This window comes from Entelurus aequoreus, linkage group LG07 (genome assembly GCF_033978785.1).
Source record: "Entelurus aequoreus isolate RoL-2023_Sb linkage group LG07, RoL_Eaeq_v1.1, whole genome shotgun sequence".
NCBI classification, from domain to species: Eukaryota; Metazoa; Chordata; class Actinopteri; order Syngnathiformes; family Syngnathidae; genus Entelurus; species Entelurus aequoreus.
Genome location: NC_084737.1, coordinates 65,532,276 through 65,654,251, shown reverse-complemented (window position 1 = coordinate 65,654,251; position 121,976 = coordinate 65,532,276). Strand labels below are relative to the sequence as shown.

At 39.4% G+C, this 121,976-nt stretch overlaps 4 protein-coding genes across 7 annotated transcripts in view; 3 read left to right on the top strand and 1 right to left on the bottom strand.

The window, feature by feature from the left end:
- Positions 1–6,210: 6,210 nt before the first annotated feature.
- Positions 6,211–17,517, bottom strand: gpr157 (G protein-coupled receptor 157). Of its 2 annotated transcripts, XM_062054260.1 has the most exons (5): positions 16,933–17,517; positions 12,363–12,428; positions 8,474–8,687; positions 8,205–8,399; positions 6,211–6,598 (listed from the first exon to the last, which is right to left on the bottom strand). In XM_062054260.1, exons 1-5 carry the CDS (start codon positions 17,307–17,309, stop codon positions 6,389–6,391), a joined length of 1,062 nt encoding a protein of 353 aa, XP_061910244.1. In that variant the 5' UTR covers positions 17,310–17,517; the 3' UTR covers positions 6,211–6,388. The 2 variants fall into 2 exon arrangements, with proteins under 2 accessions (XP_061910244.1, XP_061910245.1); XM_062054261.1 differs by lacking the exon at positions 12,363–12,428.
- On the top strand, positions 16,934–91,598 carry spsb1 (splA/ryanodine receptor domain and SOCS box containing 1). 3 transcript variants are annotated; one of them, XM_062054264.1, is made up of 3 exons: positions 16,934–17,516; positions 87,270–88,137; positions 90,388–91,598. In XM_062054264.1, the coding sequence occupies exons 2-3, from the start codon at positions 87,444–87,446 to the stop codon at positions 90,513–90,515; spliced, it is 822 nt and encodes a 273-aa protein (XP_061910248.1). In that variant the 5' UTR covers positions 16,934–17,516; positions 87,270–87,443; the 3' UTR covers positions 90,516–91,598. The 3 variants fall into 3 exon arrangements, with proteins under 3 accessions (XP_061910248.1, XP_061910246.1, XP_061910247.1); XM_062054262.1 differs by lacking the exon at positions 16,934–17,516 and adding an exon at positions 67,553–67,707; XM_062054263.1 differs by lacking the exon at positions 16,934–17,516 and adding an exon at positions 67,693–67,819.
- A 7,721-nt stretch (positions 91,599–99,319) lies between these two features.
- LOC133654168 (solute carrier family 25 member 33) lies at positions 99,320–112,632 on the top strand. Its single transcript, XM_062054257.1, has 7 exons — positions 99,320–99,534; positions 104,821–104,994; positions 108,027–108,104; positions 109,795–109,895; positions 109,991–110,057; positions 111,410–111,690; positions 111,774–112,632. The coding sequence occupies exons 1-7, from the start codon at positions 99,494–99,496 to the stop codon at positions 111,971–111,973; spliced, it is 942 nt and encodes a 313-aa protein (XP_061910241.1). The 5' UTR covers positions 99,320–99,493; the 3' UTR covers positions 111,974–112,632.
- A 6,468-nt stretch (positions 112,633–119,100) lies between these two features.
- Positions 119,101–121,976, top strand: part of LOC133654169 (uncharacterized) — an 18,893-nt gene continuing 16,017 nt past the window's right edge. The window contains exon 1 of the mRNA XM_062054259.1: positions 119,101–119,503. Coding sequence (XP_061910243.1) covers positions 119,473–119,503 — 31 coding nt within the window. The 5' untranslated portion in view covers positions 119,101–119,472. The remainder of the gene's footprint in view (positions 119,504–121,976) is intronic.

Genomic DNA, 121,976 nt, shown 5'->3' with positions numbered 1-121,976 from the left:
CTGTTGTTGTTTTCTTGTCATCTTTTTCATACAATATTTATTAGGGCTGCGAATCTTTGGGTGTCCCACGATTCGATTCAATATCGATTCTTGGGGTCACGATTTGATTCAAAATCGATTTTTTTCGATTCAACGCGATTCTCAATTAAAAAACGATATTTTCCCGATTCAAAACGATTCTCTATTCATTCAATACATAGGATTTCAGCAGGATCTACCCCAGTCTGCTAACATGCAAGCAGAGTAGTAGATTTTGGAAAAAGAGTTAGAGTTAAGAGTTTATTTCGAACATGCAAGCATACAACATGATACATCACAATTTCCAGTTTCTCTTTTCAACATGTTCGAAAAGGAGTAGGAAGAAGCAGAGCTTATTTAATCCTACCCCTTTTCTTTACATAACAATTGCTGAAACTTTTTTATTCACTTCCTGTTCTCAATTTATTCACAATAAACTCCATAGGTAATCACAATAAAAATAAATAAATAAATAATAGTAAGAATTTAATAATAATAATTGGTGAAGAAAGTCATATTTAATATGATGAGATAAGTAAGATTACTTTAAGAATGAATGAATGGATGGATGAAATAAATTGAGAATGTTTGTCATGGTTCTTCTTCTTTGTACTTTGTAAACACTTTAAGTTTGAAGAGTTTCTTGAAGTGTATCATATTAGTACATTGTTTGATTGCTTTGCTTAATCCATTCCATAATTTAATTCCACATATTGATATACTGAAGGTCTTAAGTGTTGTACGTGCGTACAAATGTTTTAAATTACATTTTTCTCTAAGATTATATTTCTCCTCTTTTGTTGAGAAGAATTGTTGTATATTCTTGGGTAGCAGGTTATAGTTTGCTTTGTGCATAATTTTAGCTGTTTGCAAATTCACTATGTCGTGGAATTTCAGTATCTTTGATTCAATAAATAAAGGATTTGTATGTTCTCTATATCCAACATTATGTATTATTCTAACTGATCTTTTTTGTAACACCGTTAATGAATGAAGTGTACTTTTGTAATTATTTCCCCATATTTCTACACAGTAGCTCAGATATGGTAACACTAGTGAGCAGTATAGAATATGAAGTGATTTTTTGTCTACAACATGTTTTGCTTTATTCATTATTGACGTGTTTCTTGCTACTTTATGTTGTATATTTTTTACGTGAGATTTCCAGTTCAATTTATCATCAATCATTATACCTAGAAATTTGGTTTCATTTACTCTTTCAATTTCTATTCCGTCTATTTGTATTTGTGTTTGACTTTCTCTTCTACTATTACCAAATAGCATTATTTTAGATTTACTAAGATTCAACGATAGTCTGTTTTTGTCAAACCATCTTTTTAATTTGCTAATTTCTTCTGTTATTATTTGTATTATCTCCTGTGTGTTCTCTCCTGAACAAAACGCTGTTGTATCATCCGCAAATAATACTAACTTTAAATCTTTTGTAACTTTACAAATGTCATTTATATAGAGATTGAATAATTTAGGTCCTAATATTGATCCCTGAGGTACACCACAGGATCTATTTAGCGTTGTAGACGTGTGTTCGCCTAGCTTCACGTATTGTTTCCTGTTCGTTAGATAACTTCTTATCCAGTTTAAGACTAACCCTCTGATGCCATATCGTTCTAGTTTTTTGATTAAAATATTGTGATTAATTGTGTCAAATGCTTTAGTTAGATCCATAAAAACTGCTGCTGCACATTTTTTACTGTCTATTGCATTGGTAATTTCTTCTGTAATTTCAATTAAAGCCATTGAAGTTGAGACATTAGCTCTGTATCCATATTGGTTCTCTTCGAGTATTCTATTTTTATTTATGAAACTCTCTAATCTGTTATTAAACAGTTTTTCAATGATTTTAGAAAATTGTGGAAGTAAAGAAACAGGTCTATAATTTGTAAATTGATGTTTATCTCCAGTCTTATAAATTGGTGCAACTTTAGCTATTTTCATTTTGTTTGGGAATGTACCTGTTTGAAATGATAGATTACTAATATACATTAATGGTCCTGAGATCTCTTCTATAACCTTTTTTATCGTTTCCATATCAATTCCATTACAATCAGTTGAAGTCTTAGATTTACATTTTTTCACGATTGTAACTATTTCCTCCTGTGTCACATTACTGAGGAACATGGAGTTGGGATTTCGCTCTATGGTATCATTATAGTCCTCAATTGGAACTGGGTCTGGAATCCTTTCTTCCAATTTTGGTCCAATATTTACAAAATAATTATTGAAGCTTTCAACTACTTCCTTTATGTTGTCATTTTTTTATTTCCGTCTAAAAAGTATTGAGGGTAGTCCCTCTTAGTTCCATTTTTAATAATGCTATTGAGGATGCCCCATGTTGCTCTCATATTATTTTTGTTCCTGTCCAATAATTCACTGTAATATTCTTTTCTACATGATCGTAGTATGTCTGTTAACTTGTTTTTATACTTTTTGTACTTAATTTCTGCCTCTATAGTTCTTTGTGCTATAAATTCTCTATATAGTGTATTCTTCTTCTTACAAGCATTTTTTAATCCTTTTGTCATCCATGGTTGATTATTCTTTCTCTGTTTATTACTAAGTTGTATCCATGGACAATGTTTGTCATAAAGTATTATGAACTTGTTTAAGAAATGTTCATATGCTTCATCAACCTCTTTTTCCTTGTACACATTGTCCCAATCTTGCTTTTGTAGCTCAATTTTGAAAGCAGTCATCCTCTTCTCTGTGCACAGTCTTCGAAATGTCCTTTTGTCTTCCATGTTCTTCTTGTAGTGTCCATCATATATTGTAAAAACTGGCAGATGATCACTAACGTCGGTTATAAGTAGACCACTTGTAGTGTTATTGTCAAACTCATTGGTAAAAATATTATCAATAAGCGTGGCACAGTGTGCTGTGATTCTACTTGGCTTTGTGATTTTTGGATATAAACTGATGCTGTACATTGTATCAATGAAGTCATCAATAGACTTTTGCTTGTTAGGGTTCAATAAGTCAATATTAAAGTCACCACATAAGAACATTATTATTTGACCATTATCCATGTAAGTAGCCTTGATCCATTCTTCAAATGTTTCTATACTTGACTTAGGTGATCTATATATACAACTGATGAAAATGTTTTTGCTTTTTTCCTGACATATTTTAATGGTTATACATTCTAAGATATTATCTATAGCAAATGACATGTTTTTTACCACTTTGTAGTTCAGGATCTTCATCACGTACACAGCTACTCCTCCTCCATTTTTGTTGGTTCTGTTGATGTAGTTTAGTTCATATCCCTCCAGATCAAAATCTATTCCTTTTTTATCATCAATCCATGTTTCTGTGACAGCAATCACTTTGAATGGTTTGTTGATGTGTTCCAAAAAGTTCTTAATGTTGTTGTAGTTTGCATACAAGCTTCTGCTATTAAAATGAATAATTGACAATTTGTTATCGCATGTAATGTTGCTATTATATTGATCATCTGTATAATAAAAACAATTATTACTGATGTGGGAGAAAAAATTTGTATCTGGATCTATATCATTTTCCAAATCCTGGTTTTTGTAATCTTTGTTGCAGAAATTTTTTAGTTCCATATTTTCTTGTTCAACAATCTTTGATGTTGTTTCAATAATCTCAATAAGTGTAGGTGGATGCAATCCTGAATGTAGGTCCTCTTGTTTAGTCGTCCCTTGGAACATAGTAGTGTCGATGTTGAATTTGGGTGTTTGTTTTCTGTCAGAGTCCATTATCATCGTTGTTTTGGTAGCTGTGTAAACTTTAAAAATTGTCCAGGTCCTTGATGTCATGGACAACAATTACTCTTGCTTCTGGACCTCCATTCAGCTTGATGTAGATTTTACAGTTGGTGCTCCAAGTTCCCTGGATTTTTCCCTGCCTTCTCAAGTCGTGTGCTTTCTTGGCGATTCCAGCATTGCGTTTTGTGAGATGCTCATTCATGTACACATTTGTTCCCTTCAGCTTCTTTCCCTGTCTCAGCAATGCCATTTTAGATGTTCTGTTTACGAGTTTCACGAGCACGACTGGAGTGGCGTTGTTGTTTCTTCCGTTCAGTGGGATGCATGTTTCGATGGTATTAATGTCAATTTCAATTTCCTTTGATTGCAGAAAGTTGACCACTTGCTGTTCTGCTGAGATCATATCCATTTCATCTGGTTCACCTTCATTATTCACAGCTTTCGCATAGGATCTTGGTTTAATTCGGTGCCCAGTCACGATGATATCATTCATTCGTTTGTCCTGATCCATTTCATCTACGATATTCCTCAACATGTTGTTGTCTTCTTGAAGGGTCTTCATTCGTTTGCCCATTTCAGTGGCTTCATTATTTCTTCTGTTGTTCTGAGATTGCAGATTTTCTATATTTTCCTGCAGACTTTTCACATCTTGTTGGTGTTCTGTTGTTACTTTTCTCAGATATTCTTTCAATTCTTTCATTTCTTTTTTCATTTCTTTAATTTCTTCTTTCATTTCTTTTTTAATTTCTTTCATTTCTTCTTTCATTTCTTCAAGTATTTGTAGTATCACTTCTTGATTCCCATCATGTCCTGTGTCCAACCTCAAATCTTGTTCCCAGTTGTGTTCTGTAACAGCTGACCCCGAAGGTTTCGGGATTTCAATCTTTCCTTTACCTTTTCGCATCGCGGCAGTCACTGACGTCACTGCCTCTTGCTTGTGTCTTAACGGCAGTTGCTTCTTTAGCGACTTGCGGCACTTTAACTTGTTTTTTCCAACAATTTCGTATCTTGCGCCGTTCAGAGATCAATTTGAGGTGTCAGCCTGTCAACTTATATCACTCTGCGACGTCGGGATCACTTTAAAACAGCTGTAAACTCGCCGTAGCTTATAGTTGCTAGGCAACTGCTTTGAACTGCGGCAGGGCGCCTTTGGCTTGAGTCTAACGGCTCTCCCAACTCGCCTTCTTTCAGCGTATCAGTGCCTCTCAACTGACCAAAATCAGATTGAAGATGCCAGGGTACTCTCCTGGGGCTGTGATCGCAAATCAGTGGTCAAAATCTTCAGATTTAACAAAAAACTCCGGTAGCAAGAGCGGAGCCTTTCTCTTTTGCGTCCTTTCTCATTGACAGGAAGTGACGACACTTCTATAATATAAGCTTTTATAATTGTAAAGGACAATGTTTTATCAACTGATTGCAATAATGTAAATTTGTTTTAACTATTAAATGAACCAAAAATATGACTTATTTTATCTTTGTGAAAATATTGGACACAGTGTGTTGTCAAGCTTATGAGATGCGATGCAAGTGTAAGCCACTGTGACACTATTGTTCTTTTTTTTTAAATTTTTATAAATGTCTAATGATAATGTCAATGAGGGATTTTTAATCACTGCTATGTTGAAATTGTAACTAATATTGATAATATTCATTTTTGTTTCACTACTTTTGGTTTGTTCTGTGTCGTGTTTGTGTCTCCTCTCAATTGCTCTGTTTATTGCAGTTCTGAGTGTTGCTGGGTCGGGTTTGGTTTTGGAATTGGATTGCATTGTTATGGTATTGCTGTGTATTGTTTTGTTGGATTGATTAATTAAAAAAAATAAAAATTAAAAAATCGATTTTTTAAAAATGAGAATCGATTCTGAATCGCACGACGTGAGAATCGCGATTCGAATTCGAATCGATTTTTTCCCACACCCCTAATATTTATTACCTAAAAGTTGTTTCCTTTTTAAAAGGAATGTTAATGTTAAAATTGTACTGTTCAATTTATTTGATTTCAAAGAGATACAGTGATTTGAGATACAGGTGTTAAGAGTTAAGAGCTAAATCACAGAACCAAATAAGCTCGTAAATTCTCTTTTTGTTCCTTCTTTCTTTTATTTTCCTTCATTATACCATAAACGTAATTCCATATTCCATAATGTACAGTATGTACATCTTCCGAGTATTTATACATATCAGTATGAGACAGGAAGCGTAAAAGTACAGTATACTGTTTTGCAAAACCATATTTTTTTTCAGGAGGCAGTGACCCTACTGCATATATTTTAGGCCTGGTGGGACTATCAATATTTAATGTTTGTCTTATCAGAAAATGTCCTCACATCCCATTTGGGACCAAAACGTCATATGATGTATGGCTCTCATGGCTTCATTCAATAACAGTGAGAGTAAAGGCACCTAATAGCTATCCTATTCATTTCTATAACATGACCACACATACTGAAATATTTGAGTTTATTAAACATAAATAATATGACATGGAGTGTTTTCATTATTTTACAAATGCCACCACATTCTTTAAAGGTTACTGTGGTGTGCAGTGCATATGGTATTTCCATCATTTTCACAAGTCCGTCTTAATGTCCACTTTCTGTCCTCGTCAGCACAATCGAGCGTCACCTGTCAGTGGTTGTGGCGTCCTCTTTCTGGCCTGAGCTGTGTCGTCCCGGCAACAGCCCGTGAGAGGCATCCAGTGCCTGCTGGCTCTCTCCTTTGCCCTGACAGCAGCCGCAACAGAGTGTGGCGAGGAGGCGCGTCCGGACTGGAGCGGTGAACAACACAAACATGATGCAGTTGGCTGCTCCCTGTGATGTGTTGCCAATACCCTGCCAACAAACAACGTAACTTCATTTGCAATTAAAACATCCTAGCTTGAGTGTGCATCCTTAGTTATTTTTGTCCTCATTCCTTTTTGAGTGCTATTTTTGTTATTATTATTATTATTATTACTAAGCCGATCATGACGCAGTTTGAGAATTACTGGTCCAGCCCCCCTACAACCCCGAAAAGGACAAGCGCTAGAAAATGGATGGATGGTCTAAATAATATACGTATTAAAGTGTACTGACGGACGTATTTGATTCGAGACACAGCATTAATGGTAAAAAATTAGATGGCAGAGGCTCATTTATTTGAGCAGTGATAATTAGGGACATCCTGATGTCTGGTCCCAATACGATTTTTAGGCCTCAGGTCCGATCCAATTTTGAGTCCCGATCCGATACATTGACATTATATTATATACAGTATTTTTCGGACTATAAGTCGCAGTTTTTTTCATAGTTTGGCCGGGGGTGCGACTTATACTCAGGAGCGACTTATGTGTGAAATGATTAACACATTACCGTAAAATATCAAAAAATATTATTCAGCTCATTCACATAAGAGACTAGACGTAAAAGATTTCATCGGATTTAGTGATTAGGAGCGACAGATTGTTTGGTAAACGTATAGCATGTTCTATATGTTATAGTTATTTGAATGACTCTTACCATAATATGTTACGTTAACATACCAGGCACGTTCTCAGTTGGTTATTTATGCGTCATATAACGTACACTTATTCAGCCTGTTGTTCACTATTCTTTATTTATTTTAAATTGCCTTTCAAATGTCTATTCTTGGTGTAGGGTTTTATCAAATAAATTTCCCCCAAAAATGTGACTTATACTCCAGTGCGACTTATATATGTTTTTTTCCTTCTTTATTATGCATTTTCAGCCGGTGCGACTTATACTCCGGAGCGACTTATACTACGAAAAATACGGTAACTGAAAATGCTTTTTCATTAAGTACAAATGTAAACACAATAACACATTTTTAAAAAGCTTAAGTTAATGTTCTTGGAATTTGCTAGTATTGTTGAAAATCAGATAATGTATTACATGTGTGGTGTTGACATTTCATACCATTTTTTTTTTAAAACAAAAACGGCTAGTGCACAATAACTAAAAAAAAAAAAAACTACTACTGGCTTCGATTTACATTTAGAGTTTTCCTGTATCCGGAGACTAACTGCCTAAGTTTTCAAACAATAACAAAACCAACAAAAAAAAAGATGTATAAATGAGAGCAAGAACAATTTATATACTGATCCTATACTAGGTATTAATGGAATCGACATCTGGATCGATCACCCTTACTTTACATTGAAGCTTTAGCGGTTAGCTTCTTGTGTTGTCCTGCTCGGTGTGCAGCACGCTTAGCCATTCCTTTTCCTCTAGTCCACCAGTGATAATGTTACGTGGAAGAAATTTGGTCATAGAGATGTGGATTAGAATCCAAGAATAGGCTTTGTCATTTTTGTAAACGAGTCTGTCGTAAAAACAAAAATAGCCAACTCGGATTAGGAGTGGTAAACTGTGGTTAGGAGAGGACCCACTTATCATTTTCAATGTGTTTTTGTAGAATTAGTGACAGAATTTCACTCACATGTAGAGTCACCAGCACAGGGTTCTGTCCGGCCGGCGATCCAACCAGCAGCAGAATGAAGCGTATTGTGCTCCAAATCCGCAACACAATGAAGATAATAGGGATGAGTGTTAGCTTCGCGTCTGCCATGGAGGAGTAGGAGTGCGATGGCGTCCTGTTGGCCAAGAGTGGACGGTACTCAGAAAGGGCAGCATGCTGAGAAAAGAGAGCACAATATACAATAAATAAATGAAGGACTTTTACACTTGGGTTTCCGCTTTTGTCCTCACCGCTGTGTGGATGTGCCTCTTGATGAGGATGTAGAGGACCGGGAGGGTGAGGTAAGCCAGGAATTCCCAGATCTTCCCAGTCAGGAGCATCCACAGGACTCGGTCGGGACTGTGGATCCTGATCCAGCACCAGCCCACGGACACCTCCGAAGCATTGTAGCCAATCTTGTTGAGGCACACGGCTGCAACAGTGATGGCCAGGGGAACCCCCCAGCTAAACAATACAGGGTCGATTTAGACCGGGGGTGTACAAAGTGGGGCCCGCAGATCATTTCCAACATCCCGCGGCTCATTTTAAAAATAATATTACCAAACCAAAAAAAATATTAAAATTGAAAAAAAACAGCAAACATATAATGGAAGAAGAAAATGTTGCAGTATTGACACTAATAACACAAAGCTGCCATGTCAGTATTTAATTTTATTTTTTTACATTAAAACTGTCATTGCCCAAAAAATTAAAACATATGATCGACAAATAGAACTGAAGTTAGATTTAAAGTAATAAAATAATAATTATTGATAGATGACTTATTTTGAACACTTTTATGAGTCGTGGGGCCTTTTGAGAACTTCAGTCTGATTTTTTTTTTTAAATGTCAGTGTTCAAAAAATTATATGAATCAAAAGCAATGTTGTTATGAATTGTTTACCTATTTAAGGCTCCAAATACTTCACATCATATATTGCATTTTTAAAAATGTTTTGGGTGAAATACTGCATATTTTGTATTTTTGCAATAAAAAAACAATTTACTTGGGGGGAAAAAAGGGCAAAAAAAACAACTTTATGGTAAGAGATGTATTTGAAGTTGATCAATAGATATTTAAGTGTTGAAAATTATCCATCCCCATCCATTTTCTATCGCTTGTCCCTTTTTTTGGGGTCGCGGGGGGTGCTGGAGCCTATCTCAGCTGCAGTGTTGAAAATTATAATAAATATTAATATACAACCCTTTTTGGTCCCGGGACCTTTAACGATCACCAAAATTGAAGGGAGCCCTAATGGTTTTGAAAATTACAAATATCAAAATGGCCCCCACATGCCTTCATTTTTATTTTTTTTATTTTTTTTGTCCTGTCCAGCTTCTCAGGCAAATCATATAGTTGATGTAGATGCCCATTTCGGCTGTTCAGATTTACTTTACAAAAGAGAAGTGTAGGATACTTCTCTTGTTGCCTTATTTGTATTGGACTTTATTAAATGTATTTATCATTTGGTGCAGCCGGGCCGGAGCAGGAGGGGAAAAAAAAGGAAGTTGCCTTCATTTTTCAGTTAGCGGCCCTCAGTGAAAAAAGTTTGGACACACCTGTATTAGACTACGACATCATCACTTTTTCTAATATCTTGTTCCACTTTTAAATGCCGAGTGGCTTCAATACCCGTCCACATGTGACGCCATGTGACAGACCGAGGCTGCGTTGTTGTCGTCAAACTTCATACAAAAGGTTTCAAGCTGCCAAAGCCAAAAATATGTATTTTCATGTCAGAATGACAAATTGTTTCCAATAGCATCTTGCCGGCGAGCCAGCCTGTCTGTGCTCCGTGTACAAGCGGATAAACAGCTCTGTTGTAACACCCCAAATACAACGTGTCAGTATTCACAAAAGCCAAACTTATACTGCAGATGCTGCGGTGAAGAGCACGCGGGGCCGAACACATCGTAAACATAGTAGATTCAATGTTCGTCTCGACAACAACATGAAGATCCTTCTTGTTTATAAGTATATCATCTTTGTGCAAACTGCAATGAACACATGACATGAAGTACGCTTTGTGAATAGCATACAGCAGTAGGGCAATGATTCCCAGCCACAGTGCCGTGGACATTAGTGTGCCATGATGAAATTATCTCTGAAAAATATTATTTATTTCAGAAAAATAATGTATCTTTGTTCATCAATCTATGCAAGTAAAATTTGGTGGCGCAAGATTTTTCCAACACAGTATTACCTCAATTTATAAGCTTAAATGGTTTTGTGATGGAACTCTTGACTCATAATACTTAATTGACCCAACAGTTACATTTTAAAATGCAACATGCTCTTTAAAAAGAAAAACAAACATTTAATTAATATTGTACGAAAACAATACAATAGAATGTACTACGAACAACTACAGTAGTTTTATGAAGTACTATAATAATAATGTACAGCATTTACCTTGGAAAATGGACTTCTATAGTATCTCCTTCCAGCTTATTTTCTGTCAAATACACCATCAGCAGCTTTTTCATGTTTTCTTGGATAAATGTCCACCCTTTAGATATAATTTCAACATTCTTGGCTTGCTTCAATATGGTGCAAACTAGCAGCGATAGGCTCGAATTGCTTCACCAAGTTGGCGACACGCTCAAACATGTTTTTGATGATTTACTTCATTAATTTAATAAATATCATCCACTTCTTCTTCGCAGTACTGTCCTTCACACTCACTTTCTTCCTTCCCATGGATGAAAAAACTAAATTATGTTAATCTTCAGCTAAGACCAGATGTTTTGGGCGGATGTTACAGGGTTCACTGTCACATTTTCTACACCAACTAATGGCGGGGATGCTTGTAACTCAAATTTTTGCTTGCAACTCAAAGCATAACAATTAGCCGAGAGACAACTCTTATCTGAAAACACTTTTACTGTAAGTTGAGGTATCACTGTGTGTCTTTGCTCAATAAAGCTGTTGTGGTTAATTCAATAAAAGTACAATAGAGGTGCCAACTAAATACTATGTAATGTTGAATATTTGTATTATATTGTTATTAATGTTTACATTTGTGATGTCGTTCTACTCTTGTTAGTTGTTTACATGCATTTGGACATTGCCAACTACTGGACTGGTATGCACATTTCAATTTGCAAATTTCATGAACAGGTGTGCAGCCTAACATGGGTATTTTTCTCACTCGTTTTTCTTATTTTGTAACTCAAAAACTATCGGTGCATATTATTTTCACCCAACATAATTACTTAATGCACAATATATATAATACTGTACTGTAATGCAGGGCGTCCAAACTTTTTCCATCAAGGGCCGCATGCTGGGAAATTAGGGAAAACGCAAGGGCCGCTTTGATACATTTTGTACATTTAAGATGCTAAAACCAATGCAATGAACATCAGAATATAATAATATTTTGAGCTTTGTTCTTTTATTTTTGTTTAGCTTGAACATGGGAACAGAATCACACAATACATCACATGTTCAGTTTCACATTTCAGCATGTCAAGAAAGGAGAAGGGGGAGGCTGATCTTTTTTAATCCTACACCTTCTCCACTTCACAGCTATTACTAACACTTTCGTTCACTTCCCAGATAAATATATACATAATATATCACATACATATATACATACGTAAATAAATAATAATATGCAACTTCACGTGAATAAAAAGTACAATCATAATAATGATACTAATTAGGGTTGTCAAAAGATTAACTATTTTGTCTGTAATTAACTCATAATTAATCTCCATTTTACTCAGATACAGGTAAATATAGTTTTTTTTTTTTTTTTTTTAAATCTTCAATAAGTGCACACTTGACGGTGTTTAATACTATCAACATGGGACTGCTTTTTTAAACAGCTCAACACGATGAACACAAACCGTCTTTTACAAACACAAATACTCTTTCATTACCACTTCTGATACAGGCTCACTTTGAGTTAGCTTAGTGGGTTAGCTTCACGATTGACGTCACTTTTGGAAATTTGAAAAGTTAATATCTCAAAAATGAAAGCATAACAATTAATAACTTTTACTGCACAAATCAGCACAAATGAATGATAGTTTTCGCCCTAAAAAAAAAAACGGCACTGCTTGTTCTGGTCCGATAATATCCATCCATCAATCCATCCATCCATCCATCCATCCATTTTCTACCGATTGTACCTTTCGGGGTCGCGGGGGGCGCTGGAGCCTATCTCAGCTGCATTCGGGCGGAAGGCGGGGTACACCCTGGACAAGTCTCCACGTCATCACAGGGCCAACACATATAGACAGACAACATTCACACCCTAGGCACTATTTAGTATCGCCAATCAACCTATCCCTAGGTGCATTTGATTGATTGATTGATTGAAACTTGTATTAGTAGATTGCACAGTACAGTACATATTCCGTACAATTGACCACTAAATGGTAACACCCGAATAAGTTTTTCAACTTGTTTAAGTTGGGGTCCATGTAAATCAATTAATGGTAGTAAATCAATTCATGGCATGTCTTTGTTAAAGTTAAAGTTAAAGTTAAAGTTAAAGTACCAATGATAGTCACACAAACACACCCACACTAAGTGTGGTAAAATTTGTCCTCTGCATTTGACCCCTCCCCTTGTTCACCCCCTGGGAGGTGAGGGGAGCAGTGAGCAGCAGCGTTGGCCACGCCCGGGAATCATTTTTGGTGATTTAACCGCCAATTCCAACCTTTGATGCTGAGTGCCAAGCAGGGAGGTAATGGGTTTCATTTTTATAGTCTTTGGTATGACTCGGTCGGGGATTGAACTCACAACCTGCCGATCTCAGGGCGGACACTCTAACCACAAGGCCATTGAGTAGGTGGGTGGAGGTGGGAGGAAGCCGCAGTACCCGGAGGGAACCCACGCAGTCACGGGGAGAACATGCAAACTCCACACAGAACGATCCAGAGCCCAGGATTGGGGACGGCGTGGCCCGGTTGGGAGAGTGGCCGTGCCAGCAACCTGAGGGTTCCTGGTACGATCCCCACCTTCTACCAACCTCGTCACGTCCGTTGTGTCCTTGAGCAAGACACTTCACCCTTGCTCCACATGCAAGGAATCACTCACAGTACATGTCATTGGATTGGATTTTGCATCTTTTGACTGGCACTGCAATACTTAAACAATATGCTTATCAGTATGACATGTTTGTTTAAAATGTGTTTTACTGGGTGATAGTTCGCCACTGTGTAGAACATAAAGCTGTTTTTTCTTATATCATGTGCCGTTGAGAATGGGTATATTTAACCCAATAAATTGTTAAACATGATAAGTGGACATTTGTTTAAAGTCTATTTGGGGTCTATTGGGGCGGCGTGGCTCAGATGGTAGAGCATCCGGCCAGAAACATCCGCCATCAGTGTGTGAATGTGTGTGTGAATGGGTGAATGTGTAAATAGTGCTTTGAGTACCTTGAAGGTAGAAAAGCGCTATATTACTCATTTACCATTTATCGAACCCAGGACCTTCGTATTGTGAGGCACACGCACTAACCCCCTAAATTGAGAGCGCTCCACCCAAACAAGGCCACCAGCCTTGATAATATCCCCTCCAGACTCCTCAGGGACTCTGCCACCACCATTGCCCCGATCATCACGCACATAATAAACCTCTCAATAACACAAGGCTAGGTACCAAAAGATTTCAAAATAGCAAGAGTAACTTCCCTCTTTAAAAAAGGAAGCAAATTAGAACCTAGCAACTACCGACCTGTTTTTATTCTCAGTTCCATTTCGAAAGTAATGGAAAAAATTGTTTATGAACAGGTCGATAGTTACCTTGCCACTAATAAACTCATGTACAAATTCCAGTCCGGCTTCAGAACGAACCACTCCACTGACACATGCCTTCTCTATCTGACCGACCACATCAAACATGAGGTGGACGCGGGCAAATACTGCGGCATGGTCATGCTGGACCTTCAGAAGGCCTTTGACACCGTTAACCACATTGTACTGTTAGATAAGCTCAGAGCAATCGGATTTGATAAAACCTCATCGAGCTGGATGATATCTTACTTGGAGGGGAGGAAACAGGTGGTACAGGGGAACGGCACCGTGTCCCCCCTAGGGTTGGGTATCGAGTATCGAGTATCGATTGGAACCGGGACTAACTTTCCGATTCTCCCGGAATCGTTCAAAAGTTTAAATTTCGATTCCTAGTTTCGATACCCAGTCCGCCGAACGGAAGAAGAAGCCGCTGAACACCAACGAAGAAGCGCCCACCGCCGGAAGTGTTAGCATAGCCGAGCGAGTCAGTCAAGCTCAAGCATGGATAGCGGGCGTCAGCGGTCGAAAGTGTGGCTTTACTTTACAAAAAAAAATGAAATAACCGCGAAATAACAGAGCTCAATGTCCATCAAGAAACGAGTGGAGAGAGAGCTGCAGATGTACCAGGACGTTCCACCGATACTTATGTCTGACGACCCTGCTGCATGGTGGTGGAACCAACAAAAGACTTATCCTTTGCTGTCAGATCTCGCTTTCTCCTATTTATGCGTTCAAGCTTCTTCCACACCCAGCGAAAGTGTATTTTCCACAGCAGGAGACACTATCTGTCCAGAACGCTCACGCATCCTGCCTGAGAAGGCGGATATGGTCATTTTCCTAAACAAGAACTGTCTCTGATTTTATACTGTACCTGCTGCTAATCTGGACTGGTTTTTGCAAGTTGTTTCTTATTGTTTATTTGCTTTTCTGCACGAGGCTAGCCCATCAGTGGGAGCACGGTAACATTTTTAAGTACCTGCAGCATCATACACTTGTGTGTGTAAATGTGTTTTCATGAGGTTTCCTGCAGCATCATACACTTATGTGTAAAGGTGTTTTCATGAGGTTTCCTGCAGCATCATACACTTATGTGTAAAGGTGTTTTCATGAGGTTTCCTGCAGCATCATACACTTATGTATAAATGTGTTTTCATGAGGTTTTCAAAAATAAAGCTCTCTTGGGGAAAGTGTACCCCTGGGAAAATGTATTCATAATTTATAATACCGGTATTTATATTCAAGTTCATAGATTTGATATTTATATTCTAGTTGAAAACAGCCCTGTGAGGAATTTATAGTAAAGTTCATAAAAAGTTAATAGAATTAAAATTGATGGAGAATGTCAGACTATTTCATTCAGAAAGACTGTAGGTTAGCTAGCTCATTTAAAATATCCTAAACTTTTTTTGACCCTGCCTCTTAAAAGAATCGGAATCGAGAATCGTCAGGAATAGGAATCGAAACAAAGAATCGGAATCGGAATCGTTCGAATTCAAATGATACCCAACCCTAGTCCCCCCCCCCCCTCTCAGTAAGCTGTGGAGTCCCCCAAGGCAGTATATTAGGGCCTTTACTGTTATTAATATACATAAACGACATGTCATCAGCATGCGACTGTTTTTGTTTGCGGATGACTCGGCCCTGCTGGTATTCGGCAAGGAAAAGTCACGTGGAGAAAATCCTCAGTGCTGAACTCTGTAGAATTTGCACCTGGCTCGCTGACAACAAGCTATCCATACACATGGGTAAAACGGAATCCATCCTATTTGGGTCCCACATCAACCTTAAGAAAGTCAATGACTTCACTATAAAAGTGGGTGACATTGTTATCACCAGGAAAGATGGGGTCACCTACCTAGGTTCCATTCTAGAGGCTAATCTTTCCTGTGATAAAATGGCAACCAAGGTATTCAAAAAGGTCAACCAACGAACGAGATTTCTCTATAGAATCTCCTCTCTAGTCAACAAAAGTACCTTGAAGATTCTAGCGGGAACTCTCATTCAACCCTTTTTTGATTACGCATGCACCTCCTGGTACCCTAGCACCTCCAAAACCCTCAAATCTAGACTCCAAACATCCCAGAACAAGATAGTCAGATTACCTCTAGACCTCCACCCCAGATCACACCTCACTCCTACCCACTTCTTCAAAGTGGGCTGGCTCAGGGTGGAGGACAGAGTAAAACAACTTGCACTGAACCTAGTCTATAAAATCCGCTACACCTCCCTGATACCGAAGTACATGTCAAACTACTTCCTTAACGTAAATGACCGCCATAACCACAACACCAGGGGGATCTCCACTAACCACGTTAAACCCAGATTCCGATCTAACAAAGGTCTTAACTCATTCTCTTTCTATGCCACATCAATGTGGAATGCACTCCCAACAGGTGTAAAAGAAAGGGCATCTCTATCCTCCTTCAAAACCGCACTAAAAGAACACCTCCAGGCAACTTCAACCCTAAACTAACACCCTCCCTTCCACATCATACAATATGATAATATAATAAGCAAATGTAGACTCTTTTTCTTATACTTTCTGATCTCTCTCTCTCTCTGTCCACTATCTGCTGTACATATCCTACCAAGTCAGTCCTACACTGTTCCAATGTCCATTTCTCTGATGATGCAATTGTTGATGACTGAAGTGTAATGTAAATAATTCATTATATATACTCTGATGATTATATTGTGTGATGACTGTATTATGAAAATAGTATATATCTGTATCATGAATCAATTTAAGTGGACCCCGACTTAAACAAGTTGAAAAACGTATTCAAGTGTTACCATTTAGTGGTCAATTGTACGGAATATGTACTTCACTGTGCAACCTACTAATAAAAGTTTCAATCAATCAATCAATTCCACCGTGCTGCCTGGTCCGATAACATGTCATTTCCTATCTGGCAACACATTTTTTTAAAGAGACAGTAGCACTATTTTCACTTACCTGATCAGGTGGAAGAGCAGTACCATGTTGTCGGCAGCCCTTTGATTGGACTTCACGATGAACACGTACAAGTAAACAGCAATGGCCACTGTCCAGAAAAAGGAGCTAGTATTGGCGAAGGTGGATATCGCTCCTTGGGCAACACAGTCCGGCGAGTCGGAGCCGAACACTCTCCACACTCCGTAGGCGTACGAGACCGCAGAGAGCCAGTCGGCCACTGAGAGGAAAAGCAGCAGTTTTCTCGGAGTGCTCCTTAAATCTGGCAAACTAATATAAGTGAAGATGATGAGCGACGAGCCCAGAAAGGACAGCGCGCACGACGACAACACCACCACCTGCTCGGATAAGTACACCACTGTCTCGTTGTGTTCTGCCATCTTTTTTGTCCCGCCTAACTACACTCCACGCATGTTCGCTAAAAATAATAAATAGCTAAACTTTCATGGCGGTTTTCACAACTAGGTGAAATGTGTCGGCGTTACTACAAGAAAGTGAAGTAAATGTCTGTGTGTGTTTTTAAAGGCACCTTCCGGCTCACTGCTTCCTCCTCCTCTTCCTCCTGGAGCTGAGGTCACAGTCAGCTGGTAAGTGGGGACATATAAGGCTATTTTGGGAGGCAGGATTTAACATGGTAACTAATAATCCCAAAACGTGTTTACTCTCCAGCTCCAGGCCATGTAAGAACAGCAGTCTTATTTAACTAGTTAAATTCTAGGTGAGTTTTCCTTAAAAAAAAAACTCAAAACAAACGCTGAAATGGTACATCATTTGGCCTATGCCAAACCGCCCTGAAATATTCTTCAAACTTTAAAGACTTCTCAAGCCTACTATTGGAGGGAATTATTCTGAAACATTGGTAATAATTCCATAAGGTGGTGTCTTATGGAAGTAACAGATTTTCCCTAAAGTACAGATACACAAATATGAATAAAAATAATATGTTTGTATTAGGGCGGGGGTGCCCAAACTACAGCCCGCAGGCCGAATGCGGCCCACCAGCGTCCAAAATCCGGTCCGCGGGAAGTCCATCCATCCATTTCTACCGCTTATCCCTTTCGAGGTCGCGGGGGGTGCTGGAGCCTATCTCAGCTACAATCGAGAGGAAGGCGGGGTACACCCCGGACAAGTCGCCACCTCATCGCAGGGCCAACACAGATAGACAGACAACATTCACACTCACATTCACACACTAGGGCCAATTTAGTGTTGCCAATCAATAGAGATGTCCGATAATATTGGTCGATAAATGCTTTAAAATGTAATATCGGAAATTATCGGTATCGTTTTTTTTATTATCGGTATCGGTTATTTTTTATTTTATTTTATTTTTTTATTAAATCAACATAAAAAACACAAGATACACTTACAATTAGTGCACCAACCCAAAAAACCTCCCTCCCCCATTCACACAAAAGGGTTGTTTCTTTCTGTTATTAATATTCTGGTTCCTACATTATATATCAATATAGATCAGGGGTCACCAACGCGGTGCCCGCGGGCACCAGGTCGCCCGCGGGCTCATCTGGTCCGTAAGGACCAGATGAGTCGCCCGCGGGCCTGTTGTAAAAAAAATTAAAAAAAATTTAAAAAAAAAAAATAAATAAATAAATAAATCTACATAGAAAAAACACGAGATACACTTTCAATCAGTGCATCAACCCAAACAACCTCCCCCATGCACACTCATCCACACCCACTCACACAAAAGGGGTTATTTCTTTCTGCTACCAATATTCTGGTTCCCACAACATAGACAACACATCTGCAAGGGACACAGTCCCTGAAGCCCACATGATTGTATAGGCTGCTGGTCCACTAACATTTTCATTAATTACTATTTTTTATGTAATTATTTTTATATTGTTTTACTTTCTTTTCTATCCAAGAAAATGTATTTTATTTATTTATCTTATTTTATTTAATTTTTTAAAAAAGGGCCTTATCTTCAACAGACCAGGTTGTCAATGAAATTAGATTTGTTTAAAGGGTTTTTTAAACCAGGCCCAGTCCAGATAATGTCCAAGTCGGACTCAGCAACACACACCTTCATTCATGTACACAGATACAAATTAGGGAACACAACAGATTGCATATAATTTATAAACAAAATTACATTTTCAAAATAAGCATTTATGTACAGTCCAGATTATGTCCAGGTCACTCAAATTAGGGAACACAACAACAGATATAATATAATCTATAAACATAATTATACTTTCAAAATAAGCCTTTGAGGACTTCTCATCTTTTTTTAAATATTTTTTGGCATCATTATCGTTTTCAACCATGTAACTTTCTAAAGTTAGAAAATACTGAATAAATGTTTTAAAGAAAGTAATACTAAGTGAATATCTGTTTTTGGCCTTAAAAATAAACATTTTACCGAGTACTATAATTAAATTGACTAAATCATGGTTGTCAATGAACTCTCCTAAAATAACAGAAACCACATTAAGCTTCATAAACAAACCAATCCTTAATCACATTTTTTCAACTTCCACCCAAAACAAAGACACAATATGACAATACCAAAACAAATGCAGGGTGGATTCAGGCTCCTGACAACAAAATCGGCAATCATCTGACTCTGTCATATTCCATAATTTTAACATTTTCCCTGTGGGTAAGAAGTTATAAATAATTTTAATTTGAAAATAACGATTTTGCACATCGATAGTGGTTTTATAGATTAGTTTGAATATGGCATCCCATGGCAACGGGCAGTCAAAAAAGTCCTCCCATTTTCCATTTGTGTTGTATGAGGCAGCCTTCAAAGATTTCTTTATTAAATAAAAATTATATATTTTTCTATTTATTTTACTTCCTTTTTGCCAACTAGAATTTCTTATTAGAGGTTTACAAACTAATAATTTAGTAGTTCCATATTTAATTATTTGTTTCCATCTTTTCCCAATTACTCCAGTTAGTTGATAAAATGAAAACCTTGAGCAAGCATCACCATACATAGCTCTAAATTCATCATACATCATAATTTTACCATTCTCATTGATAATATCATTGACAAAAATGATTCCTCTTTCAAACATATTTTTCCAAAAGAAAGGCTTTCCATCTATTACAATATTAGAGTTCATCCATATTAACTGCTGCAAAATATCGTCTCTTTTTTCTGGCACATAAAATTGAAAACACCACTATGAGTGGATTGTTTCCTTTATGAACCCCGCCATGTTTCCCAGCAGACTCTCTGGGAGGGGATCACTTGTAAAAAAGGATACAATTTCTTTTGATACAGTACATGTTTTTTGTCCAACAGGACATTTGTGTACCACTCAATGTTTAAATACATCTTTGGAACAATTGATGCTTTTAAAGACAGACACATAGCTTCAAGGTTGAGAAGTTACGGCCCCCATATTCATACTCTTTGTACAAAACCTTTCTTTTAATCTTTTCTGGTTTGCCGTTCCAGACAAAATCGAAGACCCTCCGCTCATAAATCTTAAAAAAGTTTTGTGATGGAGCTGGTAATGACAAAAACAAATAAATGAATTGAGGAATAATTAACGAGTTGGCAATAGACATTTTACCATACAAGGTTAGGGATTTCCCTTTCCATAATTGCATAATTTTGTCCAGCTTTCTTAGTCAATTATCATAATTTACTGAGCCTAGATCTTCCAGATTTTCTGGGACAACAACACCAAGTATGTTAACTGGTCCATCTGTCCACAAAACAGGCACTTTGCATTCCATTCGAAAGGACGTTCCCTTTAGATTTCCGATCCTTAACATTTTACATTCATCATAATTAAGCTTAAGGCCAGATTGCTGTGAAAATATGTCCAAAAGATTAAGAAGGTTCCGCAAACAATGAGGAAACATCTTATCTTTGTGAATCAGCCTTTTCTGACATGATCTTCATCAAGAACAAACACAGAACACGCCTCACTGATGCACATCTGCAAGACTCACTCAGAGTTGCAGTGTCAAGTTACACACCAGAGTACAACTCACTAGTTAACAGCATGCAATGCCAGGCTTCCCACTAACTGACAAAGAAACAGATAACAGATTTGGTGTCCAGTTCAAAGTGTGACATGATTTAAAAATTTGAGAGTTTACTTTTGTCTTTTACATGAGTTATTATTTGTACAAACATGGTGCAAAGTAATTCATGATTTGTTAAAAAAATGTTAGTGGCTAGCTAGTTAAAATGGGATATTGTGATTTCACAAGACTGTCTTAGAAGTGATCATTTGAAAATGTTCAATTTGAAAAATGTGCACTTAGAGAAAATATAAAAATAAAGTGTTGCATATTGATATTTATCTGTTTCTACATATATTTATTGTGAGAAATCATTAAGATGATCAGTGTTTCCACAAAGATAAATATCATGAATTATTAATAATAACAGAGTTAAAGGTAAATTGAGCAAATTGGCTACTTCTGGCAATTTATTTAAGTGTGTATCTAACTGGTAGCCCTTCGCAGTAATCAGTACCCAAGAAGTAGCCCTTGGTTTCAAAAAGGTTGGTGACCCCTGATATAGATCAATACAGTCTGCAAGGGATACAGTCCGTAAGCACACATGATTGTACGTGCTGCTGGTCCACTAATAGTACTAACCTTTAACAGTTAATTTTACTCCTTTTCATTAATTACTAGTTTCTATGTAACTGTTTTTATATTGATTTACTTTATTTTTTATTCAAGAAAATGTTTTTAATTTATTTATCTTATTTTATTTTATTAATTTAAAAAAAAAGAACCTTATCTTCACCATACCTGGTTGTCCAAATTAGGCATAATAATGTGTTAATTCCACGACTGTATATATCGGTATCGGTTGAAATCGGTATCGGTAATTAAGAGTTGGACAATATCGGAATATCGGATATTGGCAAAAAAGCCATTATCGGACATTCCTACCGGTGCATGTCTTTGCGGGTGGGAGGAAGCCGGAGTGCCTGGAGGGAACCCACGCAGTCACTGGGAGAACATACAAACTCCACACAGAAAGATCCCGAGCGCAGGATCGAACCCAGGACCTTCGTATTGTGAGGCAGACACACTAACCCCTCTTTCACCGTGCTGCCTTCCGCGGGAAGTCTCAAGTTTTAATTTTTCTATGTTAGCTACATTTCTTTGTTTATAATGTCTATTTTCTGTTGGATCTACTCTCTATTTTATGATGCCCTTTTTTGGCTGCATCTGTTACATATACTGTAATACTGTACATCAAGGGTGTCCAACTCATTTGAGCTCAGGGGCCGCATGGAGGGAAATCTGTGCACACGCGGGCCGGACTATTAAAATCACATCATTAAAACAAAAAAATAATGACAACTTCAGATTTTTTTTTTGTCTTACTTTGGCCAAAAATACAACAAACACATTCTGAAAATATGACAATAAAAGTATAGAAAAAAAATACCCGTCGGCGGTAAAGATTAGATCAGGGGTCCCCAAAATCCGGCCAGCAGGAAGTCTCAACTTTTTTTTTTATTTGTCGGATGGCTTCTATTTTAGCTACCTCTTTTTGTTCATAATGTCTATATTAAAATCATGGCATTGAAATTAAAAAATAAAGACAACTTCAGATTGTTTTCTTTATCTTGCTTTGGCCAAAAATAGAACAAACACATTCGGAAAATATGACAATAAAAGTATAAAAAAAATACCCGGCAGCGGTAAAGTTTGGATCTGGGGTCCCCCTGAACGCGGCCCCCGGCGTCCAAAATCCGGCTCATGGGAAGTCTCAAGTTTTTTAAAAATTTGTCGGACCGCTTCTATATTAGCTACCTCTTTTTGTTCATAATGTCTATTTTCTGCTGGATGTACTCTCTATTTTATGATGCCCTTTTTATTGGCTGCAGCTGTTATATATACTGTAATATTGTACATCAGGTGCATCCAACTCATTTGAGCTCAGGGGCCGCATGGAGGGAAATCTGTGCACACGCGGGCCGGAGTATAAAAATCATGGCATTGAAATAAAAAAATAAAGACAACTTCAAATTGTTTTCTTTGTCTTACTTTGGCCAAAAATAGAACAAACACATTCGGAAAATATGACAATAAAAGTATAAAAAAAATACCCGGCAGCGGTAAAGTTTGGATCTGGGGTCCCCCTGAACGCGGCCCCCGGCGTCCAAAATCCGGCTCACGGGAAGTCTCAAGTTTTTTTTAAATTTGTCGGACCGCTTCTATATTAGCTACCTCTTTTTGTTCATAATGTCTATTTTCTGCTGGATGTACTCTCTATTTTATGATGCCCTTTTTATTGGCTGCAGCTGTTATATATACTGTAATATTGTACATCAGGTGCATCCAACTCATTTGAGCTCAGGGGCCGCATGGAGGGAAATCTGTGCACACGCGGGCCGGAGTATAAAAATCATGGCATTGAAATTAAAAAATAAAGACAACTTCAAATTGTTTTCTTTGTCTTACTTTGGCCAAAAATAGAACAAACACATTCTGAAAATATGACAATAAAAGTATAAAAAAAATACCCGGCAGCGGTAAAGTTTGGATCAGGGGTCCCCAAAAGGGCTGAACGCGGCCTCCAGCGTCCAAAATCCGGCTCACGGGAAGTCTTAAGTTTTTTTTTTATTTGTCGGACTGCTTCTATTTTAGCTACCTCTTTTTGTTTCCAACTCATATGAGCTCAGGGGCCGCATGGAGGGAAATCTGTGCACACGCGGGCCAGACTATTAAAATCATGGCATTGAAACTATTACAATAAAAGTATAGAAAAGTTTAGATCAGGGGTCCCCAAAATCCGGCCCGCGGGAAGTCTCAAGTTTTTTTTTTTTTGTCCGACCGCTTCTACTCGGCAGCGGTAAAGTTTGGATCAGGGGTCCCCAAACGGGCTGAACACAGCCCCCAGCGTCCAAAATCCGGCTCACGGGAAGTCTTAAGTTTTTTTTTTATTTGTCGGACCGCTTTTATTTTAGCAACCTCTCTTTGTTTATAATGTATATTTTCTGCTGGATCTACTCTCTATTTTATGATGCCCTTTTTTTGGCTGCAGCTGTTACATATACTGTAATACTGTACATCAGGGGTGTCCAACTCAACTCAAAAAAATACCTGGCAGCGGTAAAGTTTAGATCAGCGATCCGAATCAGGACCGTGGGAAGTCTCAAGTTTTTAAAAAAAGTTGTCCTTTCTAATCTATTTTCTACCGCTTGTTACTCTCGGGGTCTCCTAACCGCTCAGGCAAATCATATTGTCTAAAAATGCATTTTCCCATCAATAACGTGACATCATCCCGCTCACGTCGCAGTGTCGGGGGAGTGTGCGGCAAGTGCGCACTCTTTTAGTCAATTAGTGCGTGAGATATACAGGTATATATATATATATATATATATATATATATATATATATATATATATATATATATATATATATATATATATATATATATATATATGTATATACACTACCGTTCAAAAGTTTGGGGTCACCCAAACAATTTTGTGGAATAGCCTTCATTTCTAAGAACAAGAATAGACTGTCGAGTTTCAGATGAAAGTTCTCTTTTTCTGGCCATTTTGAGCGTTTAATTTACCCCACAAATGTGATGCTCCAGAAACTCAATCTGCTCAAAGGAAGGTCAGTTTTGTAGCTTCTGTAACGAGCTAAACTGTTTTCAGATGTGTGAACATGATTGCACAAGGGTTTTCTAATCATCAATTAGCCTTCTGAGCCAATGAGCAAACACATTGTACCATTAGAACACTGGAGTGATAGTTGTTGGAAGTGGGCCTCTATACACCTATGTAGATATTGCACCAAAAACCAGACATTTGCAGCTAGAATAGTCATTTACCACATTAGCAATGTATAGAGTGTATTTCTTTAAAGTTAATACAAGTTTAAAGTTATCTTCATTGAAAAGTACAGTGCTTTTCCTTCAAAAATAAGGACATTTCAATGTGACCCCAAACTTTTGAACGGTAGTGTATATAAGTTACTAAACATTATATTCACCATTTTCATTGTTTTTCACTTTAAAATGATCTTTTAGCTTGATCTTTTCACACAAACAATCAAGTTAACCGTATGTATTTGATTGTAGACTACAATCAAATACATACGGTCAACCTGATACTGTACACTACAATTTGTAGTGTACAGTATCAACAATGAATGGATAATGTAGATCGAGACCCGACTCGAGTATATATATATATATATATATATATATATATATATATATATATATATATATATATATATATATATATATATATATATATATATATATATATATATATATATATATATATATATATATATATATATATATATATATATATATATACACAAACAGCCCGGGCCCCGGTCAAATTTTTTTAACCCAATGCGGCCCCCAAGTCAATATAGTGGGGACCCCTGTATTAGGGCTTTCAAATGATACATTTTTATAATCAGATAAATCATGTTTTGGAATCTGGACTAATCATTATTAATCACTTGCATAATTAAAATTTGCCTAAAGAAGAACTACAATTTTTTGGGAATTTTGTTCATCATTCACAAGCACGCACAAGTTTTTTTTTAATGCATTCTAACTAAAAACGTCTGCCTACAATAGAGCCTATGGAAGGCACTCTATTCTGCCTATAAAGCCCTTAAAAAACATCCAAACACTTCCATCAATGTTTTATATACACACTATAAGTATATATGTAATGTACAGGCATGTGAAATGTCAGAACAAACGCGGCAGTCGGGCCAAAAAATATCACTTCCGCGTTTTTTACTGAAATATCAATAACAATACAATCTAAACAAAATTTGTTGAACATTTGCGTCAGCCGCAGGTACTCACCGTTCTTCTTGCCTAAACGCTTCACTGAGTTACAGGACGAGGAGATGATCGAGGGGCACTGAAACAAGCTCGCTAGTTAGCACGATCTAGCTAGCTTACTTGTTGTGGCCTCTGTTTGCTCCACAACGTTGACGGCTGTCTACTTTGCTGCTAATCATATATGGATGACTACAATCCAAACACTGTTAGTTCCAAACCAGTTGTATTTATAGAGCAGAGGTGCCCATTACGTCGATTGCGAGCTACCGGTCGATCGTGGAGGGTGTGTCAGTCGGTCGCCAGTCAGGCATGAAAAAAATAGACCTTAAAATAACCGATCATCAATCTTCACTATGACGTCACTTTCGTCATTTGATTGACATTCGCGGCACCCGAGGGTCTTGTGAAATGACGCTGGCTGCTGCGAGCTAAGTATTTAGAAAAAAAGACAGTCAGGAAGGCGAGAAACACTTTTTATTTCAACAGACTCGGGCATCCTGCCTGCGCTAACAAAATAAGAGTCTCAGAAAGCTAGCGTGCACAAGCTAGCAAGCTACGGAGTTTGCCGCCAATGTATTTCTTGTAAAGTGTATAAAAACGAGTATGGAAGCTGGACAAATAAGATGCCAAAAACCAACCACTTTCATGTGGTAATGGACAGAAAGGAAGACTTTTTTTGTCCTCCATTTGAAAATGTGGACGTTATCAGTGCTACTGTCTGCTTCCAATCAATCCAAGTCATCAGAATCAGGTAATACACCAACTTATATTCTTGTCTTCATTAAAGTAAGGAATGTATATGCGTTAAACATGCTTGTATTATCATTAAACACCTTTAACTTGTTAACAAAAACGTCTCTTTCATAAATAAATACATATAAATTATATATATGAATGAGCTAGATCCCCTCGACTTGGTCAATTGAAAAGTAGCTCGCCCTGCGGAAAAAGTGTGGGCACCCCTGTTCTAGAGTATTTATTAATAGCCAGCGAGAAGGTATAGTTTTACATTGAAAACAGAGGTCACAACACCAGAAGGATATTGCCCGAGGGGGCGGGGCTACTGGATAAAGTTGCCAAATGGGAAATATTTTTTAAGTTTTTTGGATGCATGCTATAATATTTTACATTACGTTTTCAATAACAATAATGTTTAGTACATTATCTATTAAAAAATAAACATTACATGGGACATGTATGTGTCAAAAAGATAGCCAAAAGAGGTTGGTAGATGAGAATAAATCTAAAGTTAAAATATAGTGTAGAAATGCACACAATTGCAGAAAATGTAGTCTTAATTTTCAAAATGTTCTTTAAGAGTTTGCGTGGCAGCACCTAATGCTGAAATAAATGTTCATCTTTTTTTCTCAATTTTCCTTTTTTTCCCTTAAAGGGTGCTCACATCCCTGAATGTAGTAACAGGTACATTCATAATAACATGTCATATTTACGTATTTTGGTCATTTTAAGCGTACAGCAGTGTCTTAATTAAAAAAAAAAGCACCACAACGTTTGTTTTTTCCTTCAACAAAATCACTGATTTCTACTCATATAGACAGACACCTGCTCAGTGTGTCCGCCCTGAGATCGGTAGTTCGTGAGTTCAAACCCCGGCCGAGTCATACCAAAGACTATTAAAATGGGACCCATTACCTCCCTGCTTGGCACTCCGCATCAAGGGTTGGATTTGGGGTTTAAATCACCAAAATGATTCCCAGCCACTGCTCACTGCTCCCCTCACCTCCCAGGGGGTGAGGGTGATGGGTCAAATGCAGAGGATAATCTCACCACACCTACTGTGTGTGACAATCGTTGGTACTTTAACTTTAACGTTTAACATCATGAGAGGCAACAAACATAATTAAACATCATTTACTGTACAATGTCTTCTCTCACTGGAATGTCGACTATTAGGATGTTCATAAATTCCTGTTTAAATGAAGAATGACTCATAATCCCAGAGGAGAAAAAAAGGGGGGTGGAACGAAACGCCTATCATGTCCTTTTTTTTTCTCCTGGTCTAAATTGGCTGTCAGAATGTACTAACTTCTCAGTTTATGTCCATATAACTTTACTATCCAAATGAGAGGCATGTTTTATAATCTAGAATAAACTTTCACAAGCTTCGAGGCGAAAAAGCAGCTCACCAGCTCTTAATGGCAATACAGCAGCAGATGGAAGTTGCCTCTGTGATGAATTCGCCGCTAAATGTAGGTCCTTAACGTTAGCTCTTATAATAACAAGATCACTAATACTTGGTTAATTTTCAGGTCACAAAATGTAAATGGAGTATAGTTGGTGCTTTTTGGATGGTTACTTATTGGGTTTTATGGTCGGAATAGACACAATGACGTCATAGCTCCCATAGGCTCCATTATGAGCTGACTTTTATTTACGTTTATTTTCAAGTTGGAATGCATTAAAAAACACATGCGTTAACTCGTAACTTGTATATATGTATGATACAATGTGATATGATAGTGGTTCTCAAACTTGTTTCACCAATTATCACCTCAGAAAACACTTGGCTCTCCAAGTACCACCATAATGACCAACTTTAAAATACAGTAGCGTAGTAGGCCTAAATAGTCATAAAAAGGCATAGGTTTTATTTACCAAGTATATTTAATATTTTGGCCACTGTATTATTAAACACAGTTTGAACAGTAACCCTGTGTTTAAATATTTACTTAAGTGATTCTTTGGCATATTTATATATAGTTATTGTTTGTGACAAACTATAAATTCATCTCCGACAGGCTCTAAAAAAACTTATAAAGAACAGAACAATAAGAAATGATCAATGAATATATAACATAAGACATTGACACAAAATGTTGGAACTATAAAAGATGCATATTTATATTATGTATTATATATGTATGAACAACCATGTTAAATAAGGGTTTACGAGTGGTTGAAAGGTTCCTCCTGTGCCTGTGCGGTTTTCTTCTTCCACTCTGCCTTCCTCCCATCTCATCATTTTTCTCACATGTTGTGGTCATAAACAGGCTCTAAGGACACATATTACTGGTATAACATTTTTGAAATTTGCCAAAGTGGGAACCTTTTAATGTTTTTAATGTGAGATGACTTTTAAAAATGTGTCTTTGTTAACTATCAATGTACTAAACAAGTAATACGTCAGGCAATCAAATATCTTTTTAAATAGCACATTAATCTTTTAAAGTAGCGTGGAAGCTGCAAATTAAACCAGTGCAAATGTTGCGCAATTTGAAAAAAAAGGGAAATTAAGGATTAACTCCACTGGTGTGTTTTGGCCTTTTTATTGACTTGTAGTGTCTTTTTGTGACGCCAACACAAAAACTACCAATGAAGGCATAGAAGAAAGATGATGCTTATAATACAACTGGTAATTGACGTAGGAAAACTCTGCACACCTCTCTGTTCTGGCTGCTTAGTACAACATGACTAGAGCAGCTGTATGTCATCATCAATAATTAGAGGATATTGAATGTACAATACAAGTCAGTTTTGTAGAGTGCTACTGAATCATTACCAATTATGTCAGGCTCCACGATATGTACTGTGTCATTTGTCCACACAAAAACAACTTTATTTGGAAAACCATGTTATCCAACACTTCTCCGCTGACCTTTTGTCTGCAGTTTGACAAATTACTATCTACTGTTATAGTTTTGGAACTTCTGTAGTGATGCGGCCCACAAAAAATGCCAAGCTCCTCTGCAGCAATGCAGTGGCTCCTTGCAGAGGCAAACATCTGCATTGTCGTATAACAGTCGCCCACAGCAGACCTCCAGTCACATTTACCAAACAGATTTTTTTCCCCCCACTTGGTTTCCATCATTTGTTGTGTTGCTCTTCGGATTTGCGTCCTAAAGTGTTTTGTAAAAAACAGACTCACTTGTTCACATAATCATATTTTTAAAAAAAATCACTGGGCTTTTATACAGAGCAAAATGTATTATACAACAGAGTAAAAAAAACAGCTTAAGTGAAAAGTTTCCATTATTTTTTCATTTTTCCATCCATCCATTTTCTACCGCTTATTCCCTTCGGGGCCGCGGGGGCGCTGGAGCCTATCTCAGCTACAATCGGGCGGAAGGCGGGGTACACCCTGGACAAGTCGCCATCTCATCACAGCATTTTTACATCCATCCTTCCATTTTTTACCGCTTATCCTTTTCGGTATCGCAGGGGCGCTGAAGCCTATCCAGTTGCACTCCGGCAGAAGGCAGGTTACACCCTAGACAAGTCGCCACCTCATCGCAGGGCCAACAAAGACAGACAACCAGTCACACTCGCATTCTCACACTAGTGCCAATTTAGTATTACCAATTACAAAAAATATGAAACCACTCACCATATACACTGTGTTTTTATGCCCCATAAAATAATATGCTGCATCTTAATTAACATGCATTTTTTTATTTGACAAAATTTAAACCTGTCTTATGATCTAGAAAGAAAACAACCACAATACTTCTGCTGTGTGCTTGAAGTTTGTTTTGGTCACCAGATGGCAGCAGAGAATTGCAAAAGACTGCAAAATTGTACAAGAGGGATGCTTCAATCCAGCAAAAAGGCCATGCTGATGTTGAAGTCTGCTCTCTGGTGTACATCTGGACTCTGTCATCATGTAAAATCTTACACTGTAGTAGAATTCCTCATTCTGTGTGAGTCCATTTTTCCTGTGGTCATCCGCGGGGCCTCTTATTGCAAAGAATTTCTGCGGCAGTATACTTGCTGATTGCTTCGTTCTCACTCCTCACAACAACCAGCTAAGACACTGCCACAGAAACACCCACAGCAGCCGCGTACCTCTGCCACATGGTCCTCAGTGCCGCTGCCACCTAATTCTTGAGTCCTCGGTAGCCATTGTTTGCAAGCTCTGGAAAATAAACACACAATATGTGGATGATATCGCCTGTTTTCAAAGAAATAAATTAATAATGAAAAAAAACCCTCCATCCTCACTTGCCCACCGCTGCTTATATAACTGATGAGTGTGCACTTTGCTTCTCAAAGTGACCGAAAGCTTATTCCCAAATAGATTCTTGATTCCCCCTTCACACTCCCTCCATCTTTCCTGGTGTGCGGCATCACTTTAAGTTTGCACAACTTGAGCAAACACACACACACACCCCTGATCCAAGAATAGACTTTGTGTCATGACTCATGATATTGCAACAAAAAGCATTCGTTTGATTTACCTCACATGGATTTGTAGCTATCTGTTAGGAGTGCCATGTTAAGCAAAATGCAATCAGTTCAAGTCTCTTCGTGATCGCTTGTGTTCGCAAGCTGCAGTGCTATTTTCGTCCGGCCTGGACCATTCCATACTGTTCTGTCCCTGCGGACTCTGCTTGCTGACAAGACAACATGGACATTAGAGAGCGATCTCTGCGGTCGCCTGCATACGGGTGACAGGAGGAAGGAATGTAATGCTGCTAGAACACACACTATGCTATCATATGATGCTATTCTAGTTGTGTAACTGAAGACTGGTGCGTTAAGTCAAAAATAATTATGAAAGTGATGTAACTGAATTTGTGTCCACTCCTCATTTCACTGACGCCGACCTGCTTTCATTTGTCAAAAGCAGCAGCCCCCGTCTCCTTGTGGCGAGCCAAACACAGCCCACATTTAAGTATTGCTCTTGCTTGCTTAGCAAGCAGCGGGCTGTTTCCCGCGTGTCACACCTCAACAATCTAACCTGAGATCCGATCTGGAGCCTTAGGCTACTACATGACTGACAAGATTGCTGACTTTCTGTTTACTTTCTAATGGCCTAGTTAAAAAAAAAGTACAAGTTGTTGACAACTATTGTGCAGTGTAGCCTGTATTGTCACCACAAGGCCATATTTATTATTTTACAAATGTCTGACTAATTTTATGTATTGGCAAGAACAATTTAGGCATTTTCAATGTTAAGATTCAAGATAAAAGAAACATTGACCTAAATACTTTGTCCCCTATAGAAAAAAGGCTGGGTCGTCTACAGATTTATACATGAGTTAGAGCTTTTTTCCTCTGTCGCATGCACACAGTGACCTGGAGAGTTAGAGATAGATAGATAGATAGTACTTTATTGATTCCTTCAGGAGAGTTTCCTCAGGAAATTTACAATTGTTTTTATTGAGTTGTCAGGTTAATAGAAATTCTACATATTAAAAAAAGACAGTAAATATGTATGTATGGATTTTGAGGCACTCAGGCTTGCAGATTTGTTTGTACACAACAACGCCGTCATTTATATTTAACAAGCCCTTGTTATGTTTAGTTCTTATCAAGCAAAAAGTGGTCAACAATAGTGGAAGTTGTAACCCCCTCTTATCTGTGTTTTCTAAATAGAAAGAAGACATACTTGTCTATTAATATGACATTTAGGTACAACACCTGTGCTCCCTTATAGTATGTATGCAAGTGACATTCAACTTGTAGCTAAATACGGCCTAGTAATGACACCATACCGGCCCCTGAGTTCAGTTCAAAACTTGGAAAATAAAGATTTTTGCAGAACATTTCTAAAACATCTGAGTGCTCCTGTTGTGTACATGAACCTGGACCACTGCAAACACATTGACAGATCATTGCATGAATGTTTTAATCTTAATAGCACACATAAAACCCTGTGGTCCGGAATATACAAAATAAGACTAAAAGTGACGGGAGAAGTCTGGCCCCTCTGTGCTGTCTGGAAATGTGGCCCCCAAAACAATTTAGCTGAATACCCCTGATGTATGCAGTACAAGACCTATACTGTAGTTTCACTTCCCCTTTAGCTGAACTGCTGATTTTTATTTTAAAACATACATACACTGTCACTTGTAGAATGTATTAGACAGCAAATAAACATTTTGTCCTTGGATTTGATGCATTGGAATATAGGCAAGCATAAGCTTTTGGGGAAACTTTGAAAATGACACAACAATGGCTCAACAATCTGGTCTTACAGTATGGATCTTGTTAAGGGTTTTTGATCTTAAATGGTCTGCATTATCATAAGGTCACTGACCTCAGACCACTGTGCAGTACGTTTACAAAGCTGGATTGGCAGTAAAAAATTCTGTCTACTGTGACAGTGATATTGCACAGTGGAAATGGAATTTGAGCTGTGTAATTTTGTTTTACAAATCCGAGTGAATGAGTATCCTCTCTAGCATTCAGTTATTCAAATTAAATTAAATTAGGTCCACATACAGAAAATGTCCTCACGCTAAGTTCTATTTTCACTGTCCACTTTCCTTTTCTTAGAAAGCGCCATGTGTATTTATTTTGCTGTTGTCCCTAGCTTGTCTATGTCCTCTCTCTCAACTCATAGCTCTACCACAGACTGTGGCCTGGGCAAGGGAGGGCAGGAGCCGAAAGCAGGAACGTACCACTCTTCTTTCCCCTGTCTCTGTCCTCTTGCTCATTTCTTTCTTTCCCTGTATACGACTTATTCTTTCATGTCACTCGTCTCGCTTCTCTTTCGTCTGTCTCTGTATTGGTAAATGGGCTTTCACTTGCATAGCGCTTTCCTACCTTTTAAGTGTAGTCAAAGCGCTATCACACTGTTACCTCATTCACCTACTGATGACGCAGCATTAGTAGCAAATGGGGTTCAGTTTCTTGCCCATGGATACATGATGAACATGGTAACAGGGCGGATTAGAATCAAACCAGCAACTTTCAAGTTGACAGACAACCGCTAGAACACCTGTGCAATGAGTATTGGCTGAGTAGTATCATGTCGTTTGGCTTAATTCAAATTTCCTGATCTGATCAACCAATATTGTAAAATGTATAAAACAAGAGAAGTTCTCAGTCAACCTTAAAATACTGAACTAATGTCTTCACTATAGGTCCAAATCCATAAAGTACAAGGTCTGGTTCCGGACTTGGACCCCCGTCCACCATTTAGTAATCCCTGCTCTATAATCTGTTAGTGCCACTTAAAAGTTTTGGCTACGACATATGCTCACACAATTAAACAGGGTCAGGCATTGAGTATCGATGGGAACCAGGACTAACATTCTGATTCTCACGGAATCTGAACATTTGTTCATTTCGGTTGCTGGTCTCTATGACCAACCGAAAGGAATAGCCTCCGAACAACGAAGAAGCAGGAAGTCTCATAACCGTAACAACCATGGACAGTGTTAGGAAGTACTCAAAAGTTTGGCTTAACTTTTGTAAAAAAAAAAAAAAGGCTGTTATATATCGTGCAAATGAGGATGCACAACAAACATTATGAAACACCTGCAAATTCATGGATTAATGGTATGGAAATACCAAGCAAACTAATTATAATCCTGTATTTTTAGGAACCTGAATCGAGCATGGTTAGGTACCAGCATCGAAACTCGGAATCGGAACCACAATCATTGCAATTCAATTCGAAACAATGCCCAACACTACATTTAAGAGAAGCAAGTTGCCTTTCTGTTAGTTCATTTTAGCGTTACCACTCTTACAATTAAATGTGAACTTTGTGTTTGTTTTGATAGTCAAAAAAAGTTTGAAACACATGGTCGCGACACCTAAAGGATTTAAGCGAAAGAGCAATGACCTGGAAGAAGTCGAGTCATGATGACATAGTAGGAGTTTACCAGCTATCGTGTTTAGGTATGTCATTACTTTTTTTAGGTTGTCAACTGAAAAGCCTGATACTGAGAGGGGGGTTGAAAATGGGGGGTAACATGAGACAAAATTAACAGCACCTCTGCTGTTTGCACTCCATCCATCCATCCATTTTCTCTATTTCCCCTAAATTGGTTCAAGATGCCATTAATCGAACATAATCAGAATCATCATGAATAATGCCTTATTATTTAGGGGTCTAACAATTAGTTTTAACAACCATTCGATTCGGAATTTGTGGTTGCAGATACAATTCAGGGACAATATTAAGTTTTTAGGCCGATACAATCTGAAACAATTCAGTGAGTTGAAATCGATTCAGTAACTTTTTAGCAAAAAAAAAATCAAACAGTGTTACTGTAAAATAAATACTGGATATTGGCCACTGCGGGTGAAATTTTGTACATTCCAGTAATTATTGTAAGGGATTTAGATATACAGTACATGAGTTATGGATACAAACAAGCAGAGGTGGGTAGTAAGGCGTTACATCTACTTGAGTAACTTTTGGGATAAATTGTACTTCTAAGAGTAGTTTTAATGCAACACACTTTTACTTGAGTATATTTATAGAGAAAAAACACTACTTTTACTCCGCGCCATTTATCTACATTCAGCTTGCTACTCACTACTGATTTTTATCGATCTGTTAATGCACGCTTTGTTTGTTTTGGTTTGTCAGACAGACCTTCAAAGTAGGATCTATCGCATGTCTGCGTTTCACCAATCAAATACAGTCACTGGTGACGTTTGACTCCGTTTCATCAATCAAATGCAGTCACTGGTGACGTTTGACTCTGTTTCACCAATCAAACAGAGCCAGGCGGTCACATGATTAACTGCACATAAAGTTTCAGCGGCAAACAACAACAAGCTTAAGCTTACATGAACTCAACGTCAAATTTGAGGAAGCACATCGCGGTAAGTAGCGTTAGTAGATATTGTGGCTGTCACCGTAGGCTGATGTTAGCTTCCCTGCTATGAGTCACTGTCAAATGTACATCGTGTGGGGACATTTATTAACGCACTGCAGCCTCATAGACAGACAGACAGAGGCACACACAGTCGCACACACACTCACGCATGCATACAAACACCAATCAGAAGTGCACAGTGTGTTCCCAGGTGCAGCCCACACCTATCAGTTTATGGTTTGCGTAAAGGCTAACTTGTTATTTTCCTTTGTAATCTCTGCCTACTGAGCCTATGGTGCTGTTAAGTTCACAATGTTATGTCAGACCCACTCGACATCCGTTGCTTTCGGTCTCCCCTAGAGGGGGGGGGTTACCCACATATGCGGTCCTCTCCAAGGTTTCTCATAGTCATTCACCGACGTCCCACTGGGGTGAGTTTTTCCTTGCCCGTATGTGGGCTCTGTACCGAGGATGTCGTTGTGGCTTGTACAGCCCTTTGAGACACTTGTGATTTAGGGCTATATAAATAAACATTGATTGATTGATTGATTGAAGTTATTGTGGCTCAATTTGCCCTAATTTTTTTTATGTTAATGTATTATTATTTAATATACTGTATATTATTGTTTTAGTTGCTTAAGAGATATTCCTGGCTCTGAATTTGCTCATTGCTATTTTTATGTTTTTGTGCATTATTTGTTGCCGTCATCATTAAACGAACAGGTTACTCATCAGTTACTCAGTACTTGAGTAGTTTTTTCACAACATACTTTTTACTTTTACTCAAGTAAATATTTGGGTGACTACTCCTTACTTTTACTTGAGTAATAAATCTCTAAAGTAACAGTACAATTTCTGGCTACTCTAACAAAAGTTACTCAAGTAGATGTAACGGAGTAGCGCGTTACTACCCACCTCTGAATGGAACTCTCTTTCCATTCATGTATACAAATGTGCAATGTAGTGACACAGGACTGATGTGAGGAGTCAGAGTGAGCCCGTGTTGTCTGATATTTAAAAAATTACCTACTGCAGCAGACAGATCACTGAAAAAAGTCAGTACAGGTCCTAGTGAAGGTGTCAGAATACACAGCACACTGCAGATTGCTGCATAGACATTAAACACACACACAATGTGACCTTGCTGACCTGTACTTCTCCAAGTCCACTCTACTGACCACTGTGAAACAGAAACAGAGCTCACAGTCGCATGTACAGTAAATGCCAGGATTGGTTTACATTGCTTGGTTGGTTAGAGATTGGACTATATGCAGTGTAGAAAGAAGGAAGGACAGCAGTAGGGAATGATATTGTATGATTTAGACACGTATTATTATGGCTTTACTTTTCATTCAGCGCCCTCAAAAGGGGTTTTAGTGGAAAAATCCCCTAAATTTGTTTCTTCGTTGTTCCATTGTTGGCTGATCCAATCTCATTCCACAAACCTAATCATCTTATGGCCAACAATGACATCACTATTTACACTAGTGCCATGGTCTACTACTCTAATACTGTACTACACATGAAGCACACAGCTTAGCCTGTCATGGGGTATTTGGACAAATAATTAAGTACAAGTGTAAGTTCATAGTATGCTGAAAGTAATGACACATAATTATGTATTTGTTATCATTTAAAATATTTCCCGGGCTATTGAGCACATAGAGTTGGTGTTTAAGCCGCACCAACCAAATTGTAATAGGAAAATATATTTTTATATATATTGGACGCACAGGACTATAAGCTGCATATATATACTGGTAGGAAATATTTTGTAAATGTTTATTTACACATCTTAACTGTTTCCAAATGGTGCCTGTAACACGACAGTAAAACGGCTGATTAAACAAAACAGAAGTTAATCATCATGGACCCACTAGCTGCGTAAGCGAGCTCTCCAATTAGCTAAACAGACTCAATAACTCCACTTGAATTATTGAGTCTTGATTACATTACGATAGTATGTACAGATATGCATGAAAAAACTCATACAGACATGTCAAATAAAGCGGTTTAGTAAGTATGATTTGTTTTAGTTATATTGTAAAACTTACTAATGTTGCTCGGAGTAATGAATGAAGAATCCTTTTGAGCAGTATGGACGGTCATACTTCCAGTTCAAGGCACGAAACAGGAAGTACTGTTTCCAACCCGCGGCACCTGCAATGAGCGAACTCGTTCAAAAGATGGCGCCATAGCACAAACATGTTAGTGTCTTTGTCGGGGTAATATGAAAACCGTTAAATACAAAACATTATGGCCGTCAGCGAAGAAAATCCATAAATTAGCTGCGACATTTTATAAGCCACAGGATTGAAAGCGTTGGAAAAAAGTAGTAGCTTATAGTCCGGAAAATACGGTAGTATCTTTTTGATGTGCAGTATACTAATTTCTATTGGTTGTAAATTAGTGCTGTTATGTGCTGGACCAAGGACGGCGTGAGAACACCAGGATGTTCTGTACTTTCTATGTCCTTAACTGTTTTTACTACAAATACTGGTAACACAAATGTCATCCTAGCCTATCATCTGTCTTGCTTTTTGCTAAGTACTGTTGTATAACAAAAAAAAACCTGCTGTAGATCGAGTTTGTGACGACAGTATCACTGATTTTGCTGAATGCTTTTCCAATGCACAGTTCGATCGTAGCACTTTTTACCGGTTTTACTTACAAAAGAAAAACTGCGAATACCATTGCGCATGAAACGCGTCACTCGGAATGAAACACACTAATACACAACAACAACGGCGGAGAACTAGGGTCCTGACAGTAAGGGGATTTTATCCAAGAGAGGCTGTAGGCAGCAGAGTGGAGATGATGGAGCACAGTATAATACTGTACTGCAGCGTCCAAAGCTCAGGCACAGCCAATCTAATGTTGGTACGTGTGTTTATCCTCAAATTAACAGTAGCACAGAGCTGATGAATCTGCTTAGCCAATTAGTGGCTTGAAGGAGTTTACCTGAAAGAGTGCTTTTAGTATCTGCTTTTCCTAATAGAAAAGTGCCAAATGGATTCAAGCCAAGAAGCTACCATGTCATGGAGACGCTGTGCTGCCAAGTAACCTTGGGTAAAGTTTGCATGGTATCATCTTGGCGTCAAGACGCTGCTTGATGATGCTGCTGCGTTTACAACACTAACAGGTCATGTTCAGATTGCGCTGCAGCGATCGGTTTACAGACACACTTTTCATATTTTACAGTTGTTGTCATTAAGCGTGTGCTTGCGCTCCTTAGCAGTACAATTTAACACAATCTGGCTCACTTGTAATATTACATGTCAGACATTTAGACTCAGACTTAGATTTAGACAAACTTTAATGATCGAAAAGGGAAATTGTTCCACACAGTAGCTCTGTTACAAAGGTTGTAAAGTGTAAGGATGGAAAGGATAATGCAGGTATAAAGTACACTAAAAATGTACCATAGTAGCAATATAAAATATGACATATATGTAATATTTACATATCATATGCTGTTGTATATGATATATACTGATATACATTTTTATTCAAACACTCACCCGTGGCAGTGAAACACCTCGTCCGTCCACAGCCAGGCGTGCACAGGTGCTGCAGTATTCAGGTCCTTGACCAAAAAGGTTGCTTGTCTTCTCTGTCTGTCTGGTGCACTGGGCCATCCCAACAAGTCAAGGCATGTTCCCGCTCCTCAGCCGGGCCCAGGGTGCACGGGACTGCTTCTAGACCAGAGGGGGGAGGAGCAGAGCTTGTTGTAAGGGAGGGTATAGTCCGAAAAGCCCAGCATGACTCAGCAGCTTTGACTTGGTTTGCATGCAACACTTTTGTGGCAGGACGGGACATTAAGATGATGGATGTCTCGTCTTTCATGTCTTAACTAAAAGCAGATATGATAACCAGTTAAGGACATGAGTTAAAAGGAAAGTATAGGATTGTTTGAACAGAGTCGACATGTACTGTACAGTAAGGGGATTTTTGTACGGTCATAGGTCCTAAAGCAAGCCTTTTTGCCAGAAGGCAGCAACTTTATCCTTACCGCAAAGTGCCAAAAGACTAGAAGTGTTATAACATATTAAGTACAAAAATTTGCAAATTGCATTGTTTTTATTTATTCTTAACATTTCCAATTCAAGAAAACACAATCTAGTTTGTTAAAATAAACCTACTTTTTTTTTTTCAATCTCTAACATACATACAAAGTTGAAGTAGTTTGCAATAATCTAACAAATCAAAAACAATTTAGATCGGCCAAAACATCTTAAGACTACAAACGGACAACTTTGTACATTTTCAAATGAAATGTCACTGCAGTTACATTGGGAATAATTGGCTGCAACTATCTCAGGTCATTGGGGGCGGCATGGCTCGGGGGATAGAGCGGCCGTGCCAGCAACCTGAGGGTTCCTGGTTCGATCCCCAGCTTTCGCCATCCTTGTCACGTCCGTTGTGTCCTCGAGCAAGACACTTCACCCTTGCTCCTGATGGGTCGTGGTTAAAGCCTTGCATGGCAGCTGCCGCCATCAGTGTGTGAATGTGCGTGTGGAAAAAGTGTCAAAGCGTTTTAAGTACCTTGAAAGTAGAAAAGCGCTATACAAGTATAACCCATTAATTTCCAACTAAGATTCATTCATCAAATAAAAACGTTTGGCCAAGGCATGAATATTTTTCAAATTGTATAGTTTTTTAGCCTTTTATAGTGTTTGGTCATTTTAAAGTTGAAGTAAAATTACTTCCCCACACATCGACATAAGTAAATGATAATGAAAACACCATAAATAACAATGGCTTCATTATTAGAAACATAATTTTTTTTCCAAAAAAAATACTAAATTATGAAAGAATACTTTATCGTACTATCCACATGTGGATCTTTTTAAAGGTAAACATCAGCAGTAAAAGCCAAAAATATTAATTTACCATACTACCAAATAAAGAGATATATCTTTTTTTATTATTATTTTTATTATAATACAGTTTATTTTTTAATGAAAACATCATAAATATAATGGTTATATTTTTTTTTTTTTAAATGTTCACAAAAAAATACTGAATTATGAAATAATATTTTATCGTACTATCCATGTGTGGATCCTTTTAAAGGTATAAATCAGCAGTAAAAGCCAAATATCTTACTTTACCATACTACCAAATAAGTATATATATATTTTTTTCTTATTATTATTATTAAAATACAGTTGATTTTTAATGAAAATTTTACTGAAAAAAGTCTTTAAATCCACTACACAAATTGTGTTGTATCCAAATATTTCTGAGTGAAGGTTAATTCTGCCATAATGCTGTAATTTATTAGCCTTTTTAAAGGCTACAGTGCTTAATAGCTCTTAAACATTCTGCCAAATTAATAGCCCATTAAAGCTGTAATGAGGCAGAATGCTAATTCATTATATGCAATAATACAATAAACTTCAGTAGGTCACATGACCTACAGATGCGGCCCATGATTCCTATCAATGAAGGCAACTTTGAAAATCAGCGTGAGTCCAAATGTTTTCCCACTGACACGCAAAGCCTTTTCAAATGTGCACATTCACTATCGGCGTCAGTGAGGGGTAATTATGCGGTGCCTCTCTCCTGCTTGCGTATCGTTTTTTTATTTTTTCCGTCCCCTCTTAGGAAGGATGAAGCCAGTTCACCAGTGCTGATCACTAGGCAGACTCCAGTTACAGCGGCAAGAAACCAGCTCAGCAGAAACTCACCTGCTACCATATGCACTCAAGTCTGGCTTGCCTTAGCATCCTGGAAGCGGCAGAGTGCCCGTCTCTCTCCTCCGCATCAGGCAGCAGACTGATGACCTTATCGATGGGGAGCCAAGTCAATCATCTTGTGCCCAGAAAGCACTTTTGGTAGTTCACGGTGCAGGGTTTGTCTTTTTTCTGTGCTGACAGCGCATGCTGAAATGGGGGTGGGGGGGGGGGGCATTTGTCTGCAGATAACTGCTTTAATTTTTTGGAAGCAGTGATGCAACACTGCATTACTGCTGCAGCAGTTATCTTGAGTATGAGCAATGTGCTGTAGAGGATTTAGGCTACTTTGTTGTATGTATTTATTATACTCACTTCATGGGATGTTGCATGCTGCCGGGGAGGTTAGGTGGTGTGTGTATGTGTGTGTGTGTGTGTGTGTGTTAACCGGCAAGTTCAAAGCTTGCTGCATTGATTACATCATCACAACTGGAGTGCTGGAATGGGACAATGCACCATCCCAAGCTGTGTGTGCGTTTCTCCTCTCCCAACTCAGGGTACCTGTGTGTGTGCGCGCGCATGTGCACCAGCACTGCAGGAAGTCAGCAGCTGCTGCTTCTGCTGCAGGACGTTGCAGAATTGCTGCACTGCTGCTTTCTCCCTCCTCCCCCTCTTTTCTTCGCTCAGGCAAATTTGCAGAAGGATGAGGATGGCGAGTGCATGTGCTGCATACTTTCTCCAAAGGGGAGGGGGTGGGTCTAAAACGCAGGGTCAGTGGTAAGCACGAGTGCAAAGCATGCCGGTAAGGCAACTGTACGTCTTGAGAGATACTAGAAATTGGAGATGGAGGAAAAGAGGGGGGGGGGGGGGGGGGGTTCAAGGAACATCAGGTGAGTGCGGCACTTTCCCTTCTACTGGTGGAATTATATGCAGGGGAACTGCAGATGTTCCTCGATGATGTCAGGCGCCGGATGTGGCGTTAGCTCTTTTTTAGTAAACTTTTCCTCCCCTCCTCCTCCTCCCTCTCTGTTCGCTACTTACTCATCTCCGCCTGCTGCAGTGGCAAAGAGAGATGCTCTGAGGGGTGTGCGTTTCACAAAGAGCCCACTGACGATCGTTTCAAGGTCTTAGCACAGTTACCTGGCATGACCTCCCGAGCAGCACGCTGTACGGTACTGGTACTCTGTCATAAAAAGTTGAACACCGCCTCAGTCTCAACAGCTCTCCTCAAACTGTCATACATGACCATTTGGGCAAATGTAGGATTAAAAAAACAAGTTTTGTATTTCTTTAGCGCTATAAACACATATAAACACGTTGCTGCATAGTTCCTCTTTAAAGAAAAGTAGTTAGCACAGAACTTCTGGTCCTTCTGTCCCATGCAAGATGCCTCGTTTTCATTTCCACCTTTTCACCAACAATTCATGCACAATGTTATAGAGAGCTCCGACAAACGGGTGCCGTCTCAGCAAGCTGCTATTTGAAGCCGGTACCATGTGTTAAACATGGACTGGGGGGAGGCCTGACTGTTAACTGGCTGGCAGGCAAAGCCATCTGGCTAACTGCAGCCTGGTGGTGCAGAGGAGGCAGGAGAAAGTGGCATGCACGCAAGACCTATATCAGCTGCCGTGAGGCTAATCTAGGAAGTAAGCAATGCTGCTCAAAAGGAAAGAAGAGAAAAGAACTGTAGAACGAAATGCGTACCTGCAGACGAGTGCTGGGCTGCATCGCATCGGCATGGAGGAAAACTTCTGTCGGCCTCTGGCTGTGATGATGTGCTTTCATGGCGCTGCAAAGTTGACTGCAGCATTACCTCCTGAACAAAATGACATTGTTTGCACTCTCTCTCTCTCTCTCCATCACTCCCTCCCTCACGCCTCCCGTCATCCCTCCCTCCTCTGCCTTGCACGCTTGCTGGCAGCCTAAAGTGCACAGCTCAGCAGTGTTCCCCCTACTGCCGCAGCAGATCCTGCATGAGCTCTGCGTATCCAGGCGGGATGCGACTTTTAAAGGGGACTGCAACCTCAGGGTCAACCTTCTTTCTCTCCCTCTCTCCTCTGCAACCCTTTGCACTCGTCATACTGCAAACACCTCAAAGAATGAGCCCGCTGTTCACCGGATGGGAGAGCTTTCTCAATAGCATAATCAGCTGGAGAGTACATCACCTGTCATGCGCTCAGGAGCAGGTGCCAGCATCATCAGGGGCATCCTTGAACATTTTAATTAACTGTTACATTTTTGTTATACTGTACTTTCATAGTCACAGAAGAAAATTCAAACTGGCTCAAAATCTAATACCATTCCAAAAAAGTTGGACAGTGGGCATCTAAAAAAGGGTTTCTCAAACTTTTTAAGCTTAGAAATTCAAATTTTGGTTGCTCCCCAAGACCAAAACATACATCACTGACAAAAAATAACATTTAGTATGACTTAAAATTCGATAAACTGCTTGATAATCAATAAAGTACCTCGCTGTAATCTAGGGATGTCCAAAGTGTGGCATTGGTGCCAGTTTTTGTTGGTCTTTTGGATATACTAGAAATTAGTGCTGTTAAATGATTTTTTTTAAAATACAATTAAAAACATTTTTAAAATTGGAATTAGTCATGATTATTTACAGGTTTTTACTTGCTTACAGAATTTAAATAAAATTAATTTAAATCAACCTAAAAATAATAATAATAAATAAATATATATTTTTAAACGTTTTACTTGAATGGACATCATTTATTTGCTCAAAGCTAACAGTTTTATTCAAAGCACAGTCTGGGTGTATTTACAAATTGCCAGCGAGCACAAGTGTTAGAGTCTCCTCACTCATCTTTGCACTGACCTGATCACACGTATAAAACAACCTGGACTGCCTTTCAGGTAACCCAGAAACATTTACGATCAGAATAAATTGCCTGATTAATGCAAACGTTTTTTTGTGATTAATCTTGAAATACAAATCATTAAAGGCCTACTGAAACCCACTACTACCGACCACACAGTCTGATAGTTTATACATCAATGATGAAATCTTAACATTGCAACACATGCCAATACGGCCGGGTTAACTTATAAAGTGCAATTTTAAATTTCCCGGCAAACTTCCGGCTGAAAATGTTTCGATATGATGACGTTTGCGCGTGACGTCAACGGTTGAAGCGGAAGTATTTGGAGCCCATTGAATCCAATACAAAAAGCTCTGTTTTCATCTCAAAATTCCACATTATTCTGGACTTCTGTGTTGGTGAATCTTTTGCAATTTGTTTAATGAACAATGGAGACTGCAAAGAAGAAAGTTGTAGGTGGGATCGGTGTATTAGCTGCGGACTACAGCAACACAACCAGGAGGACTTTGAGGTTAGCAGACGCGCTAGCCGAACGACCTCACCTTGACTTCCTCCGTCTCCGGGCCGCCAACCGCATCGGTGATCGGGTGAAGTCCTTCGTCGTGCCGTCGATCGCTGGAACGCAGGTGAGCACAGGTCGTGATGAGCAGATGAGAGCTGGCGTAGGTGCAGAGCTAATGTTTTTAGCATAGCTTTGTCGAGGTTCCGTAGCTAAGTTAGCTTCAATGGTGTCGTTAGCAACAGCATTGCTAAGTTTCGCCAAGCTGGAAAGCATTAACCGTGTAGTTCCATGTCCAGAGTTTGGTAGTATTGTTGATCTTCTGGCTATCCTTTCAGTCAGGGACTTATTTGTTTTGTTTCTATATGCAGTAAAGCCCGATGCTATCACGTTAGCTCAGTAGCTAAAGAGCTTCACTGATGTATTGTCGTGGAGATAAAAGTCACTGTAAATGTCCATTTCGCGTTCTCGACTCTCATTTTCAAAAGGATATAGTATCCGAGGTGGTTTAAAATACAAATCCGTGATCCACAATAGAAAAAGGAGAGAGTGTGGAATCCAATGAGGCCTTGTACCTAAGTTACGGTCAGAGCGAAAAAAGATACGTTCTGAACTGCACGCTAGTCCTTCACTTTCACGTTCCTCATCCACGAATCTTTCATCCTCGCTCAAATTAATGGGGTAATCGTCGCTTTCTCGGTCCGAATCCCTCTCGCTGCTGGTGTAAACAATAGGAAAATGTGAGCAGTCCTTCCTCCGGTGTCGTCACGCTACTTCCGGTAGGGGCAAGGCTTTTTTTTTTATCAGAGACCAAAAGTTGCGAACTTTATCGTCGTTGTTCTATACTAAATCCTTTCAGCAAAAATATGGCAATATCGCGAAATGATCAAGTATGACACATAGAATGGATCTGCTATCCCCGTTTAAATTTCAAAAAATTCATTTCAGTAGGCCTTTAATTATCAATTAAATGTTAATATATCTATTTGATGATGAATTATTAGAATTACTAGTTTCATTTTTATTTGTCTCAACAAATTATTTATCTGAGCAACAACCCCACATTCTTCAGTTTTTCTGTACACGACCTCCATGGTAAAAGTTTCAACAACCCTGCTGTAATCAATCAGTAGACCCAATAAGAATTGACTCTTCAATTAACTACGCTTTTTAATGGAGTTTTTCCTCATTTGTAAAAGCAGCTAACTAATTAACATTTAAGGATGGAAATGTTACCATTAGCGGACCTTGTGACTGCACCTTAGCTCCGGGTGTTGCAGTATTATACTCTTTAGTGCCGCGGTCTGTTTTCTTTCTGCCCTCAGTCTCCTCTTGGATAAAATTTAGTTAAGTAAACATTGGACACCCCCCTCTATAGTCCTGGGAGGAGTAGTTAAAAGTGTCCCATAACCCATTGAGGTCTACTTTACAGGTTCCACTGTGCCATGTACTGATTCTGCATTCTGTTCAGCTGCCATTCTGCAGTGCACTAAAAAAATATCAATCTTTGGCCGAACCGCAGTTGCGACAGAGTGGAGATGATCCATTCTTTAGTCAGCAGGTGAGGTACAGTAGCTAGTACCACTCTTTGTGTTTCGTCATCCGCTGGATAAAGGTGGCTTCATTTTTCAAATCGTTGAGTATGAGCCGTCAGTTTTTGCTGCAGCAGTGCAGCACTTAGTTCTTTCTTCTCCCTGCAGGAAGAGGACATGACTTTGAAGAGCCTCAAGCCTGGCTTGAACCCGCTGAATGTGTAGGGCAAAATTAGCTCCAGCAGCTTTATTTTCCATTACGGCGTCCTCACCTCATCATGACGTAAACTGATGTGTTTAACTAGCACTTTTGTTTATTGAGCTGATAAAGTACAGATTGCTGAATCATCATGCTGAATCGCTCTCACTGAGATTTGGGATCAGCTCCATGCTGCATGCAGCCGCCCTCATCAATTGGTGTCAGTAGGTTAGCGAAACACTGCAGTATTCAGAGCTGAAAAACTAGTATGCATGCAGTGTGCAGTATGCAGAGTTTTGTGCTGCATCTGTCCTTTCCTCTTTACTCTGACATCTGCAGGGAAAATGCCCCTAAGAGCCAGTCTTGCCTTTCCCAGTAAAGTCATGAATAAACTACAGGGAGGGGCTCTTTATAACATGTATTAGGTTACCTATCTAGCTAAAAATGGGACCCATTACCTACCATTATTGATTGATTGATTGATTGAAACTTGTATTAGTAGATTGCAGAGTACAGTACATATTCCGTACAATTGACCACTAAATGGTAACACCCGAATAAGTTTTTCAACTTGTTTAAGTCGGGGTCCACTTAAATGGATTCATGATACAGATATATACTATCATCATAATACAGTCATCACACAAGATAATCATCAGAGTACATACATTGAATTATTTACATTATTTACAATCCGGGGTGTGGGATATGGAGGGGGGGGGGGGGGTTAGGTTTGGTTGGTATCAACACTTCAGTCATCAACAATTGCATCATCAGAGAAATGGACATTGGAACAGTGTAGGACTGACTTGGTAGGATATGTACAGCAAGTAGTGGACACAAAGAGAGAGATCAGAAAGTATAAAAAAAATTGTCTACATTTGATTATTTACAATCCGAAGAGGTATGATGTGGAAGGGAGGGTGTTAGTTTAGGGTTGAAGTTGCCTGGAGGTGTTCTTTTAGTGCGGTTTTGAAGGAGGATAGAGATGCCCTTTCTTTTACACCTGTTGGGAGTACATTCCATATTGATGTAACATAGAAAAAGAATGAGTTAAGACCTTTGTTAGATCGGAATCTGGGTTTAACGTAGTTAGTGGAGCTCCCTCTGGTGTTGTGGTTATGGCGGTCATTTACGTTAAGGAAGTAGTTTGACATGTACTTATTCCAAAAGAAAAAGTCGCCGTCATGCATGAAGTCACGTGAGACCTCAATAAGCCCTTTTCCACCAGGAACTTTTGGTTCCTGGATCTATAGGTTCCTGTAGAAGTGTGTGGTTTGTGTTTCCACCACATTTCACAGTTCAGGGTAGTTTATACAAATCAGGCTGATGACGTATGACGGAGTGGTTTACTATATTTCTACACTGATACCATGTAAAGAAACAGACAGTATTAGGTCACAGTTGTTGTACTAAAAAGTAAGTAATTTAAATACAAAACAATAATATACAAAACGATATGATTTATAGAATTAAAGTGTACCAAATTGTTCATAAAAAGTCAGGATTTTGTCCGCAATGTCCAACAGGCAGAACGTAATCCTCTGAGTGAATGATGAATTTGTGAGGGTCAGGCGGTTCCTTTTGGTTCATTTCAGCTGTAAATAACAATATATAAATAATAAATGTCAGGGTTTATCTCACGCCGACAACACGAACATATCGACTTTAGCGTTAGCTTGTTAGCATTAGCATTCTGTTCATTTGGGTTGAGGCTAATAACTACACAAATGGAGTGTCATAGACTACTTTTACAACATGTAATAAAGTAAATAGGTAATATTTGATGTTATTTACCTTCGTTCCACTCGTGTGCTGCCTCCCTTTTTTCCCCACATTTATCCAACAAAGTCAGAGTAGTAAGCAGCTAAGGTCGCCGCTTCGAGTCCGGCTTCATACTTCTCCGTAAATATGTTTAAAAGAGTCCGTAACGAAATTAAGTTTGTAAAAACTAATAAACAACAATAAAAGGCATATAGTTTAAAGACTACGGCTAAGTAATAACGTTCCAAAATAGTTCCACTGATCAGCGTTCTTCAGCACAAAGATGCCCCACAAAAGTTCCTGCATTTCGAAAGCTTCTTTCTTTCTTCTTTCTCTTCATTGTCAAGTTTGTTGTAATAGAAATACTCACAATTAAAAAAAATTTTTTTTTAAAAAGCTAGTTATTTTATTATGTATTCATGCATTTTACCCGAAGACAAAGCATGTCAGCTTCCCAATAACTGCTGTAAATATGTTGTGTTTTTTTCCACTTTAAACAAGTCAGTCTCTTAAAACTACCTTAGTCAGAAGTGTATAAAGTACATATGAAAAATTAAGTTGTAGGGGGATTTCAACAAAGAACAGTACATTGAATAAATCCACCGGGGGTTTTTTTTGTTTGTTAAAACTTTATCAATGTAAAACAAAAACACAGCTTAAGTCAACACAAACAAATTCACTTTTTCTACATACATAATTCAAAACAAGGCAAACACTTCAGTTTCAAGGCACCCTTGTGGAAAACTGTAAAAGGTAATACGTTTTTCTGCATGCTTTGAATAGGAAAAAAAAGCACCATCTCATGGACAAATAAAAAAAAATTGAAAGCCAGTGATCCAAATTGACATTTAACATAAATAATTGTATTAGTTTGTGTTGAAGTAAATTCAGGATAATTTCTATGTTTTTTAGAGGGGCATTTTTGTGACGGCCTTTGTGTGGCATCGCTACTTACATAAGGCATAGTGATAACAATCCAAAATGTTTTAAAAACTAATATTCTCTGGCAAATTTCACCTATAGGCTAAAATGTCTTGAATTGATTTATTTTTTTAAACTGAATGGCACAAATATCCTCAATCCACTAGTGATTTTTGGAAGTCAATTTCCCCAAAATAATTTAATGTCCTGAACTTTGTACAGTGTACTTTATTCAGAACATTAAATTATAAATATTTTATTCTTGCATTTCCACAGGTCTCTTTTTCTACATTTCTGTTTTTATTAGGTTCAAAAGCCAAACCACTTTCCAATCTGAAACCTATTCGTATTCTATTAAAATTCATAGTATTGAGCATATTTAAGACAGTCAGCATATTGTTGACTTCAAGGCTTAAATAAATGTATGAACTTGAGTGATTCAGCATGCCTGTACTGTAACCTTTCTGCATACTAAACCAAAGATGTGGCAGTTTACTGTTTTCTCTTATAATTTACCAGGTAAAATAGTATGGTTCACCTTGATAAAAAAAAACTCGTAAAATCCCCTCTCACGTTATTTGTAGGTAGTTCCCATATCCATGTCTGTATCTTACCATTTTGATTGCATGGTATGATGCTACTCGCCGTCCAACTTTTAAATAATTGACTTCTCTCTAAACATTACTGGTGTTCTAGTGCTATTCCAAAGACACATTGTGTTTTTAAAGCAATGGTTTACTGAGACTGCAGCAGTCCATCCCAAAATTGCATCCGTTGAGAGCCAAGTGACTGACGCTGCATGCGATCATTCACCTTGGCTGCATGCACCTTGCCAGCTGTAGAGCGGCGCATACGATCGATCCCTGGCTGAAAAGGAGGCAGTAAGCATGTCTGCACTATACCCTCCTCCACCGTAGGGCCCTGAGATATCACCCTGCTCAGCACATTGTGGCGTCGCTGCTCAAAAACATTGGCTTTTTCATCAGGAGATGGTCTGCGGGGACAGTAATTCAAGAAGCCAACCTGGATGTAAAATGAGCCATACGGCTCTCGGACACCTTACACAGTGAAGGAGGGGGGAAAAAAAGATCATTTGAAAGCCTTACATATATCGTCACAGAGAAATGGCATGGTGAAGGTTAAAATGTGTGTTAGAAAGTAAGAAGAGACAGAAACCTTTGAATTCATTTACTTGAACCGGCTAGAACCAGTCAACTGTACTTTAGTGATTAATGGCTTTGAAGCTCAACCAGAACGGTCTGTTCCTTAAAATCCACTAGATGGCAATAATGCCCACACTGTTCCCTCTGCAGGATTCAGGAATGGAAACTTTGAGCAGTGACCTTCTACTGACTCACCTGACAATTGAACTAATCTTCTTTAAACCATCTATGTAGCAGCAAGAACCCTACTTGCTATGACGAACGTACAATTCATGATTTCTTTAGATTTTATTGACATGTTTCCCACTATGTGGATTTATTATTTTGTGGGGCGACGTGGCTCAGATGGTATTGAGCAGGGGTCTGCAACCCGTGGCTCTTGAGCCACATGCGACTCTTTCAAGCCTCCAACCTGGCTCCATTTGGCTTTTAAAAAATGTCAATATATAATTTAATTTCATCCATCCATCCATCTTCTTCCGCTTATCCGAGGTCGGGTCGCGGGGGCAGCAGCCTAAGCAGGGAAGCCCAGACTTCCCTCCCCCCAGCCACTTCGCCCAGCTACCTCCCGGGGGATCCCAAGGCGTTCAGTTAGTCTACTTCGATGTAACCGTTTTTATTTTAGAGAATGTTTGATCTTGCAATATTTTGTCTATTGAAATGTACGTACCACCCCCTGTGTCATCTTTTGCTGCCAAGCAATTGTATTGTTTTTAGCGGTCAACCCCCGGTAAACTAGCAATAGACAAATCAAAAAGGGAAACATTTCTGATGAAAATAGAACAACAGATTCATTTGCATTCACTGTTGGCGAGGTTGGTTCACCTGTGTGCTTTAATATGTGGGGAGAAAATAGCAAACAATAAAAAATCAAATGTGTAAATACATTTCCAGGACAAACACACAGCATTCGCGGAAAAATACTACTGAGGTGGAGATGACCGAAAAAGAGCAGTTTTGGAAAGATGATCAGAGCAAAAATACTTGCTGAGTCGTATTCTGTCTAGTGCAGGGGTGTCAAAGTCAAGGCCCGCGGGCCGGATCCGGCCCGAATGAATTATCTATGGCCCCCGGGATGATATTTGATTAGTATTAGAACTGGCCTGCACGCACCAATACTCCATCACTGTTGGCACTAGTAATTTTCTAAATGGGGTCCCAGGGACCCCATCATGTCATAAAAATGGGGTCCCACAGTAAATTTTTGGCATCCCACTATTTTGTAACCGTTTTGAAAACAAATGATAAATGTATGCATTATCCTGTTATATCTCGAAGTTGGTAGAGTGGCTGTGCCAGCAATCGGAGTGTTGCTGGTTACTGGGGTTCAATCCCCACCTTCTACCTTCCTAGTCACGTCCGTTGTGTCCTTGGGCAAGACACTTCACCCTTTGCCTCTGATGGCTGCTGGTTAGCGCCTTGCATGGCAGCTCCCGCCATCAGTGTGTGAATGTGTGTGTGAATGGGTAAATGTGGAAATACTGTCAAAGCGCTTTGAGTACCTTGAAGGTAGAAAAGCGCTATACAAGTATAACCCATTTATCATTTATTCATCACTTATATTGTGTTTTGGAAAAAGGTTGTCATAAACGTTACTTAATAAAAAAAAATTTAAAATACAAAAGAAAACACATTTCTATGCATATGTAAATGTATTCAGTTATAAACATTCATTCACTTTCTTCTTCTCTTCATGGATCTAAACGTTACCGCTGCCGGTATTTTTTTCTATATTTTTATTGTAATATTTTTAGAATGTGTTTGTTCTATAAATTTTATTGTAATATTTTCAGAATGTGTTTGTTCTATTTTTGGCCAAAGTAAGACAAAAAAAACAATCTGAAGTTGTCTTTATTTTTTTTGTTTTATTGCCATGATTTTAATAGTGTGCACAGATTTTCCTCCATGCAGCCCCTGAGTTAAAATGAGTTTGACACCCCTGGTCTAGTGGTTGATTTAATAAATGCTATAGCATAAATGTAATGAAACTAAAAGTAGTGTTATTGTCATTTTAGGGACAAACAGAGTTTGCGGCTCTAGGTGAGTTTTATTTGGTGGGAAATGGGCTCAAATGGCTCTCTGTATGCTGAAGGTTGCCGACCCCTGGTATAGAGTGACTGTGTCCAGTAACTTGAGGGTTCCTGCATGGTTCGATTCCAGCTTCTGCCATCGTCACAGCCGTTGTGTCCTTGGGCAAGGCACTTCACCCGCTCACACTGTTGTATGAATGTGATTGGGCGCAAATTGGCAGCCACCTTTACAAATGTAGCTTCCCACCATTAATAATGTTGAGTGAATGGATGATGGGTTCTCATTTGTATCTGTAAAGTGCTTAGAGTGTGACAATCTGTCATTTCATTTCTGTTTGTTTCCTTGTTTTTGTATTTAATCCCCATCAGTGCTCTTATTTTGTTCCATTTCCTGTTTGTTCCGCGGAGCGCTGTGTTTTTTCCTCACCGGCTGCCAATCTACATGTGTCTATTTATGCTTCACTCGAGCACTCCTCAGTGATCGAAGATCACTTTATGTTGTGGAACGTTTACGTGCAAGACTGCTTCTTTTCTGTTTGATGATATTAAAAATCATCTTACCTTCTCATCGTCTCCTGGTTCCTGCATCTTGGGGTCACAAAAACTGCAGCCATGCGAGTTCCTCACATAGAGTGTCTCGAAAAGTGCTAATCTATTATTATTATAATGAAAGGGTCACCTTTATTACGCAACATTTACATTTTAATGATGTCATCATCAGTCCCTTCAGGATTTCGCTGGCTTTTTTTAGGAATTTGCAGCAGCTTTTTAAAAAAAGTTACTATATTTTAGGTTCATTTTTAAATTAGCTCTTGTTTTTTGAACGTATCATTAGTTTTTTAAGTGTTTCTTGTAACCTTAAATTCAAAAAGCCCAAGATTTGGAAAACAAATGCTGTATTGATGCTGTACTCGTTTTATACCACACAGACCTAAAGGTATACACTAGATGGCAGTTAAAGCACATACTCAGAGCTAATTGTCAAATTACTGTCCTATTTTAATTTATTATAACTAATCATAGTAATAATTATAATTACAGAAAACACTACCAAAGGAAGCAGACAGCTCTGTCGTCCACAAGTTGCAGACATTCTCAATTAATGTATCATGCTTGAATAGTGTTTTTTTTAGCTTAAACATTCTTGTACCCACACATTGAGAGCATTTGTGAACTATTGAGGGCGATCTAAAGCGCTACTTTTTGTTGGTAAATAAGAGACGATGAGTGATTTTCATCACACTTCAACATGTCTGTCATGAAAATGCTGCCTCTTTGCTAGGTCGGCATTGCAATTGAGAATCTGTTCTTAATTGCCTTACCCTGGATAAATAAAGGTTAAATAAATATATGGATACATGTAAACTAGGAAGTCAGGACGTCAGTGTGTTGTTAAATATTTGCATACGACATTACCTAGAAGGCTTAGCGCCGGGAACCGGAAGTAAGTCTGAGCTATATATATTTGTTCTAATTGGAAATCTGACAGATCCACAGCTTATTCAAAAATATGTAATAAATGAACAAAACGGCAAAACATTCAAAAAAATTATACGTCACGAGAACTATCATTTAAAGTTATGTTTTGACAGGAAAACAACTCCACAAATAATGTAAAAAGCTAATTCTTCTCTTTTTATTATCAATCTAAAAAAACAAAACAGTTTGGGACGGCGTGGCGAAGTTGGTAGAGTGGCTGTGCCAGCAATCGGAGTGTTGTTGGTTACTGGGGTTCAATTCCCACCTCCTACCTTCCTAGTCATGTCTGTTGTGTCCTTGGGCAAGACACTTCACCCTTTGCCTCTGATGGCTGCTGGTTAGCGCCTTGCATGGCAGCTCCCGCCATCAGTGTGTGAACGTGTGTGTGAATGGGTGAATGTGGAAATACTGTCAAAGCGCTTTGAGTACCTTGAAGGTAGAAAAGCGCTATACAAGTATAACCCATTTATCATTTATCATTTGGTCAACAAAGATAAAGTCTAATAAACATGCTTTGTTCTTCTCCAACAATACTGTGTGGGGTTCAGTGCAACAGTTTGGCCAACAAAAATAAATTTGGCACCAACTGAATTCCGGGTATTGATCAAACGGTGCCATATTTTGATAACTCTGTTGCCCGTGACGTCACATCTGTTTGCAGTTTAAACACCGGCTCAAAAAAAGAGAAAACAATGACTTAAGCACTCAGAACGGACTAAACCAAACTTCTTCTAGGTAATATTACAATTTTCAATTCCAACAAAGCAAGTGTGCCTGATAGAAAATACTCGATAGTTTCAAAAATGCGCTAGCTTGATGCTAATTTTGTATCTAACCTTTTTTGTAAGGGGCGCCGGAAGTTGGCAGACTTGCAGCGATCCTGTTCTGTCTCCCTGTAATGTTTGTCTGATCTTGAATGGGATTGTGCTGAAAATTTTTATTTCCCCTCGGGGATTAATAAAGTATTTCTGATTCTGATTCTGATTTACATGGAGAGTTCAACGCCTCCAAGTTTGGTAACGAAGATGCACATTACAACCAAACAGCAAGTGTGTAATTAATACAATACTTACAGTATAAATATTTTATAGGGCGCAACATAAGACAAGACTGGCACATTCAGTTTCATGGCAAAGACTAGCAACACACCATAATTTATACACTACTGTCCTCTAAGCCTGGTTGATATGGCTTAATGAAATCTCAGATTTTTTCACATAAAATTCGAATTACAATTTTTTCAGATTTTTTCCCCCCTAGTTTTTAAAGAAACCAATGAAAACAAATGACAGAGATACTTAAAAAACTATCCATCTTCTTCTTCTTATCCGAGGTCAGGTTGCAAGGGCAGCAGCCTAAGCACAGAAGCCCAGACTTTATTCTCCCCAGCCACTTCGTCCAGCTCCTCCTGGGAGATCCTGATGTGTTCCCAGGACAGCTGGGAGACATACTCCCCCCGACGTGTCCTGGGTCTTCCCTGTGGCCTCCTACTGGTCAGACGTGCCCTAAACACCTCCACAGGGAGGCGTCCGAAGGGCATCTTGACGAAATGCCCGAACTACCTCGTCTGGCTCCTCTCGATGTGGAGGAGCAGCGGCTTTACTTTGAGCTCCTCCCGAAGGACAAAGCTTCTCACCCTATCTCTAAGGGAGAGCACCGCCACCCGACAGAGGAAACTCATTTCGGCCGCTTGTACCCGTGATCTTGTCCTTTCGGTCATAACCCAAAGCTCATGACCATAGGTGAGAATGGGAACGTAGATTGACTGGTAAATTGAGAGCTTTGCCTCCCGGCTCAGCTCCTTCTTCAACACAATGGATCAAGGTCCCAGCACTGCAGACGCCACACCAATCCGCCTGTAAATTTTACGATCCACTCTCCCCTCACTCGTGGACAAGAAGAGGTACTTGAACTCCTACACTTCAGGCAAGATCTCCACCTCAACCCGGAGATGGCACTCCACACGTTTCCAGGCGAGAACCATGGACTCTGACTTGGAGATGCTGATTCTCATCCCAGTCGCTTCACACTCGGCTGATCCAGTGAGAGCGGAAGATCCTGGCCAGATGAAGCCACAGGACTTCCCGAGGGACAGGGTCGAATGCTTTCTTCAAGTCCACAAAGCATATGTAGACTGGTTGGGCAAACTCCCATGCACTCTCAAGGAACCTGCCGAGAGTATAGAGCTGGTCCACAGTTCCACGACCAGGACAAAAACCACACTGCTCCTCCTGAATTCAAGGTTCGACTATCCGTGGTAGCCTCCTCTCCAGTACACCCGAATAGACTCTTCCGGGAAGGCTTACTAGTGTGATCCCACAATGGTTGGAACACACCCCTCGGTTTCCCTTCTTAAAGAGAGGAACCACCATTCCGGTCTGCCAATCCAGAGGCACCGGCCCTGATGTCCACGAAATGCTGCAGAGTCTTGTCAACCAAGACAGCCCCACAGCATCCAGAACCTTAAAGAACTCCGGGTGGATCTCATCTTCCCCCGGGGCCCTGCCACAAAGGAGCTTTTTAACTATCTCTGCAACCTCGGCCCCAGAAATAGGAGAACCCACCACAGATTCCCCAGGCACTGCTTCCTCATAGGAAGACATGTAGGTGGGATTGAGGAGGTCTTCGAAGTAATCCCTCCAACGATCTACAACATCCTGAGTCCAGGTCAGCAGTACACTATCCCTACTATACACTGTGTTGACAGTGCACTGCTTACCCCCCTTAAGGCGGCGGATGGTGGTCCAGAATCGTTTTGAAGCCATCCGGAAGTCGTTTTTCGTGGCTTCCCTTAACTCCTCCCATGTCCCAGTTTTTGCCTCCGCGACCACCAAAGCTGTTTACCGCTTGGCCTGTCAGTACATGTCCACTGCCTCCGGCGTCAGTGAGCCAAAAGAACCCGGGAGGACTCCTTCTTTAGCATGACGGCACTTGCGGAGTTCTGGAATTACCGCCACAACAGGCACCAACTACTTTGCTGCCACAGCTACGATCAGCCGTCTCGACTATAGAGGTACAGAACATGGTGCATGTAAACTCAGTGTCCAGCGCCTCCCTTGTGACATGTTCAAAGTTATTCCGGAGGTGGGAATTGAAACTCTCTCTAACGGGAGACTCTGCTAGACGTTCCAAGCAGACCCTCACAATGCGTTTGAGCCTGCCAGGTCTGACCGGCATCCTCCCGCACCATCGGAGCCAACTCACCACCAGGTGGTGATCAGTAGAACGCTCTGCCCCTCCCTCCAAACTAGTGTCCAAAACATGAGATCGCAAATACGATAACACAACCACCCTTATGTTTGAACATGGTGTTTGTTATGGACAATCTGTTTTGAGCACAAAAGTCCAATAACAAAACACCACTCGGGTTCAGATTTGGGCGGCCGTTCCTCCCAATCACGCCTATCGTTGCCAATGTGAGCGTTGAAGCCATCCGGCAAAACATGGGAATCACCTGGGGGAGCGTTGTGTAGTACTCCCTCGAAGGAATCCAAAAAGGGTGGGTACCCTGAGCTTCAGTTTGGTGTGTAAGAACAAACAGTCAGGACCCGTCCCCCCACCTGAAGACGGATGGAAGCTACCCTCTCGTCTACTGGATTAAACTCCAACGTATACAGGCTCTGAGCAGTTCTTGTTTCCGGGGGGAAACAAGAACTGCTACCCCAGCCCGTCGCCAGAGTGGATAAGAGTCCAGCTCCTCTCGAGAGGACTGGTTTACAGATCCAGCTGGAACTTCTCCACCTCGCGCACCAGCTCAGGCTCCTTCCCGCCCACGTCCCAAGAGCTCAAAAACTAGTAGTTTAAAATGGCATTGTATAAAACTGCATCTTACTCATAGCAAAATGTGAATCTTTATAAAGTGGTTTCTTTTTAGAACAGATATAAATTGTACTTTGTATAATTTATTTGTTTAATAACTTAACAGATTTAGCTATTGTGGATCATTCTGGCATATTTACTGTGATTATTTTGCTTATACTGTATGTTGATCATATAAAGTTATTTGACGTATAGCTTTTGATGGAAGGAAAAACTTCTGTATTGTTTAAAATATTTTTTATAAACAAAACTGTTGCATTATCATTGCATGCAAATAAACAAACTCCATCATTCGAGATCGATTAAGTACAAACGTACATCTTCTGTCTTAAATAAATAAAATACTTGTGTAAATAAAAATTTAGCATTGAGAGGTCTCTTTAGTTTAAATTAGTGTATACAAACAGCCTTTTTCACTGTATGGTCACCACATCTTTAGCGGCAGTGTTCTTGTTTGCCTTGTAAAGAGTTGCATTTCCCCCACTTGGCTGGATCATAGGTGATTCGGTTTCAGATGCTGGAATAAGTTTGTTGTGCTGCTCCCCTTTTAGACAAACTTAGCAACAGGCAGTCATTTGTTCCATGCCTGTTACCGCAAATCTAAACCACTACTGACACTTTTCTTTATTTTGGAACAAACGTCTCGCTCTCGTTTGCGTTAGAATTAGCCATGTTTTGCTAGGCGTGTGAATTTCCGTTAAGTAAATATGGGGGAGAGAGGAAGCTACAGAGCTCCTGAGGGCAAAAAAATATGCCGGAGCAAAATGAGAAAAATCATTTATTTGTTATTTTTGATATAGTCTACAACAAAAAACTCTAATTCATCAATAAAATCCATTTATTGCCCCGGCCTTCTGCCATCTAACGTCTTGGAATTGCAATTGCATGCAAAGTCTTCTATACAATACTTGCAAAAGAGACTCAGAAGGGGTATAAGAAAACAAGATATAACAACTGGATAGCACATTTATTCTAATCAGCTCATTTCTAAATGTTACATGTTAAAAAAATGTTTTTATTATTAACACACACAAAAGTACCGAAAATTGGTACCGTTGAGTATTGATTCCCAGGTAACGGGAATTGGGACCGTATTGATTTAATGCGATTCGATGCCAGATATTTCAAGGTTTTCCAAAAAGTAATGGTATAATTACCTTTACTGGTAACTAACTGGTAAATGACCTGCTGAGCATTGCTGACTAAAGCTGTGGGTCTTCTCAGCTCATCTTGGTACTATTTCCTGACTGTGAAAGCGTAAAGCATGAAATCATGGGGTGAAAGCTGAACAACAACAAAAGACACCATTGTTTCAGCGTGATGTTCAGAGGTTCATGTACTTCACAGGCTAAGGCCTAAAATATCAATTGTCACATGCCCCCTCTTAAGTCTTGAATAGTACAACACCATCAACTTTTAAAACCTAAAAACAACATTGCCCCAAAAACGTGGAAATCCTTGTTAATAATTAAGATGCACGCCCTGCCGTGTTCAGTAAGCAATGCTCTGTATCTTTAAGCCTGCCCCAAGAATCTAAAAGGGGTGACGTTTTTCTATGTCACAAACATTTGAGTTTGCTCAAAACCTAAACTAATTAACACAGAAATCCGAGCTGGAAGAGCAAAAGAGGTATTCATCCGTCTGTGTCTTTCATACAGAACCCATTGATTGCTGTAAGTGTACATTATGCTCAGAATAGATTTTAAACAGGGTGTGTTAGGAATGCTTGTACAAGATAATGCTTTAGTCTAACAGTGGTAATGCAGCATTGTCTTAAATGACACATACAGTACAGAAGCACTGTACGTTATTGTCTTCATTCTCTCCATCAATGTCTGCTTTACGCAACACAAGCAAATCCTTTGCCACTGCTGATTGGCTGCTCTTTTCTTTTTCTCATTATCTGCAAGAGGGCATCGGAAGTTGGGCAATAGTTGTACGCATGTAGGCCAACATGTAAATATTACATAAGCCACTATTGTTTACTTACTGTATGTCACAATAATGTCAAAGTTGATACAAAGCAGTACACTGCATGTCACAATTCTTACAGTGCCTTTTTTGGAGTGCGTATCTCACTGACAATCTGTCATTTGTTTTAGTGTTTTTTGCAAATGCATTAGGATATTTCTACTAGTATTGTATGTCATTTCCACACAAAAATGCTGTTTGGATGATTTTCTTATACTTATAATCAAATTCATCAATATTACATAATTCATTGAATTATTATGATAGCCTCATAACATAAACATCCATCACAGGAGAAACAAACACTCACATTCACACTTCTGGGCAATTTAGAGTCTTTGTTTAACCGAACATGCTTGTTTTGGGAATGTGGGAGGGTCATAAAACTTACATTTGTGTTTAATCTTTCCATTGAGACCAGTGTGTTTGTTGTCATTACAGTACTTAAGCTTATGGTGGTGTTTTTTTTCCTTAATGTCAAATATATTATATCACTGAATAGATTACCATTTTCTATGGTCCCCATGGGCATAATAATCGGAAATGCATTGTTCATTAACTGCGGAATCCAGAAGCAGATTGGACTTGGCTGTAACCACCAGAGGTGCTGTTCTGCATCAGGATTGAAAATGCCCCCAGCAGCAAATATTTTCTTTCCCAGTAAAGTAATGAATAGGCTCTTTACTTTATACCTTTTATTATGTTACTTTGCAATTCTTTATCTAGCTGCAGTAGAACTCACAGAGTAAAACACCCTTAAGGTCATACAATTCAGAACAGAACATAATTTTTGTGGTTTCATATGCTTTTTGTGGCTTTTTTCAGAAGTCGCCATTGTGCGTTATGTCACCAATAGGAATGGGCACCAAATTCGATACTTTTATAGGTAGAGCCCGTAATCTCTCTGTATTACCGGGGATTGTGTATGTAAAATCAATATCGATATCTTTGTTGCATGTGACGTCACGTCCGGGTGCCTCCTCGCACTGGTTTAAGATGCACCACCTACCTCTAGGTCAGTGGTTGTCACACTTTTTTCACCAAGTACCAACTCAGAAAACACTTTGCTCACCAAGTACCACCATAATGACCAACATTCAAATACAGTGGCGTAGTAGGCCTAAGTATTCATTAAAACAAGGCAGCGGTTTATATTAGTATAATTCATATGTTTGGCCTCTGTAACAATACACAGAGTTGAAACTGTAACACTGCGTTTGAAAACAAGAAAAAATAAAACACTGAACTTTAATCAAGTGACTATTTGGTGTACCACGAGATGTTACAATTTTCTATAGCAACACAGCAAGAAGAAAGTGCTCAAAAGTACAGTAAGGCTCCCTTTTTCTAAATGTGCTAGGTTCATGTTAATTTAAATTGGATTTCCCACAGACAGGCTACTAATAAGCATTAGTGATTTTACATGGCGACAAGTACAGGTTACAGTAAACAGTTGGTGTGTAACCAATACAATATTTACAGTTTGAAGGATCAACAAAAGAAAAGACTGGAACATTCAACTTAAAGGCATAGGCTACTTTTTGACTCGGGCAAAACATCGTAATCCAGACATGTATGGCCAACTGTGTTTCAAAGTTAGTAGCTAACATGGCGCCTTGTGGTCACGTGAGGGGCTTTTGACCAATCATTTAGGAGATCCCTTTGGCCGTACTCTCTGACTGGTCAAAAGCCCCTCACGTGACTACAAGGCGCCATGTTTGCTTCCAACTTTGAAACTAAGTTGGCTATACTCTCGATACACGGCTCTGCCGCCGTCTATATGCTACTGCCATCTAATGTCTTGGAATTGCAACTGCATGCAAAGTCTACTGTATAATACAGCACTTGCAAATAAGACACAGAAGTGTAAGAAAACTAGATAACCGGACAGTGCAACTCAGTACTAAATGTTAAATATATAAGTGTTTTAAAACAATTAACATTTATTATTATTGGAACATACGCAAATGTACCAAAAATTGAGTATCGGTATCAAAGAAGAACATTATAAAGTTTGAGTTTGACGTTGAGTCTGCGACTTGATTTCAGCGTTTAATTGTAACAAAATAAACAAATGACTGAGATACGAATAGTTTTACTTAATTCCACAAAGTATATAACCACAGGGAAAAATAAATTAACTATCATTTGGCTTCCAGATGGACTGGACTCCCACATTATCAATTAATTTAACAAATTAATAATTTTACCCACTCAACATCCATTGCAGCCGATCACCTTGGAAACGGGATCCCTACATCTATTTTAAAGGCTTGTGCAAAATTCCAAATTCAGAATTTTAACTCATTTGAAGAATTACAATTGACTTGGCTCCATCACACATGATTTTGAATTGGAATTGGGCGGCGTGGCGAAGTTGGTAGAGTGGCCGTGCCAGCAATCGGAGGGTTGCTGGTTACTGGGGTTCAATCCCCACCTTCTACCATCCTAGTCACATCCGTTGTGTCCTTGGGCAAGACACTTCACCCTTGCTCCTGATGGCTGCTGGTTAGCGCCTTGCATGGCAGCTCCCGCCATCAGTGTGTGAATGTGTGTGTGAATGTGGAAATACTGTCAAAGCGCTTTGAGTACCTTGAAGGTAGAAAAGCGCTATACAAGTATAACCCATTTATCATTTATTACAAAAAGTAGAATTTAATTTGTTACAATGTATTAAAAAAAACGTATAGCCAAGTAACAGGAAGGACTTGTCACAAATGTTTTTGGCTATGCAAACACAAAAATAAACACAAATTCCCTCCGTTTTTGGATAAAGTAAAGCGCTCTGGGAAATTTGGTATTTTTCCACTGTTTTCATAAGTTTGAAAGTAATTATGCACATGTGTCAAACTCAAGTCCGGGGGGCCACATCATTTTATGTGGCCTGAAAAAGTCTAGAAAAAAGGAACTTAATCTTTTTTGCTAAATGTACTCCAATGTTGACAGAAAAATTTACTGAATGTAGCTGTAGTTTTTGTTAACTGTTTACCATTTTATTATTTGATGCAACAAGCTATTACTTTTTTTTTTGTCATTGTAAATCTTTATATAATTCTACAACGGAATATCATCTTGAGTTGTGATTCCCAAATAAGTTTATCATCATTTTGTAGGTAAACAATGATAATAAAATGAAGGGATAATTGTATAATGTTGTGAGGCAATTATGCATATGTTTGGCAGTTACATACAGCCCTTTGATGCTGCGCGGTTGTTCTTCCAAGATGCAGAATGGACGGCTCCGGACGACAGCGTGAAGGTAGGCTTTGATATGTTCTTCGTAAATCATTAAAACTACCAATATACAGAAACAACAACAAAAAGGCAAGCGTGCCTAACGCACGTGAAACTAGGACTTAGCATAGGCTAGGAGAGTGGTTCTCAAATGGGGGTACGCGTACCCCTGGGGGTACTTGAAGGTATGCCAAGGGGTACGTGAGATTTTTTAAAAATCCATCCATCCATTTTCTACCGCTTGTCCCTTTCGGGGTCAAGGGGGGTGCTAGAGCCTATCTCAGCTGCATTCGGGCGGAAGGCGGGGTACACCATGGACAAGTCGCCAATGTCTGCCAAAAAGAACTGTGAAAAGAAATGCAACCATGTTGACAGCTAGATTTTTTTTGGGGACATGTTCCATAAATATTGATGTTAAAGATTTCTTTTTTTGTGAAGAAATGTTTAGAATAAAGTTCATGAATCCAGATGGATCTCTATTACAATCCCCAAAGAGGGCACTTTAAGTTGATGATTACTTCTATGTGTAGAAATCTTTATTTATAATTGAATCACTTGTTTATTTTTCAACAAGTTTTTAGTTATTTTTATATCTTTTTTTCCAAATAGTTCAAGAAAGACCACAACAAATGAGCAATATTTTGCACTGTTATACAATTTAATAAATCAGAAACTGATGACAAAATGCTGTATTTTACTTCTTTATCTCTTTTTTTCAACCAAAAATGCTTTGCTCTGATTAGGGGGTACTTGAATTAAAAAAACGTTCACGGGGGGTACATCACTGAAAAAAGGTTGAGAACCACTGGGCTAGGAGACAAGCAAAACTTAACATTGGAAACGTGAACTCACAAATCTTACGTGACAGTAGCGGGAAGCAAATAATGAAGCCACACCGAGTGACCGGAAAAAGCAGGCTTAAATAGTCAGTGATTACAAACAGGTGTGATCCAAACAACAAATGACAGGTGAAACTAATGAGTCGCCATGGTGACAAAAACAAACAAGGAAGCGAAGACAGAACTAAAGAAGTCCAAAACTAACAGAACATAACTAAACAAAACATGATCCGGACAACGGATCATGACATTTGAGGCCAGTCATAACTGATGAAAATGAGTGTGACACCTCTGTCATAATGCATCAAATGAAATATTTTTCATGCCTTTATTCTTAATTGTGAATATAAAAAAAACATTTGCTGTGATTAAAATACAGTATAATGTGTATATAAGGCAAAATAAAAAATCAATCTATATTACCTAAAACTTGTCTGAATATAGGAAACTGAACATATATTGTGTATATGAGGTTCAAATAAATAATATTTTTGATTATACAAAACTGTATTGTATGGAATAAACTGCAATGCAATAATCTAAAATTTCTAAATTTTAACACGGGATATTCCACGGGTGTCAAACTAATTTTTATTGAGGGCCAAATCACAAATATGGCTGCCTTCAGAGGGCCGCTCATAACAGCGAATATATGAATATAAATGTATAACAGACTGGTTACACAATTTGCAAAGGCAACTATTGTTGCCCGCGGGCCGTATGTTTGACACCCCTGATGTAGAAGGACATTGTGGGCTAAATTAAAATTACATGGCGGTCCACATAAAATTACGTGGTGGGCCATATAGAATGGTGTGGCGGGTCACATAAAATTATGTGGCGGGCCATATTGAATGATGCGGTGGGCCACATTAAATGATGTGGCAGGCCATATAGAATGATGTAGCGGGTCACATAAAATTATTCTACATGGTGGGCCATGTAGAATGATGCGGTGGGCCACATAAAATTATGTGGCGGGCCATATAGAATGATGTGGCGGGCCACATAAAATTATGTGGCGAGCCATTTGAATGATGCGGTGGGCCACATAAAATTATGTGGCGGGCCATATAGAATGAAGTGGCGGGTCACATAAAATTATGTGGCGGGCCATATAGAATGATGTGGCGGGTCACGTAAAATTATGTGGCGGGCCATATAGAATGACGTGGTGGACCACTTAAAATTATGTGGCGGGCTATATAGAATGATGTGGCGGGTCACATAAAATTAGGTGGCAGCCCACATGAGATGATGTGGCAGGCCATATAGAATGATGTGGCGGGCCACATAAAATTATGTGGCGGACCATATAGAATGATGCAGTGGGCCACATAAAATTATGTGGCGGGCCATATAGAATGATGTGGCGGGTCACATAAAATTATGTAGCGGGGCCATATAGAATTATGCGGTGGGCCACATATAATGATGTGGGGGGCCATATAGAATGATGTGGAGGGTCACATAGAATGATGTGGCGGGCCATATAGAATGATGTGGCGGGTCACGTAAAATTATGTGGCGGGCCATATAGAATGACGTGGTGGACCACTTAAAATTATGTGGCGGGCTATATAGAATGATGTGGCGGGTCACATAAAATTAGGTGGCAGCCCACATGAGATGATGTGGCAGGCCATATAGAATGATGTGGCGGGCCACATAAAATTATGTGGCGGACCATATAGAATGATGCAGTGGGCCACATAAAATTATGTGGCGGGCCATATAGAATGATGTGGCGGGTCACATAAAATTATGTAGCGGGGCCATATAGAATTATGCGGTGGGCCACATATAATGATGTGGGGGGCCATATAGAATGATGTGGAGGGTCACATAGAATGATGTGGCGGGCCATATAGAATGATGCGGTGGGCCACATAAACTTATGTGGGGGGCCATTTGAATGATGTGGAGGGTCACATAGAATGATGTGGCGGGACATATAGAATGACGTGGTGGGCCACATAAAATTATGTGGGGGGCCATATAGAATGATGTGGCGGTCACATAAAATTATGTGGTGGACCAAGTAGAATGATGCGGTGGGCCACATAAAATTATGTGGGGGGCCATTTAGAATGATGCGGCGGGTCACATAAAATAATGTGGCGGAACATAAAATGATCCGGTGGGCCACATAAAATTATGTGGGTGGCCATATAGAATGATGTGGCGGGTCACATAAAATGATGTGGCAGCCCACATTATATAATGTGGCATGCCATATGGAATGATGTGGCGGGTCACATAAAATAATGTGGCAGCCCACATTATATGACGTGGCATGCCATTTAGAATGATGTGGCGGGTCACATAAAATTATGTGGCGGGCCATGTAGAATGACTTGACGGGCCACAATAAAATTACATGGCGGTCCACATAAAAAAATGTGGCGGGCCACATTGGATGATGTGGCATTCCACATTAAAATGACTTGGCGGTCCTCATAAAAACATGTGGCGGCCCATATTAAGGCCTACTGAAATGAAATGTTTTTATTTAAACGGGGATAGCAGATCCATTCTATGTGTCATACTTGATCATTTTGCGATATTGCCAATATTTTAGCTGAAAGGATTTAGTAGAGAACATCGACGATAAAGTTTCAACTTTTGCTCGCTGATAAAAAAAAAGCCTTGCCTGTACCGGAAGTAGCGTGACGTCACCGGAGGAAGGACTTCTCACAATTCCCCATTGTTTACAATGGAGCGAGAGAGATTCGGACCGAGAGAGATTCGGACCGAGAAAGCGACGATTACCCCATTAATTTGAGCGAGGATGAAAGATTTGTGGATGAGGAACAGTAAGAGTGAATGACTAGAATGCAGTGCAAGACATATCTTTTTTCGCTCTGACCGTAACTTAGGTACAAGCTGGCTCATTGGATTCCACACTTTCTCCTTTTTCTATTGTGGATCACGGATTTGTATTTCAAACCACCTCGGATACTATATCCTCTTGAAAATGAGAGTCGAGAACGCGAAATGGACATTCACAGTGACATTTATCTCTACGACAATACATCGGCGAAACACTTGAGCTACGAGCTAACGTGATAGCATCGTGCTTAACTGCATATAGAAACACAAGAAATAAACCCCTGACTGGAAGGATAGATAGAAAATCAACAATACTATTAAACCGTGGACATGTAAATACACGGTTAATAATTTCCAGCTTGGCGAAGCTTAAAAATGCTGTTGCTAACGACGCCATTGAAGCTAACTTAGCTACGGAGCTAATGTGATAGCATCAGGCTCAAATGCAGATAGAAACCAAATACATAAACCCCTGACTGGAAGGATAGACAGGAAATCAACAATACTATTATACCATCAACATGTAAATACACGGTTAATGCTTTCCAGCTTGGCGAAGCTTAAAAATGCTGTTGCTAACGACGCCATTGAAGCTAACTTAGCAGCGGGACCTCACAGAGCTATGATAAAAACATTAGCGCTCCACCTACGCCAGCCAGCTCTCATCTGGTCATCAACACCCGTGCTCACCTGCGTTCCAGCGATCGACGGAAGGACGAAGGACTTCACCACGATCATCCGTGCGGTCAGTGGCTAGCGTCGGCTAGCGCATCTGCTATCCGAGTCAAAGTCTTCCTGGTTGTGTTGCTGTAGTCTGCCGCTAATACACCGATCCCACCTACAACTTTCTTCTTTGCAGTCTTCATTGTTCATTAAACAAATTGCAAAAGATTCACCAACACAGATGTCCAGAATACTGTGGAATTATGAGATGAAAACAGAGCTATTTTGTATTGTATTCAATGGGGTACCGATACTTGCGTTTCACTGGTTACGTCACGCGCATACGTCATCATCCAAAGACCTTTTCAACCGGAAGTTTAGCGGGAAATTTAAAATTGCACTTTATAAGTTAACCCGGCCGTATTGGCATGTGTTGCAATGTTAAGATTTCATCATTGATATATAAACTATCAGACTGCGTGGTCAGTGGTAGTGGGTTTCAGTAGGCCTTTAAATGATGTGGGAGAATTTCGATTCTATCCTTCAATTTGAATTCGAAAACTACTTCCTGATTGCCACATCCAACCATATTTATGGTATTGAATTGGAATTTGGGAGACCTTTTTCAATTTAATTCAGAAATGTACACAAACTGGCTACTGGGGCAGGTAGGGTTAAGTCCGATGAACTATGCCTCGCAACAGTAACACTAGAGTCAGTTGCTCAAACACTGCTGCGTCTGCTGGGAGGAATATGTAATCCGTTTGGGAAAATCCATAATTGATCTATTTATGTGGATTGAAAGATACGTGTAATAACAAATGTCAGCTAGCTTTGCTGGGGCTACGGGCAGGCAGCAGGCAGGCAGGCGGGCGGGCAGGCAGACGGGGAGGTCCTAACAGGCTCTCAGCAGCTGGGCGCATTATACCATGTGACTGAAGACATGTTAGCTAGCAGCCATCATCACTTCACCTAATTCATGTCGTCCTCGGTCGGATGGTGAAAGGTAAGCCCGCCGACATGCAACACACACAGCATTCAACCATGGACATGTAGACGACTAACGACTGGAAGCTACTGTAACGCGGCTCTGTTTAACCCATTCTTCTCTACACAAGGTTTGTGTTTAAAATGCTACTTATCGTTTTTTTTTTACTACTAATACCCAAGCGTTTCGTTTCACTGCATCACACGCTCCGGTGGAAGTGAGATTTTCGCCATTATAGCCGAATAAACACACACCTGCTTGTCTCTCGAACGTTCAGTTTAAACGAAGGAGTCTGGGTCGTGTACGTGCCTCGGCCCCTCATTCTTCATGTTTTCACACTTTTTGCTAATGTCTTGCTTTTCTAAATGGCCTTCGTAGCTTTCAAGTAGGTGTTTTTCGCCATCGTTTGGCTGACAATCATCTAGCCGGGGTCGGTTCATTTAAACATTAGCTTGTATATCAGCTAGCATGACAGGACGTTATCTTACTTTAACTGCAGCAGTCGTATTGGCTACCGTCATCTAATTCTTCATTTTGCATTCATACATACCTATCCTTGCATAGAAACGTGCTTTTTTTTTTTTTAAATTAAAATTATTTTTATTAATCAATCCAACAAAACAATACACAATAATACCACAACAATGCAATTCCAATTCAAAAACCAAACCCGACCCAGCAACACTCAGAACAGCAATAAACAGAGCAATTGAGAGGACACACAAACATGACACAAAACAATCCAAAAGCAGTCAAACAAAAATTAGTATTATCAACAGCGGTATCAATATTAATAACAATTCCAACATAGCAGTGATTAGAAATACCTCATTGACATTATCATTACAGCTATTTATAATTAAAAAAAAAAAAACTTTAAAAATGAACAATAGTGTCACAGTGGCTTACACTTGCATCACATCTCATAAGCTTGACAACACATTGTGTCCAATATGTTCTTCAATTATAAAATAAGTCATATTTTAGGTTCATTTAATAGTTAAAACAAATTTAAATAATGGATCCCATATTCCAATATATGACTCATTATTATCTAAACTAAATGCAGTTTTTTCTACTGATATCATTTCCATAGCTTGTGTGTACCAGTCAGTATGAGTTGGACTATCAACATCTATCCATTTTTTTGTAATATTACTAGAGATGTCCGATAATGGCTTTTTTGCAGATATCCGATATTTCGATATTGTCCAACTCTTAATTACTGATTCCGATATCAACCGATACCGATATATACAGTCGTGGAATTAACACATTATGCCTAATTTTGTTGTGATGCCCCGCTGGATGCATTAAACAATGTAACAAGGTTTTCCAAAATAAATCAACTCAAATTATGGAAAAAAATGCCAACATGTCACTGCCATATTTATTATTGAAGTCACAAAGTGCATTATTTTTTTTAACATGCCTCAAAACAGCAGCTTGGAATTTGGGACATGCTCTCCCTGAGAGAGCATGAGGAGGTTGGGGGCGACGGGGTTGAGGTGGGGGTGGGGGGGGGGGTAGCCGGGGGTGTATATTGTAGCGTCCCGGAAGAGTTAGTGCTGCAAGGGGTTCTGGGTATTTGTTCTGTTGTGTTACGGTGCGGATGTTCTCCCGAAATGTGTTTGTCATTCTTGTTTGGTGTGGGTTCACAGTGTGGCGCATATTTGTAACAGTGTTAAAAGTTGTTTAAATGGCCACCCTCAGTGTGACCTGTATGGCTGTTGACCAAGTATGCAGAGCATTCACTTGTGAGTGTGAAAAGCCGTAGAAATTATGTAATTGGGCCGGCACGCAAAAGCAGTGCCTTCAAGGTTTATTGGCGCTCTGTACTTCTCCCTACGTCCGTGTACACAGCGGCGTTTTAAAAAGTCATAAATGTTACTTTTTGAAATTGATACCGATAATTTCCGATATCACATTTATCGACCGATAATATCGGCAGTCCGATATTATCGGACATATCTAAATATTACCCTTTTTGTTATGATGCATACGTGCTCCTAGTCACTGCTGTTGTGTCCTTGGGCAAGACACTTTACCCACCTGCTCCCAGTGCCACCCACACTGGTTTAAATGTAACTTAGATATTGGGTTTCACTATGTGAAGCGCTTTGAGTCACTAGAGAAAAGCGCTATATAAATATAATTCACTTCACTTCACTTCTTGAGGGCCGTGGTTAGTGGTGCCTTTCACAGTGCTTGTTTTTCTTAAGGTAAAATATTGAATTATATTGCTTCATTTTCAGAAGACCCCGTGGGCGTAATTGGGAATTGATAGTTGATTAACTGCATCTTGAGAATCTTGGACGTCTAAATAGAGTGCACTAGTTGGCTGCAACCAGTAACTGCAGCTGTAGCTGCAACCGCTGTTGATTCAGCCCCACCAGATCTTCACGAGAGCGTACGTGAAATAACATTTCAAATGCAAAATATCTTTAAAAAAATACCATTGCAAAGACCAAGGAAAATAAGCGGTCCAATGGTACTTGAGCCATTGTGATTGGCCAAATATTAAGGGAGCTACGAATTTTTGAAGTTCTAAAATCAGTCGGGTTTTTTTCGTCCTGGGTTATCCATTAAAGGAGTCTTTATGATTTGTTTCTAAATTTAAATACTTCCTTGTGGTCTACATCAGGGGTCCGCAACCACCGGTCCGGGGATCGGTACCGGTCCGTGACGCATTTGCTACCAGGCCGCAGAGAAGCATTAAATAATTTATAAAGGACTGCATTTTCTCTGACTTAACTTTGGTCTGTCCCACTAGAAACACCAATAAGCTTGTTTATAGATTTACAAAAAAACTCCTCATAGGAAGTTGTTATATTTGTCATAACTTTGTGACATCATACAATGCACATTAATGAACATATCAAATATAAATGTGACAGATTGTAGCCAAAGGCTGATTCCCACCTGCATCTCATTGCAAAGAAACAAGCCCAGGGGTCCCACTAATTCAGCGTTCTAGTGAGTTGTTTTTTTGCTGTATTTATCTGGCACAAGTAGAAAGCCGGTTCCTGAAAAGAATGCCTACATTAAACAGGTCCGTGGTGCCAAAAAGGTTGGGGACCACTGGTCTCCATAACATGTAATGGTGATTCTTTGGTCAAAATTTTGCATAAATTGTTTTACAGACCGTTTTTGAGCAGCTTTCCGACCGTCTCTTTAGGATGCGCCGTTTTGTGGGCAGGCTTGTTTACGTACCTCCACTTCGACTGTGTCTTCCACTTTCTTGTAGTTTTTAGCGCTTGCATTGCGAGTCTACTGATAGATATAAGTTTGAACTTAACGCTACCTTGTATTAGAAATAGCAACAGCGGAGGATGCGTGTGACCTAGTCTGCCCCACAAGAGGCTAGAGAAAAAGGAGCTTAATGACTACAGCGTGGACTACAATGGCAGACGCGTGCAAGGAACTCTTAAACATTTATATCATATTGATAATCTTGTGACGTTTTTCCCAACCGGTGATGTCACAGGTTGTGCAAATTCCAAACGGACCATTTTGAGGAAGTGTGAAAAAAGGCAAGATTGTTTTATAAATATCTCAGCAATGCCTCCACAATATGATTTCAGATTTTAGGGACTTATGCAGATCCCAAATACACAACAGCAGGTACCAATAGGTAGAAATGTTGGTTTTGCATAAAAGGGCCCCTTTAAGACAATAGAGAAATTTGTGACCTTCAAAACATATCTTCCTTATTTGTCATGAATGCATGAAATAAAAAGTAAATGGATTAGTTAAGTAAGCAAAAGAAAATAACTTAATGAAAAAATTAAGAACTTAAATATTTTTTTAAATGATTTAATTAAGTTAAGTAGCGGCGTTGCAATTAACAGAAAGATAGCTCAAATGTCCTTGAATTTTCAAATGGAGATTTATAGCAGATAATTGTGCATTAGTAAAATACTATCTGAATCTGACCATAGTTGTTGTATTTTCCTGAATAAAATGTTGAACAAATGTTTTTGTCCAAGGTGAGGCGGCACCGGCAGCCATGATGGCCGCTGCGGCCTCCCTAAAACATTTTGAGGGAGCCCAAAAACCACGATCGGATGCTCAGACTGACTTCATATTTCAGGATTCTTTGGACAAATATGTGTACGAACGTCTAAAACTATAAGTAAAGAAACCAAAACTTATCTTCGGGTATAATTTTGTACCATCTTGAAACGTAAAATTTAGCGTGTCGATTTATTCAATTTCTTAACTCAAACCTGTAAATTTCCATGTCGAGACACTTATAGGAAAGGTAAACTACTTTGACCTATGTGCTTTTCAATTGGTCAAAAAATTACCCCACATAGAGCAAGCATAGACGCGCATCGCAAACTGCCTCGCTATGAGCGGTCACAAGCTGCCGCTACAATGGAGATAAGTAGGTCAGCGGCCAATGGTCACGTACCTACCTTTTCCACCATAAGTTCCTGAAACCAAAAGTTCCTGTAGACCTGTGTGGTTTGTGTTTACACCACATTTTACAGTTCAGGGTAGTTTATACAAATCAGGCTGATGACGTATGAATGAGTGGTACAGTGTATTTCTACATTCATGCCGTGTAAATGGACATAATTAGGTCAGATTTATTTGACTAAAGTGTAAGTCAATAAAATACAAAGCAATAAGATACTAAACTATGATTTAAAAAAAATTAAAGCGTACCTGATATAAAGTCTGGCTTTTGTTCAGTGTCCTACAGTCAAAGTCATCCCCTCAGTAAATGATGAATTCATGAGGGTCAGGCAAGTCCTAAACATCCATTTCAGCTGTAGTACAGAACAGCAACATGGAAAACCGGCGGAAGAATGTCAATTGTCAAAGTGTCTGCTGTGATGACAGTCATAAAAACAATGAAGATATTGGTTACCTAACCCCTGATTTCAATAGGAAGCGTCACGGCTGCAGCACGTAATCGCCACGGAACAGCACCGCAACAATCCGGTTCTGTTGCGGCTCCGCCGTGCAGGAAATAGCGCAGACTTATACATTATCTCGCGCATTATCATGTGATAAAGTAAACACTGAAGTGAACACCGTGAAATGTCCCGAGCTTTGTCGTGCATCAATATCTGCAGGCGGTCGTGTCTTCGACAGCATTGACTTGACTTGACTCGTGCAAAAGACCACAGTTTTGCCTTGCAGAACGACATTTTTATTCAACACAGCAGTAACTTTATCCTTTGCAAGCATTGTAGACACAAAACTCCCACGAACCACGCTCCTGCTTCCCTGGCCCTGTATCAACTGGCATTTGACACGGGACCCCATATGCGCACATAGCTGCCCAGGATACGCCTGTACCGTATTTTTCGGAGTATAAATCGCACCGGAGTATAAGTCGCACCTGCCGAAAATGCATAATAAAGAAGGAAAAAAACATAAGTCGCACTGGAGTATAAGTCGCATTTTTGGGGGAAATTTATTTGATAAAACCCAACACCAAGAATAGACATTTGAAAGGCAATTTAAAATAAATAAAGAATAGTGAACAACAGGCTGAATAAGTGTACATTATATGACGCATAAATAACCAACTGAGAACGTGCCTGGTATGTTAACGTAACATTATGGTAAGAGTCATTCAAATAACTATAACATATAGAACATGCTATATGTTTACCAAACAATCTGTCACTCCTAATCGCTAAAACCCATGAAATCTTATACGTCTAGTCTCTTACGTGAATGAGCTAAATTATATTATTTGATATTTTACGGTAATGTGTTAATAATTTCACACATAAGTTGCTCCTGAGTATAAGTCGCACCCCCTGCCAAACTATGAAAAAAAACTGCGACTTATGGTCCGAAAAATACAGTACATGATTCTTTAATTTTGGACCTCCAAAATCAGCATTTGTGTCAAGGTGAATTTACGTCTGAAAACCTTTTGACAAGTTGACTTCATGTCCATCCTCGACCGTTAAGACGTTTCAACGTGTAAAATACGATCCGCCCTGAAGACAGACTTTTATTTTCAAAGTCCATCCATCCATTTTCTACCGATTGTCCGTTTCGGGGTCGCGGGGGCGCTGGAGCCTATATACATACTTGCCAACCTTGAGACCTCCAATATCGGGAGGTGGGGGGCGTGTTGGGGGCGGGGGGCGTGGTTATTTACAGCTAGAATTCACCAACTCGAGTATTCATATATATTTCATATATATATATGTATGTATGTATGTATGTATGTATGTATGTATGTGTATATATATGTATGTATGTGTATATATATGTATGTATGTATGTATGTGTATATATATATATATATATGTGTGTATGTATGTATGTATGTATGTATGTATGTATATGTATGAAATACTTGACTTTCAGTGAATTCTAGCTATATATATATATATTTATTTTATTTACATAAAAGAAATACTTGAATTATCTGTCCATTAGATGGCAGTATTGTCCTGTTTAACTTCTCTGTTCATGACTGAGAAATCATTTCGGCCACCGTGTTCAATGGAGAAGTCTGTTCTACATATTTACAGGCAACATACACCTTCCCCTTCGAACTGTCCTGGATGAACTGAAATTCTTGTTTCCATTCGTTTTGGAACTTGCAAGCGTATTTATATTGTGGGAAAGCGGACGTGAGAACAGGCTGTCCCCACTAAGTCTCGGGTCCGCATTGAGCTAGAGGGGGCGTGGCCTCCAGCTCCAGCTGAATACCGGGAGTTTGTCGGGAGAAAATCTCTGCCGGGAGGTTGTCGGGAGAGGCGCTGAATAACTGGATTCTCCCGCTAAAAACGGGAGAGTTGGCAAGTATGCCTATATCAGCTGCATTCGGGCGGAAGGCGGGGTACACCCTGGACAAGTCTCCACCTCATCACAGGGCTAACACAGATAGACAGACAACATTCACACTCACATTCTCACACTAGGGCCAATTTAGTGTTGCCATCAACTTATCCCCAGGTGCATGTCTTTGGAGGTGGGAGGAAGCCGGAGTACCCGGAGGGAACCCACGCAGTCTTGGGGAGAACATGCAAACTTCACACAGAAATATCCCGAGCCCGGGATTGAACTCAGGACCGTCGTATTGTGAGGCACATGCACTAACCCCTGTTCTACCGTGCTGCCTTAAACTGGATAATCTATTTTGTGTTTGTGCATCACTTCGCCGCCGATATTCGTCAAAATGCCAAATTGGTGTTAACCTCTTTTTTTTTTGGTCTTAAGAATTTTTTTTTTTTTTTTTTCATTTTCATTTTTTTACAACTATAACATAACTACACCAGCAGATACAATATATACACATACCAGTATTTAGTAAAAAAAAAAAAAAGTAGTTATAAACACTGCTCAAGCACCAGCCCCCCCATTCCTCCTGTTCTTTTTGTCGTTTGTACACAATATATCTCTTCAGTTTAGCTTTCAAGACTTCCATGTTTTGCGCTAATCCAGTTTATCTTTCTTTCCTGGTGTCTTACAAGTTCCAGAGTTTCCCCTTTAATGTAATTAAACAGGGCACCTTGAAAATAAGTAGGGTTTTTTTACGCGAAAACAAATTAATGTACCTAATGTTGTATATTTAACCCAGTGAGTACCACAACGATAGTATGTACTAGGGCTTCGTGATTTTGAGAAAAAACCTAATTGTGATTTTTTTTTTCTCCAAAATTGCGATTGTGATTCGATTTGCGATTTTATATATAAATGTATAACGAGTGAAGGAATACAGGTTACTTTTAGACTGTCAATCAATATTCTTGTCTAAAAGTGCCATGCATTAGAACAATATGCAATAATATACTTTCAAAAATATTTGGCTGTATGCAGACAGCGCTTTTGTCAACATCATGCTCTTTAAGTGAAGAACTATTTGATTAAAACTTCAATGATTATAATGCAAGTAACCATCTAAAAGGAAATAAACTTATTTCTCATTACTGTAGAATTGTTTACCATTGTACTGTCATCGGTAAATAACTTTATTCTAAATGCCATCCATCCATCCATCTTCTTCCGCTTATCCGAGGTCGGGTCGCGGGGGCAGCAGTCTAAGCAGGGAAGCCCAGACTTCCCTCTCCCCAGCCACTTCGTCCAGCTCCTCCCGGGGATCCCGAGGCGTTCCCAGGCCAGCCGGTAGACATAGTCTTCCCAACGTGTCCTGGGTCTTCCCCATGGCCTCCTACCGGTCGGACGTCCCCTAAACACCTCCCTCAGGAGGCGTTCGGGTGGCATCCTGACCAGATGCCCGAACCACCTCATCTGGCTCCTCTCGATGTGGAGGAGCAGCGGCTTTACTTTAAACTCCCCCCGGATGGCAGAGCTTCTCACCCTATCTCTAAGGGAGAGCCCCGCCACCCGGCGGAGGAAACTCATTTCGGCCGCTTGTACCCGTGATCTTGTCCTTTCAGTCATGACCCAAAGCTCATGACCATAGGTGAGGATGGGAACGTAGATCGACCGGTAAATTGAGAGCTTTGCCTTCCGGCTCAGCTCCTTCTTCACCACAACGGATCGATACAGCGTCCGCATTACTGAAGACGCCGCACCGATCCGCCTGTCGATCTCACGATCCACTCTTCCCTCACTTGTGAACAAGACTCCAAGGTACTGAATAAACAAAAAAAATTGACTCCTTTCTGTAAGCAAAAGTTTTACCTAAATAGATATTGAACATCTTAAAGTGTATTTTTTTCCCAGATGGAAAACTTAGGTTGGACGTAGTCCTTTTTTTTATTGCTATCATGGACGGCGTTTTTGCTCATTCGTCCGTGTAGTTGGGCTCATATCGCTCATTCGATTTGAAGCTGAAATATTCCCACAACGGAACATAATCTTTTTCCTCCTATTTTGTGTTAGTTTGCAGCACTTCCCATCGGTGAGTCCTGAGGCTATTTGTACTGTGAGTGTCGGCGGCAGCGCCCCGCTTTAGTCTCCATCGAGACAAAGATTGTTAATGACTGAAAAGAGGGGTCACTCTGTCCAGCTATTTCCACTGGTAAATAAACACGCTCAGGTGCTGACAGCGATTCACAAAGACGTCTTTCTTTCTGTCTAAGTGAGAGACGAACAAACGCGAGGCTCAACAATTCTGATTGACCAACATGTCTGTCACTAAACTGCTGGTCAACAGCGCAGGAAAAAAAACAAACACTCAGCATCTTGCGGGTATTACCGCGCTAATTAAAACCTTGATGTCAATTAATCTTGCAGCCCTAGTATGTACATAATATTGTAAATCAAATAGGTTATAAAGGTTAGTCATGGCATAGGTTAATAGAAATAGATTATCAATAGAATAAAATAGAGAAAAGATTGTGATCTTGTAGTTTTGGACTAAATGTGACGTCGCGTTGGTTTACTACCTGTCATAGAAATGTCTGTGTCATTGCCTCTGTGTATAGAGCTGTTCGTCTATTCTGAGAGAACACATCCTGTAGATTCAATGTACACGATTGAGTAGCTTAGTTGCTCGGACAGCAATGTGTTCATACAAGTTTAGTTTGGGGTATGATGTTTCTTATAGGAAAAATGGGTCTTGTTTTCGTCTGTACTTTTTGGCTGATTGGCCGGCGAGCAATCGATAGCTGCTTCTCCAGAAAATGAGCTGTATCATTGTGCCATGAGTTTATTCAAGTACAGAAATCATTACGATTTTATGATAGTTAAAATTTTAAACTGTTATATTAACCATCGGGAATTTTACAGAGAGTCAACTATAGTTGATGTACAGTCATGCACAATTGAGCCTACTCCGGGACAAATTGATGTACAAAGATGTGCTTTTGAGCCTACTCCAGGACAAATTGATCTACAAAAATGTGCATGGAAGCGGGCTTGGACTAAATTGTGAGGTTACGCATAATTCAAAGGGATTAGTTGAATTTAGCATGTATTGGCGCAATCGCAGCAACGCAAATTCCTGGAGGGTCGGAGTAGTAAGCCTGGGCTCATTCTTCTTGCTCATACGATTTGAAGCCGAAATACTCTCACAACGGGACGTTTATTTGCTCTACAATCATATTTGTTTCCCCTAATTTTTACATTGCCGTGCTTCTCACCAGCAACAAGCAATGCTCTGTCGCTGCTGGAAGCTTGCAGTCCCGCCTACTTTTTTGAAGAAACCATTGAATACATACGACAGAGATAATTCAAAATAGGTTTTTAAAACTAGTATGGTGAAATGACACTGCATCTTATTCTTAGCAAAATTCTAAATTGAATGATGATTTTTAGGCCAGATATAAATTTTACTTTTTATGGAATCATTTTCAAATAATTGAATTAAGAGCTTCCCTTGGGAAGCAATACTTTAGCTTGAATAGAATACTTCTATGAACAAAAATGTAGCATTGCACATTGCATGCAAATAAACAATAATCTCTAACATTCAGATCAATAAAGTGCAAACTTAAAAGTTCTGTCTAGAATAACATACTTCTGTAAATAAAATAAAAATAGTATTATACATTGTATCCAAATAAATGTTAAAGTAAAAAATTGAGAGGACTAGAGTCGGTTTGAGTAAGTGGATAAAGTAAACGCAGCCTTTTTCATTCACACATCTTGGCGGTGTGCAGAGCAACCACTTTAGTGATCAGTCTACGCATTGTGCTTCTGTCTCATCATACATGGTGGTATCATACATATCTGGTGTAAATTATTCCACTAGTAAGGTGATTTTTAGCCCGTAGTTTGTTTGTTTGTTGTTGCGGTTTTGATCGCATCCTTAAGAGTTACATTTGCCCTACTCTGCTGAAGGTTTGGTTTCAGATGCTGGAATAAGTTTGCTGTGCTGCTGCCTTTTTAAAACAAACTTTGCACCGTGCAGTCACTTGTTCCACGCCTTTTGCCGCAAAACCAAAGTACTGACAACACTTTTCTTTGCAACAAACGTCTCGCTCTTGTTAGCGTTAGCATTAGCCATGTTTTGCTGTGTGCCGATAAGGAAGTAAGGGGACGGCGCAAGCTGCGGAATCTCCTGAGGGGCAAAAAGTATGACTGAGCAAGAGGAGGAAAAAATGGTTTATTTAAATCCTCTGCAACAAAATACTGAAATATATTGATAAAATCAATATATCACCCATGCCTAACAAGAGGGTTCACTCCCTTCATCTAATTTTGCTATTAAACGAACACGCTGAGCTACTGATAGTGATGAAAGGCTCTGGTTCACATGCGCAGGGGCTGCGGCACTTCAGTATTCAGGAAATAAGCATTGTTGCCTAAAATGCATTGATAAATGACGGTTTTTCTGTAATTAAAAATGTAAACGGTATTATTAACCGTCTGGAATTTTACAGCGGTTTATCATTATACCGTTTATCGTTACATCCCTAGTCAATAGACACATCTACCTTTTTTCTTTTTTTCAGTCATACCACATTGTATACACTACAGTATTTGTACTTGTATCAAGTTTAAATTACTTTTTTAACCCAAAGCCTAATGTACCCGCAGGTAAACAAACACCCTTTAGATTAAGATCTGTGTTTTATTGGCCCAGTAAATCCACTGAGACCCTTCTCTTGCATCTTAATCAGTCTCAAACCAACCTAGGGGCCCTGAAACCTCATCCAGCACAGGCCAGAGTGGCTGCCCAAATACACCCCTCCAACAAAAACCCTCATTGAATGGGAGTGTTTATTTTTAAAGTTGTTGGAAAAGCTTTTATCCTGTTTGGTTTTATTTACTTGTTTTTGTCATTATATGGCCCTTTGCCAATTGCGGAGTGGGGATGGAAAAGCGTGAGTCCCAACTGTGTACAAATTAACATGTTTTACTTTTCCTGAATGCAGGACAGGCACTGAAGAAGAGATTGTTCAAATTCAGATGTTGGCCACCCGCTGCTTGCGCTCCCCTCCGTTTTCTAATCATTGAGGAGACATGACCCACTTAAATGGTTGTTTACTTGCATTAGAAGAAGAGCTACAGCACTTCTCAATGAACTCTTGTCTACAATTCAATTAGAAAGCCTTCCCATCAGTTACAAAATCCTTTACAGCCTTGCAGAAACACATGCTGAAATCTCAGGGAGCAAAAGCCATACTGTCCCTAAAACCCTTCAAATACATCACCGCAAACAAAGGTTTATCATAGAACTTTATAGTTGCATAGGAATACATTTTATTTTATATTCTTTTATGTGTGTGCGTGCATGTGTACCGGTGTGTATATGTATACACACACACACACACACACACACACATATATATAAGGGGTGTGGGGAAAAATCGATTCAAATTCGAATCGCGATTCTCACGTGCGATTCAGAATCGATACTCATTTTTAAAAAATCGATTTTTAATTTTTTTTTATTTAAAAAAAAAAAATTTATATATATATATTTATTTATTTATTTATTTTTTTTTTAATTAGTCAATCCAACAAAACAATACATAGCAATACCATAACAATGCAATCCAATTCCAAAACCAAACCCGACCCAGCAACACTCAGAACTACAATAAACAGAGCAATTGAGAGGAGACACAAACACGACACAGAACAAACCAAAAGTAGTGAAACAAAAATGAATATTATCAACAGTATCAATATTAGTTACAATTCCAACTTAGCAGTGATTAAAAATCCCTCATTGACATTATCATTACATTTATAAAAAAAAAAAAAAAAAAGAATAGTGTCACAGTGGCTTACACTTGCATCGCATCTCATAAGCTTGACAAAACACTGTGTCCAATATTTTCACAAAGATAAAATAAGTCATATTTTTGGTTCATTTAATAGTTAAAACAAATTCACATTATTGCAATCAGTTGATAAAACATTGTCCTTTACAATTATAAAAGCCTTTACAAAAAATCTACTACTCCGCTTGCATGTCAGCAGACTGGGGTAGATCCTGCTGAAATCCTATGTATTGAATGAATAGAGAATCGTTTTGAATCGGGAAAAAATCGTTTTTGAATCGAGAATCGTGTTTGAGTTCAATCCCGGACCCCTGGATTTTTCTGTGTGGAGTTTGCATGTTCTCCCCTTGACTGCATGGGTTCCCCCCGGGTACTCTGGCTTCTTCCTACCTCCAAAAACATGCACCTATGTATAGGTTGATTGGCAACACTAAATTGGCCCTAGTGTGTGAATTTTGTCTGTCTATCTGTGTTGGCCCTGCGATGAGGTTGCAACTTGTCCAGGGTGTAACCCGATTTCCGCCCGAATGCAACTGAGATAGGCTCCAGCACCCCCCGTGACCACGAAAGGGACAAGCGGTAGAAAATGGATGGATGGATGGATTATGATCACATAAAAAATGGTGGTGGTGTAAGAATATAAATTATTTTAATTATTTCCTACTATTGGCTCTAATATAAATCCTTTGATTTCTGCCCTTACTGTGTCCAGAGGCTTATTTCTTGAGTTTGTTTTGTAACAAAAACAAAATATTTTTTGATAGTAAAAATGTCGTATACACGGCTTTTTGTACTTGGTATTGTTGCTGTCGATATTAGTATTGATCCAGTCATCATTTTTACATTCAAGAGCGCTAGCTTGCTGTTAGCGGTTAGCATGGCTTATTGTGTCCAACTGTGTGTAGTAGGGTTGTACGGTATACTGGTACTAATAAAGTACCCATACTAATTGATTGAAATCGGTACTATACTGCCTCTGAAAAGTACCGGTACCGTTCTCTCATCTGTGGCGGTGACTGCAGAGCCGAAGCACATGATGAGTGTGTCAAAACGCACAAAGTGCATACAAGCAATAACATCTTGGAGCGGAAGAAGGGCAAAAAACGACAATTCTACTGGTTAATACAGAGGGTGCGTGAAGTGCAATATGGAGGTAATTGGGCTTCAAAACCAACGATAAAGGTGACTCTTTAAACAAGGAAGTGCCGCACTTTAAGTCTTGCTTTAAAACACGCCTCGCCAAATGTGGCGATTAGTATTACCACCTTTGCTTCAAACTTATGTAAACATTTAAATAATAAACATTCAGATCTGCACGGGGAGTTTAAATAGTGATAGGTAATAATGCAGCCGATTTGTGTCAGTCTGCTTTATTATTAGTTTTGCAGGACACAACCAGACCTGTTCAGTCTTCAACTGCATAGTGCAGCTCTACCTCTCGCTCGCTTTACTCGCCCACTCACTCACTCACTGACGTCGCTCACCAACACGTTGCCATTCTCTTGAAGACACACCCACACTACTCTCATAAGTTAACCAGCTACTCTGTTGTGCACGTGGAGATATGTAGACGCGCACACAGCTGCTTGGATTGATGCCAAATATTAGCGCAGTGTAATGACTGAATTTTGTAACAAATTGCTACAATTTGTGTTTTATCTTTTAACAAATGTTTTTTACCTCCTACATGGCTTATCTGTGTACATTTATCCATAGTTTTGATTATAGTACTTACTAATTGTATTTTTCTTAAAGCACAGACCAGGAATGGCAACCATAAATCATGAAGCATTTAATATAATGTAAATAAAGCTTTTTATTGAATTCAAGCTAATCCTTGATTATGGCAGACTTTGTAATATGGAAAATTGTAAATTGTTCTTTAAATGCAACAAGAAAATCAGTGTGTTTAATGCCCTTTTATTTATATTTTAACCTTCTAAAATTGTTCTTTGAGTGCAATAGGAAACATGTTTATTGTATTGTAAGATTTTCTGTTAAAATACAGCCAATATTGACATGTTTTGTAGTTACCTTTATTTTGAAAAGTATCGAAATACATTTTTCGTCCCCCAGTGATGCTCGAAAGAAACAGTTTATATGCCACCATGGGGTCAATGATTGCTGTCTTAAAAGTGGCTTTGCACTCTGGAGGGACGTTTTCTGCTAGCTCACTAGTGCGAATGCTAGAGTGACTACGTTTTCATGCACAAAATTAGTCAGATTTCTCAAATAGGGTTGTTTTGTATTTTTACAGCTACATGTGAAGTCCCAGTGTCCATGCACTCTTTCTAATGCGACTATTGGTCATAGGCTGTGTGCCTCTCGTACACTGACTGGGGGACACTTATTTCCTTTTAGCGCGGATTAATATATTGCTTTTCCGGTTTACCTATGACATGACACCAAAACAAGTTATCTTAAATAAATCAGTTTCTTTTTTTTCTCCCATCGATGCACTTCAAAATGTTTTGTTCTTTTAATCTGTGAAGCAAATAAACAGTATCCTCTTCATTACAGTCATTGCCAATGTTTTGATTGAATGGGATCTGCTTATATGGTTATATCCCGCACATTAAGCCTGGCGCCTGCGCGATACAAATGGTCCCCTCCGGCAGCCCGCACCCACTCTAGAGATCTGGGGCCGTACTTATCAAGCTTCTCAGAATTACTCCTAAGAAGTCTGCTAAGAGTTGACTTAAGAGTAAATAAATTCTTCGCTGAAAGCTGCACTTAAAAGTTAGTTATCAAGCGTCTTACTCACACTTTCAGCGAAGTGTAGGACTCAATCTTAAGTGTCACACTCAGAGCTGAATTACGACATTACTATGTGCCGTAAATGGAATTTTAGGTGACGTCATTTCTGTGTCCATAGAAATGACCAATCACAGAAGGGAATCCGTTGTCTAAGAATAAAGAAATATCTTGGAAATATTTAATTGGACAATGGGAGTGTATATTTTGACAAACTACAAAATAATACAAAACAAACTAGTCCCCGCCGGCACTCACGCTACCGCTCCCTCTCTTCTCTTCTCTCGCCCACACACTCACTGACGTCACTCACCTCACGGCCACACACATACGCTACTGTCATAACATTTTCTTTCCAATTCATTAATTAGGCAACCAATTTGAAACTGGTGTGGGTGGCTCTATATATACTAGCCCACTGCAGCCACATGCAGAAATCAACATGGAATCGAAAAGTATTAAATCTGTGACAAAAATAATACCCGCTCTGTCTAAACGATACCGTTTGATCAGCTGCTCGTCATCAAACAAATCCAGGACATCGTTCCGCTCCCTGAATGTTCGCGCACGTCTCTCTCGCCTCAGTGCCATCCCCTGCTGGCAACTCCTAACCACTTAAGACACCTCTGAAGGTCTCTTAAATATCGTGGAGAGTAGGAGTGATTCTTAGACTTAAGAACGTTGATAAAAAGCTTTTATTCTTAAGTTTGAGAGTAGGACTAAATTTCGCAAATTCTCAGGACTTAAGTGTAAAATGGCACTCTAAGAAGCTTGATAAGTACGGCCCCTGGTTTTCAATCGCATAATCTAGGTGCGTTAGTCCGACCTTTCAAAAGCCAAACATGATCAGATTAAGGTGTTTCCATGGGTTGTAAAATGCTTCTTTTGAGCCCAACTATCTGAGAAATCAGACTAATTTAGCGCATGGAAATGTAGTTAAGGACGCCTGTTTGTTTGCTTGTCGTTGCCAAATCTTTGGGACACATTTAGAACGTCATCAATATGCATTATCACGATATCACAATAGTATTAAAACATTTATCCTAATGCAAAAGTATACTTCTGTAAAGAGCTTTGAAAAACTCAGAAAGTAAAATAAAGGACCCTGCAGCGCTGAATGAATTTCACTTCGGCTGATGATCTGACAGTAATAATTGAAGAATGACAAATTAATTTGTTGTGGTGACTACCGTTTATGTTGGCACCTGTGCTATTGTGGAACGGAGCTGGGTAGCCATCCCTACTTACCACTTAAGCTGCACAATTAATCGAAATTAAGGTTTTTATTACCGGAATAACCTAACCGCAATAGGGTGAGTTTTTTTTTTCTCTCTCCTTTTCTTTGAGTCAGAATTGTTGAGGCCTGAGTCCTTGGCCTGATAGAAAAGTGGTTACAGAAAACGGCAAGATTGTGTGCTGCAGTCGATGCAGTCAGTGTCCTAATAACAAACACCACTTTCCTTGTATTACTGTACAGTATGTGCAAAAATTGTAATGACCGTGTAAAATGGCTGAAGGAACTTCTCCGGGGACGGCAGTACGAGGCGAACTGGAGGATGATACTATGACAAGCAGCCAAGGACGGTTTAAGCAAACATGGGTGTTTTATACATAAACCTGAATTATTATTTTTTAAGTAAATTATTGCATATTGTTCTAATGTGTGGCAACTTGAGACAAGAACATGTTGATTAACAGTCTAAAGAAGGGCTGGGCGATATGGCCAAAAACTAGCATAATATAAGTTTTTTTTATATTGATCAATATCAATAATTATTGATACTTATGACTTATTTAGGGCTGCCAATAAAGCAGTAGTGTAAAAGCTATTGAACAGTAGTTTTTGAAGCAACTAATTAAACGACACATTGGAAGTGTCAGGATGTTGCCGCACTGTCTGCCTTAAAACCAACAAAACTAGACAAGTTTCTGTTATTGAGTTGACATACCAAGATATTACAGTTTCTCTTTTCACTCCATGCAGAGAATCCACAGTGAGCCAAAAAGAGGGTGCAACCACACAAGTGTTATGAGAGTAGCGTATGTGTGTGTGTGCTTCTTTAAGAATGGCAGTGGGTTGGGTGAGTGGAAGAGTGAGGAAAGCGAGCGGTAGCATGCAGCAGTAGTGGCGAATGTGTCTGTGTCCTGCAGAAATAAGAATAGAGCAACCAAATTGTTACAAATCAGCGGCCTTGTCATTCCAACCTGAAAGCAGAGCTTAGCAGACCCATTGTCGGGTAAAGTAAAAAGTGTTACCCCCGACGATAACATCGGCCCTGGAGGGTAAGTCTCACCTCCCCTGCGCTCATCGACTATGGTCTGGGACTGGGAGCCGAACAGCAGAAAAGATGTAGTCGATACTGTTATGTGATTAGCTGTCTTTCCCAACGCTCATTGAATACTGTTAACTGATTGGCTATTGGCTTGTCCCTCCTATTGCTCAGGGACACTTCCTGTATCCTATTTGCTTGTTTCCCAAAGCGCGAGTGACTTCATGAAACGAATCTTGTTTCATAATTTCTGGTTTATCCGACCAAAAAATTTAAATATATATTGAATATTTTATCGAACACATTGTATATTGATAACGATGTCTATCGCGGTATGTATTGATATCGTATTATCGGCCCAGCCCTAGTCCAAACGTAACATTACTTCTTAATTTAGCAGTTGTATGCACTTGAATACCATTTTTAAAATTGCAAAAAAAATTGCTATCGCAATTTTGGCAGGAAAAATTAGGATTAAGATTCTTCGCAAAATAGTGCAGCCCACCAACAGTAACTGCAAACACCCTTCATGGAAACTGTGATCAAAGTAAGCTTAATGCATCAACAAATGGAAAACAAATACAAAATGATACTATACCTAAAGTTGTGAACATTGTCTAAATAAATTGTGTGGACCTACCTCTGTACAGTGGACCTACCTCTGTACAGTGGAACCTCGACTTACGGACTGATTTTGGTTCTTCAAACGTGGTTTGTAAATAGAGAAGTTTGTATTGTATAGCAGAGTTCCCCATATGAAACAATGTAAATATGACTAATGGGTTCCAGCCTCCACAACAGTCCATATTTTAGTGAAGGTTTGTGCACTTTTAACACAATCTAAAGTGCTATTCAGTACTGTATATCAAACAAATATAGATGTAAGGGGGTGATGAATCAACTTTGTGTAGTAAAAAGTAATAACTAATATTTTAAAAAGTAGAATGCACACACAAACAACGGCAGAGAACTGAGGAGAAAGGAGCAGACAGAGGGAGAGAAAAGGAAGGGAGGATAGGGTAGCCGTACGTGTCTACGAGTTTGCGCTCGGGAAGAGTGAGGTGCCGCTCTGGAATGAGAGAAGAATCTTCTCTGCGGTGATTCTGTTCTGGCATCTTTTCGCAGAAAAGAACAGCTTTGTCACAATTAAAACGGATGTGCTTACTTAATGTGCTGTGCTGTGGTCATGCTTGTGAGTGCCTTGTGAATGTAGTCCTGCAAAAAGTTTTTTTATTTTTTAACTCCACAGCGGTTCCCTCCTTCTTTCCACGCCGGTCTGTTGAATTTTTAGGACTCTTAATGAGTTGGCAAAATGGACAAAACTTGTCAAAATGTGAAAGAACACATGCTGGAGTGTTGAGATGTGACTTCTCCTGCACAGCAAGTAAAATGGAATGCTCAAGCCTCCCCAACAATGTTTTGACCTGCTTTCTTGTCTGCAGCGTTCGTCCACACAGAAGCATATTTGGCTAGATCGAAAAGCTCGTAAACCGAAAAGCTCGCATAAAGAAGGGTTCGTAAATAAGGGTTCCAATGTACTTCTCCCAACTTATAGCACAATGCTTGTGTTCTCTGTACATTACCCTAGTTCTTTTACATAATCTGTCAATTATGTCTTCCGTCATGGAAAATTGGCTAACTGCTTTAAATGTCAAAGTTCTGAGAATTGAAATCCTGATAATTCTGAACTGTTTCTGTACAAAGTCCTGTAGCGCGGACTTTCTTGCAATGATGTAATAATGAAGTTACTGTATGGTTGTAATATTGCCATTTACATAACTAGACAAAGTGGAAGCAACGCAAAATGTTTCCAATGAAGTGTCAAGTTGGTGTTCATGCTATCAAGTTAAGGAGGCTTGACTGCTCTTCCAGCAGAAATAGTGTTAACTCATTGGTTTGTTAACTTCTTTGTCCATGCCCATCTCTCCAGGTCGACTGCACAAACACCTCGACGTTTGGCAACAAGTGACCGCAGAGATTGAACCTGCCTTGGATTGCATGAGCACAGGAGAAGAAGACCTGAGGTTGACTACTCCCCCATTGGACCTTGAGGAGGGGGGAGGAGGAGGAAGAAGACAAGGCCACTTCCCTAAATACCCGGAGTATGGGGCAAAAAGTCCCAGGTGGCATTAAAACAATTGATATGCGCGATCCAGCGTTCAGCCCCCTGAAGCTGGAGCTACAGGCCTTGAGTCACACCAAGCCTTCTCGACTGGACCTGCTATTGGATATGCCGCCAGTAAGCGCAGACATTCAGGTCCAGCACTCGTGGAACAACGATGACCGCTCGCTCAACATCTTCGTCAAGGACGATAACAAGTTGGTTTTCCACAGGCACCCAGTGGCACAGAGCACGGATGCCATCCGGGGCCGTGTTGGTTATACACGGGGACTGCATGTGTGGGAAATCAGCTGGGCGATGCGCCAGAGGGGCACGCACGCCGTTGTTGGTGTAGCAACAGTTGATGCGCCGCTGCACTCCGTAGGCTACACTGCACTAGTGGGAAGCGACAGTGAGTCCTGGGGTTGGGACCTATGCAGGAGTAAACTCTACCATGACAGCAAGAATCACTCAGGCAAAGTATACCCCTCCTTCCTCGAGCCAGAAGACACTTTCATAATACCGGACTCCCTCTTAGTAGTTTTGGACATGGATGAAGGGACTTTGGGTTACATAGTGGATGGCCATTATCTGGGGGTGGCCTTCAGAGGACTTAAAGGCAGGAAGCTATACCCAGTGGTGAGCGCTGTGTGGGGACACTGTGAAATACGTATCCGGTACATAAACGGACTTGATCGTAAGTACAAGTTGCTGACATTTGTGTTGATTTATAATTTGCTCTGGGTGACTATCTCTGAGACTCAATGGGTTCATTCATTACTGTTGTCGAGAGATGGTCACACATTCATAATTATTGCCGCGAGAGGAGCTAACTTGTTGCTTTTTTTTCTTGTTTTTTTTTTTTTTTTAACTCGTTGACACCAACAAACTGCATTTTAGGTCAAATGTATCCTCATTTTTTGGGACAGGAAAGCCATAAGGCAGGGGTGTCCAAAGTGCGGCCCGGGGGCCATTTGCAGCCCGCAACTAATTGTTTAGCGGCCCGCCACATATTCTGGAAATGCTATTGCAAAAATTAAAAATTAGCATTAAAAAAAGTGGAATGAGGTGAAATCTAACGAGGAACAGTTGCAATGTTGACACAAAGCTGCCATGCAGGCTGTTTGTTTTTCTTTTGTCTTTATTTTGCTTTTTTTGCCATTGCTCAAAAAAAAAAAAATTCTTTTTAAAAAATTCAATGTTATAATCAATTATTGATCTATTCAAGGCTCCAATTACTTCAAATATTTCACTTTAAAATGTTTTATGTGGAAAATATTGCATATATTGTGTGGTTTCCATATAAAAGCAATGTTTTCTTTGACATAAGAGCATAAAACAAACAAACATAATAGTTCAAACGTAAAATGGACAGATATATCTGAAGTTGATCTCGTAATTTAAGTGTTGAAAGTAAAAAAATATATGATAAAAATGTATCACTTTATGAGTGGGGAACCTTTTGGATCCCAAATATATTTAATGGGATTTTATTGATCTTTTCACTGTGATTAATCAAAAATAATAATAAATTAAAATCAATGGTGTCCTTTTTTGGGCTCCAATTACTTCACATCAAACATTGCTTTCTGAATGTTTTGGGCGCTGGGGGAAATACTGCATATTTCAGTTTTACTATAAAAAACAAAGTTGTCTTTGACAGAAAAGGCATAAATCCTTTTTTTTTAACGCTATATCAACCTGAAGTTGATATAGAGATTTACTGTAAGCGTTGAATAAAAAAAATAATAATGTGACTTATTTTTAACATTTTAATGACTGAGACCCTTTATATTTATATATTTTATGATTTGAAAATGAAAAATATCAAAATGGCCCCCGCATGCTTTAATTTTTCCGTGTGCGGCCCTCAATGGAAAAAGTTTGGACACCCCTGCTATAAGGCATCAAAAAATAATTTGTATTGGATATACTTTGGTGTAAATTTTATGTACTATTTGCTACCAGTCACTTTTATAACACGTCTTTTGAGTGTCTGTGAGAGGTTTGATTGTGAAGGTGTTCCCAGATTGCAAATGAAAACACGCCCCACCTTCTCCAAGAGTATAATAATTCATCTTTTGAAAATGTACATTGTTTAAATATAAATGATAAATTTTAATAAGGAACATCACCACTATTTTTCCCCAGACAGTCAAAACATCATATAGATTCACCCGGTCGCAACATTAGGTACACAATACTAGATTGCTATCACAAAAGGTCCACATTAATGTGGATAAATGTTTGCCTAGACACATTTTTGAATATATTAAAGATCTTGAATAAACACATAAGCGCATATATATTCCCTACTTAATAATAATAATAATAATAATTAGCTTCGTCTCAGAGGAGAAATTTGTCTTGGACATTAAGACAGCGTTTTACTTAACATATATATATACATACAGTTCATCCGACAATACAGTGACGACAGTGAACAGTGCGCAGGTATATCAGTTAGTTATGAGATCACACATTACACTCCCCCCATATTGCACACCTCCCGTATTGCCCTATCCCAAAATTGCAGTCCTTGATATTGCATCCGGTTATTACAGTAGTTTTCTGTTAAGTGCTTTGATTGCCAGTGGGACAAAGGAAAATCTATACCTGGTTGAGTTTTTTTTTGTTGCTGTTCTGTACCGTTTACCATTTGGTATCAACACAATTTCACTATGAAGTATGTGGTGTGGGTTTGAGTTTCTTTGCTCATGCAAAGTGAAACGTGATAATATAAATTTCAAAGGAATATTTAATCATGATTAATCTAAATTAAACCCCAGTAACTCTGACTTTAAAATTGTAATTGTTTGACAGCCCAAATCTAAATATATCTAATGTTAATTTTTATTTCATGTATTAGTCGGCAATTATTAGTAAAGCTACTGAAAACTCAGATCGATATTTTTGTGCATAAACTGTTCTGTCTCTTCTTCCTCAGCTGAACCTCTCTCTCTGATGGACCTGTGTCGGCGCTCTGTGAGGGTGGCACTAGGAAGAGAACGTCTAGGTGAAATCCACCGGCTGCCCCTGCCGGCCTTTCTCAAGAACTACCTGCTCTACCAATGACTGCACTGTCACATTAGCGTATGCTTTCTTTCTTGCTTCTCTGGGATCCTTTGGTTGAACTCGTTTGACAACATTTCCTTGAGCCTGTTGGACAGATCCAAGCTCACTGATGATTTAGCAAGTATGCTTATCTGATTAGCGACCAGACTCATTTTTGAGTTTCTTATTCTATTTTAACGACTATTTGCAATTGTACTCTAACTTTTTTTTTTTTTAATTCAGGAATTTCTGAGCTCTATGCACATACTGATAGAAAATATGCCCTGGCGGTCACCGTTTTGGTGCAACGAGTCACTTTTGGTCAGTATCTCTCTTGACTTCAGCCAGCACTGTCTTTTTAAAATTTGATTGCATTAGATGAATTAGACCATGTTCTATGTTGTGTGACTACAAGATGACAGCACTTGTTGAACATGTTACACTGAAAGAAACGTTTTGGTTTTTTTAAATGCGTTTTTAAGCAGATCAGCAAACAGGCCTTAGGTAGTAACCACACCAGTGAGACAGTTATGTAGCGAGACTTTGAACTCCTGCAGTAGTAAAAGATGTATTCTACTCACACTTTAGACATCTGACAGGAAATATCTCAGCAGGCTTGAAATTGTATGGATGTCACTGTGATTTGTAGCATGCATCTGCAAGAAATATCCCCGGTTGTATCTCATTGTTATTGTTTTCTTTCTTAGTGTTGTTTTACCCACATTTTACACAGGTTGGCACACAAAGTAGAAACCAGTGGAAGTGACTGGTACATATCAGGGCGCAGCTGATAGTTTTTGATAAGTATGGCAAAAACTATAAAACTGAAAGGGTTTTGCCAAAACAAACGGTAAATCTTTAACGCACCTCAATCAAAGTCTAAGCAGAAAGACAATCCTCTAAAGTACTGCTCTGATTCTATAATACTAGTAAAATATTACGCTTCCAACATTGTCAAATGCCATATCTGTTAGGTTGATAAATGTGCAGCTGTGTTATCCTCAGTCTGCATGTGCCACACCTTTCTATTCCTTTCTTTCTTGCCTTTTATTTGCATTTATTAATGTAGACTTGTTTGTATCTATTAAAGGTTATTTCCATTTATATTTGTGTTTGAAAGTATGTACTACCTAGAACTCATTATACAAGGCCTGTTTGAGTCACAGCACAAGTGACTTAATGAACTTGGTCAGGGATTTCTAAAGTTGCCAGAAGACTTAATCTACTTGAGAAAAAAACATTTTCTAATCTGAACTAATTTCCAAATGATTTTCTATGGTAGCCCTTGAGACATGAATGTAAAAAAAAAAATTAAAAAAAAAAGTCTTATTTTTCTATATTTTGCCACAGTTGTTCCCCAGGAAATGGTCAGAGACCCTTCCGCTTGCTTAAAGGAAGTTTCTTTGTTGGTTGTGCTGTAAATTTCGCTGCATTATTGTTCTTTATAATAGGATTCAGCCTTAAATACTATTAATTAAGACTGTAATTACTCTAGAATTCAAAGTTACAGTAAATCCGGAAAGTGTTTACAGTGCTCCGCTTTTTCCACAGGTTATGTTACATTCTTATTCCAAAATGGAATAGTCATTTTGTCGTCAAAATTCTACAAACAAGACCCCATAATGACAATGTGACCTGTTTTTGTTTTAATTTTGCTAATTTATTAAAGTGTACAGAACCTGTGCGCAATACTTTGTTGATGCACCTTTGGCAGCAATTACAGCCTCCAGTCTTTTTGAATATGACGGCACAAGCTTGGCACACCTATCTTTGGGCAGCTCATTCCTTTATGCAGTACCTCTCAAACTCCATCAGGTTGGATAGGTAGTGTTTTTCATCCAGGATGTCTGTACATTGCTGCATTCATCTTAGTTTAGTCATGGAGGTGACCAAGAACCCAATGGTCACTATCAGAGCTACAGCATTTCTCTGTGGTGAAAGGAGAACCTTCCAGGACAACCATCTCTGCAGCAATCCACTAATCCTGCCTGTATGGTACAGAAGCGAAGTATACAGGGCTTTTCAAGTTGCAGTAAGTAGTAAAAAGTTTGCTAAAATGCAGTTGAACGACTCATAAACCATGAGACAAAATTCTCTGGTCCCATGAGACAAAGATTGAACTCTTTAGCGTGAATGCCAGACACCAGGATAGAGCGAAAGATGAATGCAGCAATGTACCGAGACGTCCTTGATGAAAACCAACACATCCAGTCCAACCTGATGGAGATTGAGAGGTGCTGCTAGGAGGAACGGGCCAAGCTTATAGCATCGTATTTAAAGACTTAAGGATGTAATTGCTGCCAGAGGTGCATCAACAAAGTCGTGAACAAGGCCTGTGAATACTGATTTTATTTGTTTTTATAAATTTTGCAAAATAAAAAAAAATAACTTTTTACATTGTCATTATGGGGTATTTTCTATAATTTTGAGAACAATGGGTTTTTTTTTTCCATTTTGAAATAAGGCTGCAACAAAATGTGGAGAAATTGAAGCGCTTTGAATACTTTTACGGACCGAGTTTCAGATCACTGAGTTTGTAGAAACATACAATAAAATATGCTACAGAAAAACAGTTTTTTAGGGAATGGGGAAGGCCCCAACTGCATTATGCTCACTTTGCTACAACTTGAAAATCCCTGTATACTTGGTGCAATACAGCCACCTTCCAGCAGATGGCGACCACGACCAAATGCATGTATTTACTGAAAGGTCATTCAACCTTGGATTGTTTCTGGTGAAAAACATTGGAACTACAGTAGAAATACGCCGAACCCAGTGGATGCATTATGCCCACGACTAAACCACTACCTTAAACTCCAAACAAGAAAGTATTTATAAAAACATACCAGGAGTATGTTTACAGTTTGCTCTGGATTAATTTGTCTGGTGGTTCTCAAATTTTCATCAAGTATCACTCCAGAAAACATTTGGTTCTCCAAGTACCATCCTAATGACTGACATTAAAATAAAGTAGTGTAAGTATTTATTAAAAACAATGGCGAGGTTGTATTTAACAAATATACTACATATTTTAGCCACTAACACTCTACAAAAGTTTGAACAGAAACACTGAGTATAGGAAAATAAAACACTGTACTTTTATTCAAGTGATTCTTTGGTGTACCACAAAGAATCACTGAATTAGTAATTAATACAAGAGCTGCATGTTGTTTATGTGATCATTGTTGCACCAATTTCATAGACAGTAATACTGGTTTAGTTTATAGATGCGTATCTAAATATACCATCTGACTATGATAAAGCTTAAACCAACAAATCACTTGACAACAGATATAATGTGATATCCATTTCTTACATGTTTTATATTTTCTCAATTGGAGTCAGTCACTGTTTGGTATTCAAATGTCCAAACGTTGTATTGGGTGAGAGACCTCTTTGTTTATTCCTCCTCGTACAATATTAGCAATTCATACAAAGTGCCTCCTGGAATATGGCTAATTGCAATACTACAGTACAATTGGTTGTGCAGTTAATGTAGTCAGATAAAAATAATACAGTACTTTCTGTATGCTTTCAAACTACAGCTGCAGCGTAAGAGTAGGAACATTCCAGTGTTTATGGCACATAGCATGCAATCACTTGCGCTTTATATACAGTATATGCTCCATGTAGCAGCACCAGTGTCACATGTTTACTTCAGTGCAAACCAGCAGCACACTTGGTTGTTGTTCCCGACTGCGCCATGTTAAGATGGGGCTGTTAGCGTATTATCTCCTGTTGTTTCCATTTCTTATCAAAACTGGAGTAATTGCAGGTACAGTAGTTGTCTGAAAACACACAGGAAGTGCTACATCAGCAAGAGATAAACACTACTGTATTATATAACTGAAAGGCCTGAGCATATGTGAGCTTTGTGCTTTTTTACTCAACTCTAACCTTATGTAGGCAGTCCCCCTATTCTGGCTAACTTTAGATGTTTTAATACTGTACTGATGTCAAATCAATGAATTTTGGCTGAATACTATAAATGTTTTCACGGACAAGTCCAATCACTAAATATGCAGCTTTGGGTAGGTGAGGTATAATTTTCCTCAGTTCAAACCCATTTTTTCCCATCACATTTCGCCTAAAAATACAATGTTTGTATTATTGAACATTACATATATAGATAGACCTAAATAGATGTATGTAAGGCTAGATATATGATATAGATATTGACATATAAGTATGTGTATACTGTACATACAGTCGTGGTCAAGAGTTTACATACACTTGTGAAGGACATAATGTCATGGCTGTCTTGAGTTTCCAATAATTTCTACAACTCTTATTTTTTTTGTGATAGAGTGATTGGAGCACATACTTGGTTGTCCCAAAAAATATTCATGAAGTTTGGTTCTTTTATGAATTTATTACGGGTCTACTGAAAATGTGACCAAATCTGCTGAGTCAAAAGTATACATACAGCAATGTTAATATTTGGTTACATGTCCCTTGGCAAGTTTCACTGCAATAAGGTGCTTTTGGTAGCCATCCACAAGCTTCTTGCAAACTTCTGGTTGAATTTTTGACCACTCCTCTTGACAAAATTGGTGCAGTTCAGCTAAATGTGTTGGTTTTCTGACATGGACTTGTTTCTTCAGCAATGTCTACATGTTCTCAATGGGGTTTAAGCCAGGACTTTGGGAAGGCCATTCTAAAACAGTAATTCTAGCCTGATTTAGCCATTCCTTTACCACTTTTGATGTGTGCTTGGGGTCATTGTCCTGTTGGAACACCAAACTGCGCCCAAGAGCCAACCTCCGGGCTGATGATTTTAGGTTGTCCTGAGGAATTTGGAGGTAGTCCTCCTTTTTCATTGTCCCATTTACTTTGTGTAAAGCACCAGTTCCATTGGCAGCAAAACAGGCTTACAGCATAATACTACCACCACCATGCTTGACGGTAGGATTTGGTGTTCCTGGGATTAAAGGCCTCCCCTTTTCTCCTACAAACATATTGCTGGGTATTGTGGCCAAACAGCTCAATTTTTGTTTCATCTGACCACAGAATTTGCCTCCAGAAGGTCTTATCTTTGTCCATGTGATCAGCAGCAAACTTTAGACGAGCCTTAAGGTGCTGCTTCTGGAGCAAGGGCTTCCTTCTTGCATGGTAGCCTCTCAGTCCATGGCGATGCAAAACACGCTTGACTGTGGACACTGACATCTGTGTTCCAGCAGCTTCCAATCCATTGCAGACCGTCTTTTTGACTCTTGATCATCCTGACCAATTTTCTCTCAGCAGCAAGTGATAGCTTGCGTTTTTTTCCTGATCGTGGCAGTAACAAAACTGTGCCATGCACTTTATACTTACAAACAATTGTCTGCACAGTTGCTCTTGGGAACTTAAGATGCTTTGACATGGCTTCAAGTGACTTTCCTGACTTGTTGGAGTCAATTATTCATTTTTTCAGATCTGTGCTGAGTTCCTTTGACATTCCCATTGTCGCGTTTGTAACCAAGTCTAATGACTGCATCACATGAGCCCTATTTAAATGGGCTCAGAGAAGTCAACAGGTGTCGTCAATCATAATCACTCATATAAAGTTAAGAGGCCATGCCATGAAGCTAATTTGATTTGATTGTAACTTTTCTACATCACCAAAATGTATAATGTATGTTGCTGTATGTGTACTTTTGACCCAGCAGATTTGGTCACATTTTCAGTAGAACCATAGTAAATTCATAACAGAACCAAACTTCATGAATGTTTTTTTGTGACAAAGTATGTGCTGCAATCACTCTATCACAAAACAATAAGAGTTGCACATATTATTGGAAACTCAAGACAGCCATGACATTATGTCCTTCACACGTGTATGTAAACCTTTGACCACGACTGTAGATATACATATGTATATGTGTGTGTGTGTGTTTATATATATATATATATATATATATATATTTTTTTTATATATATATATATATATATATATATATATATATATATATATATATATATATATATATATATATATATATATATATATATATATATATATATATATATATATATTTGCACTAATGCATTGATGCTTCTGTATTGTTTCACCTGTCACTAATTCCAGACACTCAAAAGTAATGACTGGAGATGTGACAAAATAAGACTTTGAAAAATGCAGCAAATTTTGCACACATTTTAAAATACACTGAAAATACAAAAGTGATGCATTTAAGAAGTAAAAAAGGTTGAGTATGATATACCGATTGATCCTGTACAAGTCCAGGGTGTACCCCACGTGTCACCCAACATCAGCTGTGGTAAAGTTTCAGCTCACCCATGGCTAGGGATGTGTACCAAATGCCGTTCGAGTACCGGGGATTATCTGGTATCGATTCATGTAGAGCTAAACGGTACCATATTTCAATACCTTTGTTGCACAGGAATTCACGGCCGGCTGAAACACTTGGCAGGCAAACAATCACTGAAACAGCATTCAGAGCGGACGCAGTCGGAGTGCCTCTATGTCATGTTACACTTTTCCATGCCAACAAAGCAAGTATACCTGAGAGAAAACATTCCACTTTTGAAAATGGGCTAGCTCGATGCTACTATATATTGGATTTGCCGTAGACATGCTAAAGATTAGTATTAGCGATTTTACATAGCGATTTCAACTCCAAATTTGATAATGAATGCTACAACTAAGATGCACGTGACAATCAAACAGCAAGTGTGTAATAGGTACAATGTTTACAATACAAACACTTTTTAGAGCGCAACAAAAGACTAGATTCAGCTTAATAACAAAAACTCTTCTCTGACTAGGCAACACACCGTAGCTTATGGAGTACTACCATCTAAAGTCCTGAAATTGCAACTGCATCCAAAGTCTACTCTATAATACTTGTAAATGAGACTCCGAAGTGTTGGCACTCAAGGTGTAACAACTGGACAGCACCAGTATTATTAGCTCTCTGATATATGTTTGTTTAAAAAATGAGATTTTGTCAACAAACAAACTAACATTAATTAACACATGAACACCCACAAAAGTGCCATTGAATACCGGTATCCAATCCCAGGTACCAGGAATAGACAAAAATTGTGTGGACATAATTACACATTATTTTTGGTGATAGAATAATTCAAGTAACAAAAGACTCTGAGAAAAAAAAAAGACACCTTGGGAGCCAAAAGAGATGACTCGTTATAGTTAGTCGAGCTAAAAGAACCGGATCTCTTAAGAGATACATAATTCCCATCGCCACTAATGCTATATAAGTACCAATGATTGTCACACACACACTAGGTGTGGCGAAATTATTCTCTGCATTTGACCCATCACCCTCGATCACCCCCTGGGAGTTGAGGGGAGCAGCAGCGGTGGCCACGCCCAGGAATCATTTTTTGGTGATTTAACCCCCAATTCCAACCCTTGATGCTGAGTGCCAAGCAGGGAGGTAATGGGTCCCATTTTTATAGTCTGTGGTATGACTCGGCCGGGGTTTGAACTCACAACCTACCGATCTCAGGGCGGACACTGTAACCACTAGGCCACCGAGTAGGTGTTTGTCATTATGGTGGTACTTGGAGAGCTAAGTATTTTCTGAGGTGGTAGAAAAAAGTTTGAGAACTACTCCACTGATCAGTTGCCTTGTGGTTAGAGTGTCCGCCCTGAGGTCGGTAGGTTGTGAGTTCAAACCCCGGCCGAGTCATACCAAAGACTATAAAAATGGGACCCATTACCTACCATTATTGATTGATTGATTGAAACTTGTATTAGTAGATTGCAGAGTACAGTACATATTCTGTTCAATTGACCACTAAATGGTAACACCCGAATAAGTTTTTCAACCTGTTTAAGTCGGGGTCCATGTTAATCAATTCATGGTACAAATATATACTATCAGCATAATACAGTCATCACACAAGTTAATCATCAGAGTACCGGTATATACATTGAATTATTTACAATCCGGGGGGTGGGATGTGGAGGGGGTTTGCGCCGGGGGGGGGGGGGGGGTTAGGTTTGGTTGATATCAGCACGTCAGTCATCAACAATTATATCATCTGAGAAATGGACATTGAAACAGTGTAGGTCTGACTTGGTAGGATATGTACAGCGAGCGGTGAACATAGTGGGCTCAGAAAGCATAAGAACAAGTATATACATTTGATTATTTACATTTGATTATTTACAATCCGGGGAGGTGGGATGTGGTGGGAGGAGGGTGTTAGTCTAGGGTTGTAGCTGCCTGGAGGTGTTCTTTTAGTGCGGTTTTGAAGGAGGATAGAGATGCACTTTCTTTTACACCTGTTGGGAGTGCATTCCATAGAAGGAGAATGAGTTAAGACCTTTGTTAGATCGGAATCTGGGTTTAACGTGGTTTGTGGAGCTCCCCCTGGTGTTGTGGTTATGGCGGTCATTTATGTTATGTAAGTAGTTTGCATCAGCATCAAGGGTTGGAATTGGGGGGGGGGGGGGGTTAAAGCACCAAAATGATTCCTGAGCGTGGCCACCGCTGCTGCTCACTGCTCCCCTCACCTCCCAGCGGGTGGAACAAGAGTATGGGTCAAATGCAGAGGGTGATTTCAACACGTGTGTTGTGTGACTATCAGTGGTACTTTAACCTAACTTATAGATAAACGAAATAAACATTCCAAAAAATAATGTGTCTTCGCTCTAATTTCGCAACACTTTCACAGAATTGACCTTTCGCTGTTGTTATTGCACCTTTTGTCTGCGTCAACAACAAAAGCAAAAGCTCCCAGCTAGTCCAAAAGACACGGCGCACCGAGCACGTGCACCTACGTCACAGACAACACCCTCGTCCGGCTCACTGACGTCATCGTGGGGGGTCACGCCTCCTCGGCAGCTCAGCCTTCATCCTTGGTGACAGCTCCGCCCAAACCGGCTCATAGGGCAGCCAGGAGACATGAGAAGCGCTACACTTCGGAAGGCGATGTCGCTGTAGATTCCGTTAGTTTAACAACACATATCAAGTTAATATGGTCGCCGCTTGAAAAAAAAAGAGAGAGAGAGAAGGATTAGGAAGATGGCACAGAAAGACACGCTGCTGCATCTCTTTGCTGGGGGGTAAGTCATCGCTCCTGGCAACGCTGCCTGCGAGTGGAACATGTCCAAACGAAAATGTAATCATGGTGTCAGAGGCATATTTGAACACTTGAAAGTAACATTCAAGTTCCCGGGCTGCTAGCCTGCATGCTAAAACCGCGCCGGGCTCGAGCGTCACATAGAGCTAGCCAGCTAGCTAGCTAGCTGGTGTTAGCATTTCCTCTTTATTGCTGTGTAACATTCTGACATGTCTCGTCATTCTCGTTTTATCTCATAAATACTGCCAACGTGTTTATTATTACTATTTAAAGTGATAACGAAACTGAAAATTGTCCCGTATCGTTATTTCACCCGGCAACATATCGTTTTACAAGGTGATAAGAACCCGCGTTACATCCGCGGGATGTTTGCCTGATGTTAGCCGGCTAAGGTAGCACGATGCCCGGGCCGCCAGTCAATTGTAATGTGACGAAGATATGAATACGCACATATACATCTACTTTTGCCTTAACAAACGCTACAAACTGATATATAACGCCACGTTTAAAGGAGCGGTTCTGCTAGTCACGTACGTGCAAGTCTACGTCTCGCCGTGTTATTATGTAATGTGTGCGTTGCGTGTTAGCTTAATGCTACTCAAGCCTTGCATAATCTTTCATTCAATCTGTTTTGTAGAGCCTTAAAAAGGCATTTTAGGTGTTCCGGCGAAGTGACAAACGACACCCTGATGTTAAGGTCACCCTTTAACAACAGATGCTTCGTTAAAATGACGCCATTTTACCCTTGAACACTCATCAGGTCCCCTTTTGGCAGTGCCTTAAATTCAGGAGGATCCTACTGTACACGTACAGTAAATTAATGTAATCATAATGTAAGCTGTACATACATTAGGTTTAAAAAAAAACCCCAACGTAACATGGGAATGGAAATGCTTTCATCTTTTTAATCCGACCTCTTTTGAACAGAGTGGCCAAACTTTCTTATTTTAACCCGACCTCTTTTGAACAGAGTGGCCAAACTTTCTTACTTTGTACAAGTTTACTGTAAATATACAAGATGGACGCTTGAGGTCATGCTAAGACATTATTAAGTACATATTGAAGACGCTTTAGAATAGAATAGAAAGTACTTTATTGATCCCTGGGGGAAATTCAGCACCACAGTTCGCTCACAATAGACAATAAACTCTTAGGTTATTTTTTTTTACATGTGAACAATATGAATACAGTCTATTATACAGCATTATTCACATGTAAATAACATTAATACATTCTATTATACAGCATTATTCACATGTAAACAACATTAATACAGTCTATTATACAACATTATTCACATGTGAATAATATAAATAAAGTCCATTATACAGCATTATTCACATGTGAATAACATAAATACAGTCTATTATACAGCATTATTCACATGTGAATAACATAAATACAGTCTATTATACAGCATTATTCACACGTGAATAATATAAATAAAGTCCATTCACATGTGAATAATATGAATAAAGTCCATTATACAGCATTATTCACATGTGAATAATATAAATACAGTCTATTATACAGCATTATTCACATGTGGATAACATAAATACAGTCTATTATACAGCATTATTCACATGTGAATAATATAAATACAGTCTATTATACAGCATTATTCACATGTGAATAATATAAATACAGTCTATTATACATCATTATTCACATGTGAATAACATACACTACCGTTCAAAAGTTTGGGGTCACATTGAAATGTCCTTATTTTTTAAGGAAAAGCACTGTACTTTTCAATGAAGATAACTTTAAACTAGTCTTAACTTTAAAGAAATACACTCTATACATTGCTAATGTGGTAAATGACTATTCTAGCTGCAATTGTCTGGTTTTTGGTGCAATATCTACATAGGTGTATAGAGGCCCATTTCCAGCAACTATCACTCCAGTGTTCTAATGGTACAATGTGTTTGCTCATTGGCTCAGAAGACTAATTGATTATTAGAAAACCCTTGTGCAATCATGTTCACACATCTGAAAACAGTTTAGCTCGTTACAGAAGCTACAAAACTGACCTTCCTTTGAGCAGATTGAGTTTCTGGAGCATCACATTTGTGGGGTCAATTAAATGCTCAAAATGGCCAGAAAAAGAGAACTTTCATCTGAAACTCGACAGTCTATTCTTGTTCTTAGAAATGAAGGCTATTCCACAAAATTGTTTGGGGGACCCCAAACTTTTGAACGGTAGTGTAAATAAATGATAAATGGGTTATACTTGTATAGCGCTTTTCTACCTTCAAGGTACTCAAAGCGCTTTGACAGTATTTCCACATTCACCCATTCACACACACATTCACACACTGATGGAGGGAGCTGCCATGCAAGGCGCTACCAGCACCCATCAGGAGCAAGGGTGAAGTGTCTTGCCCAAGGACACAACGGACGTGACTAGGATGGTAGAAGGTGGGGATCGAACCCCAGTAACCAGCAACCCTCCGATTGCTGGCACGGCCACTCTACCAACTTCGCCAATACAGTCTATTATACAGCATTATTCACATGTGAATAATACAAACAGTCTATTGTACATCATTATTCACATGTAAATAATATATTACAGTCTATTATAAAGCATTATTCACATGTGAATAACATACATACAGTCTATTATACAGCATTATTCTCATGTGAATAATATAAATAGTCTATTATACAGCATTATTCACATGTGAATAACATAAATACAGTCTATTATACAGCATTATTCACATGTGAATAACATAAATACAGTCTATTATACAGCATTATTCACGTGTGAATAACATAAATACAGTCTATTATACAGCATTATTCACATGTGAATAACATAAATACAGTCTATTATACAGCATTATTCACATGTGAATAATATAAATACATTTAGTCGTGTGTAAAAATGGTTCAGTAGCTACTAAATTGTTGTTGTGGGGAAGTAACAACATTGCATAAGCAGGGGTAATAATTGATTATTGACAGTGAACAACTAAGTCACACACAATGATAGTAACATTGGAAGTAATAGAAAAAATTTGTTTTGGGATCAAACACTTTACAGACATTTGAAGTAACCTTTTTTGAAAAATAATTTCTATCATTCTTGATAAGTTAACTGCTTTTCAAAAATAGATCATAACACTACTTTTAATAACAGACAGAGACTTCCTTTTATTGTCGTTCAAATTTGAACTTTGCAGTACAGATAAGAACGACATTTTGTTGCATTAGCTCATGGTAGTGCAGGATAAAAAAGCAATAAGGTGCAGAGACATGCAAACACTGTTGCACACATTTTAGTATTTGTGTAAGTGTAAAAAAGATGTGAACTACTATAATACAATAAAAAAACACTTATGTATAAAGCGTAAAAAAACACCATAATGATGAACGACAAAGGTGTAATGCAAAAAAGTTTGCTGTGTTGCAACCACCCCACTTTTTAGGCACTCCTCATGACTGTCACACAAGTGTAAAAAGAAGTCGACAACCATGAATGATACACAATCAAAAATATTTGTGTCCCTACACAACTTTTTCACTTCCAATACGATACTATAAAAGTGGGTGACATTGTTATCACCAGGAAAGATGAGGCCACCTACCTAGGTTCCATTCTAGAGGCTATTCTTTCCTGTGATACAATTGCAACCAAGTTAATCAGAAAGGTCAACCAACGAACAAGATTTCTCTACAAAATCTCCTCTCTGGTCAACAAAAGCACCTTGAAGATTCTAGCGGGAACTCTCGTTCAACCCTTTTTCGATTACGCTTGCACCTCCTGGTACCCTAGCACCTCCAAAACCCTCAAATCTAGACTCCAAACATCCCAGAACAAGCTAGTCAGATTACCTCTAGACCTCCACCCCAGATCACACCTCACTCCTACCCACTTCTTCAAAGTGGGCTGGCTCAGGGTGGAGGACAGAGTAAAACAACTTGCACTGAACCTAGTCTATAAAATCCGCTACACCTCCCTGATACCGAAGTACATGTCAAACTACTTCCTTAACGTAAATGACCGCCATAACCACAACACCAGGGGGAGCTCCACAAACCACGTTAAACCCAGATTCCGATCTTAAATAAGGTCTTAACTCTTTCTCCTTCTACGCCACATCAATATGGAATGCACGCCCACCAGGTGTAAAAGAAAGTGCATCTCTATCCTCCTTCAAAACCGCACTAAAACAACACCTCCAGGCAACTTCAATCATTGACTAACACCCTCCCCCCTCCACATCCCACCTCCCCGGATTGTAAATAACCAAATGTATTTCTAATGTATATACTTGTTCTTATGCTTTCTGAACTCACTATGCTCTCTCCTCGCTGTACATATCCTACAAAGTCAGACCTACACTGTTTCAATGTCCATTTCTCTGATGATGCAATTGTTGATGACTGAAGTGCTGATATCAACCAAACCCTCCTCATCCCACCCCTTGGATTGTAAATAATGTAAATAATTCAATGTATATACTCTGATGATTAACTTGTGTGATGACTGTATTATGATGATAGTATATATATGTACCATGAATTGATTTACGTGGACCCCGACTTAAACAATTTGAAAAACCTATTCGGGTGTTACCATTTAGTGTTCAATTGTACGGAATATGTACTGTACTGTGCAATCTACTAATAAAAGTTTCAATCAAAATACCGATATCCGAGCTTTGAGAATTTTATTATTTTGTATTGTGGAATGTTACAAAAGGCTTGATCAAGTAAAATTACTTAATTTGATGTTTGATGAATTATTTAAAGTGTTCACTGAGCTGGGGTCTCACTCAAAATGTTGATGTCTCACATGAAGACGGAGAAAACTCCCAACATTTGGCGGGATGTAAAACGTGGGGTTATATATCGAATTGTACAGGTGTGGCCTAATAAATAGAATATTATGTACAAGTTGATTGATTTAATGAGTTCGGACTAAGAGACCAATTAAAGGCTCAGGAAGTGTTAGAATTTTGCTGATTAGCGTGAACCAATAATTTACGATTTTGGATTATTATTTTTTTTAAATATTTGAGGTATTCAAATTTGGGTATTTTAATTATCTGTAAGCTATAATCGTGACAATTATCAGGAAACGAAGAACTACATTCCAGAAATATTTTAGTTTATAGGGAATTCATACAGTTGAATGTAAGAGTTTCACTTTTTGAACTACTAAAATAGAATAACTTGCTTCTCTGTCATCAAGTTGGTTGTTTATCTTCAAGGCTCCACAGTCTGCTGAATAAATCGCTTTTCATTATTGCAGATGCAGCGGTACAGTGGGCGCCATCGTGACCTGCCCCCTAGAGGTGTTAAAGACACGCCTGCAGTCGTCTGGTCTCACCCTGCGGCCCATTTTCCAAGTCCAGCTCGGCACCCTCAGCGGAACCGGCGTTATCCGACCAGGGACTGTTACGCCCGGGCTTGTGCAAGTCTTACGGTATGTACCCATGTCAACTCATGCTCCATATGTCATGCCTGAAGGCATGTGCCGTTCGTAAGATGGGAACACAGTGTTATCCACAGCTGGTGTGACTGACTGCCTTGCTTGGATTTGTAATTGTTAGCTGCACACCTTTGGAAATATCTTGTGGGCATCCAAGGATATAGAGTTAAAGCATGACTCTCCCAGTATTAAAGTGTATGTAGAGTACTGTATTAGACTAGTTATGTAATGCCTTTTATGCTGTTTTATGTGTTTCTCTCTAGGATAAATAAATACCGCTGTCCCACATAAAGCAGGATTAAAGTAGGCTGTCTTAAACAGCTGCATGCTGTGACACAACCTAGGATTTTCCATCAGACATCACTTCCGGTGTCAATGAGTGGTTTTCTTATTAGATGTTCAGGAACACAAGCCTTTTTATGAGGTTGGAAAGAGTAGAAACACCCTAGGAGGACGCAAGGGAAAAGTTTAAGGTTGGTGCTGCCGCAGAGTGTAAAATTACACCCAGATGATTTCGCTGGAATGCTAACCCGTCTGGAATGCTGTAAACTATGACTGCAAATGCTAGACCAGTTATTCTCAAACTGTGGTAAGTGTACCACTAGAAATAATTACTGATTTAAGTGCAGTGTTTTATTTTCCTATATTTAAACACAGTGTTACTGTTCAAATTTTGTGAAGTTACAGTGGGCAAAAATATTAAATATACTTGTTAAATAAAACCTCTGCCTTGTTTTTAATGAAACACAGGAGAACACAGGAGCCTACTATGCTCCTGTGTTTTAATGTTGGTCATTATGGTGCCACTTGGAAGGCCAAGTTTTTTCGAAAGTGGTACTTGGTGAAAATCTTTTAGAACCACTGTGCTAGACACTTATTGTTCTCAGTGGTACACATTTATTTACCTTTTCAGGAGTTACCACAGTTGTTTGTGTCCTCTTTCCATTGACCGACTTTTGTGTTTTTACGGTAGACCAAAAAAAGCATACAGTCGTATCACTTGTCAGCCATGTTTATTAGGGGTTTCACCTTGCAGTTGTTCAAGAAACAGGTGTAACCGTGAGAGATTGAATGGGTTGGCTGTGCACACGTCACAGAAACCTACACTGACTGTGTTACTTGTGACTTCACTAAACTCCAAGTCATCTGCAAAATGAAGGTCACAAGCTCACAAAGAGTTAAATATTTAGTGGGGGGCTGGTGGCTGACAAGCCAATTGCTTGCACGGGGCAGAGGGTCTGTCTCAAGTGACCACATCTGACATAACACTTGGCATCTTTTCAGGAATGTGTTTTAATATCCATTCAATGAAGAGATCAGGGTCCCATTACATTAAATGAATGTCTGTGTATATCAACATGTACTGTAAACCTATCAGTGAGTACACTCATAAACACTCACACTTGGCAATATGTGCTGTACTTGAGCAATACAGTAGTGAGTAGACTATTGTGTGTATCATAGATATGTCATATAATTGAGTGCTATTCTCGCTAGTTATTAAATAGAACAACCACTTTGCTCAACACAAATACAGTGGTAGCTCAGTTTTGATTAATAATCCGTTCCAAAAGGTCAGCCGAAGACTCAATCATACGAAAAAACTACTCAATCGTACAAAAAAACTAAGACATTTGTTCCAGACAAATATGAACCCAAAACACTAACTATAGTTTTACATGCAGAAAAATATGTACAATACATTGGCTATAAATGGTGGATGTAATGGATAAATGAACATTTAACCTCACTTGTACCTTTTATTGAAGACCGTAGCTGGTGATTTCAGCGATGAGTAGAGATAATTTATTGAATTCAATAGTGTTTCTCACTTCATCAAAGTGCTGGCAGTTCTAACTTTCTTTGGCCTCGTCGTGGGTTATTTTGTAGCTGTACTCAATACAAACAAAAGCACAGAGACTCGTGGTGTAACTATTGGTTAGTAGGGTTGTGCAACATAGACAATATACGATATCAATGATATTAATTTGGTCTTTAATACTATCATCATATCATGATAATGCATGTTTACGACAGATTCTAGCTGTGTCTCGCAAACATGACCGCGACAAGCGAACGACCGTGTCCACTACGCAATATAGCGTCCTTGCTAGTGGCTAACTTCCCTCCACAGTGCAAAGCTGCTTCCAAGTCACTAATCCTCGCCTCAATGCCATCAAATAAACTGTTTCGTATACGTACCAATATCACTGCAGGCCTAAAGAACAAGGAATAGCTAAATATGCTACACTACATATTTTAGTCTTTACTGGAGTCCACACAAAACTTTGCAAAAAATATTAACCCCTAGATAGAAACATGTTACAACAGAAGGTAAGCAGCTATTAACAGTAAATTATCAAGTAGATTAATAATAGTTTTGAGAGGAAAATACAACCGGAAATGATGCAATTTGTTACCGCATATGTGAGCAGCCAAATTAGGAGCCTTTGTAACTCATTTTGAAATGGTTGTATCATTTATATACCAAATAATATATTGCGATATATATCGTTATGGCAATATAGACTTTAGGCTATATCGCCCATTCCTATTAGTGACAACTACATAGTCAACCAGGGATAACGTCATTTAGGGGTGATAGAAGCTGGGGGAGGATGGCTTCCGGTTGAGGAGCTGACAGGACGTTTAGTTTTGTAATAAAGATATGTTAAGAACCCAATTAGACTCACACAGTGTATTAATAACACAACAAGACTGTGGGGGATGCTTTGTTTGGGCACTCCAATAGACTTGTTAGTTGTGTGGCCGTGCCGACACGGTATATAAAAACTGACAAACTTTTGTGTAAAGTTTTCATCAAATCCTATGAAAGGTGTGGAATACATAAACCGAGGTACCACTGTAAATATAAAAACAATAAATTATGCATTAAGTCAGAGCTGTTAGCTCAAACACAGGCACACCTCATGGTTGAAATAGCCCAATGTGAGTGCACTCATAAGTGTTAATTAAGGGTACAGATTGAAAATGAAATAATTCATGATCTTGTTTTTTTATTTCAGATCAATTCTAGAAAAGGAAGGACCAAGATCCCTTTTCCGTGGTCTGGGGCCAAATCTAGTAGGCGTGGCTCCCTCAAGGTAAAGAAAAGTCCAAGTTGACACGCCAAATTGTTCCACCTTGTGTACATATTGTGTTTTTTGTCACACAAAGTTGATCTATGTGCCAATGTCATAACTCCTGCCAGTTGGTGCGCAAGTCAGCGATTACGCACAAAGAATACTGAACACTAACCTATTCCAAGTAGGGCTGGGCGATATGGCCTTTTTTTAATATTGCGATATTTAAAGCCATATCGCGATACATGATATATGTCTCGATATTTTGCCTTAGCCTTGAATGAACACTTGATGCATATAATCACAGCAGTATGATGATTCTATGTGTCTACATTAAAACATTCTTCTTCATACTGCATTAATATGTGCTACTTTAAAACTTTCACGCAGAGAAGGAAATCACAACTAAAAAAAATTTTTTAAAAATTCATACGGTGTTGATCTGGAATTTTTTGCCTCTGCATTTTGATGGTGTGGGCGTGTGGCACCGAACGGTGATGTTGACATGCGGAGTAAGCACTCTTCATTCTCTAGCAGGTGACTTTTCAAATGATGCTACATATTAGCAGTAATGCTACTTTTTATAGCAACGCTTTTGCCCCACACTTGACAAATGACGGTTGTCTGTTCGACATATTCCCACTTGAAGCCAAACCACCGCCAGACCATGGACCCCCTGCTGTTTTTGGGGAATTCATTATTCCTTCATTTGTTACCAGATTCGCACCTTCTCTCTCTCGTATTACCACTCGCACGGCTGCGCTAGCATCACAGCTAACGTTACCCATGCTGCTACCTCTTTGCTGCGTGAGGGTGTATACGTATGTGACGTGTGTAAGAAGGTGCGCTTGTCTGTCTGTGAGAAGGAGACACAGGAAAGAGCGAGGAGAGCCTGTAGTGTAATGCCAGCAGCTAAAAGCAACTGCGTGAGAACGTATACTCGAATATCACGGTATAGTCATTTTCTATATCGCACAGAGACAAACCCGCGATATATCGCGTATATCGATATATCGCCCAGCCATAATTCCAAGTATACATTACACACATTAATGGTTATGTGTTTTCTGAGCAGCTGTTTAATTCATAAGATGCAGGAGATAAGGCTGGATGTCTCGATTAATCAATACATTATTGCTCCCAGTTGAGCTTAACTGAGCTGAACTTGATTTTTTTACCCCAAACTAGATCATTTGTAATTATATTTGTCTCATATGTGCCTTTATATAGCTTGTGTAAGCGCAACAATCCACGTAGTAGTAAAACCATAAGCGCCTCGATACACTTGCAACAAAACGTTGATTGGACTTTGACACTGTCAGCAGAAGACACTCATGGGGTTATTTTCCCCTCCTGGGTTAATGAATAGCCGCGTTGTGATCCTTTGCCCAGTCTGTCAAGCTACCACCCCCCTAGTCCACTAGCCAACTTGGACATGGTCCCGCTCCTGTCCAGACCGGATTTTTTGGCCGCTGTGGTTCCCAGTGCTGATTCAGCCCATTCTGGTGTGGTGACAGTGTGTTCCAGAAGCGAGGTGCAGGGAAACCCACTTCTGGAACCACGCTCTGGACAATCAACTAACATAATGAACGGCACAGAAGCTAAAAAATACATTCTCTGATTCCTGGATAGAAAATCTGCTCACCAGCACCAATCCTTCCGGTAACTTCTGTTGCAGGGGTTCTCACCAGTTTGTTCTCTTGTGTTTCAGAGCTATTTACTTTGCTGCATATTCCAAATCCAAAGAGCTCTTCAATGCGGTGTTGGTTCCCAACAGCGGTGCTGTGCATATGTCCTCAGCAGGTGTTGCAGGTGAGCACCCAGCATATGTAAACACACACACACACAGCACAATAGAAATGAAGATCCATTATGCATTGTCAAATAAACCTTTATCTGTGCCACAGCTTTTGTGACAAACTCTCTGATGAACCCTGTCTGGATGGTAAAAACCAGGATGCAGCTTGAGAGAAAGTGAGTATTTTCCCCGGAAGTACACTTGCTCTGTTTGTGCACTTGCCTCCGACAATCATTCCAGCTCTTTATGATCAGAAAGTCAGCCTAGAATGTTGTATACAACAAAACCCCTATCAGTCTGCCAGTACAGCCGCCTGCCCGTCCCTGGGCCAGGTACTACGTGACACTGAGCTTGTGATCTGTGTCCATAAATACACAACACTGACGCATTGGCCTGTGTGCAGAAGAAGAGCCTATATTTACACACGTACCCGGCAGGGTGGCCAAGTATGTAAGCGTTTTTGTTTTTTTCAACATGAAAAGTCAAAGTCTTGAGTAATTCCAAGCAAACCACTCACTGTGCCTGTTATTCTTGTTATTCATTATCTCTTAGGGAATTGTTTAACCAGATTACAGATTGACAGATATTTTTAAGTCCAAACAAAAGTGTGTTGTTATAAGTAAAGGTTTACTGTTCAAAAGGTTATACTCTGATAATTTAGTCCATCCATTCATCCATCCATTTTCTACCGCTTATAGTGTTTTGTAAATTTATACATAAGCAAAAATCTTTACACACCCCAACTAAGTCCTAAAATGACAATTCATGAAGCTACTCAAAATGTAAAATTATGTGAATACGAATAATTAATGAATTACTAGTAAATGTGTAACAGTACTCTTTATCGCCTAAAGTGCAGAATTAGTAGAATTAAACTGCTTTTGTCTTATCCACGTGTCTATTCATTTACATAGTTCTCCGACTTTTACCCACGACACAAGGGTTTTCAACTTCTGCTTTTTCCTTGACACTTTCTCTAGCCAAACACTAGGGCTGCAGCTATCGATTATTTCAGTAATTGAGAAATTATTTAGTTTGTTCGGTTAATTGAGTAATCGAATACCACACACTTTATAGTATCAATGAAGTATTTTAGGGAAAATAGTTGAAATAAACAAAAAATGTCTGCTTGCCATAACCATCATTCTTTTTTTCCCCCTAATAATTACACATCAACATTGAAATTGCACTTTTAACATTAAAAAATGAAATCAAAAAAATGTTTAACCGCTTTTATGTGCACTCTATTACAGTGGCTATGCAGAAACTATGTCAGCGTACATGTAGTCCCGATTTTATACATATTTATTAGTTAAACTCATCAAATGATCAAACAAAGCAATTGATTGAATCAAATAATCATTGCAGCCTTAAAAGGCAGTAGACATGGGACTGTGTGCAGTTATACTTCCTGTCCCTCACTTGCCTCTGTACCCTACCATACCAAAAAAAGATGACAAAAACATGAAGCTTTACTCCCTCGCTGGTGATTTTGTCATTGACTAAAGCTCACTTGTTACCTTTTCAGAGCCAGAGGAGAGAAGAAGATGAATGCCTTGCAGTGCGCCCGCCATGTTTACAGAACAGAGGGTGTCCGGGGTTTCTACCGCGGTCTCACTGCGTCCTACGCCGGCATCTCCGAGACCATGATCTGCTTCCTCATCTATGAGTCTCTCAAGAAACACCTGGCTGAGAACCAGCTAGGCTCCCCAAATAGTGAAAAGGAGAAAGGAGCGTCCGACTTCCTAAGCTTAATGGTAGCCGCTGCGTTCTCAAAGGGCTGTGCGTCCTGCATAGCGTACCCACATGGTAAAACGCACAAACCGGTCTAGTCTTCTGACACACGGTGATTAGCAAAAGACTAATAAAAAACACATGTTTTGTTTCCACAGAGGTCATTCGGACAAGACTGCGTGAGGAAGGCAGCAAGTACAAGCATTTCTTTCAGACCGGGAGGTTAATAGCTTTGGAGGAAGGCTATGCGGCTTTTTATAGAGGACTCATTCCACAGCTAATTAAACAAATCCCCAACACAGCCATCGTGCTTTCCACGTATGAACTCATTGTGCATCTGCTGGGAGAGTCCAAGTAAAAGGGCTGTTTGTAACTTGGAGCTTTTCTTAGCGAGCTCGGAACACCACATCGCCGCTGGACTCATAGAGGAAAAAAAAAAAACTTTTTGAAAATGCAGCACGTTTATTTTGTTTAGTGTGGTGCCACAGAGACTTCTATTTTGAAAGTGAAGGTATCGAAAGAGCTTCAAACACACTGTTTTACTGAATGCTTGTTGTTTTTAAGACTTTATCAAAATAGAACAACATTTTGTTAACCTGTGAAAAAATGGTCATCCTCTCAGAGGACATGTGTGTAAGTTGACTAAATTATTTTGTCTTTTGTTATTTAATGACATTTCTTTCTTTTTTTTATTACCAGTGCTAACCGTACCAGATTACATGAGAAAGGAGAGGTTGACTTGTGTAGTTAATCTTTATGAAGGGAATTGATCCAGTTAAAAGTGCTATATTTCCAAATTTATTGAGCACACTTATATTTTATTGGGCCATTTCTGTTCAATTTTCACAAATCTATTATGCCTGTTTGGAGGGCAAAATAACAGACTTGTCATATTTTTCTTTCATCATGCTTACCTCGTTGGCATTTTTGTGTGAAAAACAATGGTCCTATTTTATTTTACAATGTGAAAAGTTTGATGCTTATTTGACCAGTGGATCAATAAAATGCATCAAGACATCTGGTGAGTCAATGACACCATTTCTTCGAACATAAGCATGAGTAAACATACTGTATTGCTCAGAGAGGACCAGGATGTTTTTTATGATAGTTAGTTTTGTGTTTGTGTTTTTTTTGTTCTTTTATTACTGCAAACAGTATGTTTGCACATTGTATAATTTAACACGTTCATAGCAGTGATAACAACCCGAAATATGTTTTTGTGCTCACAATGATTCACAAAGGAAGGTCTGATAAGTTCTACCATACAAAAAGGAAAGGAAGAACTTGTGAGTAAACACTGATAAACAAGAAGGACATTAAGTAACCTGGAAAATGTTGGTCTTGGTTGCTTTTTATTAGTCATTGTGCATGTTCTCCCCGTGACTGCGTGGGTTCCCTCCGGGTACTCCGGCTTCCTCCCACCTCCAAAAACATGCACCTGGGGATAGGTTGATTGGCAACACTAAATTGGCCCTAGAGTGTGAATGTTGTCTGTCTATCTGTGATGGCCCTGCGATGAGGTGGCGACTTGTCCAGGGTGTACCCCGCCTTCCGCCCGAATGCAGCTGAGATAGGCTCCAGTACCCCCCGCGACCCTGAACGGGACAAGCGGTAGAAAATGGATGGATGGACTACAAATGCAAAAATTAAGTAATATGTTTTAAAATAGTACCTACAACTACAAATGCTTGGTTGTAGATGACCTCAATATATCTTACTAGACATCATTGGGTCCGTGGGTTACAATACATAAATACACAACGCACACTCATAAGTAAAAGCCCAAACTAAGATTTACCAAGGCAACGAAACATAACATTCTTACTGAAATTTAATGGGAATATCTTAATATATGTGACCACCATTAGAAATTCTAAAAAAGTCTCGAAATATCAAAACACTTTTTACATGAAGCTCCTCACAATAAACTGACTGAAACAGTCTTACAAATAAATAGTGTGCTTGTAATAAATATGGCATACTGTTAAAGTAGTTTACACTGTTTTCAGCACTAAAGGTTCTCGTGTGTGTCATTTGGTGCCCCCTGCTGCTTTGCATGTATACCAGCCCTACTCACCCAATTACAATAATTCAAAAATTTCCCTGCTGATTATTCTAATTTATTTTCTTTTATTTGGACATAGGGCTGTCAAAGTTTAAGCGTTAACACATGCAATTAATCACTAAAAATGTTTGCATTAATCATGTTTAAATGCAGATTAATTGCTCAATTTATTTTGAGCGCTCAACATGCTCTTTTACCTTAACCGCACATAGTTACCTGAAAGGTGTGGGTTATTATACAGTCAGTGATCAGTAGTGATCTGCGATACCATTGATTTTCTTTCCGATTAAGTAGAGTAAAATTCAATGTGATACCGATCCAATACCGATACTTTGTGCAAATATGCCTAATGTGTGGTAAAATTAATAAAGCAGTGTATTTCAAGTGTTGCTGATCTTGGGGAGTCATCTTGAAATGATATCAAATAATAGGGCGAAACAAATGACGTTATTCTGCACTGATTGTGTTATCTCAGTTGTTCTCAAATTTTTTTCACTAAGTACCACCTCAGAAAACACTTGGATTTCCAAGTACCACCATAATGACCAACAGCAAAATACAGTAGCCTAAATATTCCATTCAAAATAAGGCATGTTTTTCTTAAACAAGTATATTTAATATATTTGGCCACTGTAACATTACACACAGTTTGAACAGTAACACTGTTCACACCACTGGTGACCATGTCAATGCATACACCAGTGCACACTGCACAGATAAGTGGTGTGCTATAGATGGCTAATTTCACTTCAAAATACACCCAGATGTGATTTTAGATAAACCAGAGTAATTTGCATATATTGCAGCAACAAATACTCTTAACATTGAAGCATGTTTTCAAAAATAATTGAAAAACAAAACAAAATATTGCGGCATGGAACTCCAGACCTCCTTGTGGAGGAGTTCAAGTACCTCGGAGTCTTGTTCACGAGTGAGGGAAGAGTTGATCGTGAGACCGACAGGCGGCGTCTTCAGTAATGCGGACGCTGTATCGATCCGTTGTGGTGAAGGAGCTGAGCCAGAAGGCAAAGCTCTTAATTTACCGGTCGATCTACGTTCCCATCCTCACCTATAGTCATGAGCTTTGGGTTATGACCGAAAGGACAAGATCACGGGTACAAGCGGCCGAAATGAGTTTCCTCCGTCGGGTGGAGGATCTCTCCCTTAGAGAGAGGATGAGAAGCTCTGCGATTTGGAAGGAGCTCAAAGTAAAGCCGCTGCTCCTTCACATCGAGAGGAGCCAGATGAGGTGGTTCGGGCATCTGGTCAGGATGCCACCCGAACGCCTCCCTGGGGAGGCGTTTAGGGCACGTCCGACCGGTAGGAGGCCACGGGGAAACCCCAGGACACGTTGGGAAGACTATGTCTCCCGGCTGGCCTGGGAACGCCTCAGGATTCCCTGGCAGGAGCTGGACAAAGTGGCTGGGGAGAGGGAAGTCTGGGCTTCCCTGCTTAGGCTGCTGCTCCCGCGACCCCACCTCGGATAAGCGGAAGAAGATGGATGGATGCACCGCCAAAAGGCTTTTGACTCTGTTGATCACTCTGTTCTGATTGGTAAACTGGAAGCTATCGGCCTTGACAACAAGGCTGGATGCCCTCTTCTTTGGTGGGAAGAGAGCAGGCGGTGGAGGTTAATGGTACCATGTCCCCTGCCTTCCCGATAACTTGTGGTGTTCCTCAAGGAAGCATACTAGGACCCCTGTTGTTCCTACTATACATATATATACAACATGGCATTTGCTTGCGAGTCCAACTTGTTCCTGTTCGCGGATGACTCGGCTCTCCTTGTCTCAGACAGGGACAAGTTGCAGGTTGTAAAGGCTCTTAGTTCCGAGTTGAATAACATCTGCACCTGGCTCAATGACAAGAAACTATCAATACACCTGGGTAAAACCCAATCCGTCCTTTTTGGGTCAATTCCCAACCTCAGCAAAGTAGATAACTGCATAGTCAAAGTGGGTGACTATGTTATTACAAACAAAAACGATATTACCCATCTTGGGTGCATCCTAGAGGTTAATCCGTCCAGAGAAAAACATTACTATTAAGGTTGTTAATAAAATCAACCAACAAATTCAGTTCCTGCACAGGGTCGCCCCGCTGGTGGGTACAGATACACTGAAGACTCATTCAACCCCACTTTGACTATGGAGTCCATGTCTGGTACCGTGACACCTCAAAGGCCCTTAAAAACCAAGCTCCAGACAGCCGAAAACAAACTGATTAGGCTTCTACTCAACCTTCCATCTGGGGCTCACCTCTCTGCCAACCATTTCCTTAGCGTGGGGTGGCTCTTGGTAGCCAACAGAGTACAACTTCTCGCAGTGAGCCTGGTGTACACGATACACTATACCACTAAAATACCCATGTACCTGTCTAGATACTTCCAAAACATAAAAGATGTTCACCACTACAACACCAGAAGTAGTTGTACAAATCACGTTCAACCTAGATTTGGCTTCCATATAAGCCGCTTTCAAAAGCCACCTACAGGCCGCGGCTACTTGTAAATGGGAATAGACAAAGCCTTTTCAATCAATCAACCAATCAAAGTTTATTTATATAGTCCTTAATCACAAGTGTCTCAAAGGGCTGCACAAGCCACAACGACATCCTCAGCTCAGATCCTACATCAGGGCAAGAAAAAACTCAACCCAATGGGCTACAATGAGAAACCTTGGAGGGGACTGCAGAAATGGGGACCCCCATATTGTTCTTGTCAAAAGTCTAGCAGCCACATTTTGTACCAACTGTAATTTTTTACTACTTTTTTCATTTTAAATCTTAATTTATTTTATTGCAGTATTGTTTGTCTTTTGAACCCATTCTGCACAGTACTGGGTTATATCTGTATGTTGTTTTTTAAATGTTTTTAAATGAGTTAAAAAGTATTTTAGTTGAAACAAGCTCAGGCTTTCTTGAATAATTTCCTTTTAGTTGACATTGTATCAGTGAATCCGTACTGTCAAGAAACTGTACCTGTTACATACGGCGGGGGAAGGAGACGACACCACAGCAGGGATCAGTTCAATAGGTTTATTGATACTGATGAATAGTTGGGGTGTGTATGCTACTCTACGTGAATGGTGCAAGACGATGTATAGAATTAACAATGTAAATGTTACCAGAGTTTGTTGTAAGTGCGTGTTGGATGAATCCTTCGTCAGACCAAAGGGGCAAGGCGAGAAAGCAGTCCGTGGGCAAGCGAGAGGTCGGGGGCTGGAGAGAGGCGACGAGGTCTGTGTCGAGGATCGAGGGGGGCAGTCCAAAATCCGGTGGGAAGTCGAGGCACACAGCTCGATCACGGGCAACAGAGGGAACACTGCTGGGAACACAGAGGACATAAGACACGAGCACAGGGAAAGCACAGAGAGAGCAAGTACGCAGAGGGAAGCCAGAGACGGGATGCTTACTACAAAGAGTGAATTACGTTCCGGCACTGGATCTTCGGGTCCGCTGGTTTGATTGATTGATTGAGACTTTTATTAGTAGATTGCACAGTACAGTACATATTCCGTACAAGTGACCACTAAATGGTAACACTCAAATACGTTTTTCAACTTGTACACATTAATCAATTCATGGTATAAATATATACTATCAGCATAATACAGTCATCACACAAGTTAATCATCAGAGTATATAAATTGAATTATTTACATTATTTAAAATCCGGGGGTTGGGATGTGGAGGGGGATGGGGCGGGGGTAGGTTTGGTTGATATCAGCACTTCAGTCATCAACAATTATATCATCTGAGAAATGGACATTGAAACAGTGTAGGTCTTATTTTGTAGGATATGTACAGTGAGCAGTGAACATAGTGAGCTCAGAAAGCGTAAGAACTGGTCTTTATTCCTTCTGCCCTCATCAGACCCAGGTCCGCTGATTGATGATTACGTGCAGGCGCGTGGCCGTGATGCGGCAAGAGCAAGCAGGGGCTTGTTCCGGCGCGCTTCTAGCAGATTGCGCATGCGCCGTGACAGTACCCTTTCTTTTAGAAACTTCGAATAAATGATTCAATCAATCGTTGTTTTTGAGGCAGCTGCTAGCAAGAATGCTACTATAGTAGTACATGACGAAAACGACTAGTTAGCTTTTCTGTCTTGCCTCTGGTGAGGGCGGTCGCATTTTTTCCTCTCCCTCTTTTCCCAGCTTGCTCTCTTTGTTTTTGTCTTGTCTGAACTTTTTTGAAGCCTCTTTCTTTGCGCTGTCCTCAAATCTAAATATCAGACATGGAAATGCTCAGCTGGACTCTCGACGCAATTGGCAAAATCTTTTCGATGAGGAAAAGAGGTTCGGGAGTGCCTGGCTGCCCTGATGGAACCATTGCTGCGGGGTACGTGAGAGATTCCTGGGATGAATGGAGAATCATGTGCCTCTCAGTCCTTTCCATCGAGGACGTGGAAGACATCTACCTATTTGGAACCGTGATCGCGGGGCACCTGCTGATTGGGCTGGGCATTGCTGTGGTGTATCGTCAAATTCATAAGACGATGGCAGCCACTCAAGGAGCCTGAAGGCTGTTCGTTGCTTGAATTGAATTTGAGAGCACCCAGCATGGACGAATAGAACAGACAAGTCATCGTTTTGTCTGCTCGCGGAAAACAAACATCCTAATCTACGATTTGACTCCCTCGAATGGCCTTGACGCTGTGAAAACTTGACCAGGCTGTTCTGAAAAACACCCCAGAGGACACCTCAATGATGGGCGCTTTTGACCTCCCTCCCTCCTCAACGACACCTGGAGTTGAACTTTTGTAGATCTTTTGTATAAAAACATTACATCATCACACCTAAGACAATTGGGCACACACACACGCACCCCCCTCCCCCACACTACGCCTTCACCTGCGCTTGTTTCCCCTCGGGGTGATGGTCGGATGGCAGCGCTTCATAGCAGCGGTCGCCTTCCAGGGCCCCAACTCCCTGCCCCTCTGTTGCGAGTTTGTCGTGATTAAATGTAACGTGTTTATGTGTGCATTGCATGGAGTTTTTTTCCCCACTCCAGATTAGGCCTCCTTAGGAGCCCAGTCTAGTTTGTATTTTTTTACTCATCTTTTTCCCCAGCGTTTGACCTTTTTCCCATCTTTTACGGGGCGCCTTGTGGTGACCCATCAGCGTTCCTGTTCTGTAACCCTGTACCCGTATGTGGGCTCTGTACCGAGGATGTCGTTGTGGCTTGTGCAGCCCTTTGAGACACTTGTGATTTAGGGCTATATGATTGATTGATTGATGTACACTGTTCGTTTGTCTAATCTTGAAGGGTTTTGTGCTGAAAACAAAGTTTTGTTGTACTTGTGCAATGACAATAAAGACCTATCCGATCTAAACTATCTCTAAAACATTAATCGCGATGAATCACAATTCAAAACTGTGATTAATAGAATTAAACCTGGAGGCGCTTCGGTGTATGCTGACCTCTGCCGGCCACTTCGGGAACGGCTAATCACCTGGGCGGGATAAACTCTACTTTTGACGGCATGCTGTCTACCAACGTAATCTTGACAGATAAGAGTACTTTGACAGCCATACTATCGACACTTGGAGCGCATTGACGTCACTTTATTCATGTCGGCGATGTTCGTAGCCGCTGGTTACAGCCATCCCGTACGGGCCACTTTGCTAAAGTTACCTCCGAGTGAGCTAGCACGCTTCGACTAGCCTTCATCGTCGGCCCGGCTAGCTCATGTCTTGTGCGGCTTGGAGCGTCCAAAAGCCTGCGACATCACCCCCGCCACACCGGGTGCCTCTCCCACGCCGCTGTTTGATGGAAGGGTGAGGGGGGAAACAATGTTAAGATTCCTCCACATTGTGCTAACAGGTAAGCTAAGGCTGCTAACCAATGCTAAAATCCAGCCAGCAGGTCAGTGATTTATAGCATTTTAAATGACGTCATTTAGGCATTTTTACATGACAGTGTTGTATTTGTTTGGTGCTAATGACTCGTCTTACTTAAAAAGTACTGGTTACAGTATTTGTGTATTGATACACAAAATGGTTCTCAAACTTTTTTCACCAAGTGCCCTCTCAGAAAACACTTGGCTCTCCAATGATCAACATTAAAATACGATAGCGTAGTAGACCTGAGTATTCATTAAAAACAATGGAGAGCTATTATTTAACAAGTATATTCAATAGGGCTGTGAATTTTTGGGTGTCCCACGATTCGATTCAATATCGATTTTTGGGGTCACGATTCGATTCAAAATCTTTTTTTTTTTTTCAATTCAACACGATTCTCGATTCAAAAACGATTTTTTCCCGATTCAAAACGATTCTCTATTCATGCAATACATATGATTTCAGCAGGATCTACCCCAGTCTGCTGACATGCAAGCAGAGTAGTAGATTTTGGTAAAAAGCTTTTATAATTTTAAAGGACAATGTTTTATCAACTGATTGCAACAATGTAAATTTGTTTTAACTATTAAATGAACCAAAAATATGACTTGTTTTATCTTTGTGAAAATATTGAGATGCGATGCAAGTGTAAGCCACCGTGACACTATTGTTCATTTTTTTATAAATGTCTAATGATAATGTCAATGAGGGATTTTTAATCACTGCTATGTTGAAGTTGTAACTAATGTTGATACTGTTGTTGATGATATTCATTTTTGTTTCACTACTTTTGGTTTTTTCTGTGTTGTGTTTGTGTCTCCTCTCAATTGCTCTGATGAATTTAGACAGAAGAGATTTACGAGGGTAAAATTTGTGAATCATTTTGACGTGTGACATGATTTTAACTTCATTTGGGATAAGAATCCATCTCAGTGGCCTAGTGGTTAGAGTGTCCGCCCTGAGATCGGTAGGTTGGAGTTGAAATCCCAGCCGAGTCATACCAAAGACTATAAAAATGGGACCCGTTTCCCTCCCTGCTTGGCACTCAGCATCAAGGGTTGGAGTTGGGGGTTAAATCACCAAAATGATTCCCGGGCGCGGCGCCGCTGCTGCCCACTGCTCCCCAAGGGGATGGGTCAAATGCAGAGGACAAATTTCACCACATCTAGTGTGTGTGTGACAATCATTGGTACTTTAATCTTATAATCTGTTATGTTTTAAAATTAATATTAGGCAAGGAGTTTCTCCAGGACACAACACTTTTTGGTGGACAAGTTCTATTAGAATTGATTGTGTTCCTTATGTGTTTATTATTACATTTTAACCAATAAGTTTCTTCCAGCAACCTGCTTTGAGAAACTTACGCCATCTGTTCATCCCGTAGAGAATACTTAAAGAGCTGAAGAAGCTGGACTGAAATGCCATTTATAAATTAAATAAATGATAAATGGGTTATACTTGTATAGCGCTTTTCTACCTTCAAGGTACTCAAAGCGCTTTGACAGTATTTCCACATTTACCCATTCACACACACATTCACACACTGATGGCGGGAGCTGCCATGCAAGGCGCTAACCAGCAGCCAACAGAGGCAAAGGGTGAAGTGTCTTGCCCAAGGACACAACGGACGTGACTAGGAAGGTAGAAGGTGGGAATTGAACCCCAGTAACCAGCAACACTCCGATTGCTGGCACAGCCACTCTATCAACTTCGCCACGCCGTCCCATTTATCAATCTTTTATAATCAATAGGATTCATGTCAACAAATCTATTATATGTACAATGAACGTCCATTTCTGTCAAAAAATTTTGAAAAAAATGATTTTTTTTTTCTTTTGAAATTTTCTTGTAGTCAGACGATATTTTCGGTATATTAGATGGGATTTTTACCAGACATGTTTCGACTGTAATTTGTAAGTTTCTTCCGAAGGGTCGCCTGACCACTGTGATGTATTGCCTGTCAGCTCCCTGCCCCATTGACCATCAAATGGCTGGGGGCGGGTGGGGGATAGTCTGCTTGGTTGGCCACGCCTATAGAACAGCTGATAGGCAACATGTCACAGCAGTCCGGTGCCCCTTCTGAAGAAGACTGCAGATGACAGTCGAAACATGTCAGGTAAAAAATCCCTCTAATATGCTGACAATATTGTCTGACTACGAGAACATTTGAAAAGTATATGGATAAGAAGACATAAAGTTTTTTGAGCAAAAAAAAAAGGATATTGTTTGTGGAAAAAGATCTTGTTTCTATGTGAAGTATATTGATTGTTCCGAACAATATATATGTGTGGAAAGAAGTTATGTTTGAAAGCCAACTTCCATGAATCCAGAGGTTGTTTATTCCGTTTTTGTGGTAATGCTGCTGTGTCCTGACTAAAATAAGAATGTAACAATCAGATCACATGAAAACAGCCAACACAATATAAGTCATTGTGCTATAGACATAATAATAC

Coding starts and splice junctions, on each gene's coding strand:
- gpr157 (XM_062054260.1), bottom strand. CDS start 17,309: ATGGCAGAACACAACGAGACAGTGGTGTACTTATCCGAGCAGGTGGTG. Junction 12,429..16,932: donor CTGCTCTTCCACCTGATCAG/GTAAGTGAAAAT, acceptor AGACTTGTCCAG/GGTGTACCCCGCCTTCCGCC. Junction 8,400..8,473: donor AGAGGCACATCCACACAGCG/GTGAGGACAAAA, acceptor CTCTTTTCTCAG/CATGCTGCCCTTTCTGAGTA.
- spsb1 (XM_062054264.1), top strand. CDS start 87,444: ATGGGGCAAAAAGTCCCAGGTGGCATTAAAACAATTGATATGCGCGAT. Junction 88,138..90,387: donor GTACATAAACGGACTTGATC/GTAAGTACAAGT, acceptor CTTCTTCCTCAG/CTGAACCTCTCTCTCTGATG.
- LOC133654168 (XM_062054257.1), top strand. CDS start 99,494: ATGGCACAGAAAGACACGCTGCTGCATCTCTTTGCTGGGGG. Junction 104,995..108,026: donor GGGCTTGTGCAAGTCTTACG/GTATGTACCCAT, acceptor TTTTTATTTCAG/ATCAATTCTAGAAAAGGAAG. Junction 109,896..109,990: donor GTCCTCAGCAGGTGTTGCAG/GTGAGCACCCAG, acceptor TCTGTGCCACAG/CTTTTGTGACAAACTCTCTG.